Source organism: Mus caroli, unplaced genomic scaffold (genome assembly GCF_978045245.1).
Source record: "Mus caroli unplaced genomic scaffold, Mus_caroli_1 scaffold_12, whole genome shotgun sequence".
Lineage (NCBI taxonomy): Eukaryota > Metazoa > Chordata > Mammalia > Rodentia > Muridae > Mus > Mus caroli.
The window spans coordinates 25351352-25478888 of NW_028227267.1; the positions used below are offsets into that span (position 1 = coordinate 25351352).

Here is a 127537-nt window from a genome sequence, read left to right on the forward strand (position 1 = left end):
CATGAGGTTCTATTCTCCACCAGAGAGCCCGAAAGTCACTCCAGTCTGCCCCAGACTGCCTCCTGCCTCCTTTAGAGCATCCTGATGAACTGGCTAACACAAAAGGCGGCAGATGCTTTTCTTGTTTGCAACAGGGACAAGTAAAGATTTGATTTCACATAGTTTTATACTAGCAATTAAAAATGTATTCCAGTAAGAGCAAGAAATAAACCCGTACAGACGGTCAGGTTTCTGAATTCTGCATTCATACTGGTTCAGTCCAGACTTTCAGAGCCCTCATACCCACCCCCTACTTGGAAGCTCGTTAACTTTGCCTGCCCCTGGTTCTTGGCAGGCTTCGGAATGCAATGTCTAATGCTTCTGGCAATGGCGCTTTATTAGGGGACGGAGCTCTGTTATTAGATTGCATTTTCTTATTTCCTTCAGATCCAGGGCACCTGATATTGGAGGGCTCTCCCTATGGGCTAAGACTGACAGACGCTGCCAGGGAGGAGTTTTTATTATCTTTGTGGGTGCCTATGCAGCCAGATGAGAATTCCAGACTGGACAGACTAGTGGACAGGTGGCATCGCCATGTCCTGACTGGTAGAGCCTACCGTCCATGTGGCTACTAAGCCCCTTTTGCAGGTACTGTAGACTGGAGGACATAGCTGGTGTTCTTCTGTCTGCTCCACGAGATCAGAAGGCATTTAGCACAGCGATCCTGGCCTCTTCACACAGTGGGTCTAGTTTGCCATCACCCCCTAGAAAAATAGATAACACTTTTTGGCCAGTTTTAAATACAAATTGATGTAATATTAAGTATAACTTGAGTTTTCACTAGGAGTGTATTTCTGAAGGCTACAGGCATGTGAACTGTTAAGCAGCCTCTAGCAGTTTTGGTGGAGCCCTGAAGCTCTTGCTCTTAGGCACGGGGAGGCAGACTTGGTGCCAGTCTATGGGGCCATAAATGCCCCAGGGCAAAGAAATGTGCAGACTATAGCTGATCATGTCGTATCCTGTGAATATACTGACTCTAATTGTCTCAGAAATCTAGATAAAGTAAACAAATAGAACAAAAATCATGTTGAAAGAAAATAATAAAACATACATTACTAATGTGAGAAATGGAAACTAAATACAAAACCGCATTTTCTTCCAATTACATCTGAAGGCTGGGCTCAGCTTTCTTTTCTTTCTTCTTCTGTCTACAGTGTTTGGTGAAGAAGTTAGACAGCACAACAGTGCACCGTGTGTGTGTGTGTGTGTGTGTGTGTGTGTGTGAATGTTTGTGGTATGTGTGTGTGGTGTGTGATGTATTGTTTATGTGTGGTGTGTGTATGTCAGGGTGTGTGTATGTGTGTGTGGTGTGTTTGTATCTGGTGTGTGTTTGGTGTGTGTATGTGTATTTGTGTGTTTCTCTGTGTCAGGGTATATGTGTGGTGTGTGTGTTTCTGTGACTGTTTGTTAGGATATGTGTGTAGTGTGTGCATTTGTATATGTACATGGTGTGTGTATGTGTGGTGTGTGTGAGTGTATATGGTATGTGTGAGTGTGTGGTATATGTGATTGTGTTTGTGTGTACATAGTGTGTGTGTGTGGTATGTGTGAGTGTGTGGTATATGTGATTGTGTTTGTGTGTACACGGTGTGTGTGAGTGTGTATTATGTGTGTTTGTGTGTATATGGTATGTGTTGTGTGTTATGTGTGAGTGTATATGGTGTGTGTGATTGTGTGTTATGTGTGAGTGTGTGTTTGTATGTATATAGTGTGTGTGTGAGTGTGTGCTCACACAAGTGTATATCCCCCAACACACACACACACACACACACACACAAACACACACACACACATACACACACATGCTGTCTTTCATGTGCTTCAGGGACCAGGCCTCTTGAAGTGAGTTTGAAATGCAAAAAGAACCCCAGTTTGATTCTAGGCATGGCTCCCTGACCATTTCCACTAGAAACAGGGCAAAGACTGCTCAGCAAAGGCCTGGGAGAGAGCCCCACAGCCTTACCAAACTCCAGGTCTTGGATATCACATTGAAAGACCGTCTCCTCATTTACCACAAGCTCCACCAGATTCCAGTCTTCTATCTGCTCCAGGATGATCTGATGTCCGTCTTTGGCCAACACAGCTGGAAAGAAAAGAGGGACATGTGTGACGTGGATAGATTCCACATTAATCTACGCCCTCGTCCTCACGGATGTCGGCAGCTCGTCTCCTCCCGGGTTGTTCGCGATCATAAGCTAACCACCTGGTGGGCACTAGCTGCTCCCTGGCCTCCATGTGTCCTTAAAGTCTCAGGAAAGCAAAGACAGACCCTCAAGTGACACAGGCCTTGCTTGTGAATTTCCTCAGACCTGGAGGAACTGTTAGGAAATATTCCATCTCTTGGAAGTGGCCGCTGGGTGCCCCACAACTCAGCATCATGGAGGCAGTACTCAGTATAGGAGGTGACCCAGGATCCAGAAACTTCTTTTCCCACTGATGGAAATAGAATTTGGTTGCTTCCTAGAGGGCAATTTATAGCAGAAGCAAAGACCTTCAAAAACATGTTTCAAGAACATTCTACTTAAAAGAAATCCCATAAGGAAAAAAAAATCAGAAATACAAATTTTTGCAACAAGACGTTCTTTCTATAATACCCAAATTCTATGAACAGTTTACAGGTCTGATAATAAGAGGCTGACGGAGTAAGCAGTGCTATGTGTACATAATGAGAGTTTAGTTTGGAAATTTAAAGCTGTAGGCTGGTGAGATGGCTCACTGGGTGAGGTGTTTGCTGCTGACACTCACAGCCTGAATTCAGTCCCAGAAATCCGTGTCATAGAGGGAGAGAACCAGTTCTTCAGTTGTCCTCTCGTGTTCACATGTGTGTCATGATGTACACGGGTGTGTGCATGCACACACGTACACGTACACAGAATATGTAAATACATATGGAGAAATAGTGACTTAGCTAGCTGGGTGGTAGTCTCTCGGGACCTTGGAGGAATGGGAAGCAGTTCGGTCTGGCAGAGGATGGCGGACAGCGTGAGAGTTGGGTCTCTTTTGCCCTTGGCATCAAAGGTGCCAAAGTGAAGAAACGCTGGGGTGTGTGTGTGTGTGTGTGTGTGTGCACCTTTAATCCCAACACTTGGGAGGCAGAGGCAGGTGGATCTCTGAGTTCCAGGCCAGCCTGGTCTACAGATTGAGTTCCAGGACAACCAGGGCTACACAGAGAAATCCTGTCTGAAAAAAGCAAAACAAGAAAAAAGGAATTTTTAAAAATAGTGATATTTGTGATAAGAACAAAAATCAGGATATAAATACATATATTAAGAACATATACTCAATATTAATTAAGCTATGTATGTAAGAAAGAAGAGGCCCGTGTGGTGGCAAACCTATAATCTCAGCTCTAAGGGAGACTGAGGCAGAGGATATTGAATTAGAGGCCAGCCTGGGGTACAAAATGAGAGCCTGTCTCAAAATTCAAGAAAACGAGCCAGGAAAGTAAGCTCCCTGGTTCTTACTCTCTCAGCATTCCCCACAATGTCTATAATAATTAGAAAACTTTTAAGAAAACAGATTTATTAATCTCACCTTTGAGTCTGAGGCTTGCCTATCATTTACACGCCGCGGCTCCTTCCTACAAGCCAGCATCGGGTAATTTGTAAAGATAACCTTTCTTTTCCCCCTCTGAACCTAGGTCTTAGGCTGGCTAGGCAAGTCTCCACTACAGCCCCGCCCACTCCATCAAGGCTGTGGCTCGCGGGAATGGCAGCTCCCTACAGTTAGTCTCTCCAGCCATCTTCTCCCGTTTCCCTGGTGCTCTCGGGGCCCCATCCATCCTAGGGCTGGTGCGCCATGGCTCACCTTTAGCATTCGGCCTGCTGGGGTGAGCTTTTGGGTTAGAAGGAACAAGGCATCAGATGGGGTCGTGTTTTTTTACTTTCCAATCAGTTTTCGGAGGGGAAGAACAGACATTTTTGTCAGCTAATTGCATTTAATTACAGAGACAATGGCTGTTTCCGAATGTTGTTGTGTCCACTCCCTCATCCTTCAATCAGTTCAAGCACATCCGGCCCCAGCTGGGAGCCTTTTAATTGCATAATTTGGATTTCACTTCTGGAAAGAAACTTGAGAAAGACTCGGTGAGGGTCTCCATTAACACAATCAGCTCCCCAGGCACCCGGGGCTGGCCCTAATTGACCTACCTCAGCTAATGCCTCTTTCCAAAGAATGCCCGCTTCGGTTCTTTGGCATGTTTTTGCTATTGTATCCTGTTTTAGTGTCTTGATCTTAAACATCTTTGAAGAGGGCACTCAGTGGCTTGTTTAACTGGAAGTGGTCCAGCTGGTTTGGAAGGACAGTGCATCAGCTAGGGAGATGGTGATGTAAGTCCATGGGTAGGAATTTCTGGCCTCTCCTTCCCCTGCCCATTGCACCACTCTCCTCAACAGGAAGTAGCTACACATGATAAGGTGCACTGTGGCTTCTAGGACTTAGGCATTGCATAGTCTGTAGACCTTCCTGGGGTGGTCTGGAATTTGAAAGGGGTGGGACGGGAGTGTAGCTATCACTCTGCTCCAGACTGCAAGGTTAGCTTTCTAAGGCCTGAGGGGCTCTGAGAGAAGAGGAGATAAGGACTAGGCAGATGATCCAGCAAGAGACCTCAGGAGGCAAGCACTTCCCAGCTGCCCACGACTCGTCCCTGAAAGGCCCGTCTGACTGAAACTCAGGTTACACACGGCGGTGTTGGAGTATTTTATAGAGACAGCATTACTCTTCCAGGATAAGGTGTAGCTGAAACCAGATTTGGTCCACAAAACAAGCCACCCCATAGAGTCGAGAGGTGAATGGTGAGGGCTCCCAAGAACAACTGAAGCAGACAAGAAGAGATCTTCTCTCCCTAGAGGGGTTGCCAGGCACAGGCATCTGAACTCTTTAAGGGCAGGTCTCTTGACCTTCCTGCAGGAACCTGGGGTCAGCACAGGCTCCCCAAAGCAGCAAACTCGGCATGGTGAAGAGTACCACCACTTTCCCCTGCGGCTATTGGTTACCTGTCTGATTTGTTCTCTAGTGACAACTACCTTAGAGTCAGTCACACTTATCAGCCTCAGGACTTCTATCCCTTCCTGTCAGAGAGGAGGTAGTGAACCTGACTGTAGCATGGTTTAAGGGATGAGAGAAAATGACCCACCTTCCCCCCACCCCACCCCCTGTCTCCGGAATTCCTGCAGTTCATCCAAATGCCACCGCTTGGCACGGAGGGGGACATAGTTTCCTGGGCTGCTACTGGGTTGTCTATTCAAAGAAAGGTCAGATAAATATGTTCCCCGAAACAAAGTCTATGCACAGGCAGTGGCTAAACTCCAGCATAAATCAGCCAGAGGCACTAAGCCACCCGCAGAACACCCACCTCTTTGAAGTGGCACCTCATTCCTCACAGGGAATCCGGATAAAGTGCAGGGACAGGGGAGAGGCTCTGTCCTCCCTGAGCTGGCGGAGCTGTGTACCATCTGTGGAGGATGTCAATGCTGCTGGTACACTGACGGATGGCTTTCCTTCCTTTCACTCAGAGCAGACAGAATGTCAGTGACCATTAATGAGTGCAGCTAATGCATCGCTGGGGATGGGAGGATGGCACTTTGGTGCCTTGACTAAATAAAGATGGATTCCATTTTTAATGGTCAGTTCCAGTGCCTTCCAATTCCTTTGAGGGCGTCGTTTGGCAGGCTCAAGTACAGTAGATGAGGAGAAACCACGGCCAGGGCAATTACTTAGGGTTCTTTTAAGCACTGGTTTAGTGGAGTTTTTTTTGTTTTTGTTTTTTGTTTTTCCCGAGCCATTATAATTCGTGAATAATAAAGAACAAGAGTGTTCAGATTGCTTAGGGCATGGCACATTCAGAAAAGATCGGGCATCCTTCCAAAGACAGCGGGGCTTCGGGAAACGATAAAGCGCTATGATTTTTAAAAGTCATACGCAGAATTCAGAAGCAGATACTACAGAGGAGTGCCTGCAAGTAGGTCTGCTCGCTCCGAAGGGTCTGAAGCGGGAGAGTGGGGGTGGGGCGGGGGAGTAAATGTTCCCTGCTTTGTTGCTATTAACACCTTGGCCCTTGTCACCAGGTCCTTTGTAAATGTTGGCAGCTGTTATTAGATGCGTTATCAAGCATGGGTGTACACAGCTTACTTTACAAATCAGCCACCTGCAGATGCCTTACACAGCCATCCTCCACAGCCATCAAAATACACCCCAGGACTTCCTCGAAATACCATTTCCTCCCCAAGAGGGACCAGCAGCTCTGGCTCCACTGAATCCTGTACCTATGGGCTACTTGCCTCTCTGAGGCCAGAGAACCACGCATCCAGTAGTTCACCGAGCTTCTCTGTTCCTCTCTGATCCCTGTCTGTTTTCCTCCCTCTCTGTCCTCCACCCTTCCTTTCCCCCACCGCTTTCTTACTTTGTTGGGGGAGGGAGGGAGGAAGGGAGGGTGTTAGCGGAGTAGCCCAGAATGCCCTTGAACTCATGATCCTTCTGCCTCAGCCTCCTGAGCGCTGGGATCACAGGTATTGTCACCCTGACTGACTGATTGTCCTTCCTCTTCTTTTGTCTTCCCTGCTTCAGAGCCCCAGGCAGCCCAAGATGGCTTGAACTCCTAATCCTCCACCCCCCTGCTCTCCAAGGCCAGGACTGCAGATGTACACTGGTTCTTTGTTTCTCTGTCTTTCTTTAGGACATTTTTTTTTTCTGAGACTGAAAGTACATCTAAAAGATTTTCAGATTACAAATGTAAAGCAGACTCGGGATTCTGTAAAAATCTTAGACATTATAGAAAAGGACAACATTTTAAAAACCAGCCTAACTTTACCTTATGCCCCTCTTCCATCATCCGTCCTCTCAAGCGGAGAGAGATGTGCAGGAGACACGGGAGAGGCTCTACACCTGTCTAGTGCTGTGCTCACCCACCCAGGCCTCCACCATCCCTGTCAGGTGCCAGATGTGCTGCAGCGTCTTGAGCCATTGCAGTTTCTGATTGCTTCCTTTTTTTTTTTCTACCAAGAATGCAGCAGAAAACATCGCTAATACGCCACCTGTGTTACCTGCAGGGGTGGGGGTGGGGTGCAGTGAAGGCAGAACCTGGAAATCAAACATTTAGTTTTTGTTGTGTGGGTTACATTTTATAGACACTCCCAAGTTGCCCTCCGAGCGAGCTCACTGTCCAATTTGTCTTTCAACTGGAACCAGATGAGAATATTCATTCTCTAATCCTTCCATGACCCACAATTGTAAATGCATATCTCCCCCCCCCCCCCCCGTCTGTCTCTGTCTGTCTGTCTGTCTCTCTCTCTCTCTCTCTCTCTCTCTGGAAGACAGCTGGAGCTCAGCAGTTTGGGATGTTTCTTCTGAAATCCCGTCTAACAAGCCTTCTGCTACTAGGTCTACATTTCCCCACTTCTGCACTACCCAATTTTGGCCCTTGGCACTCTGTCCTTAGGCAACACCTCTGCCCGCTGCCTGGTTCTGTCTCCTGCTCCAGTCTTCCTCCAGCATATGGCTCTATATTTTCTGATGAGTAGCTATGTCCTCACATTTGATACATTCTTTCCTGGAATGTTTAGAAAGTAACATTATCAGGAAACCCCACTCTAGAGGTCATCTAAGCAGCTAGCCATGGCTAGGAGAGAGAAGACCCTTCAATGGGGCTAGCAGGAAGCAGAGCAGGGAGCTCCAGGGACACAGCTCTTGTGAGTTATTGCCCAGCTGAGACTGGCCTTTCCTGTGATGCAGCTGCCTTTCAATCATTCCTGCTCCTGTAAGTGGGCAACTCCAGTAAGCTCACTGGCTTGCCAAGTCAGACATGGGTGGAATTGTTTCTTCGGTCTGCTGTTAGTACCCCATCTGGGGTGAATAGAAATTTGGCCACATCTCCCCAGAAAAAGTCTTGCAACACTTTTCATATATATACCAGCAACCAGGTCCTAGGAACTGGGCCCCTGCAGGGAACAGGACAGATAGGAATCTGAAGAGATAGGACACACTGAAGAGTATGTCAAAGTGTGTGTGAGGTAAGGAGCTAAGAACAGTGCTGTGCTATCTATGAACACTAAGAAGGACAGAGGGAGATAGAGGAGGAAGGAGGCAGAGCTACCAAGATGGATTGCTGGGTAAAGACATTTGCTGTCAAGCTTGCCAGCCTTAGTATGATACCCAGTACCGTACATGGTAGAAGGAAAAAATCAACTCCTGTGATTTATCCTTTGACTTGCACACGAGTGTCAGCATGTGTGCAAGGCACGCAATACACACACACACACACACACACACAGACACACACACACACACATACACATAGACATGAGATTTCAGAAAGTCTTGCCCATGAAGGTGACTTTCAGGGCAGATGGCATGAAGGCTGAGGAAGGAAAGAGAGGATCATTTGGAAAAAGCATCACAGGTACAGCTCCTCCTGAGCACCAGGTGTAAGCTCCTGGGGTCCCCAGAGAGGTCCATGGTCAGTGAGGGTGTGGGCATGGCCGGAGTGGATGTGTAAGCAGGTCAAGGAGGTCAGAAGGAGCCTGATGGCCTTGGAAGGTCTTGGGCTTTTATCCCAAGTGGAGCTGGAAACCACCAGAGTTATCCAGAAATGAAGCCATATTCTGACCCTGTTCTGGTTCTGAGAACAGACTACAAGGAGGCCGTGATGGTTACAGTGAGCTCAGGTTGGAAGCCATGACACAACATAGAGGATGGCAATGACGATGACAATGAAGATGACTGATCAGAAATGGAGGAAGAGGGAGGTTCACTTGGGAGGCAGAGGCAGGTGGATTTCTGAGTTCGAGGCCAGCCTGGTCTACAGAGTGAGTTCCAGGACAGCCAGGGCGATACAGAGAAACCCTGTCTCAAAAAACAACAACAACAAAAACAACCCCCCCCCCAAAAAAAGATTGAATTAGCGGCATGCAGCAAGAACAAAGACTCTGAGGTAGACGGACAGGCTGACTCTGAGGTAGACGAACAGGCTGACTCTGAGGTAGACGGACAGGCTGACTCTGAGGTAGACGGACAGGCTGACTCTGAGGTAGACGGACAGGCTGACTAGTGGATATAACAGAGGAGGAGGGATGAAAATGGGTGTCAGGTTCTGGCCATAGAGACAGCAAAAAGGGAGAGGCCAGGACCTGAGACCGGGAGAAGGGAGGCATTGAATGTCATCGGTGTCCAGACTCATTGACAGTTAGAATCGCTCCTGCCTTCATTTCATCTAAATCCTAGAACATGGTTTCTACACACTGGTTTGATGTCTCTCAATAATTCAACTTCCTCCATTTCTCTTTTCCAATTTCCCCCTTCAGAACTGGACCGTAAGGTACAAATCATGGCATGTCTTTATTTATAGTTTTTCAAGACAGGGTCTCCTTGTAGTCTGTTCTCTGTGTAGCACTGGCTGTCTGGAATTAGCTCTATAGGCCAGGCTGGCCTCAAACTCAGAGATTTGCCTGCCTCTGCCTTCCAAGTGGTGGGATTAAAGCTAATTTGTGGTTCTTCACTTAGGCACCTTTGCCGACTCTTTGATGTCAAGGACAAAACAGGCCCAACTCTCGTGTTGTCTGTCATCCTCTACCAGACCGAACTGCTTCCCAGTCCTCAAAGCTCCCGAGAGACCCCCCTCCTTCTTTCCTAATGACTGACTCTGAAATAAGTCCTTGCCCCATGTGGCACGCTGCTCACTAGTCCCTCTGCATTTCTCATCAGACTCACGCCACTGAGGGGTTTGCAATCTCCTTTTACCAACAAGGAAAGGGAGGCTCGTGAAGGAGGCCATGTCAGAACTAGGAGGTTACCTCATCTTCAGAGCCCCTGTGTTCGGCCTCTGCTAATGCCATTTCCACAGTGCAGGGCTATACGCGGATTTTATGCATCTTAAATATCAAGTGCACAGGGATGGAAAGTTGATTAGAGTGCGGGAGGACTAGGGGTGGAGGTTGGAGTTGCTACTTATGAAGTAGTGCTATTGTTTAGGATGTTGGAAACCTCTGGGAACAGACAAATGATGCTTCTGTGACACTGTGATCTTTAGTTAATGTTGTAACGCGACACCATTATGGGCTGAATTATATTTTCCTCAATTGGTGTGCTTAAGTCCTACCTCTGGCTTTTGGTCTATAACTAAGGTTAAATGAAGTCACAGGGAACCCCCGGTTTGAAAGGATTAGAGTTCCTTATTCTTTGTACATTTTCCAGTTGTGGGTCTCTGCCAGTTTGCTACCTACTGCAAGCAGCAGCTTCTCTTATGAGAGGTGAGAGGTCTCCTCATCTGTGGGTATCATGATAAGTCTTCGGAAGTTGGTTTAATTGGTAAGTTGGTTTAATGGTCCCATTTAGCAGAAAGAGAAGACGCTTTGTCTTTAGAGCGTATAAGCTGACTACCCAGCAAGGCCATGGTTCCAAAGGTTCCAGGTACGGGTTCCATTCTGTAGAGTGTTCCTTAACTCCAACCAGAAAGTCTTTAGCTGTTCCCATAATGTAGGTGCCACTACTGCACCAGTGGGCATGTCCTGCCAGGCCAGTCACTTTGTAGCTCTCAGGGTTCACAGCTGGGTAAAAGGAACCCTTACTCCCAGCACTATAAAAGCTGGCCAGTAGGAGCCGGGCGTGGTGGCGCACGCCTTTAATCCCAGCACTCGGGAGGCAGAGGCAGGCGGATTTCTGAGTTCGAGGCCAGCCTGGTCTACAAAGTGAGTGCCAGGACAGCCAGGGCTATACAGAGAAACCCTGTCTCGAAAAACCTAAAAAAAAAAAAAAAAAAAAAAAAAAAAAAAAAAAAAAAAAATAAAAGCTGGCCAGTAGGGCTCAGTCCTGAATGGGACATGAATATCACACTCTCTATTGCTGTGTCTCAGGGGATTGCTGTGGAACAGAGGAGCAGAGAGACTGTAAGCAGAGGTGGCAGATGACTAAAGCAAAACTTTAGTGTAAAGATACACCAGGACAGGCACACACATGAACTCACAGCAGTTGTGATGGCTCATGCCAGACAAATCCCAGTATGCCAAGGGGGCATGGGCGTGAAGTCCCACTTTGAACCTTGACGTTATTAGCAATTAATAGCTGCTGGGGCAGGAAGAGTCAGTTTTCCCTAGGATGTGTCTCTGGGAAGGTTTGCCATGCCCCAAGAGATATTCACACCCGAGAGTATTTGGGCAGCACAGAGTTGACTAGCAGTATTTTTAAAAACAAACAAACAAACAAACAAACAAACAAACAAACAGGCATGAGAGTGAGTAAATTAGAAGCTGTGGGTAGAGCTGGAGGGAGCAAATCTGATCAAAATATGTTGTATAAAAATGTCAAAGATGCTGGGCGGTGGTGGTTCACGCCTTTAATCCCAGCACTTGGGAGGCAGAGGCGGGCAGATTTCTGAGTTTGAGGCCAGCCTGGTCTACAAAATGAGTTCTAGGACAGGCAGGGCTACACAGAGAAACACTGTCATGAAAAACAAAAACAAACAAACAACAACAACAACAAAGAAAAACAAAACAAAGAAAAACAAAACAAAGAAAATGTCAAAGATAGGTAATTAAAATGTTATTTTAAAAAATGTAAAAGGAGGATGTGTGTCTCTCTGAGATGAGCTATTAGTTTGTTTGCTACTGTATCCATCTTCTCAGTACCTGAGGGAAGAGAGAAAGTGGCCTTCAGCATACAAGGAAGAGAGCTACACCAGAAATCACAGTACCTAGCCAGGCCTCCAGCCTCCAGCATGGAAGAAAGTAGGATTTCTATTGTCCAAGGCACATAGCCTGTAGCATTTGACGCTGGCAGCCGAAACAGACTCTTATAAATGCTGTCTTAGAGTTTCAAGTGTTGTGATAAAACCAGAGATCCTCGGGGAGGAAAGGATTTATTTTCCCACATCACTGTCCGTCACTGAAGGAAGTCAGGGCAGGAACTTACGGCAGGAACTCAGAGTCAGGGCCTGAAGCAGAGGCTATGGAGGGCTCTGCTTACTGGCTTGCTCTTTGTGGCTTGTTCAGCCTGAGATCTTACAGAACCCAGGGCCACAGGACCATGAGTGGTACCACTCAAAACGGACTGGGTCCTCCCCACATCAATAACTGGTTAAGAAAAGCTACTACAGACTTGCCTACAAGCCAATCTTACGGAGGCATTGTCTCAAAAGAGTCTTCCCAAACAACTCTAGCTTATGTTGAAAGAGTAAAACGTAAAAACAAAATTCTAGGCCTTTAGGCCCAGGCTTGGAAGTGTGGCCTTTGTGATCATAAAACAGATAGCCACATTCCTCCACCCACCCGCTTCCTGGGTTCAAAGAGTGTTCATTCAAAGAAAGTCACCCTGACCATTACCAGAACCTGCAATGCAAATGTGCTATCATTAGGGGCTCTTAGAAACTGTCTTGAGAAATAACCCTCACAATTACCAGGTGATTCCTTGTGACATTTGTGACCTTGCACTTCCTTGGGACTCTTAACTGGTATCTTTGGTATTTTCCAACAATGTCCTCCCCACTTCCTTGAGTTGTGGTTTCTTCCTTTAAATACTCCCTTATCCAGCTACTCGGGGCGCCATGGTCCTCTACCCCTGCGTGGTGTATGACTGTGGGCCCAAGAGAGCTCTTGAATAAAAATCCTCTTGCAGTTTGCAGCAAGACCGTTTCTTGTTGGTGATTTTGGGGTGTCGCCTCTCCTGAGTCAGAATGTGGGGGAGTCCTCACGTTGTGGGTCTTTCAACATCATGCTGACATAATTACAAGCACAGACACTGTGGGATTTGCAACAAAAACCTCTCAACAACTATTTTCTTAGTGAGAGTGATGTAACAGTGAAAAGCTGACCCACCTTTCAGGTGTGAACTTCAAATACCACCTCCCCCCAAACTGATTTTTGTGTCCTCTGGACTTTAGAGCCTTTGGCTCTAGTCTGACAGGCTTTAAGCATGACTCTTGGTCATCAACATATCCTGTTCAGCAGTTCAACACCTGCCTGAGTTTATGCACACGTTTAACATGGAGCCAGCTGCATAAATGAACAAGCAAAGGGTAGTATCTTAGGCCTGTCACTCTGCAGCCACTTGACTTACAAAGGTCCCTTGTTATTCGTCATCCTAAGCTTCCCCAATCCTAATGTGGGATTAGCTATTTTCTCCTAACACTCAGGATATCCGCAGACTGTGTTCATGTTTAGCTTTTATATCTAAGTAGGGAGAGCCGGAGGGAGATGCTAAGTCATCCCGGGAAGGCTTCCTGGGGAAGGAGGTACTTTACTGGGGTCTGAGGAGAGAAGGTCTAAGTAGGGGACTCAAGTTGCATCCGGGAGACTAAGGCTCAAAAACAGGCACTCAGTCGGGTGGCCCACCTTGCAGACCCTGCAGTCGGTAGGTGCGGTGCTCCACGGACAGGCCCACTGCGCTGTAGGGCCCATAGCGCAAGGTCACCACCGCTTGCGCAGGCATGGTGTTTTGTCCTGGCTGAAAGAGGTTGTCAAGGACTCTAACACCTGCTGCTAGGCAACCGCCAGACCAGCCTTCAGAGGGGTGGGCGGGGCCACTGCTGGGCGGGGCCAAGACTTTCCTGTCCCAAGTCCCCAGGCTTAGCACAGAGTTACTGGTATATACAGTAACTCAGTTTCCACCTGCTGTGGTTAAGTGTTAGCGGTGATTGCGTGAGTGAGTAACTCCCGCCAGTTAGAGAAAGTATGTGTCTGACTGCACTGTCTAGAGTTGCTTAGTTTCATCGCTAACCATCCAGTTGCAGCCTGCATTTTGTATGAACTCTGCTGAGGTTTAGGAACCTTGCTAAGCCATGAAGAAAAGCAGGAAAGTAGAGTGGTGCGTTTTCTCTCTTTGTTGACCTGTTTTTGATTGATTTATTATACATACATACAAACAGACATACCTGTGTGTCTTTGTTTTGTTAAAGCCTCCCAAATGCTTGATGCTTGACCACCTTAAATCCTTAAATCACCCCCTCTCTGTTTCTCCTCTCTCTCTCTCTCTCTCTCTCTCTCTCTCTCCTTTCTTCTCCTTCCCTGCCCCCACTCTCTTTCTCATTCATTGCCATCCTCCCCAGACACAGACAACACAGGGAGAACCTGGAGGGCCCATGGATGAGAAACCCCACTCCATGGAGGAAACTGGATCCCTGGACGCAGGCAGCCCCAGAGACCTGCTTTATTTGGGGAGGGAAAGGAGGAAACATTTGTCCCACAGTCCCCGAGATTCGCTTTTGTTTGTTTATTTGTTTTTTTCATGGCAGTTAGGTAAGCCTCACAATTGCCTTCTTGTGAATGGAACACACATTTATAAAAATCGACATAGCTGAAATCTTTGTACGCTTTATAAAGAGCGCAAGGATTAAAACCTCCTTCCCACCAATTCCTCTCCCAACATATGCTACTGTTGTGTATTTCAATTCTCCCCATGTGTACAACCTGTTCACATGCTGGTTCATCCATCCTGGTGAACAGAGGGAGGACGCCAGTAGAATTCTGAATCTCTCTAGTACACTGATTCACACTGGGAGTGCAAGACCCAACTTTCTCCATAAGAGGAAGAAAAGAGTTGATTCTGAGCCAAATACCAGTAACCATGGCCCAGAAGCATGCATTCAGGTCGCCCCCAATAACATGCTCCGACATAGAAGTGGTTTTATAAATGTTTAAAGCCACAGAACAAAAGGAAGTTATAATTCAAAACTTTCACCAAATACATTGGTGGGCACTATGGGTGGGCGAGTTATAGCAAGGCAGGACAACTCAGCGATAGGCTTCAGATATGTATTACCTGATGATATCTTGGGTTGATGTTATGGATGCTAATCTTCTGTTAATATATTCCAAAGGTCTTACATGATATTTGACAAGATATTAGGTCAGTCAGGGAAGTTAGCAATGAATGAATACTGAGGGGACTAACAATAACCCAACATGATTTTTGGCTCTGGATCTGAACATTACGACTCTCTGCCATCCACGGTAAAGTACAAACCAACCAATCAGCCATGCAGAATCCCTTCCTAGGCATGGCTTTTTCTGGGAACTTTAGTTTACAGCACATCCCAACAGCAGAGAGTGACTCAACTCACAAGGGCACGGCAAACTTGGAGAAAGGCAGACACCATATCATTACTCTTTATTCTGATCAATACGGCCTCATGCCTTTTGGAAGGACCTAACTGTGCTGGCTAGATTTCTGTCAACTTGACCCAAGCTGGAGTCATCTGAGAAGAGGAAGCCTCAACTGAGAAAATGCCTAGGGAAGGTCGGGTTGTAAGCAGACACACCTGGAGGGTATCTTCTCAATTAGTGATTGATGGGGGTGTAAGCCCCTTGAGGCACCCGAGTAGACAGGCTCCATCCCTGAGGACCTCCAACCATCGTGCTCTGCCCACAGAACACTCCAACCACTCATATTGGGCAGATCAGCCCCTCTGGACAGAGCAACTAAGCTCTGACCTACAAAGTAGGAAGCCTGAGGTGCTCTCAATACCAGGGCTTGACATCCCACCAATCCCTGAGCTGACCCGAGCTCAGGACTTGAAATCCCACCAACCCCCACCCTGGAAATCTCCACCCTAGAAAGTTCTTCCCCGAAAGAAACCCTATATAAATAAAGCCTGTCTCTCTCCTGCCCTCTTATGTTTTCCCAATAATCTCTTGTGTGAGGTTTGTTGTGCAGTGTGAGGTTGTGGGATTCCTTAGCTTCAGACTGCTAGGATATCTTTCCCTTAAGATCTGGAACATTTCTACTGGGGACACCTTTCCAATCAGAACTGTAACACTTATAGGGACAGTCCAGCTTGTCGTGGGTGGGGACATTCCTAGGTTGGTGTCCTGGGTTCTATAAGCAAGTCACGAGGATCAAGCCAGTGAGCAGGATTCCTTTGTGACCTCTGCTCTTGCCTCCAGGTTCCTGCCCCGTTTGGATCCCTGTCCTGACTTTCTTCAAAGATCAACAGTGATGTGAAGAGTAAGCGGAATAAACCCTTCCTCCCCAAGTTGTTTTTGGTCATGGTGTTTGTCACAATGTAACCGTAATTAGCAATAGTAACCCTAACTAGGATACTAAATACTTGGTTTTTCTCTAAGCTTTGTGTACTTTTAGAAGATAAATCTACCCCTCACCAGGGTACTACTCATTGGGTTATTAACTTTGTTAGACATGTCTGTACAGATTTTCTTCCTGATTTTACTATTAATCTGTCTTCATAGTTCATTTTCTCCTTGTGTGTACACATGTCTAATTGTATATGTGTGTGTGTGTGGCATGCGTATGAAGGTCAGAAGGCAACTTGTGAGCCACCATGCCTGGCACTACCTTGGATTTTGATACAGAGTCTCTCACTAAACCTGAAGTTTACTGATTTGGCTAGACTGGTGTCTTGGGGTTTCGTTGCTGTGAAGAGACATCATGACCAAAGGCAACTATTATAAAGGAAAACATTTAACTGGGGCTGGCTTATAGGTTCAAAGGTTCAGTCCATTATGACCATGGCAGGAAGCATGGCAGAGTACAGACCGACATGGTGCTGGAGAAGGAGCTGAGAGTCCTACATCTGCATCTGCAGGCAGCAGGAAGAGAATGCCACACTGGCCTGGCTTGATCTTCTGACCACCCAAAGCCCACCCCCAGTGACAACTTCCTCTAACAAGGCCACACCACCAAGGCTATATCTCCTAGTGCCACTCACCAAGAGTAGTGGTGTGAATACACTTGCCCGATGGGAAGTAACACTATTAGGAAGTGTGACCTTGTTGGAGTAGGTTTGACCTTCTTGGAAGAAGTGTGTCACTGTGTGGGCTGGCTTTGAGGACTCCTAGTGTTCAAGCTCCAGCCAGTATGGAAGAGACAGTTCTCTCCTGGCTGCCCTCAGATCAAGATGTAGAACGCTTAGCTCCTTCTCTAGTACCACGCCTGCCTGGATGCTACCATGCTTCCTGCCATGATGATAATGGACTAAATCTCTGAACTTGTGAGCCAGCCCCAATTAAATGTTGTCCTTATAAGAGTTGCTTGGTCATGGTGTCTCTTCTCTCTTCACAGCAATAAAACCCGAAATAAGACATTAAGCATTCTAACGTGTGAGAGTATTATTTAAATCACCACAACTGGCTTGTTGGGTAATACCCTAGGACTCTTCTGTCTCTGCCACCCCCAGGGCTGAGGCTGTAGATGTGAACGTCCACTTTCAGCTTTCACATGGCTGCTAGAGATGTAAGTTCAGGTCCTCATGCTAACACAACAGGCACTTTGCCCACCGAGCCATCTCTCTAGCCCCTAAACTATGTCTTTTCAATAGTGATTTTATAAGATAAATTTAGTTTTATATATTGATCTTATATAAGCTACCTTGGTCTTATTTGTTATTTTTGATACTTTATTTGTAGGTCCTTTTGGGTTATCTATGTAGACAATCACACACTGTGCAAACAATTATAGTTACATTTCCTTAATTGAATCTTTCTTTTTGTCTTCTTCTTATTGCATATCACTGGCTAGAAATTTTATGGCAGAGATGAATAGAAGTGGTTAGTATATATATATATATATATATATATATATATATATATATATATACACACACACACATATGTGTGTGTGTATTTTTTCCCTCTTTATTCTGACTTGAGATGTTATCTTCTAATCTTAGTTTTCCCTCTTTGATTCTAAAGCAATAGCCTCCCATGAAACAGTTCTAATTCTATGGAAGATTGGCCATTCCTATTTAAGTTGCTGTAACTCTTATTTGTGGATAACAACTTGATTTGTCCTGTTACGTTTCAGTTTAGGGAAGTAAATGCGTACTCACACTACTGAGGATGCAATGTTATACCATTTTGCATTTTTTTAGAAAACAAAATTGAGCCGGGCGTGGTGGCGCATGCCTTTAATCCCAGCACTCGGGAGGCAGAGGCAGGGGGATTTCTGAGTTCGAGGCCAGCCTGGTCTACAAAGTGAGTTCCAGTACAGCCAGGGCTATACAGAGAAACCCTGTTTCGAAAAACCAAACCAAACCAAACCAAACCAAACCAAACCAAACCAAACCAAACCAAACCAAACAAAAAAACAAAAACAAAATTGAATTTTCCACATAGTCTAAATATTATTAGTAATAGGTATAGAGATAAAAGGCCAGATGTGTAAGAAATTAGTATGCCATAGATTTTGTCTGCAAAACCAAATTTATTTACTTGTTGGTTTTTTTGAGACAGGGTTTCTCTGTGTAGCTGTTCTGGAACTCACTCTGCAGACCAGGCTGGCCTCGAACTCAGAAATCTGACCGCCTCTGCCTCCTGAGTGCTGGGATTAAAGGTGTGTGCCAACATTGCCTGGTTTCATTTCTCATTTTAAAAACCATGGGTTCCAACCTCTGTCAGCATTTGGGGGGTGGGGGCAAGAGAATCCGAAGATGAAGTCCATCCTTGACCTAGACAGTAGGTTCAAGGCCAGCCTCTACTATTTGAGACCCTGTCACAAAAACAAACCAACTAAAAAAGAAACAAGAGAGAAAGAAAAGAAGAAAGGAAGGGAACTGTGACTCCAGCGGAGTTATTTTGTAACATTGCTTTTTAAAATTTACTTTATGCATTGTACAATGTAATATTGCCTACTAGTTTTTTTCTAGTCCAAACCAACTGCAAGATGGGACACCTTGAAGATTCACTTAACCAGGAAGCATAAGCTCCCAAGCTCTGGTCTCCTAGGTTACAGGTTTTCTCTGTTTTGAAATAACATTTTTCATGTTCCATTCTTGAACATTAATCCTTCTTAAAGTACGTGTTTTACAATTATTTTCCAGCAGATTGTGTTTGTCCTAAAATGTGAGGAGCCACCCTCACAGTCGCCGTTACAAGATGGCACTGACATCTGTTGCTCGTGGTAAAGTGTGCGCAGGCGTCAGGGTATCTTTCCATTACCTGAGCCCTGCCTCTCCCGTGGCGTCATCTGGCTGGTGGTGGGCAGCCAATCCGGGTGGTGCACGTCTCCAACCGTACTTCGCAGCCTATAAAATATAAAAGGGAAGGGTTTTCTGCTCTCTGGGTCTCTTCTCCTGAAGCTGATCATCTATCTCTCGAGATGTATTAAAGCTTTACTGCAGAAGGATCCGAGTGTCCTGCGTGCGTTCTTGCTGGCGAGACGGTAGCGCAGGTCACTAAAAGTCTTAGGCCAACTCCTATACTCCCAGGGATGTTTCTTGATTCTATTAATTGGTCAATTTTTATTAAAAACCATTACAAATATTAACTATCAAATTTTTTTTTTTGCCATTGGATGCTGTTTTTACAGAGTTTGGATAAAAAGTGTCAACCTATATCTTGGGTCAAGGTTACTGTGAAGTAGACCTACGTCTTCCTAAGCTAGGGGGCTGTCAGTGGTTTTTATTTGTTCCATCTTGACATTTTTGATGTTAGTAGTAACACAGTAAACCAACAGGCTGAACCCAGTTAGTATTCTTTCCTTTGAGAGCACTGGGGTGATGCAGCTTGTTGATAAATTACTGGCTGTGTAAACCTGAGGATGAGGTTTCAACCTCAGCACCCACATAAGAAAGCCCTAGGCATGACGATGTGGACTCAAAGGTGTAGCATGGGGAAGACAGACAGAAGGAGTGGTCTAGAGTCTACACTCTGACTAAGATTGGAGTTAGACATCTTAATCTTACCAGTGAGACTCTGTTTCATAAAAACTAAGATGGCTCCCAAGGAATGGCATCTGATGTTGACTTCTGGCCTACACATAACATATACATATACATATACATATACATATACATATACATATACATATACATATACATATACATATACATATACATATACATATACATATACATATACATATACATATACATATACATATACATATACATATACATATACATATACACATATACACATATATACATATACATATATAAACATGTACATACATACATAATACATACATACATACATACACACACACATACAGATACAATATATATTAAGAAGTAATTTTTTTGTTCTTATCTATAAGAGTTTAGGTTTCAAATAAAAATATAGCCTATAGTCACCCCACCTAAAGCCACCCAAGCTCAGCTAAGAGAGCCTTTTAGACAATTTAAAACAGGTCTCTACGGGACCGGAGCAATGGCTTGGTGGTTAAGAGCGAGTATTTGCCCTTACAGAGGACCCAAGGTAAGTTCCCAGCACCCACAGCAGGTAGCCCGACCCCAGCCTTTGTGAGCATCTGCGACTCATGTGCACAGCCCCCCTACAAACATAATTATAGTTCATTAATATAATTAATTACACTCATAATTAAAAAATAAACCTTAAAAAAGAAAGCTTTAAAAAATAAATCTCTGTCTTATTTTCTAGATCTAAAAAATATATGTTTTCTTTAAATTTATCTTTAAATTATAAAAGAGTGGAAGTTAGTAGAGTCGTGAGAGGGCTTTGAGTCCCACTGTACCCGGCTGGGGCCGTCAGTTACTAATGTGAAGTAGTGGGAATGAACCTCACCCAGCTTTCTTCTTCTCCTTTGTTTTTTCCCCTGGGAGAAGGGAACAAGGGTGGGGGTGGACACGGGAGAACCGGGAGATGAGTATGACCAGCGTACATTGTGTAAAATTTCCAAATAACCAATAAAACTATTATGTTGAAAAAACACTTTACTTTTTACTGGATCCCCCCCCCCCTTTATTTTATTTTTCTGATTTTTTTTTTCGAGATAGACAGAGTTTTTCTGTGTTAGCCCTGGTTGTTCTGGAACTTGCTCTGTAGACCAGGCTGGCACTGAACTCAGAGATCTGCCTGCCTTTGCCTCCAGAATGCTGGGATTAAAGGTGTGCACCACCATGGTCTGATTTGGTTCTGTTTTTAAGACAGGGTCTCATTATGGTGCTTAGGCTGGCCTAAAGTCATTATGTAGCCTAGGCTGGCCTTTAACTCCTTATCCTCCTGCCTCAGACTCTCAAGTGCTGAGATTTATAGGGATAGGCCACCATGTCCAGTTTTCTCCCTATTTTTCAAAGTTATATTTAGTTCACCAATTCTTTTATCATATTCTTTTCTGATGTGTTTTGAGATATTATTTGCCCATAAAACTTTTGCCATAACCCAAAAATTTTGCTCTGAGGTATGTCTAAGTGGATTTAATTTACTTGTCCACACTTTCATACTCATATTTAATGGACTTTGGTCATATCTCACATTGTCCTCTTATGTCTCCCCTTTCCACTGAACCCCCTTTCCTCCTTTCCCATAACCCCCCCTCCCAATACATGTCTTTTTGCTGTTGTTTTTGACTTACAGTATTTAATTACAGTTGCCTGACTGGGCACATATGGAAGATGACTTGCTTAACCATTTACTAGTGGATCTAGCACTGAGGAATATGCCCCTCCCCCAATTCTAGCAAGCTTTAAGTTCCTATAGCTCCACAGATCCCTCCCCATCTGGGATGGAATGTTGGTAGATCCAGTTGTATGCAGATCTTGCGAACTTAGCTGCTGTGAGGCCACCAGTGCAATAGCTGGATGCTTCTTCCCTGCTTGGCTAGCTTTCATAGTGCCATGACTAGAAAATAGCATTCCACAGTGCCCTTCCTATCCTCTGCCTCTTACGCTCTTCCCTCATCCTTTTCCACAGCGTTCCCTGAGCCTCGGAGGAAATGACATCATTGCCTTGTTCACTGCCAAACACTCAACATTCCCTTATTCTCTGCATAAACTACAACAGAAGCCTCTCTGACCATTTTGGAGAGTGGTGCTAATCTATGGGTATAGACATTGAGAGGCAGTTTGGTACCATGTCTACTTAGCAAGACACTGGTAGTAGTTCCCATCTTAGGGTCTATGGCCTCCCTAGCGATGGGTTTTGGCCAGGTTTATAATATCAGACATGAATTCCTCTTGTGGAGAGAAACTTAGATCTAGCAATGAAGTGATTGGACACTCCCATGTCAGTTGTGCCACAATTTTACCCACGAGCACAATTGCCTGGCAAATTGGTACCGTATAATGCACAGGGTATGTAGCTGGAAGGTTATTCATGATTTTTCTCTCCTAGTAGACTACACAGCACATTCCAACAGTTGGAAAGCTAGCCGGCAGGGAGCACACTTCCAGCTCATATTCAGCTTGATTTATAGGTATCCTGAGACCTAATCAAGCCGTGTCTTCAGCAACAGGGACTTATCTAGTTCTGACTGGTAAGCAAGAACAATAGCAACGGCCTGCATTGTTTGGTGGTATCATAATAAGCTATGCTACCCTTTGTCACTGAGGCATTCTGGGAGCAGAACTGTTATGTGATGTGATATCTCCAGCATTAAGTATTTTAAAGTTTGTGTTACTTACTTTTTGACCCATGAGTTTTAGAATTGTTTGTTAGATGCTAGCATATCCTCAGTCGTTTCTCCCTGACTAGTGCTTCCCCACATTCTGTCTAGTATGTCCCAGTGCTGGGTTTTGTCTTGTCAGCTCCACAGAAGCTACAGTCATCTGGGAAGAGGAAGCCTCCGCTGAGGAGTTGCCTCCTTCAGAATGGGCTGTGGGCAAGTTCATTGGGGACCTTTTCTTGATTAGTGGTTGATGTAGGAGTGTCTATCCCACTGTGAGGCGTGTGACCCCCGGGCAGGTGGTCCTGGATTGTTTGAAAATGTAAACTGAGTGAGTCAGTAAGCAGCATCCCTCCATGGCCTCTGCTTTGGTTCCTACCTCCAGGTTCCTGCCTTGAATTCCTGGCCTGACTTCTCCCAGTGACAGACTGTGATGGAGAGAAGTCGTGTTTGGCCACAGTCTCTATCACAGCAACAGAAAGCAAACTAGGACGATCCTCCTTCAACCCTTACGTGGACATCTGAGTTCCTTATCCCGCCTCCCTTCAACAGCGTCTTTGACAATATCAAACACATCTGTTTATTAGTTTCTCTGAAGTGCCTGTGCTACTGACTCCATTTGCCTCTGTGCAGCTCTCCCGGAGGGCACATTATTTCCTGGCTTTGGGTTTCTGACTGTGAGCTCATTCGCAATAGACAGTTTCCCACTGTGGGTGTTTGATGTGTCCAAGGTAGGAAGTGGTTTTGTGTGTGATTCTCTGGGTCTTATTGTATCCGGCCAGTCTGGCCTTTTAAAATGATTATGTAAATGCAGACTTCTCATCTTCACAGGGCAAAGCTTGTGGTTTCGATTTTTCATGTATTTCTTTCCCTTGCATCTACCACTTTGAGTAGACGGCAGAATTTCTTACCCCTGTCTGGGGCATGTGTGGGGTGAGGAGGGGAGGGAAGGCGGTGATGGGAAGACGTTTTTGTTTGGTTTGGTTTTTAGACTTTTTTTTGCAGATGAAGATGCCTCTGGGGCTTTGGTTTGTGCTGGACATTAGTTTCTTCATTCTCCATGGGCTTGCAAATCCTGTCAACTCCAAGTGACTGTGTGCTGGATGGGCCAGTGGACATTGTGCTGCTAGTATTAAATGTCAACTTGCCACAGCCTACAATTGAGTCTCAATTGAGGAATTATCTAGTTCAGTTAAGCCTGTCAGGATGTCCTCAGAATGTCTTGACTATTTATTCATGGGGAGACCCTCCCTGAACGTGAATGGCACCGTTTTCTGGGCTGTGCCCTGCACTGTGTCAGAGTGAAGACAGCTAGCTGAGCATCCAAAGTGGACAAAGAGGGGGTAGGGATCCAGGGGTGCTTCTTTCTCTCTGCTCCTGGCTGTGGGTGTGGTGTTTAAAGTTCCTGCCTCCTTCTTCCTCAACAATACTGCACTGCAGCCTAGAGCTGTCAGCTGAAGAAAGGCTTTCCCCATCTGTGCTGCTCAGGGTGTTTCAACACAGTGACGGACATGAAGCTACAGCAGACCTGTCATATATGATGAACTTGGAACTGCTGCTCACTGCTCACTGTGGGCATCCTTCTTTCTGCAATTTGAAACGTAAGCCCCTCCCCTCCCCTTCCCTCCCCTTCCCTCCCCTTCCCTCCCCTCCCCTCCCCTCTGCTCTCCCCTCCCCTCCCCTCCCCTCCCCTCCCCTCCCCTCCCCTCCCCTCCCCTCCTCTCCACCCTTTTCCTCTCCTCTCCTTTCTTTCTTTCTTCTTCCTCCTTCACCATCTCCCCCACCCCTTTTGAGATAAGCTCTCTTTACACAGCCTTGGCCATCCTGGAACTTGTTATGTAGAGCAGGGTGGCCTTGAATTCACAGAGATCTGCCTTCCTCTGCTTCCCAAGTGCTGGAATACTTTTTTAAAAATCCTCTGAATACCTGTATAGAGCTTAAATGTTTTTTTTTTTCTTTAAGCATATGTTTTCACGGTTGGAGGAGCCCTTTTGATTCACCTCAGCCTGCCATATCACTTCTGAATTAGAAACAGAGCATATAGGCAGAACTCTGGGGCCCATGATATGAGGGACAGGGTAGGATCAGAAATCCCTTTAAGAGATGGAAGGAACACATGATAGGATAGGAAAAAAGAGAGAGTTGGTTTAGAAAGGTCTTTGCATCTGATGTGGAACCAACTCTTCCCAGGAAGACACTGTGCGTATTCCTCATGTGTAAAGGGTTACTTGAGAGAGAAACTCAGAGAATATATAAATATATTTATATATGTATATAATATTATACATATATATAATATGTATATAAAGAATGGAATGGGATCAACTGACAAAGGGAATGATGGCCCTTGGCGTTTACCTCCAAGGACACTGCTGCCCCAGTATAATTTGGAAACTTCTGATTGTTCTTGTGCCATTCCAAGGGATTCTACTGGCCTAGTTCTCTGGATATCAACATCTACCAATGGGAATGGAGGCATAATTTTATATTGTCTCTGCTTGGTGTTCTCTGTGTTGTCTGCATTTCATATCTGGTTGTTTGGAGGCCGTCTGCCATGTGTATGTTACATAAGAGCAAATCGTATCACTTTCGTTCTCTCCTCTAAGTCTAAACTGTCAACTCATCCTGACTAGCTAACCAGCACGCTGCAGTGCTTTGCTGGGAAAACCCTGGGGTTTCTATTTAGAAGACCCTCCACTCGGTGCCACAGATTGCCCACTTATGGAGAGAATCTTGCAGCTTGGACCAGTGTAACCTTGTGATGGCGAGCTTGCAACAAGAATGCTAGATCTTTACATTTTCCCCCTCCATTTTTAAACAATGGTCATCTCACGTCTTCTTGTCCCAAACCCCAGAAATAAGTAGTGTTGACCTCAAAATTCCCATATTACAAGTAAGGACATCTAGAAAGGCTTTCTAGAAAGGTACACAAGTCTGGAGTACCATTGGCCTTCTTAGCTAGGCATCTCCACTTTATGCTGCCCACAGGCATGTTTGGAAAGGCTTACAGGGAGTACTCTTTGCTGCACTGAATCCCTGTCAGTCAATCAGTCAGTCAGTCAGTCAGTCAGTCAGTCAGTCACAAATGCCACATGAAACCCATGCCTCTCCTCAGTCATGATGTGGCCTGCCATACACACTAGCAGAGACTTAGCTTCCTCTCCTTTCTTTTATGGTGCAGCGACATTTATTTTAATTTTACCTTTAGATGCACAGTCTCCTCTAGGCTGCCCAGATTGACTTTGAACTCCTGGCTTTGTGTGATGTTCCAGCCACATCCTCAGACACTGAGGCAGAGTTCAGATACGGGCCAATGCACCATTGACTTGGATCACAGCATTTATATCATCGCTTAGTAGGAACAGTGACAGCATCGTCCTTTTTGGCATTACATTTTATTGAATACAGACTTACAGTCCTTAAACATCTTGAATAGAATTCTTTCAATATACTGTTCTTTGTTCATACATGTATTTCTTTAAAGCACAGAACTATAAATTAAAATGTACATATTGCCATAAATCTAGAACTATATTATAAAAATAGAACCCAGACATCAACTTCATAAATAATTTGGCAATTTAGCAGTATGACAAGGTGGCCATATTTACAATGAATGCATCACCGCTTCAAACAACTGTCTCATTTTCCATCTCTTAGGGATACATGGGACAGACTCCTTGCCCAGGGTCCCCACAGAGCAGCCTGTGGTCATGGCTCAGTGTTGCCTTTGCATAAATATGAGTACACTCCTTTGTTATGGAGGGGGAAGGCCAGCTTCCAGTCCCTTCCTAAGGGAGGAGGTGTTCCCTCCAGCCAAGGGTCTACCACTTACGGGTCTTACACCCTCACAGTGCATGGTTTGATACAGCCAATAAATACAGTGAGTTTCTTTTCTGATAGAGAAGAGCAACCAAGGCTTGGTTCTCCCAGATCAGTGTAAATAGTTTAGGAGAAAACCACTCAAGCGATGCCTGTTGGACAGTGTCTTCCCAAAGGGGGTGCCACTGCTTGTCTGCTATGCAGCCCCTCACCCACAACCCAGCCTCAATCCTCACAGCCTTGCCAGAGACTTAGCTTCCTCCATTACTAAATGAAGATAATTGCTAGTCTTCCTTCCTTCCTTCCTTCCTTCCTTCCTTCCTTCCTTCCTTCCTTCCTTCCTTCCTTCCTTCCTTTCTTTCTTTCTTTCTTTCTTTCTTTCTTTCTTTCTTTCTTTCTTTCTTTCTTTCTTTCTTTCTTTCTTTCTGAATAGCTGGATGAGATAATCTGAACTCAAGGAAGACTGTGCTATGGAAGATAAAGGAAGAAATTTCTTTGTGGATGTGGGCCACTGTATTCTAAATGAACTTGGGCTATCTTTGTGCATGTGAGTGTGTGGAGGGAGCTAGCCTCTGCCTTTATGACTTATTTGGGCCCATAGCATGTGATGAGATGACGATTCTTCCACTGGCAGAGCTACCATGTGCACCACTGGGTGTTGCTGGGAAAGAAGCAGAAAGGTTAAGTTTCTAAAGACCTCAGAGGGAGCTCCCAGCCCACCCAGGCTGCTTCCAAGCCAGGCTGGGTCTCATTTCCAGTTGTAAAGGCCACAGGCCACTTAGATAAATAAGGGGCTCTCTCTCTCTCTCTTAACATGCCAGCTTCATGTGAGCCCCAAGGATAGGGAAGCAGCAACAGGCTGGGGTGGGGGATGGGAGCAGGGTTAGTAGGGGCTGACTCCTGTAGGACACTGGCTAGTGGGAGTAGTCAAGACTGCTTGGCTTAGTTGGGCCTCTAGCTCTTTCCTTTGCTGTTGGTGGCTTGCCTTCAGCAGGCTGCCTTGAACTACAGAGGTCTCTCATGTCAACAAGGCTCGCTCCCACTGCTTCTGCAAACTTCACAGATGAGGTCTCTTTGCAGCCGTGAAAGCTGGAGATGCAGAAGGTGATGGCTTCAGGCTGGGGGTTATAGCAGGCTCCATACCCATTGGGGACCACAGGGCCATAACAGCAGAACATCTCCATGGTCGTGGGCACCTGGAGAAGAGCATAGGTCAGAAACAGCCTATTCTGTGGCATTCATCCAGGGAACCTGCTAGAACATGGTGGGTGAGTTCCTCTCTCTCTCTCTCTCTCTCTCTCTCTCTCTCTCTCTCTCTCTCTCTCTCTCTCTCTCTCTCTCTCTCTGGTTTTTCGAGACAGGGTTTCTCTGTGTAGCCCTGGCTGTCCTGAAACTCACTCTGTAGACCAGGCTGGCCTCAAACTCAGAAATCCGCCTGCCTCTGCCTCCCAAGTGCCGGGATTAAAGGCGTGCGCCACCACTGCCCAGGGAGTTCCTGTATCTTAAGACCTCCATATTTGCTTCCTGTCCAGATCCCCTCATCAAGGACTTGACCAGATTGGATTGTGTTGGCATGAATGATTGGACATAGCTATAGTAATAATGATGGGCCCATTCAGGTGCAAGGTGTCTGGGGAGAGACCCCAACCCACTCCCTAGAGTGTACTTGGCCCTGCTTGTGGAGCTAGAAGCTTCCAAGGCGACTTGCTGCTCCGGCCTGAGTCAAGGCTTTCCTTCATCTAAGGGCCATTTGAAGCACTGTGGCAATCAGGCTAATTTACTAAATGGCACCCTGGTGGCACCCAACCATTAGATGGCTTCCCACAGGGAGTAATTTATGAACTGGAGGAAATCTGGCCGTCTTCTCTGTTGATTTCCCCCAGATCCTTAATTACTGTCAGTACTGCCTGGCTGGTCTGATTTCCTCCCCAAGGCCCGCCCACCCATGCACAATTACCCAGCACCCGGCACTTCCAATCCTGCTGTCACCTGGAATTGTGGTTAGTTGTCTAAGATGTTTTGAATTTAGAGGGCTAAGGCTTTGTGATCCGGATCACAGACCAAAAAAGTGTGTCTCTGAAAGCATCTAAGCCGTAAATGTCACTATACAGTGGGAAAGATACCACTAAACAACTCAGACCCCAAATTCATTTTATTAGATGATTTCAGGGATAAGTAGAAAGGATTGTTGAGCCAGTGTAGTGTGGGGCAGGGTCTGTTTTAATCCACAGGTTTCTGATGCTGTGCTCTTAGGCCTTCTGAAATGGCACTGGCCATTTTAATGGGGCAGAACAAGCCATTAGTCTTGCTAATAGAGTCACTGCATTGTCAGATAAATTTGCCGTGCAATGGCTGGAGGCCATGAAGCCATTCCAGAGCACTCTACGCCCATGGATGGTTTCCCGAAGAATTTATGTTGTAGTATTCTGATCTCATTTATTCATGTCTGCAAGCCCACTGCTGTAATGACAAAATTAAATTACTGAGTGGGCTTTTATCCTCAGACACAGCTTTGTCAGCCCCCTTCACCTCAGACGTCCAGTGGTTTGCAGATATGGTACCTTTATGGAGGTTGATGTAGTTACACGTCTCCTCCCTCCCCTGCAGTTTTCCACTTAAAAATGTCATCCTATCTGCGTGGCCATGGTCCTTAATACAATGGTATGTGTACAACACCAGTTAGGAAATCTCAGGTTGATAATTGATTTTCTGCCATTGGTGCCCTGGCCACTCATTACCATAATCCCCATGACCTAATTGAGGGATCCCCAAATCAGGCCTGCTAGGCTTCAGATCCCATGGTCCTCTACAGTGGGATACCCCCTCACATGCAGTAGATGGCAAGGCAGTACTGCGTGATAGTTAGAACCCCTAAATGGATGTGTTCCCAGCCTGTCTACCTTGGCTAAGGAAGCCTGTGGTCACTCCTGCTTAGAAGATGAGAGACTATCAATGTCCTGAACCTTTAGATCATTCTACTGAAGGGACAAACTCTTAAGAGGCAGAGCCTGGAGCTAGACAAGTGGCCCTGTGGTTGAAAGCGCTTGCCTCTCTTCCAGAGGACGCAAGTTCAATTCCCAGCACCTAGATTAGGTAGCCAGCTCACAACTGGCTGTAACTGTAGCTTCAGAGGATCCAACGCTCTCTGTGGCCTCTGAGGGTACCCGCAGACACATGGCACACACTCACATAGGCACATAGACAGGTACATTACAATCCCCAGCAACCACAAGGCAGCTCACAGTTGCATGCAACTTCAGTTTCAGGGGAGTTGATTCCCTCACACAGACGTACATACATACAGGCAAAACACGAAGGCACGTGAAATAAAAATAAATAAATTAGAAAGAAAAAAAAAGCCAGGTGGTAGGCTTGAGAGTGGAGAGGATTTAGTTGACTTCATTGTTGTATGGCACAGTGTGCTTGACAATAATAACTTAAATATTTCAAAGTAGTACAAAGGTTTTGAATGTTCTTTAAATGACTAAGCTGATAGATATGCCAGTGAGGTTGATTGGTCTATTACCTGTTACATGCAAATACCTCAGCACATATTGTATCCTGTAAGTATGTATAATTATTTTGCATAAATAATACATATTAAATACATGCAAATATGTGCATACATGTGCAGCATGTGTGTGTGTGTGTGTGTGTGTGTGTGTGTATGTGTGTGTGTGTTAAAAAAGAAGCAGAGACAAAGTCTAGTTCCAAGTCACTAATGGTTTTACTACAGGGCCTCCTGAGCCCCATCCACACATGCAGAGGCTGTACCTGGCTGGTGGAGAGAATAAACCGGTTGCTCATCAGGTATGTTTCATCCATGAACATCTCAGGTGGCTCTTTGCACAGGTCTCGGGCCAGCTCCCTCAGTGCCAGAAGATGGTTGTCAATGGCCATGCCGGTTATGGCCTGGGAGGCAGGAACACAGAAGGCAATGAGATGCATTCCTCAGTACCTCGCCTCCCCTTCTTGTCTCCTCCTCAAGACCAGTGTGACTCCAGTCACTCCTTGCTTAAACTGCTCTTGATAGACAATCTGTGTACAATCTGTGTGCGCATCTGCTCAGGTGCTCCTGGACTCTAGCATAGTGCTACACACACAGGGTGTGTCCAGAGAAGGCTGGGATCTACCTTAAGAGCGTGTGGATTAAAGGTTAGCGAGCCCAGCATCGACTGCACAGCTGCACCTGCAGGCTACACCAATGGAAGAGTGGCTGAGCCTGCCTTGCCTGGCACCAGCCTGCTCTGCCCAAAGGAGGCATGTGGGGGAGAAAGCTGGCTCATGTGTTGAGGCCAGGCATGGAGGAGGGGTGCCAAAACTGTCAGGTCTAGAATCACACCACAACTAATTTTTTAACCTTCCAGCACAAAGCAGGGACAGGGTTCGTCACCCAGTCGGGGCAATGTGTGGACTCACTTAAATTTGATTTGTAATCTTGGTAATTGAGTCAGAGCTGAGACAGCCAAACAGAAGCTCTGCTGATGATTTAAAGAAAGATGAAGGTGCTTGCTGAATAACATGGAGTTTCAGTTTTGGCTCTCTCTCTCTCTCTCTCTCTCTCTCTCTCTCTCTCTCTCTCTCTCTCTCTCTCTCTCTCTCTTTCTCTCTCATCATGGAGATAGTTAAACTTCCTATGGATGAGGCAGAAGAGAGAAAACTCCAGGATGTTAAGTGGAAAGGACTCTGGGACTAGAGTAGGGTCAGGGCATTGTTCTAAGCCTCTCCCCCTAGAGGCTGGGTGGATAGGGTCTACACTCTTTTGTTTGATTCTTCTTTGTACCTGTTCATATGGAACAATTGGGGAAGCTAGAGACTGGGACCAGGGTGAGAAAGTCTAGTGGGGGCTGTGGGGAACTGGGAGGATAGGGGTGGGGGGTTAGGGGAGATAGGCTACCTCTCCTAGCCTGCAGTATAAACCTTGTTACCATGAGAGTAATTAAGACTTTTGGGGTGTGTTATGTATGGTGGCCATTTAGTTATTACAGCCCCTCCTAGGAGGAAACCCCCCTTTCCCAGTGGACTTGGCTTGGGTTTACAGGGCACGTATTATCTTCTGACAGTCATTCTTCCTCAGCTGAGAGCAAATGCATAAAGATGATGCAGACGCTTCTCCCCGAAGGCATCTAATTATAGTCAGAGAAAGACAAGTTATAAAACTTGAGCTAACTCTATTCTTAATTAATGTATGTAAGGTGGTGCTAGAGATAGAACAGAGGGTCCCACCCATGCTAAATGCATGCTCTACCATAGCTTAACTTTTATTTGTCCTACTGGGACAGAGAAGAGGTACTAGGAGCCCTCTCCAGAAGCGGACATGCTTTGTTTCTCTGGTGACCTCTATTTATCCTTTCCTTTGTGAAGGTCCACAGAGGAAGATGCTCTGTAAGCAACCTGCCCCCCTGCTCTTAACAATCCAATATATGCAGAGGAATCAAATGTACAGAGTACAAGGACTCTGGCCTTAGTCCCCATCTAGGACCTGGAGGAGCTACTGCATACCTGATGCTGCTACCCAATGGGCAGCAGATAGGCAGAGGTCTGTGTTCATAGTGTAGTAGGGCAGGTAGTTTCACCATGTGAACTGCTTGTAACTATAATAAAGGCTGGGAGTGTTGAGAGCAGCCCAGACAAGCATGCCTTCCCACTGGGAGTTCCTCTCCTTACTATCTCTATCAAATACATTCTCGCACCTTGGAAGGTTGTCTTGTTCTCTGTCTCTTTCCCCTGGTCTCGTGGCTAACTGGGCTCTGGTCTCACCTACCGGCTGTCTTCCTCTCTGTCCTCTCTACTGCCGATTCCTGACTCAGTTGCTTTTGTCCAGTAAACATGAATAACAGAAAAAAATCCCATGTGATGCTTCAGAGGATGTTTCTCCAAAAAGAAAGTTCGTCGCTTTAAATTTGTTAGTACAAAGTTAGACAAAGTTCAGTGTCGAGTATTCCCATGTTTATAGTTTAAAGCCCAAAGAAGCCAGTGGCTTATGTCATCTTGAGAGAGCTGTCTCCCACTATACAGGGCAAGGCCCTCTAGCTACTCTCTTGACATTAGGTTCATTGCTCTGAATTTATGCTTAAGAGTGCTGTGACTGCATTTTCCAGACTTACTTACAAACTTCCTGTTATAAGAAATAAAGCATTCTCTTCTGCTTCCTCTACCGTTAACCTTCCCAGGGGAGTCATATTTCAACTCCTTGTTGCTTGAGCAACAGATAGTGCTTATAGAATGTCATCTTGTAGACACCCACAGCTGGGTCTTCTAGCATATTATGATTAGATTTCTCTTCCTTCCTCCCTCCCTCCATTCCTCTACCTATCCTTTCTCTCTTTTCTACTGAGGATGAAACCCAGGACCTATCACATGCTAGGCAAGTGATACCAACTTAGCTATGTTCCCAGACATAGATTTCTTTTCTCATTAAACCTTTTGTTCTCCCTTGAATTGACAATCACTAAGTTGTGTTCGTCTATGTATCTACTTCTAACTAGTTCTTAAATGCAGGCCTCATTTCAGTCTCCTCTCACTCATTCCTTCTTTATGTACTAATTGCTCTCTAGATCTACTAAATAGCTGTCATCTTACAGTTCCATTCAGTGTCATCTGGGGAGTCTTTCTACTTCATTTTTGTGTGTGCTGAGTCTTTCACGTTATTTATTTATTTAATCTTTCATTTTCATGCTTTGGTGACATGCAGCCTTTAACAGTTTTATAAGAAAGACTATTTAGTAAGTAAAAAGTGTAAATCTCTTCTGTTTAAAATATCTTTACTCTGTCTTTAAATCTGTTGATAGTTTAGCTAGGTATGGAAGATGTGTTGGAGATCATTTTCCCTTAGAATCTGAAGGCACTGCTCACTATCATCTACCTCCTGATGATGCTATTGAGAAACCAATTATGTTTTTATTTATGATCTTTGTCTTTCTTTTTCCTCGGAGAAACTTAGGATTTCTCTTTGTTTATAGGGCCATGAAATTTCCTTCACATAAATATTTCCTATTATGTAAGATGGTGAATTCCCTCAATATAGAAGCATTTTCTGTGGTTCTGAAGTTTGTTTTGTTCTGTGCTGGGGATAGTACCCAGGGATCTATGCCTGTTAGGCAAGCTCTCTGTCATTGAACTATCCACAGCCTTTGATATTTTTCTTGAATTATTTTTGTTGTCTACTCTCCAATTTCTCTTTTTAAGCAACTATCATTTGGGATACTGCTCACCTGAACTAAGCCACCTTACCTTTCTTATATTTCACCTCTGTTTTGTTGGTGTTTAAAGTAGGTTACCTCATATTATCTCCCAATACTTTCATTGACATTTTCTGCTACACTGTACCCTAGAGCTATCTTTATTTATTGATAATATTTTTAGAGTTTTCCGTTCTTATTTATGGAATAAAAATTTTGAAAATTTGTGGGATGGTGGACCATACCAGGAAACTTGATAAGGTTGAGTGGGTTCAGAGACCCTAGCACCCAGGCACCCACCTGAGATGGTAGTCATCTCTCTGCTCCTTACTAGATTCCTGGCCCAGAACACATGATACTCCTTCTTGAAAAAGGTATTTCATCTCTGGTCTACCCAGAGGAGGTGGTATGCACCCATTTTTGATGATGAACAGTCAGTAAATGGTATGGATAAGCATGGATTGTCTTTTTTTTTATCAAGGCAGAGCTACACTCTGTAAGTCTCCTGAAGAAAGCTCCACGCTCTCAAACAATTGCAACTAAGCTAAAGACAATCTCTGATGAGCTAAGCTGGAGTTCCCCATGCCCCTAGCCCTGGGCTTCTCAGTCCACAGACCCAACTCTGTTTCCAACTCCCCACAGCCCAGTGGAGTCTGGATGTCCAGGAGTTTGCAACCCCTGGCCCTAGGCTCCTCATCACAGATCCATGGACCACCAACCCTCCATTCCCGACTCTTCTGCGTGGTTTCAAGCAGTGACTGGATGCTTGCCCAGGAGTCAGGGAACTCTAGCTTCATTCTCCCTCATCTTAAGCTGTTTTCCCACCCCCTGAGAGCTGTATTGGTGCTTCCCTCAAGCCCAACACCCGACAGTGAGTGTAGAGTAAATGCAGTCTAGTGTGTCTTCCCAGCTGCATTTCCACACCCCAGCAGTGAGGCAAACTCAGAACCACAAAAGAATCATATCTCAAAAGTTACTAGTCGATGACATTTACTAAGAGGCTAAGCTTTTAATAAGTGATCAGGTCATTGAATGTGAAGGCCCCTATAAGAGAGACCACATGGCTTCCAGCTTTTCTGCCTTCTACCTTGGCCACATGAGCATCACACATCCTCCTGGAGGATGCAGCAGCCCCACACTGGAGTAACAGACAACCCAGTTCTTCTGCTCCCCAGTCCTTTGCAAGGTGCACACACCGAGCTGCTCTTCCTATCAGATACATCATATTCACAAGACTCTTGCCTTTACAACCTGCTGCTCTCTCCTTGGTTTTCCTCCCCTTTCTTAATCCTTCACACCTCAAGTTAAAGACTGTTTCCTCTGGGAAGGCTTCTCAGCTTTTCAAAGCAGAGGAAGAAGCTTGCCCTGCCATGTTCTCTGTAACTTCCTAGGACTCTTCTCCATGTGGGTCTGACATAACTTTGAAGCGACTCTATTCTGACTCCTTGTTAAATACCTACTGATAGTGCATAGGGATGCCAAATTTTGTTTCCTGTGTATAGATAGCACTTGGCCTAGCATGAAGCAGGGGGGAAATTAATTGACTACAGAGCAGGCACTTACTGTAGTTTGGATTTGAAATGTCTCCAAAGACTCATGCATGAGAAGTTGTGGAAATTTTAAGAGAGCCCAGTGGAAGGTCTTCCTATCATGATAGGTGTGCCCTTGAGGTGGATCATGGTATCCCAGACCCTCCTCATCTTCTTTCCTTTTTTCTTTGTCATACAAGGGAATGGTTTTGTTTAATCATGTGCTCCCTCCTACAGTGTGCCTTTCCACTAGCCTGGAAGCCCTGGAAGCCACCAACAATGGACTGAAGGCCCTGAAACTGTGAGCCAAAATATGCTGTTTCCTTCTCCGTGCTGATTGGCTGATTGTCTCCATTATTTCCTTCTCTGTGCTGATTGGTTGTTTGTCTCCATTATTTCCTTCTCTATGCTGATTGGCTGTCTCCATTATTTCCTTCTCTGTGCTGATTGGCTGATTGTCTCCGTTATTCACTTCCCTGTGCTGATGGCTTGATTCATCTCCCCTTGTTTGCTAGAGTGGTAGCAAAGCTGACTAAGAGCTTTTTGAGATGAAGTCTCACTCAGATCCCACACTCACCTTGAACTTGTGATCCTCCTGCCTCGTGCTCCTGAGTACTTGGAGTATGGGTCTGAGCTATCATGCCTGGTTAATACAGTGTTTAAACAGAGCAAACATAGCTATTGAGATGAATCAGGGACCGAGTTAGAGGAAAGTCTACACTGATGAATTCTAAAGCCCAGAAATATGTTGGAATTGCTCTCAAGTATATACAAAATAATCTGCTCAATCCTTCTCATCGATTTTTGTCATCCTTCTGCTTGTTTTTGAGTGATCTGTAATTAACACATTGATCACTAGCTCAAGCTCCCTCTTGTTTGCATGCAAATAATAGCTTTGCAATATTAAAAAATAAATTATTCCCTCAAACTAGAGAAATAGTCCTCATACAATTTTGATTTCACTATTAATTTTCAGTAAAGACCTTCAGTCTACAGGCAGCATAAATGAACATATAGGAAACAGGAGGGAAAATCAGCCCCAGGTGATAATAAATTCTGAGTCCCTTCCAGTGTGCCAGGGAACAAGCCACCAATATTCATCAGGCTGCCCCCACCCCCCAATCTGATGGTTCCTATAAATATTGTAAAGTACCATATACATTGTGAGCTATTACTATTGTTATGGTATGTCAACAGGTTTCAAGCACCGCTTACTGTCCTGTAGTGGAACCTGGGGAAGGCAGGGAGGGTGTGTTACCTATGATGAAAAGACCCTGCCCAGTGGAACCTGCCTATCATCAATCCCAGCCGCTTGAGAGACCGAGGTAAGAGAATCACATATTAAAGGCCAACCAGGGCCACATAGTGAATTCAAGGCCATTCTGGGCAACTTGATGAGACTCTGTTTCAAAATAAAAAAGTTAAAAAAAAAAAAAAGGACTCCCCAAATAGCTTAGTGCTACAGCACTTGCCTAGCATGTGCAAAAGCCTGGATTAATCCCAGTGCCATAAAAATAAATAAAAACGGGACATGGTAGCCTTGCCGAGTCACTGAGCAGTTGGTGCTACTGAGGAACGGCCACTCACCATGACTGTGTACTCAGTTTGGGCCTGGATGGCTCTCTGCAGCAGCTGCAGTTTCTCAGAAGCCTGTGAACAAAGAAGAGGTTCAGCCCTGGACGGCAGATGCAGCCAGGGAGTCCGTGTGCGTGGAACAAAGTGCACCGTGGCCCATGGTGGCCTCCCTGGCCTCCCTGGCCTCCCTGTGGCCCCTTAAGGCAGAGCGGGGCTTACCAGCACGGCAGCCTTGTGGTCAGTCATGGCTTGCACAAAAGCCAGAGCCTCAGGAGTGGCCGATCTGATGTTGTCCACCCGACCTTCCTGGAAGCGGCGGATGGATGCACTCTCATAGGTGGGCACCAGCCTCTGGTAAAGTCTGAACAAGATAAAAGATGGATGGCAAGCAGTAATTTGTTCTCAGGGAGTCATAAATCCTGAAAGAGAAATAGCTCCAGCAGGCTTTATTTTCATAGCTCTGACATGACGTGGCACGGTATTTCATTTTAATGTTAATAGAATTCTAGAGGAGAATTCCAGAGATGAATGCTGGGAAGTCTTTGATGTGAAGAACCATGTACACTTCTATACACTGGGGACACTGCGTTGACATAAAATGAAGAGGTGACTGGTCTTAAACAAAACAAAATAAAACAAAACAAAACAAAACACCACCACCAATCTGTAGGGAAATCTGGAATTTTCTGTGAGACCTAATGAGTGTTGATTAATATCTCAGGGTCAGATGAGTGCAGTTTTTCACCCACACCTTTCATGGAAGCCTGCTTGACTTTGAATGGTTCAGCCATGACCTCCGGTCAAAGTCAGTAAGTATGGTGAGTGTGGTCAGATGCCCAGGCTCACCAGGGCATCGAGGTGTATCTCATGGGAAAAACTGTGTCTGGAATCCTCACACGTAGTTTTAGCTTCCTGACCACTCTAGCAGAGCTCATGCCGGTGTCTAGAAAGCCTTTCTCCCTCTGCATGGGAACCAAGTAAACAGCCCTGGGTTTGCATCCCTGACTGGCAGAATCCCTAATCCTCATCACTCAGTAACATCCATGGGGTTGACTATGAGGAAGAAGAAAGACCACAGAACTGAGACTAATGGGAACCCAGAGTCATAGAGCAAGGTGTGGCCCCACATCTGTCTCTATAGGAGATACACTTTTGTCAGTCAGTTTAATATCATAGGGTGACAACAGAGCTTAAGATAGTTGCTTCTGGTAAGAGAGTATCTCCAGACAGACCTCTGAGAGGTGGCCCTTCAGTTAGAGGTGACAGGTGAGAAGGCAAATTTGCGGCTTAGGTGAAGACCTAGAGGTCAAAAAGTTTATAGGATGGTCCCAAAGCACAAGGGTGGACCCCGGGAGTACCAAGCAGCAAAGTGGCAGAGGCTGATTTGCATATGCCCAAGGCCATTCTTCATGAAGACAGGACCATAGAGAGGAGACAAGCAGGAGCAGCCGTCTCTGGGGCCTATGCCACAACTGGCCAAGCAGAGGTTGCTCCTAGCTTCTGAGGGACTGATGGTAGTAGTCAGGAGGGCAGGCGGCAAATTTGAGAGAAAATTGGAGAACTGATATGGGAGTATATGGATAAATAAAGAAAAGATCAAGAGGGATCCTCTGGTCTTTGAACAGGCTAACCTGGGGGGGAGGGGACCATTGTTTCCATGTCTTGAACAAGGCTAGGAAGACCAGGAAGGTGTGGGTCACACCACAGGGACTCTGATGAGTGGAGGAAATCAGGTAAAGAGCAGTCCCTACAAGTTCATGGCCTTCCTAACCCAACCGACTCTCCTTAGCTCTGCAAGACAGTCCCCGTGAGTCCCAGATTCCAGGACCATTGCTCAGGCAGTCCCTCATTTGTGACACCTTTCTTTTGCTTCTGGACTTTGATTCCGATTTGAAACCTAGCTCAGATGATAACATCTCCTTGCAGCTGGCTTTGGTCATCCTCCAGCCCTTTGCCCCCACCCTGAAAGCCACACCTCCCTCCAGGATACGTCTAGACTCTAAAGCATCTCATCTAATAGTCCACCTGTGCCCAGGCTTATCTTGCCTTTGCTCACCTGTAGTAAGCCAGCTGGAGGGCCACCTGGATGAAGCCATCAGGACTGCATTTCTGCTTCTTAATAAATGTTTTCCCATAGTTGTCAAACTTATAAACAATGAAATCCAGATTCTTTACGATTCTGTGGAAGAGAAAGAAGATACTCTGCATGCAAGATAAAACCCCTATATACACAGAACCCAGCCATGTTTTCTGATCCTAGTCTGTGTCCTAGGTCCATTATCATCCAGAAATACCCCAGGGTGTCAGAGATGTACCCTCACCTATGCAAGTGGCAGAAGGCACATAGGAACTGGGGCTCATCTAGGAAGGTGAGCCCATCCCCTTCTAGGGAGAGGTGGGCCTGGGTGCAGCAGCGAAGTGGGAGGAACATGCAAATGATACATTTATATGGGCAGAGTAAGCCTCGTCCACACACAGACTCCTACCTGCTAGCTGTCTACAAAGCAGGAGTGGAAAAGACCATTTATATAACCTGTGTAGGGACTGTGTGTGGTCCAGTGTCCCTGTGGATGCCCAACTGTCCTAACAGCTAATTTCTCAGCCAGCTGTCATCCAGTCTCTCCTTGCTGTGCTCTGGGGCAGAAAGACTTCGGATATGACAGACTGTCTCAGTAGCTCCAGCGAGGACTGGAACTTTATTCACGTGTTTTACTTGTTAACAGATGCCCTGTTTTATCTATTCAATTGATTCTCCTTAGCTCTGCAAGGCAGCCCCATGTGAGTCCCAGACCCCTAGACCAGAGCTCAGGCAGCCCCCCATTTGTGACACCTTCCTTCTGCTTCTAGGCTTTGATTCCTATTTGAAACCCAGCTCTGATGGTAACATCTTTGCACAGCTGGCTTTAGTTATCCTCTAACCCTCTGCCCTGCCCCTGAAAGCCACACCTCCCTCCAGGATACTTATAGACTCTAAAGCATCCCATCTGACAGTTCACTTGGGCGTGCCTCCCAGGATATCACTATCATTATCAGAGAGTATCAGGAAACTTCCCTGTGTCTACACAGAAATGCCTGTGCTACCCTTGTATTGGCCAGTATTCTCTTATAATGGGTTTGATACCTAGTGGGGGGTGGGGGAGGGAAGCATTGCCAGCAAGGTGTGTGTCAATGGCTCAGCCAGATGTAAGCACAGCTGCTAGAGGAGTAACCTGATCCACCTCACACTGTCCCTGTCACTCGCCTTAATTGGGTCCTTTTGCCTCACATGAGCTATATAAGGAGTTATGCAGATGCTTGGGACAGGATTGGACATAGTACTACCGGAGGATCCAGCAATACCTCTCCTGGGCATATATCCAGAAGATGTCCCAACCGGTAAAAAGGACACATGCTCCACTATGTTCATAGCAGCCCTATTTATAATAGCCAGAAGCTGGAAAGAACCCAGATGTCCCTCAACAGAGGAATGGATACAGAAATTATGGTACATTTACACAATGGAGTACTACTCAGCTATTAAAAAGAATGAATTTATGAAATTCCTAGCCAAATGGATGGACCTGGAGGGCATCATCTTGAGTGAGGTAACACAATCACAAAAGAACTCACACAATATGTATTCACTGATAAGTGGATATTAGCCCAAAACTTAGGATACCCAAGATATAAGATACAATTTGCTAAACGCATGAAACTCAAGAAGAATGAAGACCAAAGTGTGGACACTGTGCACCTTCTTAGAATTGGGAACAAAACACCCAGGGAAGGAGTTACAGAGACAAAGTTCGTAGCTGTGATGAAAGGATGGACCATTTAGAGACTGCCGTATCCAGGGATCCATCCCATAATCAGCTTCTAAACGCTGACACCATTGCATACACTAGCAAGATTTTGCTGAAAGGACCCAAATATAGCTGTCTCTTGTGAGACGATGCCGGGGCCTAGCAAACACAGGAGTGGATGTTCACAGTCAGCTATTGGATGTATCACAGGGCTCCCAATGGAGAAGCTAGAGAAAGTACCCAAGGAGCTAAAGGGATCTGCAACCCTATTGTTGGAACAACATGATGTACTAACCAGAACCCCGGAGCTCTTGTCTCTAGCTGCATATGTATCGAAATATGGCCTAGTCAGCCATCAATGGAAAGAGAGGCCCATTGGACTTGCAAACTTTATATGCCCCAATATAGGGGAATGCCAGGGCCAAAAGAATGGGAATGGGTGGGTAGGGAAGTGGGGGGCGCTATGGGGGACTTTTGGGATAGCATTGGAAATGTAATTGAGGAAAATATGTAATAAAAATATTAAAAATCAAAAAAAATCAAAAAAAAAAGACCCCCCTACCTTTTGACAGACTCCTTGGGCACATTTCTTTATCACCATGGCCACTCAGAAAGCCCCCTCTCCAGACTCTGCTCACCTCGTGCCCCACCCCCCCCATGCATGCCCCAGGTAACACCTCATGCCCCATTAGGGAGAAACTGGGGGACACAGGAGCACCCAAGTTCCTGAGAATAAGCAGACCCATCAGCTATTTCTCTCTGTCTCCCTCTTCTGGCAGCGCACTCACCGTGGACCCCCACCATGAAAGATAAGAGGTCAACAACATTCCATGGAAACCCAGAGATGTCTTCCTCTTTCACTAAAGCCAGGCTGCCTCCACAGCAGCTCCAAGCGAGGAGTGTCTCCATCCCAGGTTTCCCAGCCTGGCCACACTGTGCCCTGGCCACCTGTGCTACCCCCATGGACTTCTTACTGGCTCCCCAACAGCTCCTAAGCAGGAGGAATGGGCAGGGCAGGCTCTTCTCAGCATGGCTCAGCTTTTCTCTTAGGTTCCAATTCTAGCTATCTTTTCATTTGCTGTGTTCATACCATCCTGGATTTTATAAACCTACAGAGGCTTAAAAAAGCTGTTGTCCTGACTCTTCCCTTGCTCACTGTCCAGGCAGAGTTCAATCCCTTGTCTATCTGCAGGTTTGAGTCTCCATGCCTCTTTGGTTTGGGCATTTCATGGCTTTGTACATGGCTTGATCTGCTTCTTCTGCTAGAGTATGGAGGATAAACCTGGGGCCCATTCATTTCTGAGGTCCCAGTGGTTTACCACAGACCTGGAGCACAGACGATAGAGTTTGATGATTGAGTAAATGGGCATTCTCACCCAGAGACCGACAAAGACAATGCCCGGCTAGCCCTTCTGCCTCTGTCCGCTATTGCCAGAACCAGCTCCTCCCCTGGGAAAAAGGCCCCCTTGTCAAGTTGCAGTGTAAACTCAAGCAAATTGAAATAGCTTGGATTCAAATGACCTATTCAAAGCAGTTGTTTATTACTCCCTCAAAGCAGGGAATCCATTCCCAGCCTTGAATCTGCTTAGTCAGGTGAAACACACAGGGAAAAAATAGCTTCAGGTTTGCATTTTATGAAAATGGTAGACATTCGAGCAAGGTTATTTCCTGAGAGCCATAACTCCTCTTTAGTTTGACTACTTTCACCATGAGGGATGAGAATGGGTGGAGCCTGGAGGGGAGCAGAGTCCTAGGGGCCTTTGGCATCTTCCAGGTTGCTTCAGCAGCTATAGGGGGTGGGGGAGTATAGGGTTTCCCTCACCTTTGAAGTTTCTCTGCTGAGGAGGCGAGATGGCCTTGAGTTTCTGGGGAACATTTCCACCTCAGCCTTCTGGGGGCAGGGAGTTCACTCACTGAGTCAGCTCGGACGAGCTTTTTGTTGCCTGTCATCCTGCAGACGCAAAGGAACAACCTCCTGAGACCCTACAGCCAAGGGCTGTGGGCAGCACAGCTTTCCTGTGCAAGCATCTTAGCTGCTGCTGTGCACAGCCCCTGAAATTTAGTGTGCCCGACCCGCCCACTGAGCAGATAAACCAAACTCCCTCTGTGACAGAACCAGGATCCGAGCCACTTCCACCTGACTCTAACGGGTGTCATTTGCGTTCACTCGTTCTAGTGTTCAGCCATGTTTGCCCTGTCCTTATGAGAGAGTTGGTAATGTGGTAGCAGGCTGAGTTGTTGTGTCTCCAAAGGCTGGTTCGTGTCTCTGTCATGCCAATGACTTTTGTGGAAGAGATTGTGAACCTACATCCACGAAGAGTGTGAGCAAAACTGCAAAAGCTAGAAGGAATGTGGTGTGCTAAGGGATAGACAAGCAGGGCTTAGCAGCATAGAAGTTGGGGATCTGGCCTCTGATGGAGGAGACCTCCCTCTGCACTTGGCTACCAGGTACCTGGCACTGTCTCGGGGCCAAGAGAAAAGATTGATCTAAGCTCTCTGGATCAACGCTTGGATCCCCCCACTTCTCCTTGTCTGCCCCGAGTTTCCTGCCCAGCCTGCACCTCCATCTGTGGCTCATAACACTCATTTTGCAGTCTTTGCACTCGATTCTTTCCAAATTTCATCTTTGGCTCAGCCATTTTCTGGACTGACACTCCAGTTCCTCCTGGCTCGGCATGGCAGCCTTCTGAGGTCTTTCTCTGCTCTGCCCAGACTCACATATGTTTCAGCAGGTGCTCCGTGCACTGCACCAGGACGATGCCATCAAAAGGGGAGTGCTCACACACCACACCGCAGGTGCCATCTCGGCCCACCACAAACTGCAACAGAGAAGAGGCGGGTGAGCTGACCCTGGGTGGGCCTGGGTTAGGACCCCCTGACCTCTTGGGGGCATTTCTCCTCCAAGGCTACCAAGGACTGTTGATTCCTAACAAGGATGATGCTGTAGGTACCCAACAGTATGGAAGCCTCGAGGAAGTTCTTCCTACAGGGCTTTAGGCAGAGAAAGGGCAGCCCAAGTTCCCTGCTGCAGCAGCGCAGGGTTCTTAGTGAGCTCATACTGTCTGGTGCACAGCCTATAGGCCTGAGTGTGTGCTCAGTCCTGTTTGTCCTTTATTGCATGCACAGCAGACACCATCCTCCAGTGCTTTCAGCAACCATTTGCCTAATAGACCGACTCTGCTCCTATTGGCCACCACTGAGTTTAGCCCCAAGATCTAGATGAGTGTCCATCCCAGAGCAGCTGCCGGTAATTGTGTTGCATAAATGAATAAAATGTAACGATGTGATTTGCTGGTAAGGAGATTTTTAAGGAGAAAGAGCAGGTTCTTTGGTGGGAAAGGTATGGGGGGGCGTGCTCTATTCAACAGCCAACAGATCTCAGTCTGCTGACCGAGGAGATAGCCATCCACCAGAGCCTTCGAAACCCTGGACCCGAGGATTCATTTAAACCAGCCCAGTAAAGCAGCTCACAGAATTGAGATGAAAGGACCCACAGACACTGTAGAGGTACCTTAGGTCCCTTTGCGTAGTTTTACAAAGACTATGTCGAGCTTACCTGGGAAAGAAATATTCTCAAGGCTCAAAAGTATTAAGAGAAAATAATGGGACTCTTGAATAATGACTCTTGAACTGTACCCCACATGAAGTAGGGTACTCTGGAGTTCCTCACACTGTTTCCCCTTGGTAAATGAACAAACAAATGAACAAAGGAATGAGCGCTTATGGTGTTTGCTGAGAGGACCACAGCACACACATGCCTTCCTCCAGTCTTAGCTATCTGTGCCAGACACCGGAATCTCAATGGATCTCAATGATCCAGCCAACAAGCAATCACACACCCACAGAGCGTCTCTGAGTATACATCGTTCCCCGACTCTTTCCCTCCATCAGCAATCTGTCTTTCCATGGGGAGACTCATCTTCTATCCCCTGAAGCTCAGGTCCATGACACCTCAGTAGTGCCCCTGGCTCACCTGGGGAACCTGCAATCACACCCTATGGGCACCTTTTTGTCCCTGTCACATAAAGGGAGGAAAATAGGTCTTTGAAAAACTGTACTCAACGCTCACTCTGCTCTGTGTCTCGTACATCCATTATATAATTTCATTCCAACACTGCTCTATGAAAGATTCCAAGCCATTAGCGGCACTGTGGAGGCTAAACAGCCAGCCCAGCAGCAGCAGAACGCATCAGGAATAACAGGATCACCATGCAAACCAACAAAGAAGATAGCCCAGCAAATGCAGGGATGGGGCGAGGAGAAAAGGAGACAAGGTTGGAAAATGCTTATGGAGGTAGGCTGGCCCAACCCAGAGAGATGGCTAACTTGCTTTTATACAGTCACTGTGAGAGTGTGGTGCATTGTAAACGAACAAGACTGTATTAGGTATTTGGCAGGTTGCAGGGTTTGCAGGGGGATTGAGGTTTGCAAGGAATGGCTAACCTAGAGCAAGAGTGTTTTCCTCTAAGCCAACATAAAATATTTTCATGATGCATGTGAATGAAAAGCTATAGATTATTTGATTGTTCATTGGGATGTATTTATCAGATGCTGGACTGCCCTGCTTCTTTTGGCGTGTTGAAATGGTCCAGCCAGGGGGTGGACATTCAGAAAAGCTGGAAAGGTGATGCAGGGGCAGGGCCATCCACAGGGCACTTACCTGCAGGGACTTGTCATACCAACGATTCGCTCCATTCAAGCTGCAGCCTCCACCGTGAAGGAGCTGGAGGGCCCTGTGTGTGTCACTGAGGTCTCCAGTGCCTGGACCATCCAGGCATACCAGGCAGATGCAGCGCTCGATCATGTCCAGGGAGTCCCGGTTGGTGGAGTCTGTAGGACAGGTGAGTGTGGCTTCAGTCTGTACCTACAGGTACTTCAGGGGTACCTACAGAGTGTCACAAGCTGCCAGCAGCCTGCCAGCCTTGTCAGGGCCATGCAGTCAGCTGTCCTGTCCTAGCCTCTGCTCTACCCAGTGGTCACGAATGTTGGCTCCTAGCAGTGGCCAGAGCTTCACCCAGTGTGGGGCCACTGGTTCTGCCTGCCCACATGAAGGGGGATGCTTCAGGCCTCAGTCTTGTTCAGGCTCCCGCACTCCTGTCCAACAGCACCCTCACTCTGGCACAGACATTACCATGTCTGTGCACACTGATCACTGACTCTGACTTTTTCCAAATACTTAAATTTGTTCCTGGGATTTTTAAATTAGGCAACTTCACAGGAGAATTTGAAGGAAAGGTATTGCTTGCCCTCCGTCACCCCCAGGGGTTGTTGGTTCAGAGTCGGAGTTGCAGGGGAAGGGAAGACTACAGCTGATGCTGTAACGTAATAAGCTGTCTGGGACTGGTTCAGGCACATAGACCTCACTTATCAGGACAGAGAGGTGAGAAGCCACTAGATGTGCAAAACACATATCACTGGAGAGTGTACAGCTTATTCTTACAGAAAGCCTCAAATATACCCCAAGAGACTGACAAGCCTACCCAGCAGGTGGGACCCAGCGTGGGCACCTGCTGCCACCTCTGCTATTTCTGTCTTCTGTACAGGTGACTTTCTTGGGGTAGTGTGTGTTTTCCACCACACCGCCCTGGTCATGGGTGTTAGTAACCCATCCTTTGCTTTAAAGTTCATCAGAATGTCAAGTCCATCATAAGCCAAAACCTCATAGCTTTGATCTAAAATCCCAAGGAGATGCTTCAAGACCCAGAGGAGAGGGCTGAGCTTGGACTGGGTGGAGCCAAATGCTGTGACAGAATGGAGACACCCTGTAGCCTCTGGGCCACGGTGAGAGTGCCCTATGTATGGGCAGTGTGGGATGTGGTATCAGGCATCACCATGCACTGCCTCGCAGCGATTGCTGCCTGTATCCACAGCCTCCCCGCGCCCTCAGAGGACCCTGCATTTAGCCTTGCACGTGGACTAAGGGTTAAAGCTACAACTTTCAGCCTCCTCTTGCTAGAAGTGAGCGAACATCTAAATTCTCCCAATAAAATCTAGAGGCAAGAAAACCAAGTGCCTGTTCTCCCCAGCATGCCTCTTATCTCTCTAACCTGAAGACAGCCGTGAGACTTAGCCTTGCACTGTGTGCTCTGTGGCAGGGGGAGGAGGTAGGCAGTGGGGGTGGGGAGGAGGATGGGGCGGGGTTGGACGTTCACTGTCTTCGGAGCACAGGGAGGGTATGCTGGGTCAGATCCTCCTCTTTACTTCCAGGAAGCCCCTCCCACCTTCCTCCACACTCTACAGCTCCTGCACACAGGGCTGTGTCACCCTTCCATATGCCTGCCGTTTTCTGTACACAGTGTGTGTGACCCTGCTGTAATTCTAGGTCCTCAAAGTGGTTGTCATGCAGCCTCCCAGGTCTGGGTACTTTTCCATGTCTATGCACTCTTTGAAGAAAAGACTTCCATTTAATGTGGGCAAAGAAGAGTATCCATATTAGTAACAGATTGCAGGGTACTTTTCTCAGCCTGGCCCAGATGGGAGTGAGATCTGCGGCCAGGTAAGAGATAGGCCTGCAGCAGCTCAGCAGCCTTGTAGGAATGGTCAAAGCCCCACAAAGGACCAGAATCTATGGCCCGTTGCTCATAAGCCTAGTGGAGAGGTAGGAGGAGGGGTAGCCTGGGAACTGGATAGAGTTCATCTTTACTATAGAGTTCATCTTTACTTTCCACACTCCATCCTCCTCTTTTCCCTGGCACGCATCCATGAGGATAGCCATGGCACTAAGCTTTGTGTGGTGCGCCGTGCTAAGGGTCTCTTTAGCTTCCCAGTAGAGACAGTGCCTTCAGAACATGGGGAAAGTATACTTGATCAGTCCTGTGTCAGATCCACATAGTCAGAGAGAGGGGGAAAGCATCCAGGAGGTAATAGCCAGGATGGTGGGTGGGCTGGAAGCAAACTCCAGCCACGTGGGTGGAGCTTAGGGATAAACTTCTTGTCCTCCAGCTTAAGGGTGAAGGTTATAGGATTTTGGTGAGGCCAGATGACCACAGTGATGTGAGGTTACTGCCCAGCTGAGCACCTGTCATGTGTCAGGTGTCACTTTAGGCATGTGTGCTACAATAGGAGACTGGCAACAGTCTCACATCCCACTTGAAGAAACAAGAAAATAAATAACCAGACTGTAGGACATTTCCGAGACCTTACTTAAACATGGGGTTTGATAATAATTGCCCAGTGACTGGAGAAGGCTGGATTTGTTTCAGACATTCAACCCCAAGCCCAGGTTGGGAGCAGACCACCAAGAAGGTCAGACTCGGGAATGAGGAGTCCTCCCTGCAAGAAGATCAGGGCCAAGGTATGTGCTTGGAGTAGAGCCAAGGATGCCTCGGCACATGGGAAGAATAAGATCATGCTGGCTGGTGAGGGGCCACGGGCAACTAGAATGCTATAGATCGTTGCCCTCCTGGCCATTTCTTGGGGAATACTAAAAGCCTGGCTTTGTGTCTTCCTTAACCAGGATTTCTTAGAAATAAGCCCAAAGCAGTGTGGGATAGGCAGGCTGCAGCACTCCAGGAAGCCCATAGCTAGCTCATCCCACTAGGGAGGAAGCTGCTGCAAGCCTGATCCCACCTCTGGAAGGGAGAGGGAAGGCTGGGGACACCCCTCCCAGCTGCAGAGCACAGCACGGGCTTGCGGCTCTCCATGCTAGTGGCTTGACCTCCTTCAGACAGAGAAAGATCCCTGAGGAGGGGCTGAGGCCTTACGATCAAATGCTGGCTGTGTCTGGCCCAGAAGCTCAGAACCACTCACCAGGAATCAGGCCCTGGCTCATTAGGCAAACTGAAATGGGGGCAGGACAGGAGAGCCGGGATGCCAGGTGGCCTTGCAAATGATCTCCCTGAATGCAAGTGCTGATCCGTCAAATACTGACAAGTTTATTGTGAAAGGCAGGAAATGAAGCACATGCAAACTCATTTACTGTGAGTGAGGCCCAAGTCTAATGGAAACACTAGGTGGTGGGATGGAGGCTTGTGGAAGGGGTCGTTTGTCTCTCGTGACCTCTGCATAGAGCACACCAGGAGGGGTTTGCTTAATGCAGTGAATCAATCTCCCTCAAGAAGCCCCTACTTGCTCATGAGAGGTGGAACTTGCATAGTAAGGAATCTCTTCTGACGATCACACTCAGGGGCTCACAGCTTTGGTGCTGTGGAAATTCCAGAGGCCTGGAGGTTAGGAGCTTCCAGATTTACTCAGATGTGTAAAGATACAACATGTATCTCAGGCCTCTGCCTTAGAAGGGTCAGACTCTCAGGTCCTGCTCTCTAACAGGCACGCACACCTGTTCACAGCCCTGCCTAGGACTCCTGCCTTCTCTGGTGTACATCACATAATGGCACAAATCACATTTCCATCCGTGGAGATGAGGTCAGGAAGTCTGAGAGACATGGGGCTTCTAATCACTTACCATGTCCATTATAACAACCTTCCTTCCTAAAACAGTGGATTATATCTTCTTTTGGGAGATAAAATTTCCATCAGACACTTGATATTTTCCCCTAATCTACGGCCTCGGAGAGGTGATCTTTATCATCCCAGCTCTCAAGGGCTGAGACGGTAACAAAAGTATGTCTTTATCAATGAAGCCTGTCTCTTTTGAATTAGAACCAATTTGAATTGAGTTTTAAAATCTCCTTTAAATCTTTCAAGAGGGAGAGTCTCATCTTCCAGGAAAACGGACTGGGTTTTGTTTTTTCCCCATCCCTCTCACTGGATATCGTAGATAAATATTGTATTTAAAACAAACATAGGAAGGCTTTGGAAGATAGAAAGAGGAAAGCCTCCCAGACAGGAATCTCACAACCTAAAAAGCAGCGTTGTGATAGGTCCTTTGAGTGTGTTGGGCTGACCTGTACTCCATGCAAATCCCTTATTAAAGATCTAACCTCCGTTACGACTGAATCTTGAGAAGGAACTATTGGAATGATAACCGGGATTAATTGAAGCCATAGCAGGGGCTGTAATCCACTGACAAGACTGCTCTCTATACGGAGACGCAGCAGTGACACTGACACAGAGACAAGGCCTTTTAAACACACATTGGGAAGGCAGAAGATTGCAACCAAGAGCAGGGGGAACCATCCTTCTGATGCTTTGATTCTATACTCTGGGGTCCTATAAGTCAGAAAGTCACTCTCGAGTCACCTAGTCTGTTGGGTTTTTGTTACGGCATCTTAAATCAACCGACACAGAGAGAGTTCCCCCTTCCTTTTTTATCTAACACAGTTAACATCTGGATTAGAAGAAATGAGAAACATGAAAACACAAATGGGAACACTCACATAAAAGGACAAAGTTCCTACTCAGACCTGCTTTCTCTATCCACAGCAAAATAGAGCACTCTTGGATAAGCAGGGTGTAGTGGCAACTCCCTTTGAATCCCAGCACATGGGAGACAGATGTAGGTATTTCTCTGTGAATTTGAGGCCAGCCAGAGCTACATAAGAGAGAGACTTTGTCCCCCCCAAAAGTAAAGCAAACCAAACAACAACAAAACAAAGCAAACTCACAAACACGCACAGAAAAGAAAGAGAACTCTTAGATAATAGCCTTTCTACTTCAGCCACATGTCAACAGGAATGATGGACAAGTACCCAACTCTCTATACACCCATAATCTATCAGTTCTGCCCCCTGCTGCCACCTCAAGGCCAGCAGAGAACCTGGTGTGCTATCACTGATCTGTACTGAGGCACCTCCACCTCTGAGGATAGAGACGCCATGGTTTCTCATGAAAGCTGGGACTTCCAGCTCCACTAAATGGTGACCACTCCACCCTACCATCTTTCACATGGCACCCACAGGAAGCATGTAGAGACCCTGAACCCTCATTTAACAGTAATAAGGACCCAACCAGAGTGCTGACAGAATGAAGGACTTGGATTTCTGCCTTCACCTAGACGCAATGAGGTAACACCTCTCCCATCACCTGCTGCATCAGTAGCATAGTGAGACAATTGAATCAGAAGGTTTACAGAACACCAGGGCCCCATAACACATGTCACTCAAGTCCCAGTAGAAACCAGTCACCACATCAAGACATGGAAAAGTTTGGCCTGAGCAGGGTCAAGGACATGTTCAAATTATGTGACATACGTTTTTATATCCAGTAATCATGAAGTGTATCAACAAGCAAATTTGAACATGTTTGAAAAGACACAAACAAACAAACAAACAAAGAAAAAAGCAGAATGTAAACAGAATATAAACACATAGCATCAGCATATATAGCATCCGCATATAAACAGAAACTCCAAAAAAGGATGTAAAGAACCAAATAAAACATTTAGAAGTAAATATATAATGCCAGTAAATATAAAAGTATAAAATCAGTAGTTGGATTCAAGAGCAGAATGCAAGAGGCAGAGGAGAGATAGGGAACTTGAAGATGGAATAACATCAGAAAGGCAAGAGAGGGAAAGAATGAACAGCACCTATAAAACCTGCAACATAGAAGATGTAAATTATGTCATCCAACTCCCAGAAGAAGGAGAAGAAGAGCAGAACAGGAAGTACTCAGAGGAACAACAGCTAAAACTCCCAGAGTTAGTAAAAATCTTCGATCTAAAGATTAAAGAGACTTGAAACCCTAAATAGAGTAAGTTGAAAGACATCCACACCAACATATATCGTATTAGATTGATGAAGACCAACAACAGAGTCAGGTACTGGACGTAGTAGCAGAAACGGCACTGTCTGTGGAGAAAAGTAGTGAGAGCAGCAGTGACTTCCTCCTAGACCCTGTGGGGCTGGATGGAAGGAGAAGTGGGAAGACAGAATTTACCAAACAGAAACCCTTTAACAGGGAGGAGAAGTCAAAGCATTTCAAAAAGTGAGAGACAGGCACAATTCACTGGTGCTTGCCTTTGATTCTGGACTAGGGTAGAGAATTTATCTCTAGCCTGTCTAGCATAAAAGAGCAACTAAAGAAAGCTCCACAACAAATACGGATGTGATAGGATATACTGGCACATCACCAAGGAAGAAAAGACACTTGGAAGAGTGAGAATCTAAGTGAAAAGTTCATTGGAGTTTTTTAATGTTTTAGTATAAAGCTAACTGTAGCAATGACTCACATGGCTCTAAATATATACAAAGGAAAGATGAGTGTGTCATAAATGAAGGGAAAGTGGTAAGCTTTCTACACTTCACTAGAGCTGGTTCATTCAACACAACAGACTGGTAAGTGTGTGTTATAAACCCAAGGCAATACTTATGCGAACATCTAGAAAGGTTATACAAACAGATAATGTTAAAACATTAGAACATTTTAAAAGACCATGTGATCTACAAGAAGGCAACACAGAAGGAAAAGTCAAAATCAAGTGGAAAAAAAAACAGAGAAAACAAAAATATAAAATGTGTTAAGCCAAAGCATATCAATAACTATTTTATGTATAAACAATCTAAATGCACCAATTAGAAATAGTGGCAAGTGGTGGTAGAATATATTAGAATGTTACTCAGCTACATTCTTCCTACAAAGAGCTTACTGTCAAATATAATATAAATTTGCTGTAAGCAAAAGGAAGGAAAGTACTATTTCATGCAAGCATTAATCAAAAGAAACCATGAATCTGAATTAGTGTGATATATACTTCAAACATAACAGAACTAGAGACCTAGGCCTAGGAGCAAATTACGTAAAAAGAAAAGAGTAAATATGCAAAAGGGCATGGCACTGCCTATGTGATGAGTAACAAATACTTTGCAAGTATGTGAAGCAAAGCAAAACAGGAGGGAAAAATATAGAAATGTACTATTGTAGCTGAGACATCAGCACTTTTCTGCCAATGGTGGACACAACAGCTAGGTATAAATTTAGTGAAGACACAGAACTCAGCACCACAACCCAACAGGAGGTGTTTGACATTTACATAATAATTCATCCAACAATAGCATAGTAGACATTCCTTTAAAACACCTGCTGAACATATAGCAAACCAGACTACATCTAGGGCCGTAGAACAGCCCTCAAAAATGGAAAAGATGTGTTTGTTCTCTGACTATGATAGAAACAAATAACAGGAAACAACACACACTTGCATGTTGAACAATACACCTGAAAATAATCCATAAGTTAAAAGAAGAATCATAATAGAATTTATAAAACATGCACCACAATGAATGAAAATATAATTATATGATTTAAAGATTCAATTCAGGTAAAGCAGTTAAAGGGAGATTTAAAGTGCCATGTGCCGTGTGTGTGTGTGTGTGTGTGTGTGTGTGTGTGTGTGTGTGTGTGTAGAGGGAGGGAGAAAGAATGAATCACCACTATCAGCAACAGAATGGATGACATCACTTAGGCCTCCATAGATATAAAAATACAATTAAAAATATTATAACAACTATACACATAAATCTGACAAGTTAGATGAGATGGACCAATTCCTGAAATGTATAAAACTTCCACCATGCATTAAGAATGAAATAGATCATTGAAATGGTCTTATAATTATTAAGGAAATTGGTGTTGTATATTTATGTGCCCTTCTATCCTCCCAATAAATCTCTAAGCTCTGATGACTCTACTGAAGAATTCTACTAGAAGCTTAATTAAGGAAGAATGAACACAATATCTGTGTGATTTCTTCCATAAGCTATAGGGAGAATGCATCCCACTGTATTACTACACTGCCAACACAACTTAAATATAATACAAGAGAACAACGCAACTACAGACCAGCATTCCTCATGTAGAAACATAAAACACACCAAGCCATATGTTAGAAGATAGAAGTGAGCAACAGACTTCTATAAGAACAAAAAAGCAAAATTAAACAAAACCAAAACCAAAACAAAAAATCCTCACATTATCAGAACAATTGATATATATATATATATATATATATATATATATATATATATATATATATATATATAAAGTTGGCCAAATCCAACATCCATTCATGATAAAATTTCTTCAAAAACTAAGAATAAGACCAGTATGGTGGGGCAGCAGGTAAAGGGGCTTACCATTAAGCTAGACAATCTGGATTTGATCCCTGAAACGGAAAAGAGAACTGACTTTTGCAAGTTGTCCTCTGACTTTCATATGTATGCCATGGCCCCTGCCTGCACACACACAAACACACATTAAACACACAAATAAATATTTCTAAAAACTCAGAAAATAAAATGGAACATCAATTTAATAAATAAAATCTATAAAAGCTCTACAGCTCATAGATCTATAGGTTAAAAAAAAAACCTGAATCCTTTCTTTAAAATTTTATTATAGTAGAAGAGGATTGAGCCACGTAAGGATGACCCTGGTCTGGGAACATGGATTCAGGCTGCCCCAAATAGCATGTAATGTGGGAACTGTTCCTGAACTTTTGTAGTTACAGAATGAAAGGGAAAGTCTTAAGGTAGGGTGTGTTTCAAACACACTGGTGGGCTCATTGTGGAGGCAGGTTACAGCAGAACTGTATGTCTCAGATGTTCTGGTGACTTTCTTAGCTTTGAAGTTGGGGAAAGGTTGAGAGTGGCCTGTTCATACAGTCCCCAAGGCCACCTGACAGCCACAGGGGTGGCTTAGATACAGATTAGATACAGAGAGGGCAATGATGGTCACTAAGAGGAGTAAAGATAGTCCAAGATGATTTGGTTCTGGGCCACAACATCCCAACAATCATAAAGTTCTAGTTAGACTAAATGCTTTCTAAGATCGGAAATAAGATAAGACATCCACTCTTGCCACACCACAGCTATTCAACATAATGGTAGCAGCCTGACCAGTGTAATAGGAAAGAAAAGGTTTACAGAAGATAAATTTTAAAAAGTCCCCATTGTCATATAACATGACTAGTTACCCGTAGTAATTCTTAGGATGCCCTGTGTAATCTATTAAAAATTCTCAAAAAGCTGACAAGATGTCACAATGAGTAAAGATGTTTCCTGCGAAGCCTGATGGCCTGAGTTTGATCTCCAGAACACATATAGTGGAAGGAGAGGCCTAATTACAGCAAATTGTTTTTGATCTCTACTGAAACAAGTATGTATACCCCCACACACACTAAATAAATGTAAAAAAAAATCTCTTGAAGAATTAATAAATGGATTTGTCAATATTACAAGATATACAATCAACACACAAATGGTCAGTATAGTTTTACATGCCACAGACAAACATTTATAAAAAGAAAAAAGAAAACCCCAATTATAATAATTTATAAAACTTAAATAGTTGATAATAAAATTCATAAAATTTAAATACTTCAATTCAAACCTAACAGAAACATACAGGACACTTTTATGCTGAAAATACAAACCACAAGTAAAAGAAAGAAAACTCAGAATAAGTGGGGAGCTATCTATGCACAGGCTTTGGAGACCCAACATTGTGAAGTTCTGTTTTCCTCCAATGGATGCATGGGTTTAACAGAATTCCCATCAAGCTCCTAGCAGAATTGTTTTTCCAGATTAGAGATGAGATTATTCAAAAGTCTATATGAAAAGGGAAAGGAAATCAGATCTCTAGAATAATTTTGACAAAGAATAAAGTTAGAGGAATCAGTATAGTATTTTGGATTCCAAGACCATTGTATAGCTACATAAACAAGGCTATATCATATTGGCAGAGGGATAAACACACAGATAAGAGGAGCCCTCAAACAGACTCACTATATATGCTCCACTGATATTGAGAAGGACGGAAGGATCATTCAATGGAGGAATGGGAGCCATGTCTCCAATGAAGGTTCTCAAAGCAGTGGAACCCCCACAGGATAAAGAAAAGGAAATTTTGACATGAATTTCATGCTTTATCCAGAAACTGACTCAAGATGGATTTCCATAAGTCTACAAAGTTCCAGAAGAAAAAAAAAAAAAAAAAAAACCACAGGAGAAAGCTTTGACAACGAAACCTAAGCAAAGAATTCTTAGTCTTGACACCAAAAGTACAATTGTAGTTATAAATTAAACCACATGAAACAAAAATTATTATTCATTAAAATATTCCATTAAGATAAGCTTTAGACTAATAAGAAATATTTGGAAGCCATGTATTCAACAGCCATGTATTCATACAAGCAACTCTCAAACTTCACAGTGAAACAATCCAATCAATCCAATTAGCAAATACACGGAATGGGAAGTGATATGTCATCTATGTGCTGCATGGACACTCAACGTCATTAGACACGCATACAGGAAAAAACATCCACACACATAAATTATTTAAAAATTAAATAAAGCTTAGCAGGCAACTGTAATGTCACACCAGCTTCATGCCTGAACATTCCTCCAGAAATGTAGACAGATTCCTGTAAAAACCTACATGCTAAGCTGTGTGTGGTGGTGGGAGTCTTTAATCCCAGCACTCGGGAGGTAGAGGAAGGCAGATCTCTGAGTTTAAGACCAGCCTGGTCTGCAGAACTAAGTGTCAAAACAGAGTGTCAAGACAGCTAGGGCTACACAAAGAAACCCTGTCAAAACAAACAAACAAACAAAACCCAGAAATATCAAAATAAACTTAAATAAATCCCTGGAGAATTATGCTGAGTTAAAAAAATTCTGATGACTACACAGTTCATAGAATTTAATTTATGTAATTTCTTAAAGTAACAAAATTATAACAACGGAGAGCTCTGTGGTTGCCAGGGGCTAAAGATCAATTGAGGTGGGAGAAAGGCAAGCATGGCTCTACTTCCGGGAATCCTTGAGGAGGTAGAAATTCCCAGCAACTGACCTTCAGCACCCTGGGTGCTACATTGTACCATAGTTTCACAAGATATCAGCTCTTGGGTAAGCAGAGACACAGAGCCTCTCTCCATGTTATTGGGAACATCTATACTTATTCCAAAATAAATTTAACGTAATTTGAAAAAGAAAAAACAAAAGAGCATTTTTCACCCTTCTTCCTGCCCTCATTTATAATCCGTGGAGTTTTGCAGATCCCACCCTGTCTCCATTTCCTGGGGCCTCTGTCTAACCTCAGTGTGCAGCAGCTTTCCTCATCCTTGTGAACCCTCTCCGCCCTCCTTTCCATCCACCCCCATTCCTCTCAGTCAGCCCTGATACCTAGAAACACTTTCTTCCCTGGACCCCTAGTGGCCACAGGGGACCTGGACTGAGTGTCTGACTCAGCCAGCATCAGAACAGCCTCCTTCTGCAGTGGATGTAGACCCACAGCTGGACAGTGTGGCACAGAGTGCAAACACTCAGCCCTGTCTCCATCAAACCCCTCCTCTCAGGCTCGGGGGCTCTGAGGAAGGGGAGGCAGGAGGAGCGTAAGAGCCAGAGGGGATGGAGGACGCCAAGGAAACAGTCTCCCAACAACAGGACAGACATGCATATGAACTCAGGAGACCAGGGCAGCATACACAGGTGCTAGCCAGATGGGTCCCGGCACTGAGAAGTGGACATGAGCCCCCATCCCTAATCAAGAAGCTGTCTCCAGTTGACAACCACTTGCAAAGAAAATTAGTTTTCTCCAAGGGAGTCTCACTGGTCATATAATCACACTTAAGGATAGGCCCCACGCCCAGTAGATGGCTCACACAAGCAAACAAAACAAAGAAACCATAATAGTATTTTTGTAGATATTTTTTGTCTCATATTACTTTGGGCATTTTTTTTTTATCTTATAAGTCTCTTGCTTATATATTGTAGTTTCTGATTTTTGTGTTTTTATGGATTTGGAGGGTTTTTTGGTGTGTGTGTGTGTATGTGTGTGGGTATGTCTGTATCTGTATGTGCGTATGTGCATATTTCTTGTGCCTTTTCTTTGTCATTGTTGCTGTTGTTTTATTCTGGTTAGTTTGGTTTTTATATTTGCCTGTTTGTTCTCTAAAGAGAGAGAGATTTGCTGAAAGGACCCAGATATAGCTGTCTCTTGTGAGACTATGCCGGGGCCTAGCAAACACAGAAGTGGATGCTCACAGTCAGCTATTGGATGGATCACAGGGCTCCCAATGGAGGAGCTAGAGAAAGCACCCAAGGAGCTAAAGGGATCTGCAACCCTATTGTTGGAACAACATGATGTACTAACCAGTACCCCGGAGCTCTTGACTCTAGCTGCATATGTATCAAAAGATGGCCTAGTCGGCCATCACTGGAAAGAGAGGCCCATTGGACACGCAAACTTTATATGCCCCAGTACAGGGGAATGCCAGGGCCAAAAAAATGGGAATGGGTGGGTAGGGAAGTGGGGGAGAGTGTATGGGGGACTTTTGGGATAGCATTGGAAATGTAATTGAGGAAAATATGTAATAAAAAATAAAAAAATATTAAAATTAGAGAGAGAGAGAGAGAGAGAGAGAGAGAGAGAGAGAGAGAGAGAGAAGGAATGTGTCTTAGTTAGGGTTTTATTGCTGTGAAGAGACACCATGGCCAAGGCAACTCTGATAAGGGAAAACATTTAATTGGGGCTGGCTTACGGTTTCAGTGATTTGGTTCATTATTATCATGGCAGGAAGCATGGCAGCATCCAGGCAGATATGGTGCTGGAGAAGAAGCTGAGAGTTCTACCTTTTGATCTGAAGGCAGCCAGAAAGAGATTCTTATTCCACATTGGGCAGAGCCTGAGCATAGGAGCCTCAAAGCCTACCCACACAGTGACACACTTCCTCTAGCAAGGCCACACCTCCTCCAGTAATGCTATCCCTCCTAATAGTGCCACTTCCCATGGGCCAAGCATATTCAAATCACCAGAGCACATAGAGATGGGTGGGTGGAGAAGTGAGAAGGAGCTGGGAGATCAGGAAGAAAAAAATTGTGATCAGAATATATTGTATGGAAAATTATTTTCTTTGGTGTGTGTGTGTGTGTGTGTGTGTGTGTGTGTGTGTGTGTTTGAAACAGAGGCTCTCTATGTAGTTCTGGCTGTCCTGGAGCTCGATATGTAGACCAGGCTGGCCTTGAACTTATAGAGATATGCCTGCCTCTGCCTCCTGAGTGCTGGAACTTAAGGTGTGTGCCACCAAATTTGTTTTCAATGAGAGAGAGAGAGAGAGAGAGAGAGAGAGAGAGAGAGAGAGAGAGAGAGAGAGAGAGAGAGAGAGAGAGAGAAAACTCAAAAAATCAAGCTGAGCTTTCTCCTTGCTCTAAGCTCCATTTCCAAGAAGAGATAACATGAGGAGTTCCATTACTCTAGAACTTGGGACAAGCGTGGCAGTGTGGGGGAGGGCAGGGGGCAGATAAGCAAAGCCTATTTCCCAGATACTTTACACTTCAACTGCTTAAAATGGGAGGCAAAGGCTGGCAAAGTAAAGGTCAGAGAAATTTTCTAAAAGGTGTGTGTGTGTGTGGTCACACGCGCGCATGGATGCATGTGTGTGTAGAATATGATATGTAGAAGGCAGGGGAGACAAAATGTACCAAGATAGAAAGCTAATAAGTTAATATGCCATGTAAAGAAGAGAGTCATGAAGGCTACAGGTCTGCAGGCCATCGTCTGACTACATGGGCAGCACACCTGTGGGCCTTGGGCAAAATGACCAGAGATTCCCCCTAATTCTAATAAGAGTTCTCATGTAGGGAACACCTTTGGTACACCAGGTACCAGGTCACATGCCCCATTATACCCGCGGAGGAGGCTGGAGTCTCCTGTAGGCTGTAGCTGACAAGAGGGGCCAAGTCAAAAGCAGACCTTCGGCTCTGGACCTCTCATTTCCAGGCTCTGGATGCTCTCACCATAAGGCCTCTGCGCTTCTGCTGCAGAGGGGGCCATAGCCCAGACCCACCCTCCCTAGAGAAAGAAAATTGTATTCCAATCCGAAAGCTCAGGAGGTCTTTTTGGGCCAATTAAATCAGAGAGGCTGTTATTGCTAATGTGTAATTGGTTTTAAAGCCAACAGACTTGCTGAGCTCTGGATGACAATATTTAAAAAGTACTCTGCCCCCTTCCTGAGTGGTTCTTGTAAACCATGGCCACAGCCTCCTGCAGCTGCAGCCACCTTCTGTCAGCTCCCTCCTTGGAAGCAATGCCTTGCCTCTAATTGGCTACTGGGGATAAATATTTACGGGCTGTGTAAATGGAGAGCATCTGCCTGTAAGGTCTGTTCCCAGGATCACCACACAGAGCCCAGGAAAACTGGAAGGCTCGGGGGGCCTCTCCAAGCTGGCCATACTTCTCCTACAAATTGACAAGCACTGTAGTCTTCCAGACTCAGGGCTGAACGTCTAATTAAATTTCCAGACCATGATAATGGTGTTAGCTCCTCCTGGGTTCAGGAGGCCACAGTTTCACAGTTTGATGGGGAGGGAGGTCCTCTAACGATGTATAGGCCCTTCTGAGGCCCCCAGTTCATCTTCAGACTCTGTCCCTCTCCCCCTATAGTGTAGCCCTCAGGTTGGGGAGCTAGGTGCCTCATGCCCCCAGCTACTACCTCTAAGGCTAGGATGCTGCAGAGGCTATGTGGACAAAAATATCTGGACATTGTAGGCAAAAAGAACGGAAATGCCCAGGTCAAGGCCATGAACAAAATGAAAGCACTTGTGTGGCTGAGGCTGATATCTGAGTAAGTGGATCCCAACCTGCTTCACTGGAGGGCAATAGTGTGCTTTACAAATGGAATCCTAGCCCATTCTAACCGTACTGGACAATCCCTGGATCCCTGGAGCTTGATAATCTCTCTCTCTCTCTCTCTCTCTCTCTCTCTCTCTCTCTCTCTCTCTCTCTCTCTCAATCTCTCTCTCCCCTCCCCACCCCCTCCTTCCTTTCTTCTCTTTTCTTCTTTCCCCAGCATTTTAAAGGATTTTCATGTACTCAGACAACCCCATTGTATGGCTTGCTGGGCCTCAGGTCCCACCGTCTCCTAAGCCACGACAGGCCAGGTATGTGGCGCCACATTCCTTCAAGATGCTGTCTGAAATGTGTCTCTGATTGTAGCCTGTATGCCCTGGCACCAAGGCCTCCTAGAGGACTCTCAGTGTTGGGCCATAGATGCTGGGGTTACCAATGGTACTTACCAGGTGTGGTGTCTGAGTAGGCTTGGCAGGGGAAACTCAAATGTGGGGTTAGGGAAGCAGTGGACTTTGCAACAGGCAGTCTGCTCCCCCTGCACCCCTGGTGGTCCCTGACCTCTCACAAGCCACTCAGTGTCAGGGCAGAGTGCTGGGCTCGCTGACCTGGGAGCTCACAGAGAGGACCTGTCCTAGTTCAGGGCTTTGTAGAAGATCAGGGAAAGGTCTAGAAGGAGACGTGCTGGCAATGGAAAGAACTGATATGGCCAATCCCCTTCTCCACTGGCTGACAACTGACTAGAGGAGGACTCTTCCAACTAGAGGGCACATTTCCTATGAGCGGCATCCACGGTCAGTCTGCTGGAGAGCACCTTTCTAGCTTCTGCCAATGCAGGCAGGGGAGGTGGGACTCCCGGACTTCGGCTGGGCGTTGGGAATCTATGATATCTGGGAATGGCTCAACAATAACACTGAGTTCCTTTGTTCCCCAGCAAACCCTGCCAGCTGGTAGACAGCAACTCCTAGACATTATGAATGGAGGAGCATGGCTGGCTATGGAGATTCCTCCCATTCTCTGTCTTCATGTATTCCCCAAGAGCACTATTGCATGGTTAACCCATCTATAAATGCTCCATCCACCTGCTTCAACTGGAGCCTGGTGCTCCTGAGTGCTCCCACCTGGTGCCCTGTGATAAGACACTACTGTCTTCCTTCATATCCATATATCAGGGGCCAAGTTGGGTAGGCGCCTTCTCAGTAATTCCTGTTCCCCATCCCCTCCCATTTGGATCTAGAGCCTGTAATTATTTTTAGTTCCCCTTGCCCCCTCATTGGCTACTTGTCACTACATCATACCAATCTCTTCCCTGATGTGAATATTAGGACTCTTGAATCACACTCTCCCTTCACATTACCACTATCTTTCTCATTCTCTGTAACTTGAACATCCATGTGGATAGATGCATGAGCCCATATTCCCTTCTCTCTATTCCTGGACCAACTTCATCTCTAACTGACCATAGTGCCCACTGGGGAACTTATTTCTGACAGAAGCCAGCCCCTTACCTCTGAAAGGGCTTGTTAAGTTAAATGGGGTCTCTTCAGCGTGGATCCTAATCCAACAGAACTAGTATCTTTATAAGAAGGAAGGATAGCTAGGACATTGACCCACACATAAAAATGACCATGTGGAGTCACAGGCTGAAGTCATCTGCAAGGCACTAGGAGAGGCCTCAGGAGAAAACAGCCCTGTGGAGCCCGGTGGTGAAGTTCAGTCTCCTGAGCCATGAGGCAATCCACTCTATTGTTAGTCACAGCCTGTGATACTTGGCCATGGCAGCCTGAGCTACCACCATAGCAGCTAACTCCACTCAAACTCCAGCATCATAGTACGTCTTGCCCACCCACCCCCATCTCCTCAGAGAAGCTGAACTCGGGGTGTGTGTGTGTGTGTGTGTGTGTACATATGTACAGTCTACTGTAGTAATGTTAAGTAGCTTTTGCTGAGACCGATGGTTCCCAAAACCCTCCTACGTTGGCCGGAAGAGTCCAAAAACCTCATTCCAAGGATGTTTCTTTCTCCTCCCCTCAGGAGGCTACTATACATATTTCTCTGTCTTCAGAATTCCACCCCACTTCTCCTAGCTCACACCATGATTCTGCCCACCCCTGACCAGGATCCACCTCTGGGAACCTCCCTATTATCCACTATGCCAGCTGTAGCCCCATGGGGCTTGAATCCCCTGCTTCTATCTGCTTCCATCTTTGCAAACATTTCCTACCCTTTGCCACCCCCCTCCTCAGCAGCTCCCTTTTCCAGTTCCTTTGAGGCACTTGCCTGCCCACAACTGTGCACTTCCTTGCCTCCCCTACTACCTGTGCCCTGGCCCTTACCCTCCTCCAGAAATGCCTTAGTATTCTGCTTTTTAAAAAATAAACTCAAGTTTCTCAACAGTCACTCACATGTGCTGGGTCTAGTTGCTGACAACCTCATCAACAATTCCCTTCTGCCATTTCTACTCATATAGGCACTGGTAATCTCTCCCCTCTCGCCATAGCCTGGTCAAGCTCACAGACAACATCAAGGTTGAAAAGCTCCATAGCTCCTCTCTGAGCTAGTCTTTCTTAGGCTCTCAGCAGCCTTCCATGTGGCTGAGCACTCTCCCTCCCACCCCTGCCTCGTTCCAATTTCTGGCTTTCTTGTACTTGCCTGGCTACTTAACCCTGAGACCCTGTTCCATTTCCCGATGATCTCATTTGGGCCATAACTTTAAATGATACTTAGGATCTGATGTCTTTCCAATTTATAACTGTTTTGATCTCTCTCTCTCTCTCTCTCTCTCTCTCTCTCTCTCTCTCTCTCTCGTCCCTCCCTCCCTCCCTCCCCCTCCCTTTCTCCTTCTCTCCCTCTCTCTCTTGTTCCAGACACATAGATCTAACATGACACGTCCACTTAGATGATTCAAATCAAATGTGCTTGGACAGGATCTTTCCATTTTCAGCCCACTCCTCATCTCAGTAAAAGATACCAGCATCCAACTCAGTGGATCAAACAAGAAACCCAGGGATCTCCATCCTTCCCCTTCCTTCCTGATGATGCTTCTGCCCTGAGAGAGACTCGCCCACATCCTTTCCTTTTCTCTCTCAGGCCGGCTTTGGTCATGCTGCTGTCAGTAGTTCACTTGGAAACAGAAATCATTTCTGAAATGGTTTCTCTGTTTCCCTTCCTTGGCGGCTCTGGGGAAGAGGGTGCCACTCGGGGAGGAATTGGTTTCCTGCTGTGAGAGACACTGCCAGTGGTACTAATTGGATTAATTGATTTGCCCAAGGGGAGGTGTGTGTGATGCCTTTCTGCTGAACTTCCTTTAAAAACAGCACTTCCATTCAGAAAGCCAGACTAAGTGCTATTAATGAATTAATTCCGATTAGTGCTGCCCAAGCACTGAGACCTTAAGGCAACCCCATTCAGTCATCTTGGGTCTGGCCTGCTAATAAAGTGAAAACTATCTGGGCAGCAGAGGTGATTATTTTGATGCCTGCCTCCATTCCTGGAGGGAAAAAGAGCAGGGTGTGCGCTCACTACAGTCTACTGAGGGAATTAACCACCTTCAAATTCTAAGTTATTAATTCCCCAACATGGCAGTCATACCCATGAAAATGGATTTGGGGCATATATCTGTGTCCTCTGTAGCCTTCTTTTTAGGACCAAGTATTCAGCAGATGCTCAATATTTAGATGAAAGAGTCATTAACTGGTAAATGGTAATTCTATCTGTGCCTGGTATCCTTAGCAAACCTTCATCATTGTCTTTAACATGAGCAATTGCATGACTGCTGTGGTTGTCCTGGCAGATTTGGAGGTTAAACCAAACAGGTCTCTGTCCTCCCAGACCGTACAGATGGTAGCAGGGAGGCACAGCACTGACCAGACAGGAGTGGAGCTTCCTCTAGGATAGCAAGTCATTTAGGATAAGAAATTGGGTCAAGAGGATTGGAGGGATGGCCTAGGGGTTAAGAGCACTTACTGTTCTTTTGAGGACCCGAGTTTGGCTCAGAACCCACCCATGTATGGGGGTGTCATAATTGCCTGTAACTTCAGCTCCAGGGACCTGGCACCCTCTTCCTGACTCTATGGACAGGTGCCTGCACTCATGTGTATTACCTGCCCCTAACACAACCACACTTAGGGATGGGGAAGAGAGATTAAAATAAATCTTTAAAAAGCAGATCAAGATGACAGTGTGCTGCTAGCAAGGAAGAAAGCTTAGGAGGGCTTGAAGCCCTGGTCCCTGAGTTGAACTGGATATGGTACCCAAGGGTGATCAAGTCTGGAAGAAGAATTTTCTAGGACAGGGCCTGGAAAATGCACTCATGATCTGGGAGCCAGGCCCCAGGACACCTGACCAGCACAGGCATCTTTGTTAACCAGTCACTCTTATGGTTTCTAGAACAAGGCAACTTGGGCCCTGGGCCATTCATGTGGTACTTTCTGTTCCTGCTGCTTCATAAGGGTAGAGATTGCATCCCTGTGTACTTGGACTTCCTTATGCCTTGTCTTGTTGTTCCTGTCACTAACTTGCATGGGGACAGAGGCTTTGGCCTCTGTCTCTCACACCCTAGATCTAGCTCAGTCTCCTCAGTAACATATACACACACAGAGTCTGAATTATTTCCTGGTCCTTCGCAATCCTTAGCAGTGGGTAAGGCTCCTGGAAGTCTGGCTTCTTGTTACACGATGTCCACCAGAGGCAAGAAAGGAAGCCGTTCCTCCAATGAAGGCTGGGTTTGGTTTGAAAAGTAGTTTCTAGAGGATGATTGAAAACTTTTAAAACTGGAGCTGGCAGACACTAAGTGAAGCCAGGGGAACTCTGAAGAAAAAGGGGGAGGAAGGATGCTGGGAGACAGAAGGGTGAAGGATACCATAAGAACTCGACCCACAGACCCAACCAAGCAGGGATAATGGCTCAGAGACTGAGCTAAGTCCTCTGCATACATATTATGCTTGCAGAGCTTGGTGTTCTTATGGGACCCCTAACAGTGGGAGTCGGCCTATCTCTGACTTCTTCTTTGCTTGCACTTGGGACCCTTTTCCTCCTACTGGGTCCCCTTGTCCAGTCTTGAGGTGAGGGTTCATGCCTAGTCTTATTGAAATGTATTATGCTATGTTTGGCTGATATCCTGGGAAGCCTGCTTTGTTTGTTTGTTTTGGTTTGTTTTTGAAATGGAGGCTGAGTATGGATCTAGAGAGGAGGGGAGGTTAGAGAGGCAGGCTCTGGGAGGACTGGAGGTAGGAGAAACTGCAATAAAGAATAAAAACTCAAACACATAAAAACGGGCTGAAGAGGTAGTTGAACTGATTAAAAAAAAATGCTTGACCTACAAGCTTCAGTTTGATTCCCAAGAACATACGTAAAGTTAAATTAAAAAAAAAACACACACACTGAGCAAGGCTGGGTGTGATGGTGCACCCCTTTAATCCCAGCACTCAGGAGGCAAAGGCAGGTAGATCTCTCTGAGTTCCAGGCCAACCTGGTCTATAAAGTGAGTCCAGAACAGCCAGAGCTACACAGAGGAACTCTGCCTGGAAAAAACAAACCCAACCAAACCAAACAACCAAAAAACAAAACAAAGCAACAACAACCAAACCCCACTCTGATCATAGTATAACACACTTGTTACGATTTCAGCATGGGGAGAGGCAGAGACAGATAGATCTCTGGGGCTTTCTGTCTAGACGGCCTTGCTTACTTGCTGAATTCCAGGACAGTGAAAGATCTTGTCTCAAAATTGGACAGGCAATACCTGATGAATGGCAGCTAAGGTTGTCCTCTGACCTCCCTATGTACACATGCACACACGTGTGCTCACATACACGTGTGCTCACATACACAGGCACATGAACACACACACACATACATACATACATACATACATACATACATACATACATACATACATACACGGGGTGGGGCGGGGCAGGGAGAATATTTTCCTAGTGAGGATGCTTAGGAGCCTCATAAGAAGAGTTGGAATGACATGAGTCACATTCAAGTCGAAAAGTCCTGAGCCGGGCGTGGTGGCGCACGCCTTTAATCCCAGCACTCGGGAGGTAGAGGCAGGCGGATTTCTGAGTTCGAGGCCAGCCTGGTCTACAAAGTGAGTTCCAGGACAGCCAGGGCTATACAGAGAAACCCTGTCTCGAAAAACCAAAAAAAAAAAAAAAAAAAAAGAAAAGAAAAGTCCTACAAACCAGACGAAGAGGGAGGCCAACTAACCTACAGAAACGGTCCCCACACCAAGGCCCCATCTGCCTGCTCTTTCAGGGACTCGGGGCTCCAAATGAACATCCCACATCCCACCCGTAAACACAGATGCTAGCTGTCCCCAGCCTTCCTCTCTCTCAAAACCTCCTGCACTCGGTATTCCCAGATGACCCACACATCTAGGGCTCCTTTATCTCACCCAGAAAGCTAGAGTAGAGTCACACAGAATACAAAGGTACAATAGGCTCCCCACTGCTCCACCCTGAGTTGGAGGGCTGAGCATCCCGTGCTATGGCTGATGGGAATGAGATTATGCGCTTCACCCTGGAGGAGGAAAAGCTAATGGGCATGAGGATGAGATGAAGATGGGCTGATACTGCAGCTAACCTTTTAAGAGGACCGTCCTGGCCTTGGCCCACTCGCTCCTCCCGTCTGACGTCAGCAGGCCGATTGGAGGCAGGCGTTCATCCTCGTTGGACGCCATTTTGACTATCTTTCTCAACTGAGTGAACAGATCACCCTCACTGAGACGGCGGAAATTAATGACAACATCCAAGACAAAGAACTGTGGGGGAAACAGGTCAAACACATCACTCGTGGCATCCAGCCCAAGGCTCCAGGCCTTCACGGAGCCTTCACAGAGAGGCTCAGGCCCAAGGCTTCCGGGGTGTTTAATGGTTCTGAACTATTTACTTTTGGAGACCATCCAAAGCTGTTGACTGTACTCGACTCTAAGCTCTTCCTATTACAGGCCAGATTAAACCCAGCTATGAGAATGCCTTTTCCTTCCTCTCTTTTTTATTTCTATTTTTTTGTGGTTCTTAGAGTATGCAAAACTCATTATGGTTGCAGATGGTCACATATAAACTGGTACAACCACTGTTGGAAGGCAGTATTACTCCAAACTAAGAGTGCTTACCCGTGGGTCAGCAGCTACACTCGTATATGCAGAATTTAGCCCAGGGTTTAGAGAAGCACATCCACGTGCATGGAAAAATACGAAAAAAAAAATGTGTGCAGATCAGATCTTCTCATTTAGCAAAACAACAGAAAGAACCTGGCTGGTTTTTGGAGTATACTGGATAAGTAAAATGTGTTACACCTATCCAGTGCACAGTGAACTCGATCAAACACCTATAGACAGAGCTGTGGCTATAGATCTAAACAACAACAACAACAACATCAGCAGCAGCAGCAGCAACACCAACAAGAAGCCAACAGTTGTAGACAAATATCAAAATAAAAAAAATACACAAAACACCAGGTATAGCTATGCACATGATCTGTGTACCCATGAGCTTCCCGTGTATACAGCTTTGAAAGCCAGATCCTTGGACTTGGCAAAGGGTCTCTTTCTTGACACAGCCTGTCACATCCTTTTCAGTATATAGACATAAGTAATCGCCCAACCCATCACCCTCATCAAAGTCCATGAAGCCTGACCTAGGGTTGTTTCCAGAAGGCTTGGATAATGTGCTGTATGGAGGCTGAGAAACCCTTAGTTTGATTTTCTTTGAATGACAATGAAAAAAGGTTTTCATTTTGTGTCTGGCTGGTCAGGGTGTTAGATAGGCTGGGAAGCCTCCTGCTAGCTTTTAAGCCCTCAAATAGTGGTCACAGCTACTCTCGGAGGACAGGGTTTCTCCAAGCTCTCAGTTTACTGAAATGAGCTCAGGAAGAAAGCATTAGACAATAAGAAGGGTGTAGGGTAGGAAGCAGGGTGGCTTCCTGTTGTCAAACTTAACCTTTCTTCAAGATTGTAAGACCCTTCCCCAAGCCCCACTCTTTGCTACATGAAACATTTTGTGTAGCATCAGCATACATGGTGTGGTAGGCACCAGATGGGGTCAGGAGCCTCCATGCTCAGCTTGTTCTCCTGCCACAGGAACCCTTATTGACCCTGTAGAACCATGTCTGAAAATCCTGAATGGACTTAGGCAGTTGGTAGGACCTAGTATCCTTCTTCCTCGTACACACACCATTAGCTTCCCTAAGTCTCAGCTTCTCACCTGTCAAACGAAGACTCAGGGCTGCCTCTACAGGGTCACTGTGAGCAATTCCATGAAATTGGTAAAGTTCTAGACCCACAGTTTTACACAGGGGAGGCCTTGTCTGTTAGTCTTCATTCCGTCCATCCATCTAATTTCCAGGAAGGGCATGGACTATATGAAAGTGAATAACTGTGAAGATGAAGGGTCCAGGGCCACATTGAACCTCACTCATGACCCTAAGTCCTAGCCTTCTTAGGGATACGAACCCAGGGGATTCATTCCCTAACTGAATATTCTTTTCATTCTTATAATTCTGCTGAAGAGAAATGGACGGACTGACTAGGAAGTCCTATTTGGGGGGGGGGGGCTTCATGCCCCAAGCTCACTGTATGACTTGGGAAACCAACCTGCACACTTGTGAAGAGGCAGGAATGGATCACCACACCTAGCCACTATGTGCTCCACATCCTCCCCAAGTCTGAAGCCTGTGGCAATGGGCCACTTACCTGGTTGCAGCAGGCCACGATGACATGCTCAGGCTCAGGCATGATACTGCTCTTCTGGGCCACCAGTGTGTCCTGGGTATGGCCAGGAAGCCGGTATGATGAGAAGAGTCTGTAGTACTGCTTCATACAGAGGGGCTGCCCTGAGAGCTGCCCCTTGGCCCAGTCAGTGGGAATGGATTGGCTGGAAGGAAAAGGGGGAGAGGCAGAGGGGGAGGGAAGGCATTGGCATGGGCTCTGTGGTAACCTTATTTCCCCCCTCCTTCTCAAAGGTGTCTTTACATCAAACCCAGGGCTATATACATGCTAAGCAAATACTCTACCACTGGGCTTCTACCTTATAGCTTCTTGTGGTTAGGCTAGCAGTACACCTAACTTACAATGGCACTACTGCAGGGCTGTTATTCATTTTATGAAGTAATGGATTGTTCCGCTCTTGTGGCTCATGAGGCACCTCAGAATTTCCACAACTCCACCCTCACCCCACTCTCAGGTAATACACATGTAATTTTTTGCCATTTAACCCTTTGCTTACACCAATCTTTTCTTGGTACATCTTTCCCTCTACCCCTGTGCTCCATTGTCTTTTTAAGAAAATTCCTTCGTCAAGAGTCTATTCTTTATTATCTCTCCTTGAAACCTTCTCAAAGTTCAAAGTAGAAGCTTCTATTTGTCATGTGGTTTCTGAATGATATGTTTATCATTCCTCCCATCCATCTATCTATCTATCTATCTATCTATCTATCTATCTATCTATCTATCTATCTATCTATCTAGTCATCTATCTAGTCATCTATCTAGTCATCCATCCATCCACCATGCATGTTCAGTCATCCAGCTACCCATTCACCCATTAAATCCACCAAATCTATCAACTTATACATTGTCCATCTTTCCCTATATGCATCCTTCTATCATCGATTTATTACCATCATGGATCCATCCATCCATCCATCCATCCATCCATCCATCCATCCATCCATTCACCCACCATCCATTCACCCACCATCCATTCACCCACCATCCATCCATGCATCCATTCACCCACCATCCATCCACCCGTCCATCCATCCATCCACCACCACCATCCACTCATTCATCCATCATCCCTCATGCACTTATCCCATCTACCATTCATCCTCCCACACATCTACCATGCACCTATCTATCCATAAATACATCCACCACCCACCCACAACCATCATGCATGTATCCATACATTCATCTACCTTTCCCTTTTCTATCATGCATCTATACACTACCTATTCATCCATCCATATACTATCAATGTATCCACTGAAGACTGAACAATTTTTTCACAGTGGTTGCCTAAGACCACCTAAAAACACATTTACATTACCGTTTATAACAAATAGCAAAATTACAGTTATGAAGTAGCAACAAAACTAATTTTATGGTTGGGGGGGTCACCACAACATGAGGGTCACAGCATTAGGAAGGTTGAGAACCACTGCATAAGCCAATCCACACATCTATCAATTCACCATTCATCCTTACATACATACATACATACATCCACAGCCTATATACTATCCATCTACTATATAGCCATCCATCCAATTCTACCTATCCATTTACTATCTCATGTATCTGTCTTTTGTAGGTTGAATGAGAAATGCTCATTGATGGCATTGTTTGGGGGAGGTTATAGAATCTTTAGGGAGTGTAGACTTGATGGAGGAAGTACATCACTGGGGATGGGCTTTAGGAGTTTATAGCTTCACTCTGCTTTCTTGAGCTCTCCATCTCTCTCTCCCCTATCTCTGTTTTATATGTGCTGTTCAAATGTCACTTTCCTTCCTCCCTTCCTTCCTTCCTTCCTTCCTTCCTTCCTTCCTTCCTTCCTTCCTTCCTTCCTTCCTACCTTCCTATATTCCCAGCATATCCTGTCCTTGGTTTTGTTTTTTTTTTGTTGTTGTTGTTGTTGTTTTGTTTTTTGAGACAAGGTTTCTCTGTGTAGTCCTGGCTGTCCTGGAACTCACTTTGTAGACCAGGCTGGCCTTGAACTCAGAAATCTGCCTGCCTCTGCCTCTCAAGTGCTGGGATTAAAGGTGTGCACCACCACACCCGGCTCTCTCTCTCTCTCTCTCTCTCTTTTTTTTTTTTTTAATAGTTCTGCTTATATAAGGAGAGGACCAAAGTCTGTCCCAGGAAGCACCAGGAAGAAGACTGTAGTGATGGTGGGAAAATAATTTAGGTAGGAAGGATGCTTGGGACCTGGCTGGGGTAGGTGGTGATCTCATCTGAACACCATAAATATCATGGAAAGAGAAAGAGTGACCACAGAGACTCCTGGACCTACTGATTGGGATGTGGCACTGCGTGTACTGAGAAGACAGGAGGGATAGGACGGATGCGCATGGCAGAAGCATACAAAGCTCTACTGGGCCCTGTGTAATGACCAGGAGATGCATCAGTGGGGATGCCCAGGGTCTGGGGAAGGAATGGGGCTTTATTTTATGTCCATTGGGAACCTTCTGAAAGCAGGTAAGAGGCCAAATTTGTTATCTTCTGGAGATCAATACACTGAAAGTGAAGAGTTAATTAATGGCGTGTCCTACCCAGACACTCTTCCAAATGCTCCAGCCTCATGATAGTTACAAGTACAGGACACACAGACCTTTATCTGGACTTCTGTGGAAACAGGCGTCTGTCTGCGTGCATGTAACATGTTCACACATACACATGTGTCTGCACACTCAAGTGAGAGTTGAGGTTGGGGGTTTGAAACCTGCCAGTAATGGCTGGTTCCATAGTCCCTGGGTTCTGCTGCCAGGGTCAGAATCTTCACCCCTCTCCTCTGCAGCCAGGGCGCTGAAAGGGACAGGCTCTCTGAAGACAGAGATGCTGTGTGAATGGAGGAGTGGTTTCTACAAGTAGTTCAGGCTCAGTCTGAAGAAGAAGGAAAGCTCTGGACACATGGCTAGAAGGGGCAGCCCACGGGCCTGGCAGTCCAGCATAGAACGAGAGCTATCAGACTGGCCTCAAGTCAGTGCGCTGTCTAAAACCCAATTCTGATTCTGGTGTGCTGACCCTAGGGCCTGAGCCTCGCCTCTCTGACCCTCTTCCCCAGAGAGAATGTGTGTCTTAGCTTCTGTCCCAAGGTTGGGTAAACACTAACCAGGATCAACATAGAACAGAGTGATGACTGCACCCCCACCCCACCCCACCCCATACCCTCATTGCCGTTCCACTTCTCAGCTGTTTGGCTATCAGTAAGTTTCAAACCCTCTCTGAGCTTCACTTGCTTATTATCTATGCATAGGATGTTCCAGCATCCATAGCTCCTTGCTCTCCTCAGTGTTCCCAGGGCCCCAGGGTTGGCTAGGAGGGAGACAATTCTCCTAGCATTAAGGAGAACTCGTTGCCTGCATAGCTCCCACCACCTACAGGAGCTAGGGTGGGCATCTAGACACTAAGGCTCAAAGTAGGGAGCCCATCATCCCATCAGACGATACCACTGAGCCTACCAGCACCTCCTCTAATGCTGCTTCCTTCTCCACACTTCCTGGGATCTCCAGACCCACAGTGTCTAATTCACACCATAGGAGGAAAGAAGAGGTCAGGAGGGAGGGCCATTCTCAAAGGTCAAAGAAAGGCTTACTTCTGCAGCCAAGAGAGCTGGGCTAATGCAATGTCCTGGCGCTGGCAGTGGGCAGGAGACATCACATAACTGGATCAAAGACTAGTTACCTGCCCTCTCAAGCACCCTGTATGTCTTGGAGACAGATGTGAGAGGAGACAGCCAAACAGAGACCTACCTATTCCAGGCTGGGGCCCCAGCCTACCTGTCCAGCAGAGCCTTGTAGCTAAGCACACCGGAGATGAGGCTGGCTGCAAACCTGCAGGGATGTAGAGAGAGGAGTGTTATAAGCCAGACAAACGATCCCCGACTCTCCCACCTCTCCTTTTTCCTTCCTAATTTCCTCCTCCCTTCTGTGCCCCTCCCCCTACTCCAAACTCACCCATGTATCACCTGCCATATGCCAGGCCCTGTGCGCTAATGGGGTATGGGCTGTGCTGCCCCTCCCCCAGTGCTGTCAGCCCACCGTGGCCTCCGATTAAAAATGGTTCTTTGGTGTGAGGACTGGGGATGGTTTGGCTCTGGGTGGGTGGGGAGGGGAAGCCAGAATCACCTTGAGGAAAAAGAGGTGCCTGAAGAGGCAGGGAAGGGAAGGTAGGGGGTGAGGCTCCCCCTGGGCAAGGCCAGCCCTGTGGTGGCATCTTTTGGGAGATGCAGTCTCCTGGGGGCAAGCTATTCACTTAATGGCTAATGAAAAGGAAAGTTAGTCCTGGGAGGAAAGCCTCCGGGACTGGTGGGAGGAGACTGAGCCATCTTAACTGTCTATGGATGACGAGGCCTGGCTTAATTGCATCGGAGGAAAATGCCCCTCAGATGCAATTTGGAGAACTGTCTTCAGAATCTATCCATCCTCATTCTTCCTTTTAGAGGAGATGGGGGCAAGCTGCACCTATGTTCACCCCACTGAGGGAGGCATTAAGAGGATGAAATCCTGACAGATTCCAACAGGGAGAGCCTTCCTCCCGTCCCCTACCCACACCGCCACCATTCTCAATGCACCTAGAGGCCCTTCCAGCGGCTCACTGAGCTCTGAAATTGCAGCAGATGGCAGCTGCACCGGCAGGGAGGGATGTCCCTCCTCAGGAGTCTGAAGCAGGGCTCCAGGGGGCACAGAGGAACTCTCAGACACCTGTGTGGGTCCCTGAGACCCGTGGTCCCCATTAGCACCATCAAATAAATGTGTTTATTATGGAGTGACAGCACACCTAACCTCCCCCTGGCCTGATGTCTGACCCTGGGAGAAGATGTCTCTTGTTACTTGGCCCCAGGAAGCTCAGCCAATGTACAAGCTCTGGCCTCGCTTTCCTGGTGTAAGGCTCTGCCCCGCATCTCAGGTGGATTTCCCTGCTGAGCACCCAGGGAGCTTCTTGGCCTCACCTTAGCTGGTCATTGGTGTCTTGGAAGTGCTGCCGAGCAAAGATCACAGCAGGGCTAGAGTTGACTGGCAGGGCCAAGCGGTTGTTTAGATACATGTCATTCAGCCAGTATTCAGAGACCTGCCAGGGAGCACAGGGAGGGACACCATTACATCTGACCGCCTATACACCCCTCCTAAACAGGCACTGTGTTAGCAGTGGTCATCAGTCCTGTTCTGCCTACCCTGAATCAGGTCCTGCTTGTTCGATCATCCATCCATCCATCCATCCATCCATCCATCCATCCATCCATCCATCCACCCACATACCCACACACCCATCCACCCATCCATCCATCCATCTATCCATCCATCCATCCATCCATCCATCCATCCATCCACCCATCCATCCACCCACATACCCATCCACCCATCCACCCATCCACCCATCCACCCATCCATCCATCCATCCATCTATCCATCCATCCATCCATCCATCCATCCATCCATCCTTCTATTCCACAAATGCACTAAGCCCCAGCTGTGTGCTGAACCTGCATCTTCTTGGTCCTCCAAGTCTGCCCTTCACCATCACCCTATAGCATCTCCTTTACCCATTCCTTCCCCCCCCCATCTTTAGTGATGCATCCTTGCCCACTACCTGTCCTTGTGCCTTAGTCCTTTTACTCAACTCTGCCTTCTAAGCTCATCTCTACCCCACCTTTCCCTGTCTCTAGCTGTGTCCCATCTCACCCAGTCTCTCACCTCTCATCACCTTTCACATTCTCTGTCCTCCTCTTTCACCAGTCTCCTGTTTCATCTTGCCTGCTTCTCTCCCTGCAGTTGCCCAGCCTATGCTACCAGTGTGTTCCCACCCTCTGCCCATCTCTGTCTCCTCCCAGGCCTGTTACCTCTTACCCTCACCCATATCCTTTTTTCTTCCTCCTTCCCCCTCCAGAGGTCTCTTGTCAGCTTCTGTCCAGGAACCCTTACCCAATTGGCTGTCTTCTCCTGTCTCTCCAAGAGCTTTTCCTGCAGGGTCTCACCCAGGCCACCAGGGGCCCCAAACCGCTTCACAATGGCCTGGCTCTTCCTGAACTGCTCTTCAGGTACCAGGTGTTGCATGCACTGAAGGTAGGTGGCCAGGGTTTGCTGCAGTGGGGGCACTGGCAACTTAGGTAAGTCCTGGAAAAGAGGGTTGATGGGCTCTCATTTCTTTCCTTTAATACAGTCCATACTCATCCTTGAGTTGATGCCAGAACATGGCTCCTTCGGCCCCATCCTCATTCCCCATTCTTGGACCTGATTACTGTGCTTAGTTAGCTCAGCAGAATTATAAATGAAGGGTCCTCCTGTTTGCCGTCCCTGCCGCCATACTGCCTGTGGGTCTCAGGAAAGCACAAAATGCAGAGGATAGGCCTGGACTCACACCCTGACCCTGCTGTTGGCACCAGAGAGACCAGGGTTCACACCCTGACCTTGCTAGAGATCAGGCGTGTGTCCTTGGGAAAGTCTCTCCCTCTGCAAGGGCCCAGTTCTTCTATGAAAAATGATTCTCTCACAGGATGGAAGGGATGACAGATGTGAATGTGCTAACAGCCCATAAAGGATGGGTCTGGAATGAAAGATCATTGGCGGTACTGCTGGCTGCTGGTCACTCTCCACGTAAGAACTCCTCCCAGCTGGACTGGAAAATGTTGCTCTTACAGAGAGAGTCAGATGGGTTAAGACATGACCCATGAGATGGGTGGGGCCATGACCAGCTTCCTGGAAAGGCTTCCTGGGGCAGTGGCTATTTCTGCCCTGTGCCTCTTGTTTCAAATGCTTCCAGGTATGAAACCCAGGCAAAGGATTGGTTCCATGAGGGGGCTAGAGTCAGGTGAGGCACAGTGCAAGTCTTTCCTGCCCAGATCTCTCTCAAGCTTCAGTCTTGTTCATCCAGAGGACACAACAACTCTTCCTACCCGACAGACCCCAAGAAAGTAAGAAAAAAATAATTGGCTCCAACAAACATATATTATGTTTGGTTAACTGGCCTTATCCCTCCAAAGGGACTCCCAAGAAGAAGCTTGTGGTCTCTGGGCTCCATGTGAGGTGAGAGTCAGGAAGGAAACCCCACTGGGAACCCCCACATGGGCACTGCCTGTTCCAGCTGATTGACCATGTTTGACCCAGGGCCTTCTATGCTTGTCTTCAGTGTGTCACATAGCCAGGGCAGGGACTTTTGCCATTACAGATGGGGAAACTGAGACCCACAGGGTAGAGAGACTAATCCCAGGTCACACCTGGGATTTTTACGCACTGTATTTCCTCTCTTCCCCTCTCTTCCCCTCCCCTGTGCCCTCTTCCCTCCCCATCAATCCCTTTTCCCTCCCCTCTCTTCTGCTCCCCTCCTCTCCCCTCTCCTGTCCCATGCTAGACAACTTGTTGCTGAGCTACACCCCCAGCTCACGTCCCCTCCTTTTTCTGTGGTTTTCCTCTCCTCTTCCTCACAGCCTTTCTGCTTTTCCCTCCTGTTTCCCTCTCTCAACCCTTGATAATAGAGAAATGAGATTTTTCGTGCTGTTGTTAAATTGTACGCTGTTGGTGTACAGCAGGGTGCCCTCCTCCAGGGGCTTTTTCTCTGTAAAGTGGTGAATGGTTTCTCTTGGGTAGCCAAGGGCTCACCCTACCCTGATGGGCTTCCAAAAGCACCTGTCTTCTCCTGAGGCTCAGAACTGATGGATGAATAAGTCCCCACCTGTCTGGTCCTGTCCCTGGAGCTCACTTACTCTGACTGGAGGTGGAGTGTCAGCAACAAACTCTAGTGCTGCTGCCCTGGGAGGCAATGCAAATACAAGGATGGGTCCGGACGGTGTCCCGTGCTGTTTAACCCACGCCACGAAAACCAGGCTGACTCCTCCTAGCCATCCTGGCTCCTCTTCTTCTATTTATGGGGGTCAGGGTGGCTGGGACAGGCAGGTATCTCTAGAAGGCATAGCCCAGGTGGTGGTCTGGCCAAGAGTGGTGACAGGCTTGGTTAGACCCCTGAGCTTCCACTTGTGCTGTGGCACGGCCTGGGTGGTGGACAAGACAGGCAAATCTCAGTTTAGGCATCTCAGCTCCAGACTTGGTTCCTTCTCTGACTCTCGTGGATCTGAGACCTGGGATTCTGCAGTCTGCAAATTTCTGAGCCAGGCCATGGACTGGACTTAGAGATAGTGGAGAGAAAGAGTCTGCCGTCCAAAAAGCCACATCTCATGACAGGAGAGGAGAGGGATATGCCATGGATGGTGGCAGCAGAGGCATGGGTCAGCTATAGAGGCTGGGACAATGTAAGGAACAAGGGCAGAAGACAGGAAGTTCTCACAGGACCAGGGAGGGTTGGGAAGGGTGTGGTAGAGGGGCCAGCACATGCAGGAACTTGAACTGAGATGCGCTGCTCTATCTGGAAAGCTAGATGGAGCAGGAGGGAGGCTGCCTGCCCAGGGAGGGCAGTGTTGTTCTAAACCAGTGGAAAAGATGATGTTTGGATGTTCCTGGACTGGAGCATGGCAGCAGCTGGAACTTCTGGGATGTGCCAGGGCTTGGGAAGGGGGTTCAGCCTTGCCTAGGCAAGCATGTTGGGCTTAAAGCCATCTGAAGTGGAATTTGGGGTACAGTGAGGTTGGGGGAGGTGAGGGAGAAAGGGCTTGACTGGTGTGAGTAAGAAGTGTGGTTACCTGCATTCCCCAGCACTCTAAGGCTATAGCTGGCAGTCAGGGACTGCTTTTGCCCCCAAAGCATTGACACCTGCCTCACTTGGCTCACAAGGTAATCAAGGATGGATGAAAGCCTGGCACTCTGCCTTCAGTTTGCATATGTGCTCTTTACTTTAGGTGAGACACCTGACCAATTCTATATGTAGGCATAAGCCCTCAAGAAGTATCTACCTTTAAAAACAAAACAAAACAACAACAGAGATAGCAACAGCAATACCTACCCTAAGTGCCCCCTCCACATGGCTGAAAGTACAAAGAAGAACTCAGCTGAGCTTGGTGGTAGTGGCTCATGCCTTTAATCACAGCACTCTGGGAGACAAAGGCAGGGGGTTCTCTGAGAGTTCAAGGCCAGCCAGACCTACAGAGCAAGATCCAGGATAGCCAGGGCTACACAGAGAAATCCTGTCTCAAAAACCAGACCAGACCAAACCAAACCAAGCCAAACCAAACCAAACCAAACCAAACCAAACCAACCCAAACCAAACCAAACCAAACCAACCCAAACCAAACCAAACCAAACCAAGAGGAACTTTACTACCTCTCACAGATTCTCCAGTGCTTAGTTCCAGATCAACTGAAGGTGCCTAAACCTTTCCAGACCTTGTTCTAAACATCAATTATCTTGCACTCCCAAAACAGTGCAGTCGGAAGCCTTACAGAACAGACAATCCTTCAAAGCAGAGCAATTATACACAATAAGGAAGCTTCCTTCTGGACCAGGAAAACACTGGCAACCAAACTGCCTCCCCCAAATGGTCACAGTACCAACTTCTGGCCACTTAGCTGAGAGAACAATCATTCAGACCACATATTAAGTCTTAATCATGACTGCTTAATTGCACATATTTCATGTATGTATGTATGTATGTATGTATGTATGTATGTATGTATTATGAGATATCAGTATATATTCATATATCCTGATTGTTCCTCTAAAACATCCAGTTTATGACCATGCCTTGAGGATAGATTTAGAATCACTGGATCTCTTTACCTGACCATTTTCCCAATGTGTCAATTGATTAAATCTCTTTTCTCTGTCTTTTTAACATATTGCCTTTTTAATTGATATATGGACAGCTGAGTTTAGCCCACTGGGACTACTGGAACCAGAGCTGGGGTTTTTTGCCCTAAGACTTCAGTATGAAGGCTTCTGGACTTCGAGACCCAATCAGACAGGGCAGGGCCACAGTCTGACTTTCTGCCCAGGAGAATACAGAGCTGGGGAACAATTGAGGGCCCGTGCCACTCAGGACTGTCCTGGGAATAAGACTATGTGAGAGAAGAGATCAGGGCTAAGACACATGGCTCGAAAGGTTACTCACCAGCGCCTCCTCACAGCTAGAAGCTTGTACAGGCATCTTTTGGGGGGCCTTTTCCAGGATAGGCATCCTAGCGATTCTTAGTCCAGAGTAGCAGAGCTGTCGACCTGGGAACCGAGGAGACTCAGCATCACACAGAGCCCGAATGAATCCCATAGCCTTACCCCCACACCACAAGGAGACCACTGACTGACAGTAGTGTGTAGGGAACTCTGTGCCTGTATGACTGCCATCTCAGACCTCAGCCCTGTGTTCCTGCCCTCAGTGTACTCTCTGAATCCAGAGGGAGAGATTGAGTCCTGCCTTGAGCCACCAGCAAAGACCTGCTTCCATGAAGCTGCTATGGCCCAAGGCTAGCTGAGCATCCCATGATGCATTGGGAGGAGCTGGGCTGGTTGCACACTCCCAGATTTCTGGGATCAGAGCACTAGAGCACCTTGGTTTGCCTGGAACTCACCATCAATCTCTCCCCAACATCAACGTTTCCCCCAAGTCTGTAGCTCTCAAGTGCAAAACTATATCGGCTGGGTTCAGATTTCCCTCTCAGATGCCTGGCTTGGGTCAGGTATAGAGTAGAGGGCACATGAGTTCAGAAAGCTCCCCAACCCTGTGTGTGTATGTGTATGTATAATGAGAGTGTTCTTGAATGCCCACAATTATTCTAAGGCCCTGTACTCTGGGTGATATTCCGGGCATCTTGAAGACTCTGGGTCTGTTAGCAGAGTGTTAACTTGGGTAGTCTGTGGGCAGCAGGCTCCAAGGTTGGGTATGAGGGAACTACGGAAGGGCATGATACCTTCTGGGGAGCAGGTAGTCAGGGCCTCTAGAGTCTCCTGACAGCCTTGGGAAAGGTAGATTAATTTAGAAGGTGCACTAGAAATAAGCTAAGCTAAGGACACAGGCCAGTTTTGTAGGATACACCCTCTGCCCCACTAAACCAAAACCTGCACACATGTACAGTCAAGATTTCAACCAACCTCCCTTTATTAGCCCTCAAGAGGCTAAAGCTGACATTGAACCTGTTGGGCCACCAGCAGCAGCAGCAGCAGCAGCAGCAGCAGCAGCAGCAGCAGCAGCAGCAGCAGCAGCAGCCAGGTGCTGGCATAAGGCTCACTTGGTCCGGGGGAGAGACCATCCAGAAAGGAGGAAGAAGCAGACCTAAGACTAGAAGAGTTGGTGCATGCCTGGTCCCACTGAACAGAGAGGATGGAAAGGCAGTGTACAGTGCACTCCCAGCACAATAGTCCTGGAGACCACTCTGCCTAGAAATGGCAGGATGAGTATGTGGGTGTTCTGTTGATTACTTTGTGAGGTCAACCAAGGCAAGGTCAAGTAAATGAAGGCTGTACCGATTGTGCACCTAATGTCTCCTTTTGGGCCATCTCAGTAGTGGGAAGGGGAAAACACTAGCCAGCCCTTAACGGAGAGGAGAGTGGACCCTGCCAGCTGACATCCTGATGGGTATTCCACTGTCCCCACACACCCCAGCTCCTCCCTCCTAAGCCTCTTGACCCAGGCTTAGAGAATTTGAATGTATTTGTCTTTCTGCGGTTTGATACTCTCCCATTTCTGCTTCTATTGGCCTGGCTTGTGGGGGCACCTGGGGGGTCCTCTGCTCTGCCCTGGAGGTCCAACACCAGTCTGTTCTGGTTTCCCAGGCTCTCAGTGCTGTGCTCTCTCACAGATGTGGCACTTAACTCCAGCACTCCCCACCTTCTCAAGAATGGCTGGAGGAAACTGAGGCCCAGCGATATTACCAACGCCCCCGGTACAACACGACAAAACCACAGACCTTGGGCTTGGCGGATGTTAGGCAAAGTAAAAGTAAAGATGGGTAAAGATAAGGGAAGTCCCAAGCCCTGATAATCAAGCCCTCCCAGCCCAGAATCCCTGCAGTCTCCTAGATGTACCCCGACGACTACTGGTGCCTGGGACGCTGTAGACTCTGAGCGTCCCAGAGTCTCTGGGCCTGGGAAGCTGTCCCTCGGTGGACAGCTCCTCTGGAGAAGGACACCTCCCCCGGCGCCCCTCACCCCCACCCCGAGGGACAACGCCTGGGTCCGCGGGCGCTTCAGCACCAGCGCACCGCTGCCCAGCCCTTCTCACCTGCTCTCCTGGGCTGTTACGCGCCTTACCGGCACTGTTCCACACCAAGCAGGGCTGGAGGCGGCTGCGTGAGCCAGAAGGGCCAGGGAGGGAGTGGCAGCAGTGCCAGAGGTTGGGCCCGCCACCTAGGTTCTGTAGCAGAGCCTCCGACGACGTTGCCAGATCCCAGCAGCCGCCCCAACTGACTGACTGCAAGCAAACCAGCCACACCTCTCTCGACTCCCTCCCCTCCCTCCTCCCTCCCCCTCTTCTCTTTTTTTCCCTCCCCCTTTTCCTTCCCTGACTCTCTTCCTCACAGTCCACGGCTCCCCCTACCCCACACTCTGCCCTACGTTTCCTCGTTTCCGTCTTCTGCCCTCAAAACCTGTCTAGGACAGCTTCCCGGATGAGTTCCTGCACTGGCATCAGACTTAGGCCTTGGAAAGGGGACAGAACATTGCCTCCCCACCGCCCTACCCCAGCCTGCCCCATCCCCATACTCCCCCAACCGCATTGGCTCCTGGGCAGCTGCTTATGCAGAGCCCTGGGGAGTGCTTGAGTCAGAAGAAATTTTGCCCCTCCTCACAAAGCTGAAATCTTACTGCACCCCTTTAAAATATTAAAAATTAAGGAGTTGGTTGGCCACAGTAAGACCTCCCTTGTTTTCTTTTACCATCTGATTCCTGCAGGTTCTTTGGGAAGGGAGGAGCAGACAAGAGACCACAGACTTGGACCACTCTGATGGTAGGTGGGAGTTGTTTAAAACCTCAACCAGAGGCCCACAGACACTCCTCCAGGCAAAGTACTCTCCCACCTCACACAAACAGACTCAGTCAAGGATAGACAGACAGGCAGATAGACAGACAGACAGACAGACAGACAGACAGACAGACAAGTACTCCCCCTACCACCACACCTCTCACACAAAAAGACTCAGACAAGGACAGACAGACACACTGAGAGACAGAAAGAGAGACATAAGCCCCTCTTACACAAGAAGACTCAGACAAGGACACACACACACATACACACACACACACCAACTGCAGACCTTCCCCTGCATACACAGGTTACCCTACCCCAACTGCCTCTTCACCCTGAAATCAAAGAGTCCCATGTGCAGGCATCAGGATTCAGGAATGAGTGGCCTTCAGCCTGGACCTCCATGGTAGGAAATCAAGGGTGGGAGCCCCCACCCCCACCCCGGATAACCCTGAGCAGCCACTTATATTCAGGACAGGGTGGACTAGGGATTAGCACCAGTTCCCACATCAATCTTCCTTCCATTTTCAATTCCAACTTTCATGACTGAGAAAAGGCAGATCCATGGGTAACTGTTTTCTCATTCCTCAGACGATAGAGCCTGGATCCTTAATGAACACTGTCACCAGGCCGAGACCCTAAAAAACGGGGACTACCTCCTCTTCTCTGCAGAAACCAGCTCCCTTGTGCTCCTCTCTTGACAAGATGAGGCGAGGTCCCACTGTGTAGGAAAGCCTCTGGTGCCAGCTGTCCTCCAAGGCCAGGCAGATCCTCAGGCTCCCTCGGGTGGAACCTCCAGGTGCTACACTGGGCTTGGAAAGGAGAAACTATCGTGTGTGTGTGTGTGTGTGTGTGTGTGTGTGTGTGTGTGTGTGTGTGTGTTGGGATTTGGGGTTGTTTCCTTTTCCCAGGCAGTAAAGGATCTTCAGAGCTTCCACCCCTCCTCAGGTCTGCATTGAACATGTGAAACCCAGTGTGCTTAGGTTTTGTGTCACACTGCCCACCCCTCATCAGTAAAGAGACTTGGCCTCCTCAGACAGATATGGTTTATTAATTCAGGCCGGAGGCACCAGGGTGTAGTAGACCAAGTTTGGCACTGGAAAGATCCGCAGGAAGGACAAACAGATGCATGACTGTACTTGGGGGCTCTCAGTAGGTGGTTGGTGATCACCCGCACACCTCTGCCAAGAGCCCAATGCCTCCCTGATCCATTCCTTCAATGAATACGAGTGTGTTTGGGGAGGGGGTTAGACTGGGAGGGGTCACGGAGAAGGGATTCCAGCAAAGGAATTCAGGACGGGGAATGGGCTAGGGTACTCATTAGAGGAGGTGGGCCCCAAGCCAAAGTTGGCCAGCGCTCTTGAAGAATGACCATCTTGACCTAAATGGGGAGGGTAGGTGGCCTGGAGGAGAAGCGGGTCTGCTAGCTGCGGGAGAAGTAGTTGTAGTCGTCCTCACAGCCATCAAAAGGGCCAGGCGGGCTACAAGGTTCGCCGCCGTCCTTGCCCTGCACCTCACGCAGGCGCATCGCGTCGTACAGACCCTGCGGCGGTTCATCAAGCAGCACATCGCGCTCGGAACGCGAGCGTGTAAGGAGGCCCACATTACGCAAGAGCAATAGGACCGGTGCGTAGAGCAGGTTGGCCAGGCCCATGCCAAGGCTGAGCTGCTCAAAGCCAAGCGAGTGAACGATATGGCCTGCTACTATGGGCCCGAGAGCGTAGGCCACAGAATAGGAGATGTCAGCTATGGCATAGACACTGCCATAGACTGATACGTGGCGCACGTCCACCAGAAAAGCGAGCGTGGGTAGGAGCGCCGTGTCCACCAACGCGATGCCAAAGCAGAGGCCGCAGAGCGAGACCACTAAGGGCGCAAAGGATCGGCAGGCAGGTACGACGCAAGAGCTCACTCCGATTACCGCTAGCCCGAGAGCGCCATACAGCCACTGCAGGTGTGGATAGCGCGCCGCTAGACGCACGGTGAGATAGACGCCTAACACGTGTGGCACGAAAGCCGGCAGCCAAACCATGCCCATCTCCCACTCGGATGCCGCCATTGTGTGCTTCATCCACGTGGCTATGGTGGGCTCAAGAAACGCAAGGGGAATGTTACAAGTTGTGAGTGCTCCGGCTACCACAGCGATGTAAGGGTCTAGCATGAGGCGATGGATAGGTGTGCCAACCGGCAGGTTGGCCCGCGCCCGAGCCGCAGCCGAGAAAGGCTTAGCCACCGCCAGGAGTAGGAGTGCGTCGAAGAGCGACACGGCGGCGAGCACTAGAAAGGGTACACGCTTGCCCGCGAACTCGTAGAGGATGCCCCCAAACGGAGGCGCCACTAGGCTTCCAAAGCTGATGAAGGCTAGCGCCACGCCCAGGGCACGACTGCGCTCAGGCTCCTCGGGATACTTGTCGGCGATCATGGCAATGCCAGACGTGTCCGCAAAGGCTGAGCCCAGGCCTTGTAGACTGCGAGCAGCGAAGAGCGTGGCATAGTCTTCTGCAAAGGCAAACATGACTGTGGAGGCGAACATGACGCCCAGGCCAATAAGCAGCGGCACGTCGTAGCTCATGCGATCAATGAAAGGCCCGCTTAAGGGGTTCACCAGAAGCTGCAGGATGGCCTTGGAGGCAAATAGCACGCCTATCTTCACATCTTCACTTTCTGTGGGGTAGCGAGGCCGCAGGATTGACCGAGTCGACCCGGCAGCCGTCGGGGACGCCGAGGTGTTGGCCAAGTAGGCGCTGGCATTAGCCAGAGTGGGCGGCGGCAGGGTGGGTTCCCACACCTCAGAGATCAGGGTAGGGCTCTCGCTGCCCCCGCGCATGTGGGCGATATAGTCAGGAACAATGGGCACGATGACCATGTACAACATGTTGTCCAGTAACAGTGCGACGCACACGATGACCAGCACCAGGCGCCGCTGCCTCTGGGGCTCTTGTAGCGCGGCTCCCACTGCTTCCGACAGCTTGGTGGCCGCTGCCCGGGCCTGACCGGTTGGCGCGGTGGGTTCCATGCCCCTACCCGCTGCTCTTCCTAAGATGCCTCCACCGGAGTCGGGTGTCGGCGTCCCGCAGTGCAGAGGCTAGGGTACGGTACTTCGGGGGCGCGGTCCTAGCCGCGTAGCGCCCCCTGTGCTTCAGGTGGCTGTGGGGTTCATATCCCGAGCTCAGGAAAAAAAAAAAAAAAAATCAAGGATTGTCCCGCGCGGCGCCGCTGCTCTTAGATGCTCCAGGGACCAGTTGCCGCTGTTTCGGATGCAACCGCGGAGGCCGGCAAGCCTAGGGGCTGAGGCGGGAGACTGGACGCGCGGTGCCCAGAGAGAGCAGGAGCAGCCCCTGCCGCGCAGAGAGGCCGTGTGCACCCGCCCAGGGGCATGCTGCCGCCGCCCGCCAGTCTCTCCAGCCCTCCCCGCGCGTCCGCTCTTGCCTCTTCCTCCACCGCCGCCTCTTTTTTTTTTTTTTTTCTCCCTCCACTTGGGGCTATGACGCGGTGAGTCTCGGCCCCCGAGTGGTGCCCGGGCCACTGGCGTCGCTCATGCTAATAGGACGTCGTCGGGGCGGGGGCCGGGGGCCGGGGGCCGGGGGCGGGGCGCGTCCCGGCAGGGGTCCGCTTCCGAGATGTGCCCAGGTTGGAAGCAAGGGGAAGGGGGTCTTGGCGAGCTGTAGTCCTAGACAAGCCCCTGGGGATGGGTGAGAAGTGGGAGGAACCGGCCCTATGTTTCCCCCAGTTCTGGGACCTATAGGGTGAGGCTCCCCCACTTGGGAGGAGGGGTGCGGCAGCCGGTTCCCCGCAGCCTGGTGGGAGACGGGAGAGCCGGGGGCTCTAGACCTCCTCCTCAGCCTGGACTTCGGCGCACAGCGGGCACGGAGCCCCCGAGGTGAGCCGCGCTGCCTCCATCTGTTCTCGCAGCTGGAACGCACAGCCGGGACCCAGAGGCACAGCGCAAGCAACCCCCTTCCTCAATCCCGCCCCCAGCCCGTCTCATCCCCTCCTCCGGGAAGGGAGGGGGGAGGTACAGAGCCTTCAGGGTCTGGTTCCGACCCACTTGCCCTTAGGCAGAAAGTCTTAGCAGCTAATTCCGGTCTAAAGGGTTTGAGTACTGAGAGGGGTTTGAGTACTGAGAGGAGGAGTCGTTCATCGCACCCAGGGTCCTGGAAGTCAAAACTAACACTTTCTGACCTCCCCCTGCCTGGCCTCTCCTTTTCGGCTTTCCGGGCGCGGGTCTCCCCCGGCCCACCCCCCGCCCCCAGCTCCGCCTATTTTCCCTTCCTTTCTACTCTCCCACTCCTCATTCTAACTCCTCCCTGGTCCTCTTCTCCCCAGACCTTACCCTCCCTCTGCTCTTGAGAGCCTCCGCCCACTTTTCTGCATTTCCCCACCCCACCCCCACCCCGGCCGCCTCCAAGTCCTGAGTGGGGCTCACAAGTGGCGTGGAAGCTTCTGGGTCTCACGCAGCAGGGCCTCCGCAGCTTTGCTGTCAGTAGAGGCTTAGGAAGGCTCACCTTCCTTCCGGGAGGGCTGCACACGCTGAGCGTCCTGATTTGCAGCCGACAGGCTGAACAGATCAGCCTATGCGTTGGGCCCAGTGTGTCCTCAGAAGAGTTTTGACCCTAGATGGCACGTGAGGCCCGTGTTCCAGTCCACAGACTGGCAGGAGAGAGGATGCCAGTCAGCTGAGATTGGAGGTGGTAGTGACGTTGTCGAGATTGGACTTTCCCTGTCTTGCGGAGTCACAGGAGCCTTCAGATCCCAAGCTAGCCTCGGATTTAGCTTCTTCCACCGGGCTTCCCACCCGGGAAGGAGACATCGTGATCTGGGCTCCAGAGGCAGACAAATAGGATGGCTTCCAGAGCTACCACTTACTAGATAACAGTGCCAAGAGAGACGTTGTTCCTCCTTCTGCCCCCACTGTCCCTTTATTTATCTGTAAAATGGAGTACCTACAGCTTAGGGTGTGGTACACGCATGATGAGAAGTATTTGCCGTTGTTGCTGTGGCATGCACTGCCCTGTGTTCATGTCACAGTGGAGGGTCTTGTGAAGAGCAGACAGACACCAGGGCCATCCTGACTCTCTCGCTTATCCCTCGAGCGGGACGGCATTGTGAGCCTGGCCTCTGTCCGAGCTGGTGGAAGATACAGAAAGAGCTGGAAAGTTGGCTTCTCTTCTTATGCCAGCTGCAAGATGATGTGACAGAGACCAGAGTCAGGGAGAGAAGGTAGCACTCAAGTGGTCTAGCCCAACCTCTCAACCCGTACACAGGTACTCCTGAAAGGAGGAGACTCACCTAAGCAGAGAGCTGCCCAGTCACATACCCTGTGATGGCCCAGCTGCCCTCAAAATGAGGGAAGACGCCTAAATATGGGGACAGCCATGGCTCTGGATAGTGTTGGGCAAGTCACAGTCGCCCTACCTCTGGCCCACTTGGCCTCTGTTCATCAAGAGGTTACCAAAATTCACATTGCAGAAAGTGCAGCAAAACTACTTTAAATATTATCGCACTGCCATTGTCCATAGCACATACTCCAGAGACTCGTTTTCCCTCAGCTTGCTCCATGCACTCTGTCACCTGCTTGGCTCTCCAGACACTCGAGTTTAAGAATACTCTGGGTTCCTCTGACTTTTCTACACAAGTTACACTGATGGTTTTTAAAGAGGTATTCCACGCCCTACATGGTAGCGACTATTTATTCATATATTGTCGCTCCGTCTGAGTAAAATCAGGAGGCAGGATGACACGGGAGGCAGCAGTTTTCTCTCTAGTGGTTAACAGACAGTAGAATCTTCCAAAAAAGAAACTTCCCAGTCCTAGCAAACGGCAGACCTCGTCTCTCAGCTCTCCAGCCCACATAATAATCCTTAGCCGTTCCTGAGAATGAAGCCAATTCATTTTGGGACTCACACCCAACTCTCGCCTCCTCCATTCCTCTATGGCAAGATGCAGACTCACTTGTTCTGTGCCAGGGCCATGGGTGTGCTCTTATCTTACTTCATCCTTCCTCAATCCTGGTACAGTGAAGATGCTATCTGCCCCCCACTACACCCCCCACAGGGAAGTTGTTCTTATGCCCTGGCACATCTGGTTCCAGGCTGTTGAGATCTGCTTCATGGTCTTCATGCCACCTCCCTTTTCCTTGTGTTTCATTATGACTCTGTGGCACACCTTGGCAGGGTAAGGGCAAGGGCGTAAAAACTGGAGTGAGGAAGGCAATGGGCTGGATTCTTCCAGATCTTTAGCTCCCAAATAAGAAGGCAGAGCTTTTACATCTGAAGGATACAGGGGTCACAGTCAGGGGAAGATCCCCTTCAGCAAAATGTTCCCTCTCCCAGATGTGCCAGGCCAGAAGGACAACTTCCCTTCCAGGCCTAGTGGCTCGCTGGAACTGTCCGTGGTGCTGGACGGTTTGCTGCCTGGAAACCTTCCAGGGGCCGGCCAGTCCTTGCCCTGTTTTTGTGCCTGTGGCTTTTCCCTCATACTGGTGCTTGGCAAACTCCTTTCCAGAGACTCTAGTATTTAAGCATAACTTATATGCAAGAGGAAATTTCCTATCCAGTCTTGGAGGAAAAATAGAAGCATGTTTTTTTCCTTTCCACTCAGAATGTAGAAATTGTTACTACAGGGTACATAGAAGATGATTGAGTAAAGAAGGAGTTTCTTTATTAGATCTATAAAAAAAAGCTAGAAATGTGTCAGGCAGTGTGATAATCATGTATTAACTCATTTAATCATCTCGTCAACATTCATATTACCCTTCTATAGTTGGGGACACCGTAGTGAAGTAATTTATCCCGGTCAGATCTGGCTTCCATGTTCATCTCCTGGCCACAGGGCCATCCAGCACACAACAAGGAACTCACCACGTGGTCTCAGGGCTCAATGCTGGGTACTCAGTGTGAGCTTCATTATCACCTAACAGCTTCAGACTGGTTGGTGGGTTTTGGATGACAACCTTTCTTCTCATTTTATACAGTGGCCACAGCCATGGCCTTAGTCTGATAAACCAAAAACCTGCTCCATTATGGATCAGTGCCATGGGGAGTGGGTAGAGAGTGTGAAGTTCTGGGGTGGGGGAGTCTGGAGAGAGGGTGGGAACAGCCATTCTGCAGCAGTGCCTTCTTGGGGTCATGGGTCTGTAGGTGCTGCCGTGGAGGGAGAGATCAGTCTATTCTGGCTTCATTTCTGAGCTGCAAACTGCCTGGGTGTCTGGAGAAGCAGGTTGGTGTGGTGGTTAGCAGTGCGTGGGCGGGGTTGCCCGCTCTTGATTTATGATTTCTTTGTCTCTGTGGAAGCACTTAAGTGCAGGCTTTAGTTCCAATGACACTCAGGAGCCTCTGGATTCCAGCACTGGGGATGGGGGTGGGGTAGAGCGATCTCAGGCCTCACCAACCCCTCCCCTGTGTGCTGTCTTTGGGAGGGCCCCAAGGCTTCAGCATTACTTAATTAATTAGGCCTATACTGCGACATAGGCTCAGATTCAAAAGAACAGAGTGGCCCACGTCAGCCATTCCCGGAAAAGTCTGATGGCTGGAAGCCAGAGGACTATGTGTCTGCCTTGGCCAGCCCATCCTGAGTGCCCAGACTCGGACAATGTAGTAGGTACGAAAGGATAAAGACAGTGTCTTCTGTACCAGTAAGTGAGCCCTGATCTGCTCTCTACAGCTTCCAGAGAAAGGGCCTGGCCAATGAACGGCCTTTTGAGTTGCAGATACCTCACATGCATTCTGATAGAAAGCCTGGCCTCAGATCAATGTGACTTAAGCCCTCAGGTTTCTTTTGCACTTCAATTCAATGACTCCTTGAGGTTCATTTCCCTCTCCAAGATTTACCACAGACCAGCGGTTCTCAACCTGTGGGTCACGCCTCCTTTGGGGAAATTGAATGACTGTCAGAAACCGCAGATTCATAACAGTTGCAAAATTACAGCTATGGAGTAGCAACTAAGATAGTTTTATGGTTGGGGGATCACCACAACAAGAGGGACTGTGTTAAAGAACAAGCAATGTTAGGAAGGTTGCACACTGCACCAGACTCTCCACCTTCCCCAAGACTGGGGCGCTCAACAGTTCTCAACTGGGCTCCCTCCTCACTGGCCAATGCACACCCGCGATGCACCAAATTTATTTACTCTATCAAACTGTAGGCAAATTCCCAGCTTGGTCACAGAGCCCCACACACCACTTGCTACCTGGGTCTTGCTTCTTCTCCTTGTACATGGCCTCCTCGTCTTCCTGTTCCCAGATCTTCTCTAACCAACCGCAGCGGCTCACTCTGCCCACCGGAAAGCCAGCAAGTTTGTTGTTATTGTCTTCTTTTGTTGGCCTGGAACTCTCAAAATCCTCCTGCCTCAACTTCCCAAGTGCCTGTATTTCAGGAGTATACCCCCACTCTGTTGGAGCCCTGCTCGTGCCAGCCTGAGAGCGCCTCAGGCAGGCTCTGTCTGTTCATGAGGGACTGGCCACAGTGGTCTGCATAGGAGCTGGTGTGTGAGTGGGCTTCAAATTCAGCTCCACGTTGATTGAAATGAAAATACATTCTGCTAATGGAAATCATGGCATTAGATAGATGTTTAGTCCCTGCCACCATTACCATTTTATGTATATTTCCAAGCCCCTTCTAAAGCTTTCTTCTATGCATAGCTATGAGCTCATATAAAATTTAACAAACAGCGCTGTGTTTAGTTAAGTGTACTTTAATGTGTCTTGCTATATATGTGTCATTCTGGGGCTCTCTCGTTTTCTACTTAACAATAAGTCCATGTTAGCTCATACAAAGGGAGTTATGGTTCTTCTTTTCTTTAAAGGTTTATTGATTTTTATGCATGTGGGTGTCTTGCTTGCATGCAAGTCTGTGTACCATATGCATGCCAGGCACATGCACTCGTGGAGGTCAGCAGAGGGCACCAGACCCCCTGGAACTGGAGTTGCAGATGTTGTGAACTGTCATGTAGATGCTGGCACAGAATCTTGGTCCTCCACAGCAGCAGGAAGTGCTTGCAACTGTTCAGTTATCTCTATGGTACTAAGTTCCATTTTCTTAGCTGCTATTATACTCCAGTGTTTTTTGTTTGTTTTAAGGAATTATTATATCATACATATACTCTATGTACTCTATCTGAATATACACCTGCATGCCAGAAGAGGGCATCAAATATCAGTATAAATGGTTGTGAGCCACTGTGTGGTTGCTGGGAATTGAACTTAAGACCTCTAGAAGAACAGACAGTACTCTTAACTGATGATCCATCTCTCCCAACCATACTATAGTGTTCTTTGTTCTTGATAAAATAAAAGGTATAGTATTAATTTCCCACTGACATCTACTTGAAGATAGATCTGAGTTTTTCCTGATTCATGATGTTACAGTGTTGCAATGAATGTCTTTCTTCTCTTGTGAAGATGTTTCTCCCAGTGATGTGAATATTTATTTTATTTAATCTTATTTGTTTGGTTGGGGTTTTTTTTGTTGCTGTTCTTGGTTATTGTTTTAAGACAAGATTCTTGTAGCCCTAGCCATCCTGTAACTCACTCTGTAGACCAGGCTGGCCTCGAACTCACAGAGATCCACCTGTCTCTGCCTCTCAAGTGCTGGGAGCAAAGGTGTGCGCACCTGCTTTACCCAGAGTTTTAATTTCCTTTAAGACAGGTCTCTGACATAGGTTGGGCTGGCTTAGAACTCATGTAATCCAAACTGGCCTTGAACTCAAGGAGAATATTCCTGCTGGGACACCAAATGCTCCCTCACACCAGGCACATGTTAGACTTTAAAAGAAATTTCCAAATTGCCTTCCAAATTGGTTGCATAAACCTTCCTACCAAGTCCACGTCAGTGCTGGTGCTTGCATCTTTTCTTTTGTCAGTCTGCTGAGAGATAGTATCACTGTCATTTCAATCATTAAATGCTTAATTGGCTGGGAAACTTTTCCTATGTTTGGAGGCCATTTGCATTCCATTAGCATCAGTGTGTGTGTGTGTGTGTGTGTGTGTGTGTGGTATGTGTGGCATGTGTGGTGTGTGTCTGGTGTGTATGTGTGTGGTGTGTGTATGTGTGTGGTGTGTGTGTATATATGTGTGTGTGTGGTGTCTGTGTATGTGTGTGGCGTGTGTGTGTGGTGTGTATATGTGTGTAGTGTGTGGTGTGTGTGTGTGTGTGTGTGTATAGTGTGTGTGGTTTGTGTGTATGTGTGTGTGTGTGGCATGTGTGTGTGTGTGTGTGTAGTGTGTGTGGTTTGTGTGTATGTGTTTGTGTGGCGTGTGTGTGTGTGTGTGTGTGTGTGTGGTGCCTGTTGCTTCACTTCCTTGTTTTTCTGTTAGGTTGTCTCTTTCTTCCTGAATCATACACAGCTGTCTTTGCTTTGGACATGCCCACTGTAGATGACAATTATTGCTAAACCTTCACTCTAGCTTTGGAAGTTTATGGCTTTTGAACAGGGTAAGTTGTGTGGATGCGAGGCTGCTCCATTTGTTAAAGCCTTACTAGCCTCTTTGACAGGAGACAATTCAAGTTGCTTAGCTTGATGTAAAGGTCTTCTATCTGATTCACCCACGGCTGCCCTCTAATGCGATGCACAGGTTCAATTACTGATCCTATCACCTTCTATCTCTCTGGAAAAACTTACTCAAATGCTCTGTGTTTAGAATCTGTCCTTTCAAAAACCTTACAGAATTGTTCCTTTCTTAACAAGCTGTTCCTTCTTTGCACGTGTCTAAGTCTCTGACCTTATACTGTTTATGCCATGGGCACATTGGTGGTACTCCTAGAGTTGGCTCCAGATGGACTGATCATGGATACTGTCTATCACTCCTGTCTTCCTAGATGGCTTATACTCATGTTGTGACCATGTTCCTATCACTGTGTGGATCACACTATGCCACATCATCAGTTCATGCTGTCTGCTCTAATGCAGTGTCACCCTCATAGGTGGGACCTAGGGCAGCTAAACCTTGATCTCTGGCTGGTGCAGAGCATCCTGGACAGGCAACTGTGGGATAAAGGATTTGCCCATGTCAAAAAAAAATCATGGCTTTCTCATTTTGCCAAAGTGCTGTAGAGGGAGACTGGAATAAACTGAAGGGACACTTGTGAGACGATGACGCATCCCTGAAACAACAACAACCACCACCAGACCCATGCTGGGAAGAAGCAGAAAGCATCTCCATTGATGGATAGGTTGGGGAAGCTAAGATATCAACAGGAAACTGCACTGCACAGTCTAGGGTTGTCTTTGTGGGAGAAACAGAAGATAAATTGAGGCTGCCAGCCATCTCTCCTAGATTCCAAGGCCTGCTATGGTTGGAAAAGAGGTCTGATTAGGCACTGTTGCTTTCATGTTTAATCTTGATAAGTGAGAATTTGGGGCAGGAACTCTTTGGCGAGCAGTCCCACGGGCTCCTCCATGTCCTCGACCAGTGGTTCTCAACCTTCCTAATGCTACAACTCTTTAATACATATTGTTCCTCATATTGTGGTAGCTCTCAACCATATAAAATTATTTCTTGTTGCTACTTCAGAACTAGTTTTGCTACAGTTATGAATCATAACGTAAATACTGTATTTTCTGATAGTCCTTGGTGACCCCTGTGAAAAGGTCATTCAATCCCCCCCAAGGGGTCGTGACCCACAGGTTGAGAACCACTGTTCTAGAAGGAAGCATCAACAGTATGTGAATGGCATCAAGTCCATGGTGGGGTGGAAGGCTCCTGTCTTATATAAAGAAAGGGTTGTTTGTGGAGCCAATCCCTCTAAACAGATCGGTATTGACCATCTACCACATATGTCCCATTATGTGGACACAGTGCGAGATTGTCTTGAAGCCTCTGAAATCCGGCTCTTCTGTGAGTGTTGTCAGTGGAGACATGAGGAGAAGGCCCCCTCTAGTGGCAAGGTGGTGCTTTGTAAAGCCTGCACCTCCTTCAGTCTTGGAACTGGGACAGAGTCCAGAGCACAGACTTTTTCAATGAGTCTTTTTTTCTGAATGGCCTTCCAACGCTCCTGGCTGGTACCTTGTCCAGACAAGTCTACTGAGAAAGAGACCAGCATCAGGACAAACACCAGCCATGTCCAGGGCCAGCCTAGTAGAAGACTTTTCCCTTACTGGCTTTTTGTCTCATCATCCTCTGGGAGGAAAGCCCACTTGGTCAAGTGCAGTTCAGCAGCCCAGGGGTGGAATGATGAGCCAAAGTCACAGGCCATCTGACCTGCCCTCTGTTGCTCATCTGCTTGCTCCTGTGTCTTCAGTCCTTTGGGACCCCATGGGATTCTTCTGTGGGCTTCAAAGCCTTGGCATTCTCCTCTTCCTGCCAATAGGAGTTCCAGCCAGCAGAGAATCAACCATGCAACCAGAAGGGCAGAACTTTAATTTATACAAAGACTGGGTGGAGCCAAGCGAGTGCTTTGGAAAAGTCCAGCAGCATCCCATAATTTTTCATACCTTTCAGAGTTCAGGTGACAGAGTTGTCTCCGAGTCCCATGTCTACCAAAAGAAATGTCTGTCATAGTTGGACACCTTTACAGGCACAGCAAGAGCAAAAAGAAATGTTTCAGGTAGATGTGTTCTCTGTAGCAATGAAAACCATACAAACGTTTGTAGGTAACAATTAAAATAAATTAATTAAAATAATTGTTTTCTTAGCACACAGAATAGTCCCTTTTGCTCTGCTTTTCTTCGCTTGTTTGACCACATTTCTTATTTTCCCACATTTCTTATTTTCCCAGACCCTTTTGCATGGTAACAATGTTCCTCATTTGTAAGTACTGAGTCTGCCCTTCTTGGTGGTCAGCAAATTTAAACCTCTTCTAGTCCGAAGGAGTATTTCTGCAAGAGAGACTACCTGGTCCCTTATTGTCTCTAGCGACTGGGCTACCTGTCCCATGTCTTACATCAGTTTTGTGGCCACCTCTTTATCCTAGATCCCAGAGGCTGCTGGTCTTCCAATACCAGTCCCTGCTCCCAGCGCTATTCCCAAATCCAGCAACCTAGGTACAACTTTGGACAGCTCTTCTAATGCTTCCATACACTCTCCTGGGATGGGAATCAGCCGGGCCTTCCCAAGAGGCAGGAAAAGTCAGCTGTACCCTGCTAGGCTAGGATTTGATAAGCCTAGGATCTGAAAGGGGGCATCCAGCCCTATATGGCTCTCTATCATATTACTAGGCTTGGGAATACTTGGATGTCAGGCAGTGAGGGCACCCCATGATAAGGCAACATATGTCTTTTGACTGTTAGCTAAGTATAACATTTTCCTCTGGCAATATTATTCTCATAGAGAATAAAGTTTTTAATGTAGTGGGTCTTCTAGGTAACAGACATCAATGGGACTGTGACCATGTTTTATAAAACCTGAACAAGCTCTCTTCTACCCTAAGAGTGGGCCTGACCAGAACTCTGGGCTTCAGTGCCTTACCTTATCCTGCAAGTTTATTTTTTTCTGTCAAATTTGTCCCCCTCTATCTAGTGAGTCTAGTCATGGGGGTCAGCTGTCAGAAGAGTCAAGTACTGAGTCAGAGTCCTGCTCAGAGGAATGTCAGAACATGCTTAGCATCTTCAATTGGAAATCCTTCATTCTGGTGTGGTTGAGCTGGTGTTTCCTCAGTGCAGAGGGTTGGTGTGGCTGGAATCTTGCTGGGGCCTCCAAATTATGTCATGGGAATTCCCACCAGCAAAGAAAACTATTCAACCAGACAAACAGAGCTCTGTTTGCACACAAGTTGGTACCCAAGCTAATGCTTTGTAAAGCATCAAGCCATAATTTCTTACAGCTTTTAGAGGTTAGGTAACAGTGTGGCCACCTGAAGGTAATCTCTGAGTCCTGTACCCACCAAAAGGAATTTCTGCCATAAACATGTTTGCAGGGACAGCAAAAGCAGAATCAAGCATTTGCCTCTGGTAGATGTTTTATAGGTAGCAAAACCAAACCAAACCAAACCAAACAAAAAACCCATACAAACATGTGGAGGTAGTAATAAAAACAAATTCTTCCTTAACAAATAAGATCTACAGTATGACCTTTGTCAGATGGCCATGGGAGTCATTCCTTAACAAAGCTTTTTGTGAGTATTTGCCAACCCAAGATAAGGGGTAGAGGCGTTACCAAATGGGCAGAAATCAGCACTTAAGAACAACTTTAATATGTTGTACTTCTATAAAAATCCTGCAGTTCCTAGGCAAAGGTTTTAATTAGGCTAACATAACATAGTGCAATAATTTGATTTCATTAGGTACATACATAGGAGTACAAAATAGATATTCATGTCTTCTTCGTTAGTGTGGGGCAATATTGCCATCATCACTGATAGCTGGGGATTGTCTCACCCTAGGCCCAAAAGGGCAGGCCAGTCTCAGCAGTGCATTGCTTGGGTCAATTTCATCAGCTCTGCATGTTTTTTAGGCGCTCTGTGTATGGTCTTCTCTTCCCTGTCACCTCTTCCTTGCACTTCTAGCTGTCACATACTTACCTGCCTGGGGTACCTGTGTGCTGATGTCCTGGCCTCAGAGCCCAATATGCTCCCTTTATCCTTTTCCGGAATGAGAGGTGACTCCCAACAAGGGGCACACTAATCTAGCATCATTCGGAGGGATTCTTGGCCATGTTAAATTCACCTGGCATCTCTTAGGCCCACCATGGAATATAGACTAAAAGACATCTGGATGTTTTGAATGTATACATATTTGTGTCTATTAAAGAGAAATGTTCAACTCACTAACTTGGTTTGGGCTTGTGTATGATGATGAAGGGGTGTGTGTGTGTGTGTATGTGTGTGCACGCACACACACACACACACACACACACACACACACACACACACACACACACACACACAGAGAGAGAGAGAGAGAGAGGCCAGAAGTCAACTTCAGGTGTCCTGTTCTGATTTCCACTTTATTTTTATTTATTTTTGAGACAGAGTTTCATTATGTATCCCTGGCTGGTCTGAAACTCACTCACTTTGCAAACTAAACTGGCCCCAAACTCGTAGAAATCTTGCTGCCTCTGCCTTCCAAGTGCTGAGATCAGCAACATGCAACCACTATGCCTGGTATTTACCTTATTATTTTGAGACAGAATCTTTCACTGATCCCAGAGCAGGTATCGGCTAATGTGGCTGACCAATGAGCCTCACGCATATACCCCTACACAAGCCTCTTTGCATTCCAGAACTGGGCTTATAGACTCATACTACCAAACCTGGCTTCCTAATTTGGTTTTAAAACAGATAAATGGTTGTTTAGTATCCCCTCCTCAAAGCACCTCCATCAAGTTGAAACTGTTATTCTCTCCATCTTAGGTGAGATGCAAAGAGAGGAAGTAGCTCCCTCCGGATCACACCATCCGGGAGCCTTGTGGCAGGACTGGAACTCGGGCCATGTTCTAGAGCCTGTGCTTCGTCTCCAACATGTGGCAATAATGACCAAAGGTGGCTCACGAGGTTGGGTGACTCATGGGTCAGGAGGTTACACTGAGCCTCCAAGTGCACGTGACACAGTGTCAATTGATCTGAGGGATCAATACGCGAAGCACTGACTATTGCTGGTGTGTAGTTTGAGGTAGCAATGTCAGTATCATGGTCCAGTCGAGTGCTACTCCAGCCAGGTATCTACCTGGTACTATTCCATTGTGTCTCTAGCATCTGGTATTCCTGCCTTTCACATGTAGAAGCTCTCATAGGGAGGAAAATGTCCAGCATTCCGATTCGCTCTTATTGAGGGTCAAGGTCATTAAGTCCATCTGAAGAATCTTGCTGTTACCCTGTGCCCATGCGGCAAGAGGTCCCTGCAAGGGAAACATGGTCTGGGCTGATGAATTGATAGTGTAGGGGATCTATCTTCTAAACTCTGGCTAGAAAATTAGGCATGTGAGAATGCATACCTGTATCTAAGTGGAAGGAACGTGTGGTGCACAAGGATCCTGATAGAACTTGACTGTCCCAGTTGGTTATGAGTGTCATTCTACTGTTAGACCTGACCCATGGCGACGGACAGAGGAATTATCTGGAAAGGCACTAGAGCCTGGGGTGGTGATGTGGACAAGAACTCAGAGTCTGTACTTGGAGACAGGAAGGAAGTCATAGCCTTTCTGGCACGGGTATGTGTGGACCAGGGAGCATGGGATGGGGATGGTGTCCCTTCAGGGCAGGCCACATAGACACTCTGATTTCTATGACAATCTCATCTTCTTGGAGTGTCAAGAAGAGTAACCAAAACAGCGGCTTCCTGGGTAAATGTGATGCAATTGATTAAGCTTCATTTAAAGTTAGTGTCAAACTAAGCACGACATGTATCCATCCACCACAATGGAGAGGGCCTGCCTCCCCAGCCCGGGGCATGTGGTCCAGTGACATGGTTTGAGCGTTAGTTGGCCCCATGCCCTGCCAAGCTGCCTCTCAGAGTGCACTGCCTGCGGATGTGTAGATGACAGGTGCCATCTCCTCATTTGAACTCCTCAGATGCCATCTGGTAGCAGACCTCATGACCTGGCACATTCTCACTGACCCCAGACATTGAGTCAGTTCCAGACTCCCTTGTGGAACATTCAGTCTGTGTAGTGGGTGACTGGCTCAGACAGCCTTTGAGTGACTGGACAGGATACAGAAGGGTCATGCCACCAGGGCCCTTTTAAGCCACCCTCAGAGAGGTGGCCAGATTACTGAGAGCGTCTATGGCTCGAGAGGGACCCAGGCTGTACCCTACATGGAAAATTCCTAAGACATGGCTCCTCTGGTCACAGCCCAAGCTGTCTTTCCTCTCTGTGAGATCCCCTGTGAGAGAGATTCGGAGAACCTCCTGACCCTGAACTGAGAGCATTTATACAAATAGAGGGGAGGAAAAACTTTTTCCTAAGGGTCAGAGGTCTTCCAGTCTTCCAGTGTAGCTTGTTTATGGTCTCAAAAAGTGGCTCTTTGATATTGTGCCCCTGGCTCCCGTGCCCAGGTGGCCTACAGCCACCACCATCTTGGATAAGGCCTGGCCTCAGGGTATCTGAAAGCCACCAATGGGAATCTTTTGAACAAAATCAGGGGCTTATCTCATTGGTAGAGTGTTCTACTTAGGCTGCCAGTGCTACCTTTCTGGATGGGAGCTATTGCGCTTAGCTTCCCTCCTGACTTGTTCTCTACTCAACCAAATGGGAAGGGATAGAGGCCTAGAGGGTCTTCATATGGTGCCTTCAGGAGGGCTGGAGACTCTACAAGTCAGGAGCTCCTGCAACATCTCCAGACTTCTGCTCAGTAGCCAGGAGGGAAGGCTTCAATCGGGCCTACCCCTGAGGGTAAGGGACCAACAGGGTCCCTTCCTCCAGTGTCAAGAATGGTATGTGAAATGCAAGTGCCAAGAAAAGTAAGGCTGCCTTACTCCTGAGTGTAGGAAGGAGGCACAAGGAGTGCAGGAAGGCTGGGCCGGCTGGCGACTGATGTGAAATGAAGGGTACCATCTGAGAGTGTGCCAGGGCAAGAAAACACTAGACCAGCTAACAAGACTGTTTTAGGAACTGGTCATCCCGTGGGGACTGTGCGTGACTAGTGACACCTAGAAGACACTTTGAAGAACATGGAGGAAAAAGTGCTTTGGAGCCCTGGGGAGATGTTACTTACCACGTACAGCCAAGGCAGGCTCATGCCAGCAGCCCCAGCATCCCTGTGCCTCACGCCTCTCCTGGAAGGAGTAGTCTTATATGTCATCTGAGTACATATGTAATTTAGGCACACACGTGATCTGATCACCTCACTGGGGAGCAACAAAGATCCACAAATCTATCTCTGAGACTCTGGGCCTTCATTGTTGTTGGAATGGAGCACCATAAATATTTTAGGGAAATAAGGCGATGCATATACAGGATATACTATGCCTTTGAAAAATTCCTCCACAAGATTTGGGGTAATTTACCTATAATCAAATCATTGATGTTTGTGCAAAAACAAAACAAAACAAAACCAAAAAACTGGGTAAATATTCCTATTTTGAAAGATCGACAGCATAAATAGACTGGTGTCATTTCGGGTCAGGTTTTTGTTACCAAATGACATAAGTCCAGACAGTGTTGGGAGCCACATGAGTCACAAGAAATCTTTTGGCTTTTTGGTGTCTTTTAGCATTGACACTGCAGCTAAAGGATTGTTGGTTTGTACTGTCCCCACTGAGAATCTGAGAATGGACTGGAATGAAGAATGGCCGAGCTAAGGAGACAGAGCTGGGATACCTCAGAGACCTTTCCCTCTGTGTCACAGAGATGGTCCTCAAATCTACTTCCCCCATCTACCAAGAGGGCTTTGAGGCTCCAACGTGAAGTTGAGTTGCTGATCAACAGTGATCATATTATCTGGCAAAGACAAGTGTCCTTAGATCCCAGCAAAGCTGTCTTCCCTTACTGAAGCAGAAAGATGGGCTGCACACCAGGAGCCTGTGGCTTCCTACAAGAGGAGCTGCAGAGCTGGGTGGTGAGCAGGGCTTTAAGCAAAGAGTTGTGCCAGAAAGCAAGTTGGGTTCTGGTCTTCAGAAACTGCAGTTATGACCCACATGGAATGCTGGGTCTGAGTTGCTTCATGACTCCTGGGGACTCAAGTCCTTAAAATGCATCTAGGCGAACCAAACAGCCCTCTCTGGCCATTCATGGCTTTAGAGAGCAGGATTTATCAGCACGGCATCCTCACAGGTTTTACAGATAGACATCAATCACTGTAAGTGCTCCCAGTACTGCACAGATTAAGGACTCTTTGCTAGAACTACAGAGCTGGCCTCTTCTGACTTGGAGACAGTCTGGGAAGCTGGGGAGGAGGCTAGACCCTGGCTTTGTGTCTGGGTTCCAACATTCAGTAGTTAGAGGCTTCCAGGCAGTCCCTCAAATATGATGGTGTCAGGAAGTTCCAGCTATGCATGACCCTTGCCTAAGCATAGGTCCCTTCTGCCAGACTCCTTGAGAAGCAGGCTACAGCCTGAGCTTCATACCAACACCTATGTTTTATAGTTCATCCTAATTTCTACTCACTCAGTGAAACCATTAGTGAGTTCCCTTAAAACAGATGCTTATAAGCTGGTTGGCGCTAAAACAAACAAACAAATGAATAAACACCAAAGGGGTCTGTGAGGTAACTAAGAGCAGAATGGAAGTCTGGCATCTCTGCCTCCGTTTTGCGTCTGTCTCTTTAGAGTCAGACTCTAGCTTAGATGGGCCTGTAGGCATGTTAATTCCTCAAGGAGAGTCTGTGTAAAAACTGGTACCACCCCTGCACTTTCAGCATCCTTCAAGGATGGACGCACAAAGACATGAGTAATGGAAGCATCTTATAATCTCTTACTGTGTCCTGTTCCAGAAGCCCTAAAGCCACTGGAAGGGTTTCAGTCATTGTTCTAGACCTTGAATATCAGGAACAGCAGAGCCCCAGAAGAGTCACTTCTTCTTCTTTTTTTTTTTTTTTTCCAGATTTACTCTTTGCATATGAGTGCACTATAGCTGTCTTAAGACACACCAGAAGAGGGCATTGGATCCCATTACAGATGGTTGTGAACCACCATGTGGTTGCTGGGAATTGAACTCAGGACCTCTGGAAGAGCAGTCAGTGCTCTTAACCGCTGAGCCATCTCCCCAGCCCCTGAAGTCACTTCTTAAGCAGAAGGAACAGGCATACCTTCTCAAGCAACGAGGAAGACTTGGAGCCACTTGCCTCAAGCGACGCTTAATGTTCAAAATTATTCTTCTGCAGAAGCCAAAGCTCATGTCAATACCCCAAAGACAGACTTGGAATACTTGCACTTTTCCCCATTGTGACCACATTGACTGAGTCTCCATTTTCTATGCTGCTCTCCTCTTTAGCTGATGGGTTGGGGCAGGTGGCTGAGCTTAGTCATTTGGGACTTTGAAAACTCGGGCTCTTGTTTGAAAATCAAAATAGCATTTAGAAGGGCATGTGGCTCCTGGTGTCACACGGGTCCCGCCAGATAGTGTGCTCATTGGTGCGTGTGTCTTACCCCTGTAGTCACTCATGCTTGTCATCTCTGCCTCTCAAGGTCTGACAAAAGGGACGTCTCAGTTCCTAGCCACCAGGCATGGGAACGCTCTACTTCCTGAGAGAAGGGGACACCCCTCAGAAACCTACAAATGAAGCTAGATTGGCTAGTGAAAAGCAAGAATGTGGTTTTGCCTCTCTTTTACAGTCGAGGTTTGGTGACTTGTGCAAACCTTGCCTTAAGTAGCAGGGCTAAGACTAGAATAGATCTGTCTTAAGAGCAATGGTCTGTCTGCTTCTGGTAACGCTGTCACCCAAATGCAGCCACCATAGGTAGAAAGTCCACACTGGGCAAGTGATGGGGGTGGAGGTGTGTGGGAGGAGACACAGGACTGGGAAGGGCCAGTCATTTGGAGAAGGGACTAGGGAAGAGATGGCTGTATATGAGGGTCAGGTCCAGACTCCTGCTCTGATTTTAATTAGGACACTATGAAAAGAGAGGACCCCATTGAGGGTAACCTCTGACCTTCAGAAGGCGCCAAGACACAGAAATATAGAGCCAGATTCTTTCCCAAGACAGAGTGAGAAAATCCACCAGCAGGTAGGTAATTAGGTGTCAAGACAGAAAGGGGTATAGGCCAAAGAGGAGTGTCTATCACCCAGGTAGAAAGACTCGGGGCTCCACCCTCACCTGGCCCTAGCCTTTACTACAAAGGAGGCTCAGAATGGCAAACAGATCGTCATATGAAGTTGGCTGTACTTTTCTTTCAAAACTAGGCAGTTTAGAAGCTAGGAAGAAGCTATTTGATAAAATAAAGAAATCTACAATCAACTCTGAGTAGTACCTTGTGATTTAGAGGGTATCTGGTGTTACTTGCGGGGAGTCTGGGAGTACCCTGGTTGAGATTTGCATTTCTGATTTCCTCTGCCTTTGCCTGGATCTGTGACTTTAAGACTTTGGCTTGCTTGCCTGGGATGGCACCAATGTCAGTCTTTACTGCCACCATGTGGTCACAGTGAAGAATGACAGGCGCATCCTTCGATTTATATCAAGGCTCACCCAGTTTCATTTTAATCTTTATTTCGTCACAAATAAACTCTCTTCCTTGTACATTTCTCAGTGAATATTTGATTTTCCCATAGCCTTTACATCTCAGTGAAACTTAAGCCTTTTTTCTTTACAGGTGATTAGTATATCCAATTCAGGCAATTAAAGTTGTATCTATGTTTTAAAATTAGCATTTAAAACAACAGGTTTTAATATTATGTTTTTGTACAAGTATAGCTGTACTTGGATAATATCTCTCTGCCATCACTCCCTCTTGCCCCACCCCTTTACTATGTTACTGTTCTTGGTGCAAATCATTTCTAATACATCTTTCCTTCTTCCAGGCAATTTGGACAAAATCAGAATTAAAGAATTGTAAGCCTTGTATTTGAGTTTAGGATCTGCTGCGTGCTGTGTGGCCTCCAGTGAATTCCTGGTTTTCTTGAAAAGGAAATGAGTTTCCATCTGCTTAGTGCCTGGCTATAGAAGAGGTTTGGGGCCTGCAGAGGCCTGGGCTGTGTGTCCCTTCTGGACTAGACCACATTGTGTTCTCACGGAAGCATAGCTATAGAGAGTGAAGAAGGCTTCGCTCAGACCTGCGCAGGTGAGTGCAGGACCCGCAGCATCCTGGCATAGTCAGAAAGTGCGGGAAGAGAGCAGAAGACCTATAGGACTCTGCTCCATGGTCTACGAGGGCTTGCTTGGCCATTGTGTGGGGCGACAAAGGAGTTTTGCCAGCAGCCCTTCCTGGACAATCCGGCCCAGCTTTAGCCATACTTGGGGAGTGTTCTAACCTCTTTCTTCCACAGGGAAAACTGTAAGCCTACAGTAACAGCCGTGAATCATGTCCTTGGCCCTATCTCTGCTTGTTCCCCTGCCCCATATTGTTTGTGAAGACAAAACAAGAGTGAGCAAGGGAAATTTCACAAGTGGAGTCTCCATGTCCTTAGAGAACTTATTCTAATGGCTTCTGGCCCAAGAGCAAAGCAAGGACTGTTTTTAGAACTGGGATTCACAGAAGATATACATTCTGTATCATTGAAGGTTTATCATTGAAGGCTTATCAGCTTATCAGTCATCTATCTCCAGTAGGGAGTCATTTCCCAGATAAACTTAGCACTGTTCTATTACCATCTACTTGAGCTGTTATACAAAATACCCGACTACGTCTTTTAAAAAAAAGAAAAAACAAAGAAACTTTGTGTTGATTCTTTGTGTTTCATATCATGCACCCTGACCCCACTCTTCTCCCTGGACTTGCAACCTCCTCCACAAAAGAAAAAAAAATCTCATTGTGGAAGCTGTAGTGTGTCACAGTGTGTCCCACCTCAGTGTATCCTTTGGTACATACACTTTTTTGTTTGTTTTTTCGAGACAGGGTTTCTCTGTATAGCCCTGGCTGTCCTGGAACTCACTTTGTAGACCAGGCTGGCCTCGAACTCAGAAATCCACCTGCCTCTGTCTCCCAAGTGCTGGGATTAAAGACGTGCGCCACCACGCCCAGCTGGTCCATACACCTTTACTTGCAACTGGTCATTGACTAAGTCATTGGTCTGGTTCAGGGCCTCTGGCTTCTGCTGAATTCTCCATAGTGGATTTCCACAAGCAAGCCTCTCCAGTATCCTATGTTGCCCTGTGTCCTGGAGACCCTGCAGCTCTGGATCTGCAGGACCAGCCCCTTCATGTCCTCCAGCAGCTCATAGATGGGGTGGATATTGAGGTGAGCCAAGTCAAAGCCCTGAATCTGGGCCTGGGCGATGGCTGAGTCGTTCAGTCTGCCTGCTCTCCCACTTTGCCACACAAGGGGCGGGGCCAGCAGGTCTCCTGTTTGCAGCAACCCAGAAGGGGCTGGGCTGGCTCTCTCTTGCCCAAGCCACTGGGCCGAAGTCCTGCTCTGACATCTTCTAAGTCTAACGCTCCCATGCGCACACCGCCAGGGCGAGCTCTACCACACTACTTAGGCATGGTGCTCTCCCAAGTGCTACAGCTGTTGAGAGGCAGGGCCAGCTCTCCCGCATCACTCCAGGAAGGAGTGGGGCTAGTTCTCCCACATCCATGACACCAGGGCCAGCTCTCCAGTCCGCCAGACATCAAGGGGCAGGACATCTCCCTTGCACCCTCGCCACCAGGACCAGACCTATTGTGCTGCCCAGGCAAGGTTCAGACTCACTCTCCTGAGTACCGTAGCTGGCAAGGGGCAGAGCTGCTCTCTCAAGTTCTGCCCGTGCTGCCCTTAGACAGCAAGATGACCCCAGGAGGCAGCCCAGACAAGGGAAGCCCCCAAGGCCTCAGGTGACAGTGTTTCCTACTCATATCAGGCTGTTCCTCACCACTCTTGCGCTCCCAGTTCCTCTTCTCTTCACAGAGCACAAGCCCTTCAGCTTCTCTTCCTCTTCCCTCTCTCCAACACAGACTTGTCCATCATAGTGGCTCCCTCTGGTGCCCTCCACATGTGTGTCTGCTGCTCCATGGAGCTGGCATGCCTCTCAGGACTAGGTCTTTTCATAAACAATACGTACTTATTTTCTCAGAAGCTGACTTAGTGTTAGATGCTGGAGTGGCCCACGGAGAGTTGGTGTGTGGTGAAGCCAGTCTCTTCTTCCAGAATTATACCACTGTAGGTATCTTCACATGAAGGCATGCAAAAGAGGACTGCGCTGGTTCTGTAGCTAATTCCAATAGCAAGGGCAGGGCGGAGCCCTCCTGGCCTCTTCATCTATGGGTACCTTTTTCATGCTGTTGCATCAAGGATCAAGCTTCAAACCTGCAGGAGCTCTCAGCGGAGGAAGCATCCTTACCCCTCCGGGAAGTAGTACCACTGAGTAGTACCATGCTACAAAGTAGTTGAAATTTGACTTTAGAGCATTTACCTTCAACTCCCAAGCCCTTTGATCTCTGACAATGGGTTTGTTGCTTTCTCTGTGACTTCTCTGGAGCTTCCTGCATCTCAGACACTGACAATGCTTGAGATGAAGGACGGGGACCTGGGCTGCACAGAACAGACTGAAAAGCTTGCTTGGCAGCTGTTGGGTTCTTGTGCTGTGTTTTACTCTAGGACATCTCTGAAGTTTTGTCCATTCTTTCCAAATGTATTTAAACACCCAGCACCTTTATTCTCGTAAGAGATGCACAGGATTTGTCTTGAAAGTGATGTAGACAGCAAGCTGATGTGTCTTGGAGGATTAGCCTTGGTGTCTGTTTGTGTTCTAAGAGTTCTTGAAGAGGACTTAATCTGTTTTTTCTTTGATCCATAACCTTTTTAGGTCATCCTCAGCCCAAATGTGGGGACTGTAAGAAAGTTCTGACCTTATGAGAGAAGCCTAGAAATTCATCCCCGGGGGCAAATGGGCTTGAAGACTATATTGGCACACGCGCATGTGTATATGTGCGTATGTGTGTCTTCTTTGTGTAGATACTTGCTCAAGTGTGTATATTGAATCACTGGCCCTTGTTTCTGACATCTTATACTCTCTTCCTTTCTCCTTGTATGTGTACAAATGTAAGCCATATCTATAAACCTTGTCACTCTTTATTTTATTTGGGGGGTAAATATTCAGTTTCAATCTTTTGGATCTGGATTTCAAACTGAGTGCATCGTCAGATATCCACAGCACAATCAATGGCTAACTTTAGGATAGGAATTGACAGTGGGAAGAAGGCTCTGCAGGAATTGTTTGATTTGATTTTTGAATGAAGTTTCCATCTGTTGCAGAGTTCTCAACCTTCCTAATGCTGTAATAGAGTCCCCAAGTTGTGGGGACTCCTAACTATAAAGGTATTTTCATTGCTACTTCATAACTGTAATTTGCTACTGTTGTGAATTGTAATGCAAACACGTGTGCCTTCCAAGGGCCTTAAGCAACCTCTGCCAAAGGGTCATTTGACTTCTCAAAGGGGTTGCTACCTACAGGTTGAGAACTGCTGGTCTATTGCATGTGAAGACAAACACTCTTGCTGCTGTGCTGCAGAGCTGAGATACAGCTGAGGGCTGAATTATTCTCCAGTATGATGGAAACTCTTCCGCTAAATTGAAGGCTGTGTCCAATCAGAGGTGAGGAGGAGGAGAAAGAGGAGGAGAAAGAGGAGGAGGAGGAGGAGGAGGAGGAAGAGAGCCTTTGTTTCTGCTCGATTCTCCAATGCCCTGACATCTGCTGCCTTTTAAACAAAGATTGGAGATTTATCAGGAGTCATTCCTGACTGCGCCGTGATGAAACTGGAAACAGGAGAAAGGGAAACCGTGGCAGTCACAAATAACACGTGAACGAAACAATATACACTTCACCAAGAGATTCCTGAATCACAGGGAAACTGGAAAATGCGCTCAGAGGAACAAAAGCATAAACACAGTGTTCCAGAACTTACAGGGTGCTGCAAAAACATCCACCGTGCAAATACACATGAAACAAGAGCAGGGCCGGGGAGGGCTCAGAAGGGAAGGCGCTTGCTGCACAAGGATAAGAACTAAAGTCCGGGGCTGGTGAGATGGCTCAGTGGGTAAGAGCACCTGACAGCTCTTAGCTCTTCCAAAGGTCCGGAGTTCAAATCCCAGCAACCACATGGTGGCTCACAACCATCCGTAATGATCTGACGCCCTCTTCTGGTGTGTCTGAATAAATAAATAAATCTAAAAAAAAAGAACTAAAGTCCGGATTCCCAGCACCCACATAGGTACAAGATGGCCTATCTGCAGTTCTAGTGCTCAGAAGGCAGAGGCTATGGCTCAACCAGCAAGCTGACTAGATGTACTAGCTGAATTGGTGAGTTCTGGGTTCAAGTGAGCGATCCTGCCTCAAAATACTACATGAAGAATGATTGAGGAAGACAAGGCTCAGCATCACGGACAGAGGCTTGTGCATGCTGCACTAGCTGGAGTCCAGACAGAGTGACAGTGACTGCTAAATCAAGAGAGGCAGAGTGCTGGGCTGGGCATGCGGCAGAGCCAGCAGCTCTGTGGTGTTACTCCCAAAACAGCTCGAGGGGAACTGGGCTATGAGACTGTCAGGTCCCAGTGCAGCCAGTGTATGGGTTGATGCTGAGGTCTCAAGTCCTGGCTCCTCAGTCACTCCTGTGAGCTCTTCACTGTGCGCTTTGGTTGTCACCAGGCTCAGACACTGGGCCAGTTTTGGAGTTTCTGAGAATCTACAGCAATATGCATAATATATTTGAATTTTCTGTTTTCTCCTACTATTGAGAATACACTATTTATCTTCTTTAGCCAGGCAGAGTTTTATTTACATGTCATACTTTAAATGCCAAGAGAAAAGTTTGTGATAGAGTACCATGTCACAGAGAATCTGATTTCCAAAAGGTTAACTCATCACCCAATTTAATGATCTGATTTTTGTCGCTAGCTCAACTGTGCACATGGTCAACTCCCCCACCATACACACACACACACACACACACTCACACACACACACTCGCACACACACACACACACACTCACACACACACACTCACACACACACACTCACACACACACACACACACACACACACACCCCATCCCATAGTTAAGCACCTAAAGTTCATGATTACAAGTTTTTAAAACTTTTGCGGTTTGTTAAAAACAAGAGAAGCGGCTTCTTTTGTGATTGGGTTACCTCACTCAGGATGACATCCTCCAGATACATCCATTTGCCCAAGACTTTCATAAATTCATTGTTTTTAATAGCTGAGTAGTACTCCATTGTGTAAATGTACCACATTTTCTGTATCCATTCCTCTGTTGAGGGACATCTGGGTTCTTTCCAGCTTCTGGCTATTATAAATAAAGCAGTCACTTGATATGCACTCACTGATAAGTGGATATTAACCCAGAAACCTAGAATACCCAAGATACAACTTCCAAAACACAAGAAAATCAAGAAGGAAGACCAACGCATGAATACTTCATTCCTCCCTAGAATAGAGAATAAAATATCCATGGAAGAAGTTGCAGAGACAAAGTTTGGAGCTAAGATGAAAGGATGGACCACTCAGAGACTGCCCCACCCGGGGATCCATCCCATAATCAGCCACCAAACTCAGACACTATGGCATATGCCAGCAAGATTTTGCTGAAAGGACCCTGATATATCTGTCTCCTGTGAGGCTTTGTCAGTGCCTGGCAAATACAGAAGTGGATGCTCACAGTTATCTATAGGATGGAACACGGGGCCCCCAATGTAGGAGCTAAAGAAAGTACCCAAGAGCTGAAGGGGTCTGCAACCCTATAGGTGGAACAACAATATGAACTAACCAGTACCCCCAGAGCTTGTGTCTCTAGCTGCTCTTCTGTAGCAGAAGATGGCCTAGTCGGCCATCACTGGGAAGAGAGGCCCCTTAGTTTAGCAAACTTTATATGCCCCAGTACAGGGGAATGCCAGGGCCAAGAAGTGGGAGTGGGTGGGTAGGGGAGCAGGGCGGGGGGAGGGTATAGGGGACTTTTGGGATAGCATTTGAAATGTAAATGAAGAAAATATTTAATAAAAAAAAAAACACGAGAAGCGGTAGGGGCCCTTGGAAGCGATGGAGCTGTTTTATCTTTTTAAAATATTGCTTGCATCCTGCTTCCTCTTTTCTAAGTGACCAGTGACTGAAACAGTGCTTAGATGTCTGTGCGTGCGGAGCTGCTGGTAGCCGCCCGGGTCACAGATGTATGCTCCTGGCAGCTAATGAGCTTTGTTTACCTCAACTCCCCCTTTGCCAACACTTGCTCTCTGCATCTTCGGGGGAGATATTCTGGCTAACAAAAGGGCATTTCTCAGCTGTCCATTCGCCTTTCCATTTTCCTCTCATCCATCTGGGCGTGCCCCATTGGCTGTTTCTTATTGCCTGATGCCTGGTCTCCCCCCGCCCCCCACACACACATTGTGCTTTATAAAGGAGCTGGTGCTTTTTCTTCTGTAAAGTCCTGGGCTGTTTGGGATAGTGGCTCACAGTGCCTCCGGGGAGCCTCAAAAACAGCTGGCTTCACTTCCAGCTGCTCCCCCATCACCCACTCATGCTCTGGCAGGTGGGCAGGTGTGGTGTGGTGGTGGTGGGGTGTGAGGTTCCAAAATCAAAATATAATATCCCTCTTACCAAACCATCCAGTGCTTTTCTACTAAGTCTAGGAGAATATTCAAACAAGAACTCTAGTTTTATGCCAACTTGACCTAAGGTATGGTCATCTGAGAGGAGGGAATCTTCAATAAGAAAATGCCTCCATAAGATTGGGCTGTAGGCAATCCTGTAGGGTGCTTTCTTAATTATTAATTAATGAGAGGAGAGCCCAGCCAATTGTGGGTAGGGTTACCCCTGGGCTGGCAGTCCTGGGTTCTATAAGAAAGCAGTCTGAGTAAGCCATGGGGAACAAGGCAGTAAGCAGCACCCCTCCATGGCCTCTGCCTCAGCTCCTGCCTCCAGGATCCTGCCTTGTTTCAGATCCTGCCCTGACTTCCTTCAGTGATGAACAGTGATGTGGAAGCATAAGGCAAACCCTCCCCACCCAAGCTGCCTTGGTCGTAGTGTTTCATCACAGCAATAGTAAACTTGACTTGGACAAGCCCCAAGACTGAGTGTGATCCCATCTCGCCCAGGTCTCAGGTTCAATGCCTTCCCATCTCCATGGTTTCACTTCCTGAAATTTATTACTCACTATCAGTCATGCTCCAAAAATACTAAGTAGCAATTTCCAGAAATAAACTGTAATTCTCGGGTTGCATGCCATTCTGAGGAGCATAATGAAATCTTATGTCATACTACTCTGCCCCATCCAGACATAGCTCGTTCCTTTGTTATCCACTACCCATCCATTAGTCATGCAGTGGCCATCTCGGTGATCAGGATGGTTGGCATGGTTGGCATGGCCCCAAAGCCCAAGAATACTGATGCTGGCAATTCAAATATTTCAAAGAAAATCCATAAAGTACTTGCTGTAAGAAAAAGGGCAGAGCAGGCGTGGTGGTGCACGCCTTTAATCCCAGCACTTGGGAGGCAGAGGCAGGTGGATTTCTGAGTTCGAGGCCAGCCTGGTCTACAAAGTGAGTTCCAGGACAGCCAGGGCTATACAGAGAAACCCTGTCTCGGAAAAAAAAAAAAAAAAAAAAAAAAACAAAAGAGAAAAAAAGAAAAAGGGCAGAAGTTCTCAATGTACAGGCACCCTCTAGGGTGTTGGAATATATTCCTAGAAATTGTGGGGATAGGTATTAAATTCACTGTGACCTCTGCTCCTCTCTACCCACAATTCACTAGACCTTCCCTTGTTGGCTCCCTCTTAGTGATCAAGCCTTCACTCACCTGTTGCTGGCTGGTTGTGTTGCACAACTTCCAGTATTTTAGAGGCAGAGGCAGGTAGATCTCTGTTAGTTCAAGGTCAACTCAAGGTCTACAGAATGAGATCTAGGACAGCCAAGGCCACACAGAGAAAATCTGTCACAAACAAACAAACAAACAACAAAAGCCTCACCTGTCAGCAGTTTTCACTCAGCATGCTATCTAGCTTTCCTCCTGTCTGTCTGAGTAGCTATGGTTCCTCTGTCACAGGGTTTTCTACCACTTCCATCTTGGTGTGTGTCATTGTCTGATCTGATTACATTTAATACGATCTGACAGAGCAGGGACTGTGTGCTGTCCTTTGCTGTTGTGACCTCAGTGTCCAGAACAGTGCAGATGTGGAACGGCCACAAAAAACAGGAAAGTGCAGCTAGGAGCTCTCAGCTCACTGGCAGACTGCACAGGGTGCCTGACCCAGAACACCAGTTTGACCGTGGTGATGCCTATCCCTGGTTGTCAACTTAACTACATCTGGAGTGAAGTACAATTCAGAAATGGAGGGTACACTTGTGATCCAGATGCTGAGACTAGAAGACACAGGCTTCTGGCCTGGATCTTGATGAAGATCTTGGCGGATGGTGGCCATGAACAGCTTAGGCCCAAGCAAGGTGGTACACGCCTTTAATCCCAGGAGATTGAGGCAAGGAGATTTTCTGAGTTCAAGGCCAGCCTGGGACAAAGCAAGTTCCAAATCCAGGTGTGGTGGCACACACCTTTCTTCTGGGCCAGACTTTCTGCTGGAAGCCTGCACAAGGACAATGGAAGAAGGAAGACTCACCGCTCTTCACCTGCTTGCACTTACTTGCCAGCACATCTGTTGGAACCTGCTTCTTCAGGATTCCAGCTTCTACAGAACACCAGCTGAAACAACTAGCTTCGTGAAGCTGAGCAACTCCCAGATTCTTAGACTTCCCATTTATGCCTGCCCATTGTTGGGTTAGTTGAACTGCAGACTGTAAGTCATTACCATAAATTCCCTTAATAGATAGAGACATTGCATAAGCTCTGTGACTCTAGAGAATCCTGACTAATACATGGCCACATTGCCAACCCCCCTGCTCTTTGTACACCCAATGGCCACCACTGAGGAAGAGGTCCAGAAGCCCCTCCTGCGCACAGGGACCTGAGAAAGCAAGCACAATGGGCACTCTTGTCAAGGACTGTCAGGGTAAACCAGGGGACCACATACCAACACACTGGATGCTGCTCTTGGCTCGTGTGGAGGAAGCTGGGCTGCCAGTTGGACCATGGACAGGGGCATAGTGGGTTAGGGGTCAGGTCTACAGCAATAGGATCTGTGAAAGGGACCTGGGAGCCTGACCACTACCCCTGGAGGACTGGTTAGGGCTCTTGGGGCTATACTGTTTACTGTGCCAACAGAGAGAGCGTTGATTGCAGCATGCCAAGTGCTTAAAGAACTTTCAAAACTGAGAAGTGACTGGGGATATGTAGTTCAGAAAGCTGTGATCTCACTTGCTCTGGACTCCTGGGGTTCCTAGAGTTAGAGATTCCCTCCCTCCCTCCCTCCCTCCCTCCTTCCCTTCCTCCTTCCTTCCCTCCCTCCCTGCTGCTGTATCTTTTTTTTTTCTTTCTTTCTTTCTCTCTCTCTCTCTCTTTCTTTCTTAGACTGGGACTCTTCTGTGTATTTCCAAAACTATGTCAAGTTTGTAGTCTTCCTGTTTCAGTCTCGTGAGTGCAGAGATTACATGTGTGTAACACCATTATTTAGACTCTGCACTTGCTTATAGAAACACAGTCCCTCAGAGCTTCTTGAAATCCAGGAGGGCTGCTGAGGAGACATGGACCCCCCCACCCCCACCTCAGGCTTGCTTTAGTACCCACCCCGACTCTCTTCCAGCTGCAGTGAAGAGCACCCAGGAGGCTATCATTTTCTGTCTCTTCTTGCTGAGACCAGTGTGCTCAGGGACCACACCCACCACGCATGTGGGCGGCTCTGGTTTTGTGGCTTCTGGGAGTACACAGCCCTGCCAGGCTGTAGCCTTATATTTTCCTAGCTTTGTGATGTCAAAGATGACTCATTAGGTGGACGCTTGCTTTACTGATTAATCTTACTTAAGCACGTTGTAGTTTTCCCTGAAGCCTCGCTGGGAGCACTGGTTTTGCTACAATAGGAACGAAATCGCAGGCAGGTCCCTGGAGCGTTGCATCCTGCCGACTCCATCTCTTTGGTCCTCCACATTAATTTACTTCAAATGACACCAAGGGGCCAATGTGTTGCGCACATACCTTTGCTTGATGAAATTTTTTTTGCTTTCGTTTCTAACCATTTGTATAAAAAGCTCCAGTTTCAGCTTGTTTAGACCTTTAGGCAGGGAATTGAACTCTTCCAAACCACTTCCAAATTGCTCCCACTCTGAAAACTTGCTGAGGCTGGCTTTCTCTCTGCTGGACCGAAAGCAGAGATTCTTTTATCAGTCAGAAAACAGCACACAGCACACAGGCTGTGATTCCCAGTTCTCATGCCCTCCCTCATAAGGCTTTAAATCAGTGGCTCTCAGCCTTCCTAACGCTGCGACCTTTAATACAGCTCCTCATATCGTGCTGGCCCCCAACCATAGAATTGTTTTGTTGCTACTTCATAATTATAGTGCAAATATCTGATATGCAAGACATCTGTTACATGCCTCCCTGTAAAAGGGTTGTTTGACCCCCAAAAGGGCCGTGACTCATATGCTGAGAAACCCCACTTAAAATATTTTAGTAAAACTGTGCTCCTTGGGCTGATGAGTTGTTTGAGAAGACTTCGTATCCTTTTCTCCAATATTGGTGATGCAGTTCGGGTTTCCCCTGGCTTCTCTACCCCAACTCCGGGTTCCAACCTGTGTCCCCACCACAATGACTCATGGGCTAGAACAGCCAGTTACAAATAGAAATGTTGTATTTCTCCAGTGAGATATGTCCAAGGGTGACTTTTGAGGAAAAAAATGATCTTGTCTAGACAGTAACTATTCTGGAGAGGAAGACAGGCCGAGAGAGCAGTGGAGACCAGTCAGGAAGCTCAAAGGACACAAGGAAACGTTGGACAAACCAGGGAAGCCATGAGGTGGATGAATAAGGGAGAGGCCCTTCTTAGAGGACAGAGTCAGAGAATGTGCCACCAGGGCTGGATTCTGGAGGTCACACTCAGAGTGTGTCAGCTCTCCAGAGAATGGGGAGCTAAGGACCTTTCCTTGCCATCCCTGGGGATTCTGGTTCTAGTGGCCTGGGGGAGGGGATGGGAATATTTTTTTGATGGTAGCAATAATAACAACTCAGATTTTATAATAGCTTTATACCAGCCATAGTCTTAAGAATTCATATCGAGGTGGTCCCTGATTTAGTGATTTTCAGCTTTATCCTAGTGCAAAAGCAATAAATTATACTTCAGATTTTGATGCTGACTTTTTCTGGAGCTAACGGTGCACAGTCCTGTATTTCTGTACCCTCTGGGCTATAGCTGCCAGGCTCCATCGCACGAGTAAACCCCTGATACTGTTCAAACACTCAGTTGCTCAGCTAGGATGTTCATTCAGTATGTTAGCTACGCATGTTCAACTCGTGATGTCTTCTATTTGTGATGGTTTTTTGATGCAGCCCCATCAGTAGCTAGGAGGGCTTGTGGCAGGCTAGTTAACATGACTATTAACTAGTTAATATGACTAGTTAACAGACTTCAGAAGTAAGCTCTTGGGAGGTCAAGTGTCTGCCTCTCGGACCCTTTACGGCAATGATGATGACTGTGATGTAAGATGGTCCTTAAAGAAGAAGCAGCGGCTTTCCTTTATTTTCCATTTCTTAGGACCTTACCATGTGTCGGCTCACATCTCCTGCATATTCCCACTAGCACTGTGCCGACTTTAAAGACACAGAACAGGGAGGAGGTGGCCAGTGCCCTCCACTGGGAAATTTGTAACCCTACATTCTCTCCTGTGACGCTGACATACTTATCTTTTCCAAATTCTTTATTCTAAAGCATATTTTAAACTTATGCACACTATGATAGGCACCTCCCTGAGAAAGTAATAGATGCTAGCTGTAAAAGTGATCCTGTGAGCATGTAAATTTAGAATATCTTGGAATGGTGTTACCAAGGGAGGCTGTGCTACGGCAGGACCCAAAGCCATCTCCCATGTGCAGCTCATGGCAATTCCTGAAAGGAGTTTCTAGCACAGCGGTCCCAATGACCCCCTCTCATTCCACCATTTATTTTCTTTTAAAAAGTTATTTTAAATTGATTTAAATTGGTAAGAAAAAATAAAAATCTTGGGCATTCTCTTTCCTATCTTTTCTCTGAATTTTTATTTAAAAAATTTTTTTGCTTAGCATATATTCATTGTACATGGTAATGGGTTTCAGAGGGACATTTTAATGTAAATATACAGCTGTATAGACTGAGCTTGGACACCTCTCCCTCCCCTTTCTCTCCTCTGTTAGTCGCCTTTGTTTCCCAGGATAGTTTTGCTTCTACTTTGATGTCAAATATACATGCATGATCCCATATCTATATATTTTATAAATAAGAAAATAAAATATTTGCCTCTCTGAAACTGATTCAATTCATTTAAAAGTATCTCCAGTTGAATTCAGAGTACCTTTCTTTATGACTGAACAAGAATTACATCGTAAACAAACCACATTTTCTTTTCATTCAAAAAATCTTTTTTACCAGACGTGGTAGTCACACCTTTAATCCCTGCACTTGGGAGGCAGAGGCAGGCAGATTTCTGAGTTCGAGGCCAGCCTGGTCTACAAAGTGAGTTCCAGGACAGCCAGGGCTACACAGAGAAACCCTGTCTCAAAACAAAAACAAAAACAAAATCTTTTAAAAAAGATTGTGTGTGTGTGTGTGTGTGTCTGTCTGTGTGTGTGTGGGGGGGGGGCAGGAAGAGCTCTTTACTGTTAAACCATTTCTCCAGCCTACTTGATGTGACTATAAGCTTCTAATTTTTATAGAATTTTACTTAACCTACTCTATTATATAAATTTTAAGCTCAGAGTTAAAGATATGGCCCAGTGGTTGAGTACTTAGTTTGTGTGAAAACCTGAGTTTGATTCTTGGTGCTACAAAACAAACAAACCCACAAACGCACATAGAAGGCCAATGGGAATAGAATAAAGATAGGAAACTCAGCATTGAATGCACGGATATAAAGTGTTGGAAAGTGCTCTTGGGTTACAAACTGAGACCCCCCACCCCCAGGCATTCTTCCCAGGGGCTGATTTAATTCATTCAGGGTGCTCATAAGTAAGAAGACAACTTGTCTACCAGGGGGGGCAGAGCAGAAGGGGAGGACAGCCACAGGTACCTGGAGAGGTTGCAGGGCCAGGCAGGGCCAGTGATCTGGCCCAAGGGCACATCTAGCCAGTGGTCTGGAGCCCAGAGGCTGTGATCTCAGGCAGGATGCCAGGGGAGTCACCACCCAGTGCCCAGTGCATGCTTTTCAGCTGCCACTTGCTGTGACTCTATGTAGAGCTGGTGCAGCCACGTGGACAGGGTGAGGTTGCAATCCAGTGTGTGCTATCCCTGCATCAGAGGGCTGATGCAAGCAAGACCTCGTAAAAGAAGGCTGTGGGTAGGAGGTGAAACGAGTCTGTAACTCTCTTCCTGGAACGGTAAATTTCTAGTTCACAAATTTCCTTGGTTGAAAATGGTTTTTCCTCTTTCATTTTGGTTAATCATCCAAGGTGACCTGAAGTTCCACACCCAGTCCCTCAAGTTCCTTATCTTGTTCTGGAAGCTTCCTTTTGTCCTCTTGGTTGGAGGCTGGTGGCTGCTCTCTAATTTAACCTTGTCTTTATTCAATAAGCTGACTTTTAGGTTGGCAGCGTTGCTCGTGATGATAAAATGTAAGTCACTGAGGAGTTTCCATTTCAGGATGAAGTGATGTCAACGGGATGAATTGTGCTTAATTTTTCTCGCACTGACAGATTAGACAGGTTTTCTGGGTAATGCATTTTCAAGAGTCGTTGCTTCCATGTAGTCCACACATAAATCCTCTAAAGGAATCTACATCACATTTTTTCTATCAATTCTTTTAAAACTTTTATTATTTTATGTGAGTAGGTGTTTTGTCTGCATGCATGTCTGTGTACCATATGTATGTCTAGTGCCTGTGGAGGTCAGAAGAGGGCATCAGATCCCCTGGAAGTGCAGTTATAGATGATTGTGAGCTGCCTTGTGAGGGCTGGGATTTGAACCCTGGTCCTTTGGAAGAGCAGCCAGTGCTCTTAACTTCTGAGTTGTCTCTCCAGCTTCTCTTCCACCATTTTTTGGCTGATGAATGTGAGATTGGGTTTCTTTTTAAGCACATTTGAACACTACCAAGAGAAAATGAGAAGTATAGTGTTGCTCTACCTGGAAGCCAGAGAGTTTAATAAAATAAATACAAAGTATAATGATAAATAAAATATATTTCTTGTAGCTGTACTGATAACACCAAAAATCAAATACAAAATTAATTAGTTAATTTTGCTGCATTGCTCTTGAAATTTGAACTCTGGCTATGGAAGAATGTGATTCTGGGAACTATATGGGAACCTTTGGTTACCCCCAGAAGCAGCTGGTAAGCTTGAACCTCCAATTGATTCTGCCACCTGAAAACATCAGTCTGCTTGTGTCTGGATCTTCCATGGTACCTTACTTGAGGCAGGTGCCTAAAAAGGTAGTTCCCACCCTTTCAAAACCAAACAACCTGCGTGCTGTTGCCACGGGACCCAGAGCTAAGGCCACATCTCAGGGTGCTCTAGCTGCATGCCCTGTCTGTCATTAGCTGCTTGCTTTTCACAGCCTTGTAACAATGTATCTGATGGAAGAAACCTAGATGGAGAAGGGCTTATATTGGTTCCTGGTTTCTGGGAAGGCATTCCATAGTGGCAGGGAAGGTATGTCAAGGAAGCTGATGTGTGATAGTGTTAGTTGTGACTGTTTCCATATCTTGCCAAACTAGGAAGCAAGAACAAGAATGGCGGGTGTGTGTGTGTGTGTGTGTGTGTGTGTGTGTGTCGTGTTTTTATCCTTGGGACCCCACCTCTAACAACCTTCTTCTACCCAAGGTTCCATAAGCTCTCCGTTGTCTGAGAACTAACGCTTTCAACATGTGAGCCTGTTGTGGGGGGAGGTACATTTTACATTCAAACCACAACACACTTACCCACAAATAGCTTACACACCAAGAAACATTCCAAGATTTTGATGGTATATACCATTAGAGGCCTGGATAAGGGGAAGCTGGACCTTAAAGATGTTAGACCAAGGAGAGAAGCATAGCAGTAGATCAACTCTAATCCAGGGATACAGCTGCATATTAATGTGTGCGATACTCACCAGAGAGTCTTCCTCACAGCTTTTCTCGTTAGCTGACTGAAGTGGGGGACACACTTCCCTTTGTTTAAGGAAGATGGGATTCTACAGCTTCTCTAGAACTCGATAAAGATGGGAATGCAAAAACTAGGGAGATAGGATTTATCATGTGCAAACTGTAACATCTGTCCCTGCCAGTGCTCCCAGGGAAGGCCCCAGAAGACACGTCTCCACAAAGGAATTGATAAACGTGTTAGTGAACATGACACCTGCCTTCCCAAGCAGCTGTGTGTTCCTTCTCTTTGTAGGTCAGCCGTATCCATAGGGGATGCTAACACTGTAATGAGCTCTCAGTTTTCAACAGCGTTGAGAGTCCAGACCAGTAGCAGCCAAGAGACCTTCACCGTAAGAATTCCCTGCTCCAGGGACATCTTCAGGTGTGGTCAATTCTTCATGGTATTCCTAGAAATGAAATAGGTAGACATGTTACTATAGTATTATTTGATATGTATGATATAAAATACTCTAAGTCCCGCCAGTAAGAATCTGACTGCAGCCACAGCTTTTGAGCTGTCTCAAGGCAGGCATTTCACAAGCTCAGTGTCTGTTGAATGTGTGTGTGTGCCCCCTACATCTCTGTCTCAAATATGGCTTGTAAATCTTATGCCAAGCCTTCTCTAAAAGGTCCTATTTGTTAGAGTGGTGGCATTTGAAATAAAGACATTCTAGGCCTTTCTCAAATTACTAGATGTTTTAGTTAGGGTTTTATTGCTGTGAACAGACACCATGATCAAGGCAACTCTTATAAGGACAACATTTAATTGGAGCTAGCTTACAGATACAGATTCAGAGGTTTAGTCCATTATCAACAAGGCAGGAGCATGGCAGCATCTAAACAGGCATGGTGCAGGAGGAGCTAAGAGTTCTACATTTTCATCTGAAGGCTGCTAGCAGAATACTGGCTTTCAGGCAGTTAGGATGAGGGTCTTAAAGCCCACACCCACAGTGACACACTTAATCCAACAAGGCCACAACCATCTCAACAGGGCACACCTTCTAATAGTGCCATTCCCTGGGTTGAGCATATACAGACCATCACACTAGACATTGATTCTGTGTTGACTCTGATTCCACATTAATTCTGAGTTGACTCTGATTCCTGGGGACCCAAGATACCAAGTGACCCACCAGTCAGAGTGTGGGGTGATGGTAGTTAGGAGATAGAATCTGAGCTCAAGCATGATTCACAGTGAGGTCAGTGAATCCACAGACACCTACTTTATTATTCCCTCACTTCCTGCATGGATAAATGCCTTGGAGTCGGAAACAGGTGGATCTCTATGACTGTGAAGCCAGCCTGGTCTATGTAGTGAGTTTATATCTATTACCTTCATGGCAACATTCGTCATGGGCAATGATACCAAATCACCTGCCCAATGTACTTATTGATATAACACACACACACACACACACACACACACACACACACACACACATACTGGGTGGAGGAGAGTTAGAGCATGCCATATCAATATGATGACTTGGCTAAAGAAAATAAGAGGGAAGGAAGCAACTTATAAGAAAAAAATATTAATTTCAACACATAAAAGCTTACAATGACAAAATGAGTAGCAAGTTGCATGTGCCTGTGTGTAGAGTCATAGTGAGGCTAAGGAGCTCCAAAGCAGATTGACAGAAGTGAGAAACTATAGACATGAGGAGGGATGCTACCACAGCAGATGTGGGTTAAAAGTGATGCCAGTGGTGGTGCTTGCATGTAACCCTAGCACTTGGAGGTTGATGTAGGAGGCCTGCAAATTCCAGACAACCTAGGCTACTTAATACACTGCCTCTAAAAGAATACCTTCCTGACCTCTGACCACCTCCATTCACGGAGTAGCTGCATTCCTAGAAAAGCCCTTCCATACGAAAGCTGTGCAGAGTGGACTTCATGTTTGCAAGGACTTCAAGTCTACACGCAGCTAATGATGAATGTGCTTCCTACCCATAGGGATTCCACGGAACACATTTGAACCCCAAGCAGGATAATTCTTTTGGCATTCTGTACATTGGAAATATTAGAATACCAACTCCTGATTCCTAAAAATCTGGTGTGGCCCTACAGTTGTGTATGCAACCCCCCTTCATGAGGATGGAGAATGACATCCTGAGTGTGATTTTCCTTTTGGAAGGAAGAGGGCCAATCTATAGATTACAAAATTAATCCCCAGAGCAATGGTGTGCAGAGGGGAATGCTTAAACAAGCTGATTAGATCGTGGGAATTCTTTGCTCTCTCTTTAGTTTAGTTTAATTTTTTTTCTCATATATTACACCCCAACTACAATTTCCTCTCCCTCCCCTCCCTCAGTCTCTCCTCCTACTTCTTCTCTCCCCTAGATACACCCCCCCCCACCTCATAAAAGAGCAGGTCTTCCAGGGACATCAATCCAACACAGCATAACAAGTTACAATAAGATCAGGCACATACCATCACATCAAAGCTGGATGAGGCATCCCAGTAGGAAGAAAAGGGTCCCACAAGCAGGCAAGAGAGTCGGAGACACTCCCTGCTCTACACTGTTAGGAATCCTAGAAGAACACCAAGATACTTAGCCATAACATCTATGCAGAGGATCTAGGTCAGATCCTTACAGGTTCCCTGATCTCTGTGAGCACTCTTGAGGCCCAGTCAGTTGATTCTGTGGGCTGTATTCTCCTGGTGTGTCCCTTACCTCTCTGGTTCCTCCAGTCCTTCCTCTCCCTCCTACACAACAGTTCCCAAGCTCCTCCGCCTACTGTTTGGCTGTGGGACACTGCATCTGCTCCCATCAGTTGTTGGAGCAGTTGCTCTCTGGTCTCTTTGATGATAATTATGCTAGGCCTGGTCCCAGAAAATTCTGCAGGCAGGACACAACGAATGGCAAAGGTTTTGTGGCTGGGTTGTACCAATCCCTCCATTTAAGGTCTTGCCTGGTTACAAAGATGGCTGGTTCAGATTCTGCATCCCCAGTTGGTAGATGTCTTTGCTAGGGTCACTCTCATAGTCCATTGAGTTTCCATTGTGCTGTTTCTACCTCACCCCTGATATGCGCCCCATTCCAATCTTTCTGTTAGTATTTTTTCTCTCCTTGAACCCTTCTGTTCCCAACCCTACCTACCCCCAGTCCACTGGCAGCGATACCTACTCTATTTCCCCTTCCTGGGAAGATCCTTGTCTCCCCCTTGAGCCTTACTTGCTACTTAGCCTCTCTGGGTCCATGGACTGTAGCATGGTTATGTTTTACCTTTCAGCTAATATCCACTTATAAGTGAGTACATACCATGTTTGTCCTTTTGAGTCTGGATTACCTCACTCAGGATGATTTTTTTTTCTAGTTCCATCCATTTGCCTGCAAATTTCATGATACCATTGTTTTTAAGAGCTGAGTTGTACAAATGTACCTGTACTGGCTAGTTTTGTGTCAACTTGACACAGCTGGAGTTATCACAGAGAAAGGAGCTTCAGTTGAGGAGATGCCTCCATGAGTTCCAACTGTAAGGCATTTTCTCAATTAGTGATCAAGGGGAAAGGCCCCTTGTGGGTGGGACCATCTCTGGGCTGGTAGTCTTGGGTTCTATAAGAGAGCAGGCTGAGCAAGCCAAGGGAAGCAAGCCAGTAAAGAACAGCCCTCCATGGCCTCTGCACCAGCTCCTGCTTTCTGACCTGCTTGAGTTCCAGTCCTGACTTCCTTTGGTGATGAACAGCAGTTATGGAAGTGTAAGCCGAATAAACCCTTTCCTCCCAAACTTGCTTCTTGGTCATGATGTTTGTGCAGGAATAGAAACCCTGACTAATACAGTACCATACCCCATTTTCTTCTATCCATCTTTCAGTTGAGGGCTGTTGTTTCCAGCTTCTGGGTTTTATGAATAAACCTGCTATGAACATAGTTAAGCCAGTGTCCTTGTGGTAGGATGGAATGTCCTTTGAATATATGATCGGGAGAGGTATAGCTCAGTCTTGAGGTAGATGGATTCCCAATTTCCTGAGAAACCCCCATATTGATTGCCCTCCCATGAGCAATAATGGAGGAGTGTTCCCTTGTGCCACATCTTTGCTAGCATGAACTGTCACTTGAGTTTTTGATCTTAGCCATTCTGACAGGTGTAAGATGGAATCTCAGGGTTGTTTTGATTTGTGTTCCCCTGATGGCTAAGGATGTCAAACATTCCTTTTTAAGTGTTTCTCACCATTTGAGATTTCTTCCTTGAGAATTCTCTGTTTAGATCTGTACCTCGTTTTTTAATTGGATTATTTGGTTTGTTGATGTCTGGTTTCTGGAGTTCTTTATATACTTTGGGTATTAGCTCTCTGTCAGATATGGAGTTGGTGAAAATCCTTCCCTATTCTGTGGGCTGCCTATCACCCTGCACAAAACCCAAGCCCAAGTGGATCAAAGACTTTAACATAAAACCAGACACACTGAATCTGATAGAAGAGAAATCAGAAATAGATTTGAAAGCACTGGCACGGGAGACAACTTCCTGAACCAATAGTGCAGGCACTAAGACCAATAACTAACAAGTAGAGCCTCATGAAACAGAAAAGCTTCTGTAAGTCCAAGGATACCATCAATGGGAGCCTTTCTCATGTGCATAGACTGCTGCTGTGGTTGGGGAAGTGGGTTAGTTACAGTTTATTACAAAAGTGAGTTTGGCAACAGAAATCCATTGCTAAGATGCTAGACTATGATTTTGGACCGGACAGCCCAGCCTCCAGAATTGTAGGAAAAAAAAATCTCTATTTGTTATAAGTTACCCAATTTGTGGTATTCTGTTATAGCAGCGCGCAACAAAAGGCAACCAGCAAACGGGGAAAGTTCCTGCAAAATTACGAAGAAACATTGAAATGGGGATTTCACTCGCTTGCAAATTACACCCAGGGGAACAGTGCTCCGTGGTCTCCTTTCTGCTGCCCTTACAGTTTGCTAAAGCACATCACTTGATGTGTGACACTTTCATTATTTACTGCTCTGAGGCTGAGAGAGCAGAGCAGCCAGGCTGGTCTCCGCTCACTCGTTCATTAGTTTTAATTAAAGCCTCTAATTTTATTTATGCTGCCACAAACTGATTAACAATTTGCCAGTACAGAGCAGGAAGCCTTAAAAAGTACCATGAGGAATCTGTGGGTCTCTAACCACAGACCTTATAGGAATGGGGGCGGGGGGAGGCTGTGGAGGGCTTCCACCACAGCATAGTGAAGCACTGCAGTGGAGGTCTGGACAGAAAACAAGAAAGACTTCAGACAGCCTGAAGGGGTTGGAAAGCTTCCACAAGGTGAGCATGAGATGAGCCATGGGGGGCTAGTAGAGAACCCTAGACTGACAGCTTGGCTGGGAGAAAGTGAGCAACGACTCAGACACTTATCCCTTCACTCTCTGAGGTACAGGTAGAGGGTTAGCTCCGGATATTAGGGGGGAAAACTAGAGAATGAAAAGGGCTGAAATAGCAAGTTTTAACCCAGCCAGATGCAAATGTGGTGATCTGCTTCCCCCTGGGTGATAGAGTTGACGCGGTCACATCAGAAAGCACAACAGGTTTTTAATTTGTTAAAAATAATTTATTTTATTTTATGTGCATTGGTGTTTTGCCCACATGTATGTCTATATGAGGGAGTCAGATCCCCTGGAATTGGAGTTACAGTTATGAGCTGCCGTGTGAGTGCTGGGGAACTGAACCAGGGTCCTCTGGGAGAGCAGTCAGTGCTCTTAACCACTGAGCCATCTCTCCAGCCCAGTCCACCCCCAACAGGTTTTTAATAAAGTACAAGTGAGTGCTGGTTTTCTTTTGCTGTTCATGCTTTGGTGTCATATCTAAGAATCCATTGCCAAGTCCGAGGTCATAATTGCTAACTCAAAAGTTTCCTTTTAAGGATCGTATGGTTTTAGTACTTATATTTAGCTCTTTCATTCATCTTGAATTATTCTTTTTTGAGTATTTTCACTTCTGCTCACCCTCTCTTCTATATTGCATTCTTTTGTGGACTCCGCAGTCTCAGCACCATTGTTGATGAGACTATTATTTCCCCGTGGAATGAACGGTTTGGTACCTGTGCTGAAACACAGAGGAGCATGCACGTATGAGTTCTATTCTACTGACCTGTATGACTATGCTTATACCAGCAGACTCTTTTCTATATGTAAATTCAATCACATCTCTTCTTTGCCAAATAAAATAAATCTAAATTTCATGCCCAGCTTACAGAATTTTAGATTCTGGTCTTTTCTTATCTTGGCTTCAGTCAGAGGCCTATTTCTAGTTTTTATATAAACCAACTTATATTTGTTTAGCTTCTTTGCATTGCTGCTTCCTGTTGAAAACCTCTCTCCACCCAACCTTCTCATAGCCGTCTTCAGGAATTCCTGTTGCTCAAACTGCTGAAGTGTCTTCTATTCCGATACCACTTCCTATTCACTGTAGTAGTGTGGGTGTTTCCCCCAAGTTCATGTGCTGGAATGTTAATCCCAATGCAGCCATGCTGAGAGCTGAGACCTTGGACAGGTGATTAGGACAAATGAAGAGATGAATACTGTTACCAAAGAGGCATGGGGTTTCTTCATCTTTTCCTTGCTTGCCCTTTTGCCTTCTGCTATGGGACAACACATTAGGAAGGCGCCCACCAGATGTGAATGCTGTGAAGTTGGACCTCCTCTAGAGTCCTAATAAAAGAATTGGTATTATTTATAAATGATCTAGGCTCAGATATTTGGTTACATCAGCACATACCAAGGTATCTACTAAAAGTTAGCTAGCCACCATGGGTCCTATCTCGTGATCGTTAGTAGCGTTTTTTTACTTAGACTTCTCACCCTTCAGAACTTTGAGAAATAAATGTCCATCAAGCCGCTGAGCCTATAGCATTTGGTTATGGCAGCAGCTTGAACTAAGACATGTGCACAACAGGTATTGGCAACATGTCCCTAAACACAATGTAAATGGCTTCCAAAATTCAGGGAGGAAGGGGCAGACATGAGAGAGAAATTAGATGGGCAGGACAAGCGAGGAGCTTGGAGGACTGAGGTAGCTTAGAGTCGTCCTTCTGTGGGATGAGTCTGAGACAGAGAAAGCACATGATCAGAGCTGGGGTTTGCTGGCAGCAGCAGTCCAGTGAAAGGAGAAGGAATGTGAGTAGAATTGGAAGGTTAGCTACCATGACTGAGGCAGGTAGGCGGGGCTGGAGAAGATGGGGCACACTGTGACTAATGGATACAGGAGCGAATACTGGGTTTATTTGATATTCAGACGTCTAAGCTCATAAACAGACTGACAAATTTGATCTCCAAAGAAGTCTCACTACTAGGGATATCCAATCTCTAATTCTGAGCAGGGTTGACAGTAGGGTTTTCACATTCTGATTTATTTTTCTGGGGGCCTCCACAGGTTTTTGAGAGCTCTTTGCACCCCCATCCTGTGTGACAATCTTTTTCATGATGGCCACATGCAAGAGGAAGTGTAGACTCCAATTTTGTGTTTTTAGCAGAACACAGAATTGAGCATCTGGAAGCTGCCACCAACTCAAACAGTACTCTGCATAGTAGTTTTCCTCTTGAGAGGTTCCCAGTGCCATATTAAGGAGCTGTAGAACAGCAGCGTTCTGGGCACCTGTCCTGACCTCTCCCACTCTGGTTTCCAGGCTCGACCTTGGTAGCCACGGGCACTTCGAGCATGCTGGTCCTGAGTCTTGAACTATTCTCAGTCCACGTGTAGAACACATGCCAAGGGCGTTGAATTTCCCTTAACTGTTTAGACAATTCCGTGTAAGGGAGCAAGACACATGCCTGTGTATCTAGGCAGCAAGTAGTTTGAAGACTGAGGGAATGATTCATATAGAAAGTATTGCTGGTTGTCAAACCATACAGGGAGGGATTCCCAAGCTGGATTTAAATTAGGAACGAGCCGGGCGTGGTGGTGCACGCCTTTAATCCCAGCACTCGGGAGGCAGAGGCAGGCGGATTTCTGAGTTCGAGGCCAACCTGGTCTACAGAGTGAGTTCCAGGACAGCCAGGGCTATACAGAGAAACCCTGTCTCAAAAAACCAAACCAAACCAAAACAAAACAAAAACAAATTAGGAACGAGTCATGTCTGAAAAAAAATCCTGTTTCCAGGCCACATCATGTCACAGTGCTACTGAAGAACTGCTGCACAAGGGGTAGATTATGGCGGGCGTGTGCATGTGTCTGTGGAGGAAACCACCACGGTGTCTGCTCTGTAGAACTCTCCTGTGGGCAACACATTTTTGTGGGTACAGATCTGTGGGGCTCAGAATGCAAGCAGAAGTGCTCTGGCTCAGGCCATAAAGACAGCAGGGGTCAATGAGGACCTCAGAGTGCCAACTAGAGTGGCTTTACCAGAGTTAGAACTCCCACAAACTGACAGGCAGTAGGACCAGACATGACTCTCATACATGTGTCCGATCTGCAGCCTTAATAAGCCCCAATATAGCCATGGGATATGGCCCAACACAAAGTAAAAACTTACTTAAACATCATGCATTTTTGTGACTTTGGGGGGGGGGTAACTTGGCCACATAGCTATCTCATATGAACCTTGTAAATAACAATGTCATGTTGCCACAGTGTCAAAAGGTTATACATGCCAACTGGGCCATGGGAAGATGACAGATGGTGCTGAAGGAGACCTGGGCACATACCTAGACTAGAGACACTCAAACTCCAGACAGGACAAGGGAGACTGACATGAGGCCACAAGTGACAGCAGCAGTCAGGAGGGACAAATAGGACGCTTCATATTTTGTGTTATAAAGATACTCTTGTATACCACCCTGAACAAAGGCATAGTCAGTACATGACACACTATTAATGGTTCTGAGTTCGCTGCCTCCCAGTTGGAGGCCTCTGGGGGGGTGGTGAGTTCAAGGTCGGCACAACAGGAGATTACTTGAGCACAAGTATCCAGAGTGAGGGAAGAGAGCCAAGGAGAAGGGAGACACACAGACATCACAAGGCTCAAAAATGTGGCCACTGTTCCTCGTCTGTGTTCCATCCCCATTTCTCCTAATATAATCTGCAGGTGAGAGAGTGATGGCAGATAGGTCTCTATCTAACCTAGTGTGTGTGTGATGGTTTAATGTTGATTGTAAAGAACCACCCAGAGACAAACTCTGGGCATGGGTGGGACAGGACTTTCCTAGATGAGGCCAGCTAGCTGAGGTTGAACAGCCACCCCGACTGTGGCCTGATATCTACAATGAAGAAAACAGAGAAATCAAGTGGAGCACCAGTGTTCATCTCTGCTTCCTGACTACGGATGGACGTGACCGACTGCCTTAAGCACCCACTGCCACTGCCAGGACACCCGCTGTCAGGATAGAGACCTGCCCTTGAACTGTATGCAAGAGTAACGCTTGTCTTCCTTCCTTCCGTTTGTTTTTGTCAAGTATTGACTTCCCTGTCATAATAGGTAGAGGTGTCCTTGAATTGTATGCAAGAGTGACCCTTGTATTCTGTTGTGGCAATGAGCAAAGTACTTGATTCTGAGATTCTATGCCTAGCCCAGCTTCAGACTGCAAGCCTTCACCCTTGGTTCAGTCCCCCAAGAGACAGGAGAACCGGTAGGCAAATGAAAGTTTATTAACGTCTGCAAGGAGAAGCAGAGTGTCTCCCAAATACATAATGATTCCTAGACATTTTGAGAATGAGGTACCACTTCTCACATGCT

At 46.8% G+C, this 127537-nt stretch overlaps 3 protein-coding genes across 3 annotated transcripts in view; all 3 read right to left on the reverse strand.

The window, feature by feature from the left end:
• Positions 1 to 13477, reverse strand: part of CUNH10orf53 (chromosome unknown C10orf53 homolog) — a 13855-nt gene extending 378 nt beyond the window's left edge. Inside the window, exons 1-3 of the mRNA XM_021182433.2 lie at positions 13356 to 13477; positions 2003 to 2122; positions 1 to 743 (exon numbers count right to left, since the gene is read on the reverse strand). The exon at positions 1 to 743 is cut by the window's left edge and continues 378 nt beyond it. Coding sequence (XP_021038092.1) covers positions 679 to 743; positions 2003 to 2122; positions 13356 to 13452 — 282 coding nt within the window. The 5' untranslated portion in view covers positions 13453 to 13477 and the 3' untranslated portion in view covers positions 1 to 678. The remainder of the gene's footprint in view (positions 744 to 2002; positions 2123 to 13355) is intronic.
• A 13435-nt stretch (positions 13478 to 26912) lies between these two features.
• Positions 26913 to 80614, reverse strand: Chat (choline O-acetyltransferase). Its single transcript, XM_085828918.1, has 15 exons — positions 80498 to 80614; positions 78395 to 78498; positions 74323 to 74514; positions 73353 to 73471; positions 72181 to 72234; positions 68375 to 68555; positions 66265 to 66442; positions 44870 to 45039; positions 42928 to 43028; positions 42032 to 42160; positions 38484 to 38606; positions 36647 to 36788; positions 36440 to 36502; positions 29917 to 30054; positions 26913 to 27338 (listed from the first exon to the last, which is right to left on the reverse strand). Exons 2-15 carry the CDS (start codon positions 78458 to 78460, stop codon positions 27057 to 27059), a joined length of 1938 nt encoding a protein of 645 aa, XP_085685044.1. The 5' UTR covers positions 78461 to 78498; positions 80498 to 80614; the 3' UTR covers positions 26913 to 27056.
• A 1699-nt stretch (positions 80615 to 82313) lies between these two features.
• Slc18a3 (solute carrier family 18 member A3) lies at positions 82314 to 84254 on the reverse strand. Its single transcript, XM_021182642.2, has one exon. It carries the CDS (start codon positions 84252 to 84254, stop codon positions 82662 to 82664), a length of 1593 nt encoding a protein of 530 aa, XP_021038301.1. The 3' UTR covers positions 82314 to 82661.
• Positions 84255 to 127537: the final 43283 nt, after the last annotated feature.

Excerpts from the sequence above, each read along its gene's own strand:
- Chat (XM_085828918.1), bottom strand. The coding sequence starts at position 78,460 with ATGCCTATCCTGGAAAAGGCCCCCCAAAAGATGCCTGTACAAGCTTCT. Across the intron at positions 68,556-72,180 it reads TACAAGGCTCTGCTGGACAG|CCAATCCATTCCCACTGACT; the intron begins GTAGGCTGGGGC and ends TTTTCCTTCCAG. Across the intron at positions 38,607-42,031 it reads TCAGCAGAGAAACTTCAAAG|AATCGTAAAGAATCTGGATT; the intron begins GTGAGGGAAACC and ends TCTCTTCCACAG.
- Slc18a3 (XM_021182642.2), bottom strand. The coding sequence starts at position 84,254 with ATGGAACCCACCGCGCCAACCGGTCAGGCCCGGGCAGCGGCCACCAAG.